The following is a 144,054-nucleotide window of genomic DNA, read 5'->3' as shown; positions in this document are numbered from 1 at the left end:
TCCTCTCCAGCATGTGTTGTCCCTTGAGATTTTCATCTTGGCCATTCTGATGGGTGTAAGGTGAAATCTCAGGGTTGTTTTGATTTGCATTTCCCTAATGGCTAATGAGGTTGAGCATTTCTTTAAGTGCTTCTCTGCCATTCGATATTCCTCTGCAGAGAATTCTCTCTTTAGCTCTGTTCCCCATTTTTTAAGTGGATTACTTGGTTTGTTGCTTTTCAGCTTGTTTAGTTCTTTATATATATTGGATATGAGTCCTCTGTCAGATAGAGGGTTGGTGATGATTCTTTCCCAATCTGTAGGCAGTCGCTTTGTTTTGATGACGGTGTCCTTTGCTTTACAGAAGCTTTTCAATTTCATGAGGTCCCATTTATTGATTGTTGCTCTTAGAGCCTGTGCTGTTGGTGTTCTGTTCAGGAAGTTTTCTCCTGTACCAATGAGTTCTAGGGTATTCCCCACTTTTTTTTCTAGCCGATTTAATGTGTCTGGTTTTATGTTGAGGTCTTTGATCCACTTGGACTTCAGTTTTGTGCAGGGTGATAAGTATGGATCTATTTTCATTTTTCTACATGTAGACATCCAGTTGGACCAGCACCATTTGTTGAAGATGCTATCATTTTTCCATTGTATGGTTTTGGCATCTTTGTCAAAAATCAGGTGTCCGTAAGTGTGTGGGTTTATTTCTGGGTCTTCTGTTCGATTCCATTGATCCACCATTCTGTTTCTATGCCAGTACCATGCAGTTTTTATAACTGTTGCTCTATAGTACAGCTTGAGATCAGGGATGGAGATACCTCCAGAAGATCTTTTATTGTAGAGGATTGTTTTAGCAATTCTCGGTTTCTTGTTATTCCATACAAAGTTGAGAATTTTTCTTTCCAGGTCTGTAAAGAATTGTGTTGGCAATTTGATGGGAATTGCATTAAATCTGTAGATTGCTTTTGGTAAGATGGCCATTTTTACTATGTTAATCCTGCCAAGCCATGAGCATGGGAGATCTTTCCATCTTCTCATATCTTCCTCTAATTCTTTCTTCAGAGACTTGAAATTTTTTTCATACAAGTCTTTGACTTCCTTGGTTAGGGTTACGCCAAGGTACTTTATGTCATTTGTGGCTATTGTGAATGGTGTTGTTTCTCTAATTTCTTTCTCAGCCCTTTTGTCTTTTGTATACAGGAGTGCTACTGATTTTTTTGAGTTAATTTTATATCCGGCCACTTTGCTGAAGGTGTTTATCAGCTGTAGGAGTTCCCTGGTAGAGTTTTTGGGGTCACTCATATATACTATCATATCATCTGCAAATAGTGATAATTTGACTTCTTCCTTTCCCATCTGTATCCCCTTGATCTCCTTCGACTGTCTTATTGCTCTAGCAAGGACTTCCAGCACTATGTTGAAGAGATATGGAGACAGTGGGCAGCCTTGTCTTGTCCCTGATTTCAGTGGGATTGCTTTAAGTTTCTCTCCATTCAGTTTGATGTTGGCTATAGGCTTGCTGTATATCGCCTTTACTATGTTTAGATATGTGCCTTGTATCCCTGAACTCTCCAGTACTTTAAACATGAATGGATGTTGGATTTTGTCAAATGCTTTTTCAGCATCTAGGGAGATTATCATGTGGTTTTTTTTCTTTCAGTTTGTTAATATGGTGGATCACATTGATGGATTTCCGTATATTGAACCACCCCTGCATACCTGGGATGAAGCCTACTTGGTCATAGTGGATAATATCTTTGATGTGTTCTTGGATCCGGTTTGCAAGTATTTTGTTAAGTATTTTTGCATCAATGTTCATAAGGGAGATTGGCCTGAAATTCTCTTTCTTTGTTGAGTCTTTGTGAGGTTTAGGTACCAAGGTGATTGTGGCTTCATAGAATGAGTTTGGTAATGTTCCTTCTGTTTCTATTTTGTGGAATAGTTTGAAGAGAATTGGAGTTAGCTCTTCTTTGAAGGTCTGGTAGAATTCTGCTTTGAAACCGTCTGGCCCTGGACTGTTTTTTGAAAGGAGACTTTTGATGACTGCTTCTATTTCCTTGAGGGATATAGGTCTATTCAATATATTTACCTGATCTTAATTTAATTTAGATAAGTGAAGTCTATCAAGAAAATTGTCCATTTCATTTAGATTCTCAAATTTCGTGGCATATAGGCTTTTGTAGTAAGACCTAATGATTGTTTGTATTTCCTCAGTGTCTCTTGTTATGTCCCCCTTTTCATTTCTGATTTTGCTGATCTGGATAGTTTCTCTCTCTGTCAGAAAGAGAAACATTTAGTTAGTTAGTTTTGCTAAGGGTTTGTCTATCTTGTTGATTTTTTCAAAGAACTAACTCTTGGTTTCATTGATTCTTTGAATTGTTTTATTTGTTTCTAATTTACTGATTTCACCCTTGAGCTTGAATATCTCCAGCCCTCTACTCCTCTTGGGTGTGTCTGTTTTGTTTTGTTTTGTTTTTTCTAGGGCTTTTAGGTGAACCATTAAGTTGCTTGTATGAGATGTTTTAAATTTCTTCTTGAAGGCACTTTGTGCTCTGGATTTTCCTCTTAGTACTGCTTTCATTCTGACCCAGGGGTTTGGGTATGTTGTGTCTTCAGCTTTATTCATAATAGCCAGAACTTGGTAACAACCCAGATGTCCCTTAATGGAGGAATGGATACAGAAATTGTGGTACAATTACACAATGGAATACTACTCAGCAATTAAAAACAAGGAAATCATGAAATGTGCAGGCAAGTAGTGGGATGGAGAAAAGATCATCCTGAGTGATTTATTCCAGAAGCTGAAAGACACACATGGTATATACTCACTTATAAATGGATACTAGATATGTTATATAGGATAAAAATAATAAAATCTGTACACCTGAAGAAGGTAAGCAATAAGGAGGACCCTGGGTAAAATGATCAATCCTCACTCAGAAAGACAAAAGGGATGGACATGGGAAGAAGGAGAAAACAGGAAACAGGACAGGAGTCTACAACAGAGGGCCCCTGAAAGCCTCTCCCCAGCAGTGTATCAAAACAGATACTGAAACTCATAACCAAACTTTGGATAGAGTGCAAAGAATCTTATGAAAAAAGAGGAAGATAGTAAGACCTGGAGAGAACAGGAGTTCCACACGGAGAGCAACAGAACCAAAATATCTGGGTCCAGGGTTCTTTTCTGAGACTGTTTCTCCAACCAAGGACCATTCTTGTACATATAACTTAGAACCCCTGCTCAGATGTAGCCCATGGCAGCTCATTGTCAAAGTGGGTACCCTAGTAAGGGGAACAGGGACTGTCCCTGACATGAACTCAGTGGCTGGCTGTTGGACTCTCCCCCCCCCCCAAGAGGGGAGCAGGCTTGCCAGGCCACAGAGGAAGACAATGCATCCAGTCCTGATGACACCTGACAGGTTAGGGTCAGATGGAAGAAGATTAGGATCTCCCCTATCAGTGGACTTGGAGAGGGGCAAGGAAGGAGATGAAGGAGTAAGGGTGTGATTGGGAGGGAAGAGGGGTGGGAGCTACAGATGGGATACAGAGTGAATAAACTGTAATTAATATAAAAAAATAAAAATTTAATTAAAAATATTGATCATCATATAATCGCAGATTTACTGTAAGCACATTTTCTTACCAGCGCTCAGCCTTACAGAACGTGAAATGTAAAACTTATGAGAGGTGCACTCCCTGGCATGCATTTTTGCTGTTGATGAGAGTTAAATCTCTATGCAAAGTGTTCTTTACCATTTCTTTCCTTTCATCTGGTACATATCGATATTTCAAATATGCATACATTTTTACTTAGCCCATTAAAATAAGAAATTCTGAAATATGTAGTCTGAGATTTAAATGGCATTCACATAGTAGCACAAATTCACTCTTTCACCTCTAGTTGCTTATGTCTTAATTCTAGATAAGGTGAATGTAGAGTAAGAACTGACAACTCTAAAGACTGGCTTCCTACATTAACCTAAAAACTTAAAAAAAAATGATAAAGCTTGAGAAAGAGAAACCTAGACCTTGTCTAATATACTATTGTTGGGAACTAGATGTATACTCAACCTTATACTGTAAATTTGTTTGTTCTAAATATTTATTGTGTGTGTGTGTGTGTGTGTGTGTGTGTGTGTGTGTGTGTGTGTGTGCCTGATAAGGCTGCTCCCCCCTCAGCCGAAGTGATCAACGAGCAGGCCAATCAGATTATGTCAGAGGCAGTCCCTCTTCCCATTACTATGTAACCCACTTGGTCACTGAACTACCATGGGCTACACCTGTGCAGGGGTTCCAGGTCATCTCCACGAATAGTCCTTGGTTGGAGTATGAGTCTCTGGGAAGTTCCCTGTGTTCAAATTATCTTGTTCTGTTGCTCTCCTTGTGGAGTTCCCGTCCCCTCCAGCTCTTACTATTTCCCACTTCTTACATAGAATTCCATTCACTCTGCCCATCAGTTGGCCATCAGGCTCAGCATCTGCTTTGACAGTCTATACTGCAGAAGCTTTCAGAGGCCCTCTGTGGCAGGTTTCAAAGTTGTTTCCTGTTTTCTTCTGGCTTTCAGAGGCCCTCTGTAGCAGGTTCCGAGATTGTTTCCTATTTTCTTTTTCTTCTGATGTCCATCCTCTTTGCCTTTCAGGATGGGGATTGAACATTTTAGTTAGGGTCCTCTCTTTTGCTTAGTTTGTTTAGATGTACAGATTTTAGTGGGTTTATTCTATATTTTATGTTTATATGAGTGAGTATATATCATGTGTGTCTTTTTGCTCCTGGGACAACTCACTCAGGATGATACTTTCCAGGTCCCACCATTTACCTGCAAATTTCATGATTTCCTTATTTTTCATTGCTGAGTAATACTCCATTGTATAGATGTACCACAGTTTCTGCATCCATTCTTCAGTTGAGGGGCATCTGGGCTGTTTCCAGCTTCTGGCTATTACAAATAAAGCTGCTACAAACATGGTTGAGCAAATATCCTTTTTGTGTACTTGAGCCTCTTTTGGGTATATGCCTAGGAGTGGTATGGCTGGATCTTGAGGAAGCACTATTCCTAGTTGTCTGAGAAAGCACCAGATTGATTTCCAGAGTGGTTGTACCAGTTTACATTCCCACCAGCAGTGGAGAAGGGTTCCCCTTTCTCCACAACCTCTCCAGCATGTGTTGTCCCTTGAGTTTTTGCTCTTGGCCATTCTGATGGGTGTAAGGTGAAATCTCAGGGTTGTTTTGATTTGCATTTCCCTAATGGCTAATGAGGTTGAGCATTTCTTTAAGTGCTTCTCTGCCATTCGATATTCCTCTACAGAGAATTCTCTCTTTAACTCTGTTCCCCATTTTTTAAGTGGATTACTTGGTTTGTTGCTTTTCAGCTTGTTTAGTTCTTTATATATATTGGATATGAGTCCTCTGTCAGATAAAGGGTTGGTGATGATTCTTTCCCAATCTGTAGGCAGTCGCTTTGTTTTGATGACGGTGTCCTTTGCTTTACAGAAGCTTTTCAGTTTCATGAGGTCCCATTCATTGATTGTTGCTCTTAGAGCCTGTGCTGTTGGTGTTCTGTTCAGGAAGTTTTCTCCTGTACCAATGAGTTCTAGGGTATTCCCCACTTTTTTTTTTCTAGCCGATTTAATGTGTCTGGTTTTATGTTGAGGTCTTTGATCCACTTGGACTTCAGTTTTGTGCAGGGTGATAAGTATGGATCTATTTGCATTGTTCTACATGTAGACATCCAGTTGGACCAGCACCATTTGTTGAAGATGCTATCTTTTTTCCATTGTATGGTTTTGGCATCTTTGTCAAAAATCAGGTGTCCGTAAGTGTGTGGGTTCATTTCTGGGTCTTCTGTTCGATTCCATTGATCCACCATTCTGTTTCTATGCCAGTACCATGCAGTTTTTGTAGCTGTTGCTTTATAGTACAGCTTGAGATCAGGGATGGAGATACCTCCAGAAGATCTTTTATTGTAGAGGATTGTTTTAGCAATTCTCGGTTTCTTGTTATTCCATAGGAAGTTGAGAATTTTTCTTTCCAGGTCTGTAAAGAATTGTGTTGGCAATTTGATGGGAATTGCATTAAATCTGTAGATTGCTTTTGGTAAGATGGCCATTTTTACTATGTTAATCTTTCCACGCCATGAGCATGGGAGATCTTTCCATCTGAAGGCGGTTTACAGCAAGCCTATAGCCAACATCAAACTAAATGGAGAGAAACTTAAAGCAATCCCACTGAAATCAGGGACAAGACAAGGCTGGCCACTCTCTCCATATCTCTTCAACATAGTGCTGGAAGTCCTTGCTATAGCAATAAGACAGTTGAAGGAGATCAAGGGGACACAGATGGGAAAGGAAGAAGTCAAATTTATCACTATTTGCAGATGATATGATAGTATATATGAGTGACCCCAAAAACTCTACCAGGGAACTCCTACAGCTGATAAACACCTTCAGCAAAGTGGCCGGATACAAAATTAACTCAAAAAAAATCAGTAGCACTCCTGTATACAAAAGACAAAAGGGCTGAGAAAGAAATTAGAGAAACAACACCATTCACAATAGCCACAAATGACATAAAGTACCTTGGTGTAACCCTAACCAAGGAAGTCAAAGACTTGTATGAAAAAAATTTCAAGTCTCTGAAGAAAGAATTATAGGAAATATTTTTTTCTTTTGTTTTGATATTACTTGAGGAGACAGGAACTTGTGGCTCAGGCTGACCTCATATTAACAATGTAGCTGAGGATGTCTTTGAATTTCTGATGATCCTGTGTCTACGAACCTATTGTTGGGATTTCAAACAGATATCACCATGACCTATTTTATTGTTACTGGGACATTCCTCAGGGCTTTGTGGATGCTGGAGGAACATTCTACAAACTGAGATTCATCCACGGTAGCCAGTGAAAAAGTTAGGAGATATTTTTTTTTCTCTGCTTTTGTTTAGAGAAAAGCTTAGAATGCATTTGTTAAGACTTGGTGTATGGTGTCTGTGTATATTGCATTTTCTGTAGGAAATGTATCGTTGCTGTTACCATGCTGTGTTTGAGAGATGGCTGTGGTTTCGAGCAGCTGAACACTTTATTTAGCCTTGTCACATGCTCAGAAACTGTTGCACCTACAATAGAAACGGGAATTCTGAATTTAGAGCCACATTTTCACTTGTTCCCTGGTGCTGACAAAACTACAGTTCTAAATCAAGTGATCATTACTTCCAGAGATCTCCTTTCCTTTTCCTTAAAATTTTACCTCACATATACATCAGGATGGTACTTGAATTTTTTTGTTGAACTTATTCATGAAGATTATTTTTTAAGTCATATAATACATACATATTCTTAATTTTAGAAAAAAAAAAACCAAAAAAGTAAACAGCTAGGTTATTTGTTCAATTATATAAATAATATAAACAACATAAATTTAATTTTGCAACTTTTGTATTATTATTATTATTATTATTATTGTTGTTTTACAATTTGTTCCCTTTGTATCCTGATTATAGCCCCTTCCTTTATCTCTTCCCAGTCCCATTCTCCCTTCCTCTTCTTCCCCTGTCTCTCTCCCCTAATTCACTGTGAGGGGAAATCCTTCTCTCCTACTGTTTGACCCTAGCCTATCAGGTCTCATCAGGAGTCCCATAGGACTGCTTGGATCCTCTTTCTCTGTAGGCTGGTTATGTTGCCCCACCACAGAGAAGTGATCAAGGAACAGACAACTCGGTTCATGTCAGAGACTGTCTCTTCTCCCCTTACTAGGGAACCTACATAGACATTCAAGCTGTCTATGAGCTACATCTGAGCAGGGGGTCTAGGTCCTCTCTAAGCATGGTCTTTGAATGATGCATCATTCTCTGCAGTCCCTCCTGGGCCCAGCTGTTTTCGACTTTGTTGGTCTCCTTGTGGGGATCCTGTCCCCAGCTTGTCCTTATATTTTCCCTTTCTTCCATAAGACTCCCTGTGCTCTGTCCAAAGTTTGGCTGTGCATCTCTGAGTCTGCTTTGATCCCCTGCTGTTTGAAGTCTTTTTTTTCTTTCTCCATTTATCCTTTGTTGACATAATTGTTGATTATTTCATTTTTTAATTTTAATTTTTTATATTAATTACATTTTATTCACTTTGTATCCCAGCTATAGCACCTTCCCTCGTTCCCTCAAAGGGGCATGGGAGGAGATGAGGGAGGAAGGGTGGTTGGATTGTTGGATTCTTTTAGAAAACATCTGTGGTAGGCTTCCATCCTGTTCCCTCTGTTCTACCATCTCAGGTGTCTATCCCATTTTCCCTTCAAAATGAAAATTAAGCATGCCCCCTAGGGTCCTGATTGTTGTTTTGCTTCTTTAGGTCTGTAGATTTTAGTATGTTTATCCTTTATTATACAGCTAATATCTGCTTATGATTATATACCATGTGTGTTTCTCCTTCTGGGTTACCTCACTCTGGATGATCTTTCAAGATTGCATCTTAAAATGGGATATCACGTGGACAGCACTTGCTGAGTAATGACAAGGCCATAGATCCAATCTAAAGTGTGGAATAAAAAAAAATGAAACTAACCAAAGTTGATTTTCTTTCATGATACACATCAAAGTTTGTAATTTTACTATAGTAGCTAATTTCTATTTCATATACCTACATCTAGCACTGAAAAAATATGTATATATATATATATATATGTGTGTGTGTGTGTGTGTGTGTGTGTGTGTGTTGTAGGCTGATATTAATATTTGCTATTGGTTTATCTTCTGGTAAATGCTGCTGTTAATCCTCAGCAGCTGTATAACCAAATCACCACACAGAGACTGGGTTTTTAGTTAACCTAGAACACAAGGCTGGGCAATATTTACTGCCCCCTAAACCTCCAAGCCCTCAGTTTCCTAACATTTAGATTTCCTACATTATACTTGCTTTTTGTGAAATCTTAAGTCTGGTTCATGCTCCACGTCCTCCAAGCTCTCTCCTCCAGCTCTGCTCTCCTCGCTCTGCCCTCGCCCCTTCTCCTCCCACCCTTTCCTGCTCTCTAGCTCCTCCCCTCTTTACTGTCCTCTGGCTCCTCCCATTGCACAACATTGTATCTAGTTGCTTTATTTTGTCCTGTTTACACAAGAGTTGAGGCAGGATGCTTATAATGAGTATCACAATGCAATATCCGGATTGAAACCAGAGAGTGGGGGGAGGGAAATCAGCATTTGAATTAATAAGGGTAAGGTCTATACATTTTAAAAGAACAGTATACCAACATATATGCATATAAAAAAGTATATACATAGCTAGGCATGAAGACCGAAGTGTGTAATCTCAACCCTTCAGAAGCCTGATTCAAGTGATCATGAATTCAAGTCAAGGCTAAGCTATATCAGAAGATTCTGTTTCATGAAGCAAAGTAAGAAACAAACAAAGAAAATATATAATGTGTAATTTGCAAGACTGAATCATCTATCATATTGTCAAACCAAGCTCCTGGCAGCTATCATTTCATCTTTTAATTCTATACATGCGACTGCATTAAATCTATCATATCAATAGAATTGTCAGTTGATGAATGCAGCTATACAGTATCTTTCTGAGATTTTGCTTCACACACACACACACACACACACACACACACAGATTCCTAGTACATTGAAGAGGTAGTTTTAACTAATTACAAAATTTAAAGCTTTTACCTGTAATCTCAGAAAGGAAAAACGGGGAAGACTTTAATTGTGATTGGGGAGGAGATAACACCAAGAATTGTTTGAAAAGGCCATGTGAAAACATATATTGTGGGTCTGCTCAAAACTATAAAATGTGTTTGTTTAATAGACTCATGCCACACAGGGGAATAATGATTCCCATGTGCCTCCCCCTGATCCCCACCATAGACTGCCTAAGAAAAACCTGAATGTCAGGCATGATAAACTTTTTCAGTTGTTGGTCAGGGGAATGCAAGAGTCTTCCAAATATACATGTTATCACTTTCTATTGCCCTTGGTTGCTCTCCAGAACCAAAAAAGTTAGCATTCATTGCTGAAGATATTACACACTTTTGACACAGAATTGGAGCAAACAGACTGAACCTGACCTGAAAGCTTCCTTCTTGAGAATTCACAGTATCTGAAGCTTCTACGCAAGCTCCCAAGTGAGAGGAGCAACTGTTAGTCCTCCCCAGATGTAAGATCTAGGAACCACAGTTGTTTCTTGAGCTATTCCTGTATCTTCTTTAGATCCTTTAGTCCTATGTCCTAGTTTTTTTCTATTTAACTTGTTTCCAGACTCAAAATTCTTTGAGTAGCTTTCTTAACTCCTCCCTATATCTTTTAAAGTATGCAATTATTATGAGCTTCCAAACCACACAATTTTAGCATCACTTGGCACTTTTAAATGCACATTGAAAGCATTTTGAGATGAATGTAAGTTTTCTAATGTTCCTTACTTATCTTTGAGTAGCAAAGTAAGGGAATGTGAGAGGAATAACGTGAAACCCTACACCTTTACATTAATGGAGTGTGATTTTTTTAGTCTTCCTATTTATTTGTCAAATGAACTACATATTACAGGTTCATCCTATTCAACTGGTTAGCTAATGACAACTTGAAATAAAAAAGCAGATCTATTAAAACACTATGCTAACATTTCTTAGTAATAATGTCTTTAAATTCTACATTTTGTATTATGAGTAAGCTTTTGAAAATATGTGATATTTGGGAGGTAGGGAAGAACTGGGAGCCATAGAGACAGGGGAAACAATAATCAAGATATATTGTATAAGAAAAGAATCTATTTTCAATTTTTAAAACTTGTAAATAAATAAATATAAGCAACTAAAGAAGAACAAAGAAAAAAGTTACAGAAGAGACATGTTCAGAGAAAGATGAATAAAGTAGTTGTTTATTTTCAAAATTATCTCTTATTTTGACATAAATTTAAACATTAACTTTTTCATATTTTAAACTTACAAGTAGATTTTTGAATTATTACTTTTTGTAAATGGCTAATTTTATTATTTTTTGTAATTTTTAATCATTTTTCTTTTTATTATAATAATAATTTTTATTTACAGTTTATTCCATTTGAATCTTGGCATATTTGTCCATCAAAAAATTTACCAAATGATCTGAAGGTAAGAAGCAAAAACATTACAAATCTAAGTTCTGCAAGGCATCAGAATACCTAACTTAACTTACAGCATTAACTTTAAGAATGTCTGACACACATGGTATATACTCACTCACATAGTCCTATAAGATATGATAAACATAATGAAATCTATACACCTAAAGAAGATAAACAAGAATGAGAACACAGGGTAAGATGATCAACCCTCACTTACAAAGACAAATGAGATGTGTATTAGATGTAAGAGAAAACAAGTAACAGGACAGGACCTACCATAGAGGGCCTCTGAAAGACTCTACCTAGCAGTGTATCCAAGCAGATACTAAGACTCATAACCAAATCTTTGGCAGAGTACAGGGAATCATATGAAAGAAGGGGGAGTTAGTATAACATGGAAAGGATAGGCGCTCCACAAGGACCAAATATATCTGGGCACAGGGGTCTTCTATGAGACTGTTTCTCCAACCAAGGAACATGTATGGATATAACCTAGGACCCCTGCTTGGATGTAGCCCATGGTAGCTAAGTAACCAAGTGGGTAACCCAGTAAGGGGAACAGGGACTATTTCTGGTAGGAACTCAATGGCAGGCTCTTTGACTTCCCCATCCCTCAAGGGAGGAGCAGTCCTGTTAGGTCACAGAGGAGGACTTTTGCAACCAGTACTGAAGATACCTGATAAAACAGGGTCGGATGAAAGGGGAAGAGGTCCTCCCCAATCAGTGGCCTTGGAAAGGGACAGGGAGGAGATGAGGGAGTGAGGGTGGGATTGGGAGGGAATGAGGGAGTGGATAAAGCTGGGATTCAGAGATAATAAAATGTAACTAATAATAAAAATTAAAAAATTAAAGTAAAATATGAAAAAAAGAATGCCTCCTACTTCTTTATAATATGTGTTTTTGGTGAACTATTCTGTGAGTATTTGAAATGCAAATTGAATTAACTGCAATGCACATGGTGAAGTGAGGAGAGAAAGCATAATGTTGTGCAATGTGAACAGCATTACATATTTATGTCAAAGAAATTGTTAATATAGAGCTGCCCTTTTTTTAGTACTATGGAAAGACAATGTAAGAGTTTATATTGTCATAAACAATTTTAATGGTTAAACACTTCACATTATCTCAGAGGAATGTCATAAAAATATTTACAGTTTCAGTTATATTTCATTTAAATAGCTTGTGTCAACTTTAGTCACAAAGAAGTTTTGAGCCCATCTCTAGATTATCTTGTTTTTTTAAAGCAAGTAACATTAAAGTAATTTCAATGAAACAACTCTTTCTATTAATGAAACAGACACATATGTTAATTTACAGATCTTTTCAAAAGGGCTAGATGTAATTAGTCAGTCTTTTTTAGATTAATTGAAGAGCAAGGGGGAAAAGTCAATTACACTACTTTACAGGAAATTTAATCACTGTCAGTACTTTTGAATGCTTAAAATAATAATAAAAAAAAAGAAGTTACATTTTAGATATTGGGCTTTCTATTTGGCACTGTAAATCTGCCCTAAAATAGTTATTGGCAAACTTCTCGCTGTCTGATCTACTTGATTCTGGTATAAAAACTATACTCTCATAATGGCTGAAAATAAGCCAGGGGGGAAAATGTATAACCTAAGACACCTGGCAGTCAGTAGTTTAAATCATTGTTTCCAAAACATCAGAGCTTCTGTAGTATGATTTGGCATCATAGTATTTTGTTTTGCATTTGTTTGTCAGTTTGTTTGTTTTGTTTATTTTACTATAGGGTCTTCTTCACTAGCCCATTTGCCTTCAACCTCATGATCATTTTGCCCTAAGCTGTCCAGGGCTGAAAGTCAAGGCATGTATTACCCTTCTCAACTAGGTGGTCTCTCTAAAAGCTTAGTCGCAATAGGTGGATTTCAGCTGAAACAAAATGCCCTTTGGAAATAACGAGAAAAGAATAATAAGGATGCTCTTATGCTATGTATGAGTAGCTCTGGATGTTGACTTTACTCTTTGAACAGAGCTAACTCTTTCTGTAACTCTCTTCTCTTTTGTGAAAGCAACATGATCAATTTTTAGAAAATGGGTGTCACTTTGCCACCAGGATGATTCTCTATAAATGAAAGGTATTTTATGTGAACAGAGATACACAAATTCAACTTTACTTATAGATACGTGAGCTTAGAGAACTAATCTCCTCTCAGAGTCAGTGTTTTCTCATTGTGAAGCAGATTCCTTTCCTTTAAAAGACTCTACCTAGCAGTGTTTCAAAGGAGATACTAAGACTCATAACCAAACCTTCAACAGAGTGAAGGGAATCATATGAAAGAAGGGGGAGTTAGTATGACGTGGAAAGGATAGGAGCTCCACAAGGACCAAATATATCTGGGCACAGGGGTCTTCTATGAGACTGACACTCCACCAAGGACCATGTATGGATATAACCTAGAACCTCTGCTCGGATGTAGCCCATGGTAGCTCAGTAACCAATTGTTTTCCCATAGTAAGGGGAACAGGGACTATTTCTAACAGGAACTCAATGGCAGGCTGTTTGACCCCCCACCCCCCAAGGGAGGAGCAGTCCTGCTAGGCCACAGAGGAGGACTTTGCAGCCAGTCCAGAAGATACCTGATAAAACAGGGTCAGATGAAAGGGGAGGAGGTCCTCCCCAATCAGTGGACTTAGAAAGAAGCAGGAAGGAGATGAAGGAGGGATGGTGGGATTGGGAGGGAATAAGGACTGGGATACAGAGTAAATAAAATGTAACTATTAATAAAAAATAAAATTAAATTTAAAAAAAATAAAAAGAAAAATACAATATCAACGTATGATTGACTCAGTGAAGAGTCAAAATACAGAGATACCCAGGAAACACCACATCACCCTTCCTTCCTTTGATTCACAGAGGAAAGTCTGATACAAATCAAATGATCAATTGGTAGAATAATACAAAAGTTCATACTTACCAGTGGAAATCATGCACAGACATAATGTTTACCAGAGCTCTTATAGTTTAATTGCTTAATTTTTTTTTTCTATCATGTGTGGAACTATCAAAAATGACATGTTTAAGAAAATGTAACACAGACTCTTTGTGTCATAAAAAATGTTACTGAATTTATACTTAGAGTCATGAAGGTACAAAATGTTTTCAAAATTGCAATATTTCTTGTGAGACATTTGCAAGTGTTCTGCAAAATGAGGAGGCAGAAGCAGAACAAAAGTCACTGTGATCACAAGCCTGAAACTTTATTATGTGAGGTAGCTGCACACACTTAATGGATGCAAATAACTGTTATTACAGTGACTTATAAAGACACAAACTATTTTCTTTCAAGTAAATTTGGCTTTACAGCCTTTACATAATTCCTTTTAGCTTACCAGTTCTCCACTTACCACAGTCTTTCCTACTCAAGGATTCAACAAGTTCTTGTAAATTTCACTGCCTAATGATTAGAAAGGAATTCATTTCTCATGACAAATAATCAGAGATCGTTTGTAGGTCAAAAAATAAAATTAAAAAAAACCCAACTTTATAGATTTATCAAGTCCAATAATGTTTTATGTCTATTAAATTTTTTATGCGTTTTTGTCTGTTGGAAATTCTGTGTGTCTGGTGTCTGATGTATGCATGTGTCCGGGGGTGTGTGCCTGTGAGTGCCTGTGCGGAGGCCAGATGTCTACATCAGCCGTTTCGTTGATTGGTCACCATCTCAACATCTGAGACAAGGTTTGACATCCAACCTGAAGCTCAGTGATTTGAACACACTAACGGACAATGAACTTTAGGGCTCTGCCTATGTTTGTCCCACAACTCTGTGACTACAAGCAAGTAGCTCCATGCCTGGTGTTTTACAACAGTGCTCAGGATGCGAAAATCAGGTCAGTGTCTCTGTGCAGCAGCCACTTTACCACCTGACACACAATATCACTTTCTTTCTTTTTGTCCAAGAATGTGACAGGAGGAGGGAGTTATTTCTTGATTTTAAATAAGAGATATTTGGAATAAAATTTTAAATGAGGAAGATATTTTATAAAAAATAATTCTATTGGTAAATAAACTTATTTATATTTTGGGGTATAATCCTTTTTCTTCATCCATAATGAGAAAATAATATAGATCATACAAATTAAAATGGGATTGAAGTGCAATAGTATAGGGGATGGTAGAACAATCAGAATTTGATTTAGTGTCTATTCACAAAACTGCAAGCACTGAACTTAAAATGTTCATGCACAGGACCCCAAACACACTATATCTTAGTTAATATTGTTTGTTATTTGAATTTTTTTTTTGTATTTCAATGTTTTTAAAGGGTATTTTATTATTTATTTTGTAATATTAGTTACAGTTTATTAACTTTGTATCCCATCTGTATCCCACTCCCTCATTCCCTCACAATCCCACCCTCCCTCCCTTATCTCCTCCCCACCCTTTTCCAAGTCCACTGATAGGGGAGGACCTCCTCCCTTTTCATCTGACCCTAGCTTATCAGGTATCTTCAGACCTGCCTGCAACAGCCTCCTCTGTCCTAGAAGGGTTGCTCCACACAGGGGTGGTGGTGGGGAGGTCAAAGAGCCAGCCATTGATTCATGTCAGAAAGATTCAATTTCCCCTTACTAGGATACTGATTTGGATACTGAGCTACCATGGGTTACATTAAAGCAGGGGTTCTAGGTTATATCCATACATGGTCCTTGGTTGGAGATACAGTCTCACAAAAGACCCCTGTGCCCAGATATATTTGGACCCTGTGGAGCTCCTCTTCTCTCCAGGTCACACTAACTCCTTCTTTCATGCGATTCCCTATACTCGACCAAATGTTTGGTTATGAATCTCAGTATCTGCTTTGATAAGCTGCTAGGTAGGGATGTTCAGAGGTCCTCAGTGGTAGGCTCCTGTCTTGTTACTTGTTTTCTCCTACTTCCAATGTCCATCTCATTTGTCTTTCTAAGTGAGAGTTGATCATCTTATCCAAAGTACTCTTTCTTGTTTATCTTCTTTTTTTTAAATTCTTTATTAATTACAATTTATTCACTTTGTATCCCCCCTGTGGTTCCACCAAATCTAGACATTGAAATCAGGGCGTTACTCATACTAAAGACTGTACTACTGACAGAGATCCCAGCCTGCAATATAGTTTTAATAGTAAATGTCTAGAATTATAAACACTTGCATGCTCCTTTAATACGGCATAAAAATGCAAATACACGATTATATATTTAGAAAAGGATACAATGTTTTTTCTAATTTTTCTTTTAATTTTAATTTTTTTAATTCTTTATTAATTACTCTTTATTCATTCTGTATCCCCCCTGTGGTTCCTTCCCCTCTCCTCTCCCAATCCCTCCCTTCCTTCACCCTCTGCATGCATGCCCCTTCCCAAGTCCACTGATAGAGGAGGACTTCTTTTCCTTCCTTCTGATCCTAGTCAATTATGTCTCATCAGGAGTGGCTGCATTGTCTTCTTCTGTGGCCTGGTAATGCTGCTTCTCCCTCAGGGGGAGGTAATTAAAGAGCAGGCCAATCAGTTCATGTCAGAGACAGTCCCTGTTCCTATTACTATGGAACCCACTTGGATACTGAACTGCCATGGGCTACATCTGTGCAGGGGTCTTAGGTTATCTCCATGCATGGTCCTTGGTTGAAGTATCAGTCTCAGGAAAGACCCCTGTGCTCAGATTTTTTAGTTCTGTTGCTCTCCTTGTGGAATTCCTGTCCTCTTCAGATCCTACTGTTTCCCACTTTCTCTCATAAGATTCCCTTCACTCTGCCCAAAGGTTGCCCATAAGTCTCAGCATCTGCATTGATAGTCTGCAAGGCAGAGCCTTTCAGAGGTCCTCTGTGTCAAGCTCCTGACTTGTTCCCTCTTTTCTCCTTCTTCTGGTGTCCATTCTCTTTGCCTTTCTAGATAGGGATTGAGCATTTTAATAAGAGTCCTCCTTCTTGATTAGTTTTTTTTTAGGTGTACAGATTTTAGTAGATTTATCCTATATTATATGTCCATATGAGTGAGTATATACCGTGTGCATCTTTCTGCTTCTGGGATAGCTCACTCAGGATGATCTTTTCCAGATTCCACCATTTACCTGCAAATTTCATGATTTCCTTTTTTTTTTTTTTTTTTTTATTGCTGAGTAATATTCCATTGTGTAGATGAACCACAATTTCTGTATCCATTCCTCCACTGAGGGGCATCTGGGCTGTTTCCAGCTTCTGGCTATCCCAAATAAGGCTGCTACATTTGCTGACCAAATGTCCTTATTGTGTACTTGAGCCTCTTTTGGGTGTATGTCTAGGAGTGGTATAGCTGGATCTTGAGGAAACGCTATTCCTAGTTGTCTGAGGAAGTGCCCCATTGCTTTCCAGAGTGGCTGTGCAATTTTACATTTCCACCAACAGTGGAGGAGGGTTCACCTTTCTCCAAAACCTCTCCAGCATGTGTTGTCACATGAGATTTTGATCTTGGCTATTCTGATGGGTGTAAGGTGAAATCTTAGGGTCGTTTTGATTTCATTTCCCTTATGACTAAGGACATTGAACATTTCTTTAAGTGTCTTTCTACAATTCGATATTCCTCTATTGAGAATTCTCTGTTTAATTTTGCACTCCATTTTTAAATTGGATTACGTGATTTGTTGCTCTTTAGCTTTTTGAATTCTTTATATATACTGGATATTAGTCCTCTGTTAGATGTAGCATTGGTGAAGATACTTGCCCTCATAGAGGGAGAAAACAAGATATTCAATGGAAAAAACACATTTCCACAATACCTACACACAAATCCAGTGTTACAGAAGATACTAGAAGGAAAAATACAACCCAAGAAAACTAACTACTTTCAAGAAAACACAGGAAATAAATAACCTCACTACAGCAAAACAAAAAGTAGACAAACACACTACCATAGTCAACATTAATATCAAAGGATCTAACAGCCACTGGTCCTTACTCTCTCTCAATATCAATGGACTCAATTGTCCAATAAAAAGACACAGACTAACAGAATGGATGTATAAACAAGACCCAACAATCTGTTGCATACAAGAAACACACCTAATTCACAAAGAAAGACATTACCTGAGAGTAAAGGGCTGGAAGAAGGTTTTCCAAGCAAATGGACCCAAGAAGAAAGCAAGAGTAGCCATTCTAATATCTGATAAAATAGATTTTCAACCAAAATTAATCAAAAGAAATAGAGAAGGACACTTCATACTCATCAAGGAAAAAATCAACCAGGAAGATATCACAATCCTGAACATCTATGCCCCAAATCCAAGGACACCCACATTTGTAAAGGAAACTTTAATAAAACTTAAACCACACATAGATCCTCACACATTAATAGTGGGAGACTTCAACAGCCCACTCTCAACAAAGGACAGGTCAACAAGACAGATATTAAACAAAGAAACAACTCTGACAGAGGTCATGAATCAAATGGACCTCACGGACATCTACAGAACCTTTCATCCAAACACAAAAGATTTTACCTTGTTCTCAGCACCTCATGGAAACTTCTCCAAAATAGACCATATAGTTGGTCACAAAGCAAGACTCAACAGATACAAGAAGATTGAATTAATCCCTTGTATCCTATTTGATCACCATGGACTAAAGCTGGACCTCAATGACAAAAATAGCAAAAGGCCTACACACACACATGGAAACTGAACAACTTGCTACTAAATGACAGCTGGTTCTGAGAAGAAATAAAGAAAGAAATTAAAGTCTTCCTAGAAATCAATGAAAATGAAGGCACAACATACCCATATTCATGGGACATAATGAAAGCAGTGCTAAGAGGAAAGTTTATAGCACTAAGTGCCTTCAAGAAGAAATTCAAAACGTCTCATGCAAGCAACTTAATGGCTCACCTAAAAGCCCTAGAAAAAAAAGAAGCAGACACACCAAAAAGGAGTAGACAGCTGGAAATAATCAAACTCAGGGCTGAAATCAATCAATTAGAAACAAAGAAAACAATTCAAAGAATCAATGAAACCAAGAGCTGGTTCTTTGAGAAAATCAACAAGATCGACAAACCTTTAGCCAAACTAACTAAAAGGCAGAGAGACACTATCCAAATCAACAAAATCAGAAACAAAAAGGGGGATATAACCACAGACACTGAAGAAATCCAAACAATAATTAAGTCTTACTTATCCAAATAATAATTAGGTCTAAGGTGAAATCCCAGGGTCATTTTGATTTTCATTTCTCTGATGACTAAGGATGTTGAGTATTTCTTTAAATGTTTCTTTGCCATTTGATATTCCTCTATAGAGAATTTTCTGTTTAGCTCTGTACCCCATTTTTAATTGGAATACTTGGTTTGTTGGTATTTAACTTCATTTCTTTGTATGTTCTGGATATTAGGCCTCTATCAGATATAGGGTTGGTGTAGATCCTTTCCCAGTCTGTAGGCTGTCGTTTTGTTTTGATTATAGCATCTTTTGCTTTATTGAAGAAGCTTTTCTGTTTCATGAGGTTCCATTTATTAATTGTTGATCGTAGAGCCTGTGCTGTTGGTGTTTGGAAGTTGTCTCCTGTGCCAATGAGTTTTAGGATCTTCACTGCTTTTTCTTCTAACAGATTTAGTGTTTGGTATTATATTGAGGTCTTTGATCAATTTGTACTTTAGTTTTGTGCAAGGTGATAAATATGGATCTAATTGCATTTTTATTTATGTAGACATCCTGTTAGAGCAGCACCATTTGTTGAAGATGCTGTCTTTTTTCCATTGAATGTTTTTGACTTCTTTGTCAAAAATCAAGTATCCATAGGTACGTGGGTTTATGTCTGTGTCTTCTATTTGATTCCATTGATCCACCATTCTGTTTGTAAGCAAGTACCACGTAGTTTTTATGACTCTTGCTCTGTAACCTGAGATCAGGAATGGAGATACCCCCAGAAGATCTGTTGTTGTACTTCATTTTTTTTTTTTTTTTGCAATTCAGGGTTTTTTTGTTTTGTTTTGTTTTTCCATATGAAGTTGAAAATTGTTCTTAATTTTCACTATGCTAATCCTACTGATCCATGTGCATGGGAAATCTTTCCATCCTCAGATGTCTTCTTCACTTTCTTTCTTCAGATACTTGAAGTTTTTGTCAAACAGGTCTTTCACTTTCTTGGTTAAAGTCACACCAAGTTACTCTATGCTATTAGTGGCTATTGTGAAGGGTGTAGTTTCCCTTATTTCTTTGTTGGCCCTTTTGTCTCTTGCATACAGGAGGACTACTGATTTTTTTGAGTTAATTTTGTTTCAAGCCACTTTGCTGAAGGTGTTTATCAGATGAAGGAGTTCTCTGGTTGAATTTTTGGGGTCACTCATGTACAGTATCATATCATCTGCCAATAGTGATACTTTGACCTCTTCCTTTCCGTTTTGTATCCCCTTCATCTCTTTTAGTATTCTTATTGCTCTAGCTAACTAGCCATCATGTTGAAGAGGTATGGAGAATGGGCAGCCTTGTTCCTGATTTCACTGGGATTGATTTAAGTTTTTCCCTGCTTAATTTGATGTTGGCTATAGGCTTTCTGTATATTGCTTTTACTATGTTTAGGTATGTGCCTTTGTATCCCTGATCTTTCAAAGATGTTAAACATGAATCATGAATAATTGCTGGATTTTGTCAAATGCTTTTTCAGCATGTAAGGAGATGATCATGTGGTTTTTCTCCTTCAGTTTGTTTATATGGTGGATTAAATTGATGGATTTCCCTATGTTGAACCACCCCTGCATCCCTGGGATGAAGCTTGTATAGTCATGGTGGATGATATCTTTTATGGGTTCTTGGATTCAGTTTGCTAGTATTTTATTGAGTAATTTTGTATCAATGTTCATAAGAGAGATAGGTCTGAAGTTTATTTTTTTGTTGGGTCATTGTGTGGTTTGGGTGTTAAGGTGACTATGGCTTCATAGAATGAGTTTGGTAATGTTCCTTCTGTTTTTATTTTGTGGAATAGTTAGCTCTTCTTTGAAGGCCTGGTGGAATTCTGGGATGAAACCATCTGGCCCTGGGCTTTTTTATTTTTATTTTTTTTTATTTTTTTTTATGACTACTTCATTTTCTTTGGGTGATATATGACTATTTAATCTATTTACTTGATTTGATTTAACCACACATTGATCCCAACACCTTAATATTGGTCTGATCTAGTTTCTGTAGGCCTATTGTATGTTTATGGACATCTCTTTCTTTAAGTTGGGAAAATTTTCTTCTATGATTTTCTTGAAAATATTTTCTAGACCTTGGAATCTGGAATCTTCTTTTTCTCCTATTCCTATTCTTCTTATATTTCATCTTATTATAGCATTCTTGATTTCTTGGATGTTTTGTGTTTGGAACTTTTCCAATTTTACTTTTTCTTTGAGAGATGCATCCATTTCTGCAGTTGTATCTTCAGTGCCTGAGATTCTCTCTTCCATGTCTTGTATTCTGTTGATGATGTTTGCCTTTGTGGTTCTTGATCTTCTTCATGTTCTTCAGCTCCAGGCTTTTTCTGTTTGTGTTTTCTTCATTGATACTAATTCTGTTTTCATGCACTGCTCCATTTCCTTCATCTGTTTGAATGTGGTTTCCTGTCTTTCCATGATTGCTTCTATTTTTTTGTTCATTTCCTCTCTCTATACCTTTGCTTGTGCCTCTATTTGTTTGGCTGTAGTTGCCTGTATTTCTTTGAGAGCTGTGTTTGTTTCCTCTTTATGTGCCTCTAATAACTGGATAAGCTTATATTTGAGATCATGTATCTGTGTTTCTGATGAATTAAAATATCCATTGATATTTGGGGTTGCTGGTGAAGCCATGATGTCCTAAGTTTTGTTGGGTGTGTTCTTATGCTGACTTCTAGCCATCTGCTTATCTGTCATCTTTGCTATTTGTTCCTGGAGTCTGTACTTGAGACTGGGTCCATGTGTCCCTGGTGTCTGGGGTATTCTTAAGGAAGATGAGATATGACTACTGGTTTTAGACTGGATTTTGCTGTTTCAGCTGTAGCTAAAGTAGGAAGGCCGCAGGCTCATGTGGGCAAGGGTGAGAGTGTGTGTGGAAGTGTGTCTTGAATGACAGGATGCTAGAGCAGGAAGGGTGGAGCGTAAGTGCAGGTGGGGGTGCTGGCCCTATTTGAGGGCTCAATGTGCATGTGCAGGTGCCCTCAATGTCTCAGTGGCCTACAGACCTGTCATATTGTCCTCCACATATTCAGCTGTCTGGGTTTCTCCACGAGTTGTTTGCCTGGACACCACTGGGGACTCACAGAACAGTGTCCTCAATGTTGAGAATGCTGTTCCAAAGATCCCCATGTTGCCCACAGTGTGGGTATGGGTTGGAGGGATCTGATGTCTGGCTGCTAGTGTAGAGGGACCCTGCATCTGTGGCTCCTCACGCACCCACTTGAAGTTGCTCTCATGCGTTTGTAGGCCTAAGAGGAAAGCACAGTGGTTCCCCCCTGTTCTCTACTCTGAGATTTGGACCTGCAGGGGCAAATGAAAATGTAGAAGATCTGTCATCTCAGTAGTGCCCACTGTTTGTCTGCTGGGCAGAGAGACGGGTACCTGGGACAGTTGCCTCTGTCACCTTAGTCACTGAGCATAGAGGCTCCTGCTGCTGCCTCTGACATCTTGGTCAAAATGCATGGAGTTTTCTGCTTGGGGCAACCACTGCCACCTCTGCAGGAAGGCCTGTGCTTGGGGAAAGCGGAAGTGGAGGGAGAAGGTAATATTCACCACTCTCAGGCCCCAGATGTCCATGGGTGACCTGGATCCAAACTGGCTCAGCTCAAGGGTTGTCCGCTCTCATCCAGGAAACCTCAATGTCAATGTCCTGGCTTCAGCTGCTCCCCCCCCACACACTAACCAATTTCGAAGTTTCAGATGCTGTGTCCCTCATATAAGGTGCACACTTGGACTCAATCTTTATTATTGGCATGTGACTTTAAAATGGCAGAAAACACAATTCAGTCCCTGTAATCATTCCAAATGGGCAGGGTTTACTATCAAAGCTGGTTCTTCTTCTGTTTGTACTCAAATATGTGAGATATTGCTGCTCATAATAGTGTTCTGAGATACAGTGGAGCATATAGAGAAAACCACTTAGGATGCAACCCAAGGATATATGAAATGCTACTGTGGTGTTTTATCTAGGAGGATAAAGTGCTGCTGTGCAAATTATATCTCCCCAAATTTTTAAATCCTGGTTGTGCAACTAGAAACTTGGTCTACATGAATTAACAGCTTTTCTTATTATATTTACATCTTCCTGTTTGACGTTTACTTGTCATTCCTAGTGACTATATTTTTGGTTTATGTTAGTATTAAAATTATTTTTCCACGAGTTCAGGAGAAATTAATCTAATAAATTATTTCAACTCTTCTAGAAAAAGGAAAGGATGCATTTATTTGAATGGTTCATCATAGTTGACTTTAAATTGGAAATAAGAAAAAAGAAGAATTAGGTTTTAATCCATTGAAAATAAGCTCTAAGCTTTTTAGGATTTCTTAAGATCTAAATAAAAATGTTATCTTTTTGTTCTAGGGTTAGAAATATTTAAGTTTCCATATCTGTTTCTCTCATCATTATATTGAAATAAGAAAACCACTGGCTTTGAAGCAAAGTGATGATTATTTGATGACATATATATATATATATATATATATATATATATGTATATATAAAATCTATATAAGGAATATATGTAGAAAACATATAACACTTTTAACAATTTTATTTTCACTTGTTAATGTTGTCAACATTTAAAGCCTAGTTAATAAAACAGCAATGAGAAAATTAAAGGTACGTATATCAAGCATTTAAAGGTATTTTTAACATATAGCCATGCTTAGATACAATTGAAAGAGCCCCTAAATTAAACACCCTTAACAATGAGCAAGCCATCGATACAAATATGGAATTAGCCATAAAAATATAGTAAAGCATGTTATGCCTTAGTGGATCCTCCATACTTCGCTTATTCCTTAAATGAATGTTCATTTTATCAACATCTACCAATATTTAATATTGTCAGCATAAATGCATGGAAATTAAAGAAGTAATATACATGTAGCCAAAAGCTGGCTCTTCATTTGTTAAAAAACTGAATAGGAAAGATTAACTACATTGAGACACTCTGGGGTCTTTCTTCTCTGTGTATGGATTTGTGATGAACCTATCAAATTCATTCTAGTTGTCTCTCACAAAGTCTATTTGCAAAATGAATTTTTGAGGCTCCACACTTGTCAACTTCTGTGTATTTTCAGAAGTTTATGAGGGAGGTGGAAGAGTTATATTTATCTGGGTAACACATTGTAATACATTCAAAGCTTCCCCTAGGGACTGCCATACCAGATAAAAGAATTATTGAAATAAAACCATGTGTGTCCATCACCCACATGGCAGCCTCCTCTCCACACTCAACATTCCCATACTCACAAAACCTTTCATTGTGATAACTGTTGTCAACAATGAAGATTTCTTTCTTCCTGGGATTTATTATTTTATTTTATGTGAGCATTTGTATGCATGCATATGTACCAAATGCATACAGTTTCAGCAAAGACCAGAAGAGGGCTTCAGGGTCACTGTTATACAACATTGTAAATTACCATATGGATGCTGAAAAGTAAACCTGGGTCCTCTGTGAGATCATCAAATGCTCTTGTATGAGGAGCCATCTCTCCAGACCAACAGTGAATTCTTGTACTGCTTCTTTTCAAGATGAAACCTCTGTTCGCAGGTGAGGCACTGTCAAGTGTGATCAACTTTTCCTACGCTGAGACACTCAGGAGTCTTTCTTCTCGCTGTATGGATTTGTGGCAACCCTACTCAAGTTTATTACAGTTCCCTCTCACAAAGTCCATTTGCAAAATGAATTTTGAGGCTCCACACATGTCAAAAAGAGAGAACACAATGATTATAATACAGTTGTAAAAGTCAGCTCAGAAATCAGTGGGTAGATAAATCTCATTTTTGACAAGGTTTCCTAAATATATCCGCTCTATAAAATGTCAATAGTATGTATTTAAGTTGTATTCTCAAGACAACCCACAGCTCAGTTTGCCAGATGATTCTTTAAGCCCTGTTAAATCAAGCACTTTTACTCAATGCTTTTTGAACTCATGAAATTCTTTTGTAGCACATGAAGAAAAAAACAGACCATTTCCCACTTGATTTCATTGTTGGTACATTTTAACATTTTAATGTTAACCTTTTTATACCTCATAAATCCTACAAGGCAGAAAATAACTTTGATTTTTTTTCACCTTGTGTTACAAGCAAAACAAAAAGAAAATGACTTTAGTGTTTTCTATCCTAGCTTGAAAATCCTCAAATTAAATGTGGCTTGACTTTGTTTAACACTTGTGCAGGAAATCAACTGGATTAGAGATAAAATTTGACGTATTTGAAACTGTAGTTGCCAAGTAGCTTGATTTAATTTTTTGACATTTCAAACATAAGACATGACAATACTTAAATCTATAATTGTATACAATTACAAAATGTCAGTTCACAAGAGAAATTATTTAAAAATAATTAATACACATATTATTTTCTTCTTGGGAGTAACATATCTTGGATATATTATCCAAGAAAATCATGGCTTTGCTTTAAACAAACTATAGAACAAACAGAGCAAATAAAAAGCAAGTAATAAAATAAAATAAAATTAAAATAAGGACTAATGTAGGCAAAGAATACTTTAATATTAGGCATTAGTCTTTCATTATAAGCAATAGATACATTTAAATAAAATGTATATTAAAATTATGTCATATTCAAAATATGTATTACATAAGTATTAAGTTCCAATATTAATAGTACACAAGCAAAATAAAGAAAATTAAAATACAAACATGTTATGATTTCAGTGTGCTATATTTGACAATCAATTTCATGTCCATTTAGATAAATTAACTTTAACACTTCTGTCTTACTCATTTATGAAAGCCCTAATCTTACTTTTAACTGTAGCATTCAGATTTTAACCAGTGGGCTTTCATTTTAAATTTAAGCATCATGTTACTGAAATACAAATGATTATATTGGACTAAGACAGACTTCATGATCTTTAACTATTTTTTGAATTTATAAGTAAAGATATCCAACCCAATAAACCAGATTGAACAAGGCAAAAGCTGTTGGGAAAAAGATTCTGGAGTAGGAATCAATTTTGGCGATGCGTATGTGTAAACGGCCTTCTCTCCAGGACCCAGTTCTACAGTCTTCAAAGCAGCAGAAAAAGCTAGCACAGTCTTTGCCCTCCAAACACTGGTAACCATAATCATCTTCCCCTTGAGGCAGAGAAATGCTGTTCATGGGAATCAGAGTGGATCCGGCATGAAGACCTGGGGATACCTGAGTAGATAATAAATGAGACTGTGAGACAGAAAGGCAAAGAAAATAGATACATTTACCTCTGCCTGGATGCACTAGGAAACTGATAATTAAAAATGAAAACAAAACAAAAAAACAAAAAAACCCTTGACTTCCAAGTATTGCTTATGTTCAATTATAATGTATTTTTAGGTTTCAATTTACTCTGTTACACATAAATTTTCTTTTCCAAAAAGTATGTAAAAAAAAGTAGTTTTGGAAATAAAACTCATTGTATATCTCTAGAAACTTAATCTATAAAACTATTGTCAACCATGAATATAAGTACAAAATGGCAATACATATGCTTCTGTGGTGTTAGACATTCAAATAGTTATAATGCTGCAATATTTTGTGCTATTGCATGTAATTTAATTTACTTCTTAGTTATAATGTGATTCAATAGAAAGAAGAAACATTCTCATGGTGAAAACATTTTGAAAAACCTGAAAGGACAGAAAAAAAATATATGGCATGCATCAGATTGATTAAGTGAACAGAGGCAGATTACAATAATTTAAACACTCAGCTTTAGGAGCAATAGATGTACACAACCAGGCTCCTTTTAACAGTGTAACAATCCTCCCTGTGAAAATCATATTTGCACCTAAGTGAAATTTTTAAATTATTATAGAACAATCTATAGTTATAGATAACTATAACTCCTATTTTACCAGTATTATTTGAGATCCTGAGATCCATATTAAATTAACAATTCATAACAAGTTCTTATTATTTTTAATTTATACTGTATTTCTTTGTGTGTGTGTCTGTGTGCATAAGAATGAACATGCTATGTTACAGGATGCATGTAAAGTTCTTTTGGTTTTTTTTTTTTTTGGATTTATTTATTTTTTATTTCATGCGTATCTGTATTTTGCCTGCATGTCTGTTTATGTGAAGATGTCAGATTCCCTAGAACTGGAGTTACAGGTGTTCATGTAGGTGCCAGAATTTGAACCCAGGTCCTGTGGAACATTTAAGCACAGAGCCATTTCTCCAGTCCCTCATGTAAAGTTCTTGAGAGCTGAGATTGAACTCAGGTTGTTAGTCTTGGTAGCATTTGTCTTTAAGACCTGCTGCGGAACCCTGTTGACACAGGATCTGAATGTTTGTAAGTGGTAAAAATAATATTTGAAAGTATTATAGCTCAGTAAAGAGTCAAAATTGTGTAACCTAAAGTAAGCAATTTAGAGTGAGATAAACGAGAACTAAGTGTATCCCACAAAACAGGGCTAGTGTGAACTTGAACAAGAAATGTGGTTGCTCCTCTGCCTCTGGGATGCCTGTCATGCAAAAGTGATGATTGTAATACTACAGACCAGCTCCATGATTAAACAGGGCATGTAGCAAGCATTTGCTGGCAAATAAACAGCACTCACTAGTGCAGTTGCTTTTCTGTTGCTACTGCTTTCTGAAAAGGGCATGTCAAAGTAGACTATGAAATACATGGTAAAGCATACATGCCCACACTGCTAAAAAGAAAGGTGGTTAAAAAAATATCAGTCCTTTAAGATGGCAAGACTGCAGCTTTAATCATGCGTTGTCCTTCAGAACTTCTCAGTGTCGTGACGTCACCAGGCTGTGGGTTGTAAGTCTCACCATAATCATTGCTTTGTTGTCATCTCAGCACTAAATTAGACGTCAGGGATATAAAAATCACGTTACTGGGTGTAATTCTTTCCAATGTAGATGCTTATCAATTTTTCTTTACATTAAATTGTGAAAATATGTTTCTCACAAACATGACACGTTTTATGAGAAATATTTAAAGATGACTGTGGGTTTCTTAAAATTTGAACTTTTATTTAAAACTATTGTGTTTCTAAATAGTAAGAGAATATAGACAAATAAATATTGAAAATTGAGCAGATGTAGGCTGAGAAGAAATGGCTCTATAGATAGAGCATTTGTGCTGCAAGTCTGAGAAGTAAGCCTCAGATTGTCAGGACTCAAGTAAAATACCAGGCAGGTGTGGCGGCTGCCAGTTACAACTGAGCTCAGGAGAAAAATCGACAGATGACCCCAGGGCAATACGGCTACCTCCACTAGCCTACTTGGTGAGCCCTGCATTCTCACCAAGGGAGACCTCACCTCAATAAAACAGAGGTTCCTACCTTTTTATCTTCTGTTTTGGAGTACAAGTGAAATTCATAAACCTAGAAATGATTTGTGGAAGCAGATACAATAAAAGAAAAGGGAGGGCAGGATTGGGAGGGGACAACGAAGCAGTCTGCAGCTGGGATACAAAATGAATAAATTATAATAAATAAAGTGAATAAATAAATAAAGAAAAATTCAAAACATGAGGAAAAAACAAAAACAGAACAAAAAAATGAGATGAAAGTAGAATAAAGGGAGAATGAAAGTGTAGAGGAGGAGTGCTACCAACAGAAAGACTCACGCTGGAAGTTATGATGAAGATGGAACAAGGAGTGAGGTAAAGGCTTAACAAAATGAATTGTGTATGCCAAAGCTAGATGAAAACATATTATCTTTACTCATAAGTAAAATTTATAAGAAGGTGGTAGTAGAAGACAGGTGATGTATAAAGAATCCTTAAAAATAACCCACTAGTTTGTAAACTAATTAAAAAATACATAAAAGCAAAAGATCATAAAAAAGAAATTCTGGACCATATGATACCTAGGAAATCAAAATGTGTAGATGAGTGCACCTCTTAAACCTCATCAGAGAAGGTTATTTTTGCCGAGATTCACAAAAGTTCAACGCGCATAAAATAAGTACTGTAGAAATGGGACATCACAGTCTGCCTTCAAGGCTCAGGATCATAGAAAAAGGGGAGATGGAAGATTATTAGAGCCAAAGGTAGTGGACATCCATAGTGAAAAAAATTCAGCAGGTGTTACAGGACTGGTGCACAGAGGAACTCATGGTACCTATGAAGGAATGCACAAGACATGTGTGTAGAAGGAAATCCCTTGTGTATTGTATGGATGCAACACCTATCAATTAAAAAGCCAATGAACTATGGCTGAGTCAGGAAATAGGTGGGACATCCAGCAAGCAGAAGGGATTCTGGGATAGAGTGAGGCATGTGCATTTCAGCCAGGAAGAAGATGGATGCATGGTGTCTGAGCTCAGGTAATCAGCCATGCGGCAAAATGTAAATTAGTATCATGGGTTATTTTGAGTCTGAGCTAGTCAGAGAAGACCCCAGCTACACGGCCAAGGTATTTGTAAAGAATTATCTTGAGCCTCATGAGTCATTATTCTGGGAGCTAGAGTGGAAAGAAAACTTTCTACAACACGGGTGCAAGATAAAGCCTGCGCATCCCGCCAGCCCCAGAGTAAACTGGGGAAGGCTTCATGAAATCTCATTCACATCTGAGAAGGTGTTGGCAAGTGATGACTGATGAAGGAAGGAGTGTCAGTCTTCAGATATGTGGTCCTGTAGATGGTCTTACGTCTATTTAGATACTAGCAGCACAGATGGACTCAGTGGCAAAAAAACAAGAACACATGACATAAGGAGAGAAAACGGTTGGAAGGCATAGGATAGAATTGGAGAGGAGAGGAAGGAGATCTACTTAATCAAGACATAAGCATACATAAAATTTCAAGGGGGATGATAAAATAATTGAATGAGTACCTTTAGAGGAGGACATAGAAATTTCCATAATAAGGAATGGAGAAGGGTCTCAGAAAATGCTGCATTATTTAAGTGCACATATAGCATATGGATTTTGTGGATAACTGGGTAGAAGTCCCAGCACACACTGTGCATTGTTCAAAAATACCTGTAATTATGTATTTCTAGGGGATCCCGTGTCCTCTTTTGGACCCTAAGGACCCCTGCACTCATATGCACGTACATATGCACAGCCATACACATAATTAAAGTTGATAAAATGGGAAAAGAATTAAATTTACAGAAATAAAAGATAAAAGTATTAAGTAAAAATGAACAATAAACTGGTCTCTTTTTTTACATTACAAAACATGATAAGTTTAGAGGTTAGAAGCAACAGAGTAGCATTGGAATTAGTCATATATTTTAATTTGAAATTTAAAATTCTAAAGTTAATCAATATATGAAGTGCTAAACATATGGCGGATACATATATCATATATACTATATATTTCATATTATATATATGAAAAGAAGGTGGTAAGAAAACTGTCTTTCATATGAATAACTATTTTTCCTTTTTTCTATCTTTAGTGTTGTAAAATTTGGTATACAAGTATTAGAAACAGTGAATAATGTATTAAAAGAAAACAAAAAAAAATCATAATATTTCAATTTTGAAATTTGTGCCTACGGGTACTAGGCAGAGAATTCCATTTTTACATGCACATTATTATTCTGTCTGTTCATTTGCTTCAAATACTTCCATTAGTATAAATTTAGATTTTTAATAAGAGTCTTATTCAATGATTAATCTACTTTTCAGTCTGTGAACGGTAACATGAAAGGAAGCTATTACGTTGAGAACATAGAAAGCTAACTACAAGTGGAAGCTAGTTGATTGTGGAGCACATTATTTAACTGATGTTGCAACTGACATTAACTGATTACCATCTCACGAACAGCGCTGTATCCACTGACATTTTATAATTACTTAAGCAGCCTTTTTTGCTGTGTTTTTCATATAACCAATATCACAAATATTTCTCTTGGGAGCTTTGTCAAACACCATTTCAGAAGTGAAAAACCTCTTATGAGTTGTGAGATCGAGGATTGACACAGGTGTTTGTTATTTCACTACATCCTCTGAAGGGTAGACGAATGTTTATTCATGCAGACTTGTGCTGACTGGAAAGGGGATTAGCCTTTTGCATAAAGGACACTGTGAATTGGAGGTTTGAGAGGCTCTTCCACACCAAATCTTCCCTTGAGGTTCTGGTTCTCTCTCTCTCTTTCTCTTTTTAATACTTTTTATTTTTTTATATTAATCACAGGTTATTTACTTTGTATCCCAGCCATAGAGCCCTCCCTCATTCCTCCCAATCCCACCCTCCCTCCCTCATCTCCTCCCTGCCCCTTTCTAAGTCCACTGATAAGGGAAGGTCTCCTCCCCTTCCATCTGACCCTAGCTTATCAGGTCTCATCTGGACTGGCTGCAATGTCCTCCTCTGTGGTCTGACAAGGCTGCTCCTCCCTTGGGGGAGTAGATTGTCAAAGAATCAGCCACTGAGTTCATGTCAGAGACAAACCCTGTTCCCCATACTAGGAAAGGCATTTGTATACTGAGCTGCAATGGGCTACATCTGTGCAGGGGTTCTAAGTAATATACATGAATGGTCTTTGGTTAGGGTATCAGTCTCAGAAAAGACCCCTGTGCCCAAATATTTTGGTTTTGTTGTTCTCCTTGTGGAGCTCCTCTCCTCTCCAGGTCTTGCTACCTTCTTCATCTTTCATATGATTCTCTGCACTCTGCCCAAAGTTTGGTTATGAGTCTCAGCATCTGCTTTGATACATGGCTAGGTAGTCTTTCAGAGGCCCTCTGTGATAGGCTCCTGTCCTGTTTCTTGTTTTCTCCTTCTTTAAATATCCATACCATTTGTCTTTCTAAGTAAGGATTGATTATCTTCACTTAGCTTCTTTAGGTGTATAGATTTTAGTATGTTTATCCTATCTTGTAGGTTTAGCATCCACTTATAAGTGAATAAACAATGTATGTGTCTTTCTGCTTCTGGGATACCTCACTCAAAAGACACTGTCATCAGAACAAAATGACAACCTACAGACTGGGAAAGTATCTTTACCAAGTCTATGTCTGACAGAGGGCTAATATCTAGAATATATAAAGAACTAAAAAATTAAAAGCAACGAAAGAAGTAATCCAATTGAAAATGGCGTATCTAGCTAAACAGAGAACTCTCTGCAGAGGAATATCGAATGGCAGAGAAACACTTAAAGAAATGCTCAACCTCATTAGCCATTAGGGAAATGCAAATCAAAATGACCCTGAGATTTCACCTTACACCCATCAGAATGGCTAAGATCAAAAACTCAAGTGACAACGCATGCTGGAGAGGATGTGGAGAAAGGGGAACTCTCCTCCATTCCTGGTGGGAATGTAAACTGGTACAACCACTGTGGAAATCAGTCTGGTGCTTTCTCAGACAATTAGGAATACTTCTTCAAGATCCAGCTATAGCACTCCTAGGCATACAACCGAAAGATGCTCAAGTACACAACAAGCACATTTGCTCAAACATGTTTGAGGCTCCGATTCTTATTTTCTGTAGTACATTAATTCTTGAGCTATTACAGTAGTCTACACATTTAGGGCTGACCTCTTATGCAATTTAAGAACACACACTGTGTCCTTATTTTCAATTATCTTTACTTTTATATAGATGTCACTATGACATTCTGCTTAGAAATGTCTGTGACACATGAGAGCTTAAAGGACAAAAACTATAGTCTTATCATGACACCATAAATGTACAAGCTGCCCACAAACTGTCCACCTTAGACACTGGTAATCTTGCTTCTGCAGCTCCTCTGTTGTAGGCAGTGGTGTCCAATGTAGCTGCAAAATACCCTCTATCTACTATGCCTGGTAAAGAAGCTACATGGTCCTTTTAAGCATGTGGTGCAACAATGCTAGGGAGACATAACATTTTGAATTTTGTTCAGTGCCTATTAGTTTCTATCCACCTAAACAGTTTGTAACGGCTACTGGATTAGATGGCCCATCTCTAGACATAAGCAAGTCTTCCCCAATTCAAATCTACCAGCCTCAACTGAGTTCATGTGGTCTTCTCTGATTTAAATGTTCGCCCAAATTTATTCTTCTGAAAACTGCAACTTATTCTCCGAACAACTACTTCAACGGTGCTACACTGTCCCTGATTTTTTTTACTCTATCAAACTTTCTTTGAAAAACTTATTTAAAAGGCTTTATAAGGGAATTCTTTCCACATGAAATGAAAGGAAAATTTTCCTGAGCACCGTGTGACCCACATTCGCATAACCTTCTTTTCAACACTACGTGTCTGTTAAATCTATAATTCACAGACCACGTTTCATGGTGTCCCAAGCAGTCCATACATGCCAGGCATAGCTTGTGTAGGCACAGCTTGGAGTAGTTGTCTGTTTCAGGAATAACAGCTCTCATACTTTTAAAAATAACGCTCACCTTATATTGGTATTTATTTTAGTAAAATACCTTGCCTTTGAAAAATGGTATTGAAACTAACTATCTCACTGCTAATTCTCTCACACTTTGAATTTGCAAATTATTTATTATTGTTGTTTTTATGTGTACATGTATAGACACAGGAGTGCACATGTCTGCATAAATGAATGTGCATGAATAATGTGTATCCTCATTTGGCAAAATAAGGTGATAAATTTGGAGACTTGCAATAGCTGAAGAAGCAATGTGCTACTGAAAATAGGAACTGAAGCAGAGAGTGATGATAACACGCGGAAGAGCTTTCTAACCCTCAAAAATCTGTCTACTTTCTGTGAAAAACTGACGTTTGTATGTAGAGAGGCTAAAGGACAATCCTGGGTGCTAATACTTAGGAGCTATCTGCCTGTTTTTGTTTAAGACAGCATCATCCACTAGGCTCTGAGGGAGGTAACCATGTGAGACTTCCTGTCAAGAGAGCGTCACTATGGCCAGTATTTGAATTGAGGGTAGGATGCTGGATACCATGGTGGTCAAGCTTGTCTACACCCTGATCTAAACATTCCTGGGAGAAGAGGACACATTTGATTTCTTTTGATTCCAAATTGACTTTATGTTGTTAAATATGAAAATAAAAACAAAAGCCTATATTTACGATTTTACACTCTACCAAAATTGAAGGCCTAGGATTAAACCATTGCTGGCTTGTGTTTTCCATATCTGTCTCAAAATGTATGTACCTCATGGTGTTATGAGAATTCTAATAACCTCTGAATACTGGAAGCTTCAACACGAAATGCTCATTATTGGTGATGGCAGGTTTATAAATACTTCATTTCTACAGTCTTCACCTAGTCCAAAATAGCCTTAGTTCACAGTCCAACACACCAGCAGAGTTAACCCAACTTCTAAGATTTTCCATTAACACAATTTTATGCAAATCATTTACTAGTAAGTGTTATAAAGAGAGAAAACCCACATATTGATTGGGAGGTGGATTTCCTAAGATATCACTGATAGGTAGAATAAAAACAAAAATGAAAGTAGAAAAAATGAACAGGAGATACAATGTAAAAAATATATTAAAGGGGAAGAGAAAGGGGAGAAAAAGGAGAAAGGAAAGAAAAATAAAATCATTTAAAGGAAAAAGTAAGGGGCTTTTTAATTAAATTGCTTATTACTGAGATTTCCAAGATGGCAGCTACCAGAGCACACAGTAACCAAAGGGCACAGGATCTGAAACTGTGAAATTGATGAGCAGAAGGGCAGCTGAGGCCAGAACATCCACATTGAGGCTTGCTGGGAGAGAGGGAACAGCCTGTGAGCTGGGACAGTTTGGATCCAGGTCACCCATGGACATCTCTGGGGACTGAGAGTGGAGAATATTCAACCCCCTGCATTTCCCCTTTCCCCAAACACTGACATTCCTGCTCAGTGACTGAAAGGGCACAGGTGGGTCTCCTAAGGGGCTGTGGCTGCCCAAGTGCAAACCTCCTCCCTCGGTGACTGAAAAAGTAAAGGCAGGCCTCCCAGAGCTGACACCCGGGCAGGGCAGAGTCTAGTGCAAGCAGGAGCCTCCACACACTCTGTGACTGAGGCTACAGCGGCATTCCTGCCTGGCTTCCAAACAATATACACCACTGAGCTGATGGATCTCCTACACTCTTATTTGCCCCTGCAGGCCCAAATCTTAGAGTAGAGAACAGGGGGGTCCCCTGTCCTTTCTGATTATGCCAAGCCAGTGAATGCATCTTTAAGTGAGCACTGCAGAGGCCCAGAACCAGGGGACATCTGAAACGTCTCACACACCACCACTGTAGGCAACATAAGGATCCTTGGGACAGCATTCTCAACGGGGAAGCCCCTGTTCTGTGGGTCTAAAAGTGGAGTCCAGGCAAGCAATATCTGGAGCCCAGACAGATCTGAATACCTGGAGTACAATACAGTAGGCTTATAGGCCACCTGCCTACAGGCAGGTGGTATTCAGGCCACCTGTGCATGCGCATTTTGCCTGCAAACAGTGCCAGTACCCACAACCACCAAAGTTCACCCCTCACTTAAGCATTACCTTTCAGCATCTACACTCTAGCATCCTCTCCCTCAAGGCACACTGCCATACACACACCCATGCATGCCTACCTGCACCTGTGACCTTCCTCCCTTAGCTATAGCTGAAACACCAACATCCACTCTCAAACCAGTGGACCTCTCTCATCTTCCTGAAAAATACTCCAGACACCAGAGACTGACAGACCCAGTCTGAAGTACAGATTCCAGAAACAAACAGCAAAGGTTACAGATAAGCAGATGGCCAGAGGTCCACATAAGAACACATCCAACCTGAGGGGGGGAGCAGCCTTACCAGGCCACAGAAGAAGACAATGCAGCCATGCCTGATGAGACCTGATAGACTAGGGTCAGATGGAAGGGTAGGAGGACCTATCTTATCATTGGACTGGGGAAAGGTCATGGGAGGAGAAGAAGAAAGGAATGTAGGATTGGAAGGGGATAAGGAATGGGGGCTACAGCTGGGTTACAGTAAACTGTAATTAATAAAAATAAAATGGAAATAAAAAATAACACATCCAACAAAAATCAAGACATTATGGCTTCATCAGCAACCCCCACATTCAACAGATATTTTATCTATCAGAAACACAGAAAAATTATTTTAAAGCTATGCTTATCCAGTTATTATAGGCACATAAAGAGAAAATGGACAAAGCTCTCAAAGAAGAACAGGCAAATAGAGTCAAAAAAAAAAAAAGGCAAACGTAGAGGCACAAATAGTGGCATATAGAGAGGAAATGAACAAAAAAATAGAGGCCATCATGGAAGGACAGGAATCCACATTTAAACAGATGAAAGAAATGGTCCAAGAAAGAAAAACAGAATTAGACTTAATAAAGGAAACACAAACAGAGAAAAGCCTGGAGCTTGAGAACTTAGAGAAAAGATAAGGAACCACAAAGGTAAGCATCACCAACATAATACAAGAGATGGAAGAGAGAATCCCAGGTGCTAAAGATGCAAAAACTGATATATCTCTCAAAGAAAAAGTAAAATTGGAAAAGTTCCAAACACAAATCATCCAAGAAATCAAGAATGCCTTGAAAAGAAAAAAATAAAATCTAAGAATAATAGGAATAGATGAAAAAGAATAGTCCAGGCTCCAAGGTCCAACAAATATTTTCAAGAAAATTTTCCCAACATAAAGAAAGAGATGTCCATATACATATAAGAGGCCTACAGAACACCAAGTAGACTAGACCAGAGAGGAAACACCACACTTCACATAATATTCAAAACATGTAATCTACAGACAAAAATATTAAAAGCAGCAAAGGGAAAAGGCCAAGTAACATATAAAGGTAGACCTATCAGAATCATACCCAACTTCTCAACAGAAACTATGAAAGCCAGAAGGCTTTGGGCAAATGTCATGCAGATTCTAAGAGATCATAGATGCCAACCCAGACTACTATACCAAGCAAAGCTTTTAATCAACATAGATGAAGAAAACAAAATATTCCATGACAAAACTAAACTTAAACAGTATTGTCACAGCAACCCAGCCCTACAGAAGATACTAGAAGGAAAACTCCAATCTAACGAAATCAACTACACCCAAAAAAACACAGGATATAGATAACTTCACAACACAGAATTAAAAGAAAGCAAACATGAAAGACAGTAACACTACCAACTGCATAATAAAAGGAACTAATATTCATAGGTCACTATTATCTATCAACATCAACAGGCTCAACTCTCAAATAAAAAGACCCAGACAAACAGAATGGTTGTGGAAACAGGATCCAACATTCTGCTGCATCTAAGAAACAGATCTCTGCAACAAAGATAAAAACTATCTCAGAGTAAAGAGCTGCAGAATTGTTTTTCAAGAAAATGGACACAGAAAACAAGCTGGGGTAGCTATCCTAATACCTAATAAAATAAATATTCAACCAAAATTAATTAAAAAGATGAGGAGGGGGGCTTCATTCACATCAAAGGAAAAATCCACCAGGAGGACATCACCATCCTGAACATCTATGCCCCAAATACAAGAATACCTGCATTTGTAAATGAAACATTATTAAAGCTTAAATCACACATCGATCCCAATACCTTAACATTGGGATACTTCAACACTCCACTCTCACCAAGGGACAGATCATTTAAACAGAAGCTAAACAGGGAAATAATGACAATTAAAGAAGTTCTAAATCAAATGGATCTAATAGATGTCTACATAACTTTTCACCCAAACACAAAACAGTATGAAAGAAATGGTGGAAGAAAGAAAAACAGAATTAGAATTAATAAAGAAAACACAGAGAAAAGCCTAGAGCTTGAGAATTTAGAGAAAAGATCAAGAACCACAAAGGTAAGCATCACCAACATAATACAAGAGGTGAAAGAGAGAATCTCAGATGCTGAAGATGCAATTGCAGAAACTGATACATCTCTTAAAGAAAAAGTAAAATTGGAAAATTTCAGATCCTCAGGGAATCTTCTCAAAAATTGATCGTATAGTTGAGCACAAAGCAACTCTCTACAATACATGAAGATCAAAATAATCCCTTGTATCCTATCAGACCACCATGGCCTAAAACTAGACTTCAATAATAACAGAAATAACAAAAAGCCTACATACAAATGGAAACCAAACAACTCCCCACTCAGTGACAGCTGAGTCAAAGAAGAAATAAAAAAAGAAGTTTGATATTTCTGAAAATTCAATGAAAATGAAATCACAAATTACCCAAACCCACTACGCAATGACAGCAGTGCGAAGGCACTAAGTGACTCTAGAAGGAAGTTGGAGACATCTCATACAAGCAAATTAAGAACACACCTAAAAGCCCTAGGGGAAAAAAAAATGAAAAGAAGCAGACACACCCAAGAGGAGTAAACGATTAGAAATATCAAACTCAGAGCTAAAATCAATGAATTAGAAACAAAGAAAACAATTCAAAGACTCGAGACCAAGAGCTGATTCTTTGAGAAAATCAACAAGATAGACAAACTCTTAGGCAAACTAACTAAAAGGCAGAGAAACACCATCCAAATCAACAAAATAAGAAATGAAATGGGGGATATAACAACAGACACAGAGGAAATCCAAACAATCATTAGGTCTTACTACAAAAACATATATGCCACAAAATTTGAAAATCTAAAGGAAATATTAAGGACAATTTTTTTGATAGATTCCATCTACCAAAAATCAATCAAGATCAGGTCAATAGATTAAATAGTCCTATATCCTCTAAGGAACTAGAAAGTCATCAGAAATCTCCCTTCCAAAAAAGTCCTGGGCCAGATGGTTTCATTCATGTTTAAAATCTTGGAGAGATCAAGGATACAAAGCACACATACAGAAAAACTATAGCCAAAATCAAATTAAATTGACAGAAACTTAAATCAAACCCATTGAACTCAGGGACAAAGCAAGGCTGCCAACTCTCTCAGTTATCTTTTCAACATAGTACTTGGAGTCCTAGCTAGATGAATAACACAGCTAAAGGAGATCAAGGGGATACAAATCACAAAGGATGAAGTCAAAGTATTCCTATTTGCAGATGATATGAGAGTATACATGAGCAACCCAAAAATTCAACCTGAGAACTCCTTAAGTTGATAAACACCTTCAGCATAGTAGTTGGATACAAGATTAACTCAGACCAGTAGCCCTACTGTTTATGAAAGACAAGAGGACTGAGAAAGAAATTAGGGAAACAACATCATGCAAAATAGCAACTAATAACATAAAGTAACTTGGTGTGATTCTAACCAAACAAGTAAAAGTCCTTTTTGAATAAAAACTTCAAGCCTTTGAAGAATGAAACTGAAGAAGATATCAACAGATGGAAAGATTTCCCATGCCCTTGGATCTGTAGGATTAACATAGTGAAAATGGTCATTTTGTCAAAAGCAATCTACAGATTCAATGAAATTCCCATCAAAATACCAACCCAAATCTTTACACAACATGAAAGAAAAATTCTTAATTTCATATGGAAAAACAAAACACCCAGAATTGCTAAAACAACCCTGTACATCAGCAGATCATCTGGAGGTGTCCCCATCCCAGATCTCAAGGAGTACTGCAGAGAAATAGTAATAAAGACTGCATGGTACTGCATAGAAACTGCATAGAAACAGAATGGTGGATCAATATAATTGAATAGAAGACACAGAAACAAACCCACACACCTATGGATACTTGATTTTTGACAAAAAAAAAAAAACAACTTAAAACCATACATTTGAAAAAAGGCAGCATCTTCAACAAATGGTGCTGGTCTAACTGAATGTCTACATGTAGAAAAATGCAAATAGATCCATCCATATTTATCACCCTGCACAAAACTAAAGTCCAAGTGGATCAAAGACCTCAATATAAACCAAGACACACTAAACCTATTAGAAGAAAATGTGGAGAAGAGCCTTGAACTCATTGGCAGAGAAGACAACTTCCTGAATTGAAACATCAACAGGACAGGCTCTAAGAGCAAAAGTCAATAAATGGGACCTCATGAAACTGAAAAGCTTTTGTAAATCAAAGGAGACTGTCATGAGAACAAAACGACAGCCTACAGACTGGGAAAGGATCTTCAGCAACCCTATATCTGACAGAGGGCTAATATCCAGAATATTTAAAGAATTCAAGAAGTTAAACAGCAAAAAATCAAGTAATTCAATTAAAAAGCAGGATACAGAGCTAAAGAGAGAGTTTTCTGTAGAGGAATATCAAATGGAAGAGAAACACTGGAAGAAATGCTCAAAATCTCTAGTCATCAGAGAAATGCAAATCAAAACGACCTTGAGATTTCACCCTACATCCATCAGAATGGCTAAGATTAAAAACTCAAATGACAACACATGATGGAGAGGATGTGGAGAAAAGGGAAACCTCCTCCATTTCTGTTGGGAATGTATACTTATACAACCACTTTGGAAATCAATTGGGAGCTTTCTCAGACAATTAGGAATAGTGCTTACACAAGATCTACCAATACTACTCCTAGGCATATATCCAAAACATGCTCAAGTATACAACAAGGGCATTTGCTCAACCATGTTCAAAGCAGCTTTATTAGTTATAGCCAGAATCTGGAAACAAACCAGTTGTCCCTTAGCTGAGGAATGAATATAGAAGTTGTGCTACATTTACAATGGAATACTACTCAGCAATTAAAAACAAGGAAATCATGAAATTTGCAGGCAAATGGTGGGATCTAGAAAAGATCATCATGAGTAAGGTATCTTAGAAGCAGAAGACACATATGCTATTTACTCACTTATAAGTGTATACTATACATATAATATAGGATAAACATACTAAAATATGTACCTCAAAAAGCTAAGCAAGAAGGAGGACCCTCAGTAAGATGATCAGTCCTCACTCAGAAAGGCAAAAAGTATGGACACTGGAAGAGGGAGAAAACAGAGAACATGACAGGAGCCTACCACAGAGGTCTGCTGAAAGATTCTACCCAGCAAGGTATCAAAGCAGATGCTGAGACTCATAAGCAAACTTTGGGCAGAGTGCAGGGAATCTTATGAAATAAGGTGAAGATAGAAATTGTTGGAGAGGACAGGAGCTCCACGAGGAGGGCAACAGATCCAAAAAATCTGGGCACAGGGGTCTTTTCTGAGACTGATACTCCAACCAAGGACCATTCATGGAGATAACCTAGAACCTGCACACATGTAGCCCATGACTGCTCAGTGTCCAAGTGAGTTCCATAGTAAAGGGAACTGGGACTGTCTCTGACATGAACTGATTGGCTTGCTCTTTGATCACCTCCCCCTCTGGAGGAGCAGCCTTACCAGGCCACAGAGGCAGGCAATGCTGTCACTCCTGATGGGCTAGGGTCAGATGGAAGGGGATGAGGACCTCTCCTTTCAGTGGTCTTGGGGAGGTTCATGGGAGGAGATGAGGAAGGGGGTGGGATTGGGATGGGATGAGGGAGTCTTCTACAGTGGGAATACAAAGTGAATAAACTGTATTTTAAAAAAAGGTAAATAAGTTGCATATTTTTAACCTTTTATGTATTGTATTCAAATGGCATCTTTTCATATATATCTAAATTCACAAATATATATTGTATTTATATGGATTATGTATAAATACTGCACATTCTATATTTCCTATGATAAGCAATGGAGAGGGAAAATTCTGCACTTCAGACTGTTCAAACCTTTTAGCATCTTCATGAATGTACAGTCATTTTCGGACACAGAGAGAGGTAGAAAGAAGGAAGAGCAACAATGTAAAACCTGAGAATCAAGTGTAAGCATAAAGCACTGCAGGACTTGAATTTGGGGTCTGGGCTGCATTCTTTGGTTGGAAGAAATGGGAAATGTAGCCTACACAAAGTGTTCATGGAAGATGTGAGGCAAAATAAACAGATCTGTCTATTCCTGTCTACCAGATTAGCAGAGCCATGTGGCTGAACAAAAATTGGACAGGAATACAAATCTGATTGTTGGCCCCAGTTTTTCAAATTGTCATTTAATACTCTAAGACCTAATAAAATATGTAGCTCAGTAAGCATGAAAGACAGGAAATGTTTTTTTGAACGTCTATGAAATAGTTTTACACCCTCCAGTCAATTATAATACATCAACTATAAACTATTGCTATTTGCCACTAAGTGCTTCAAGACTGTCATCGCATTATCATTTCTTTTCCATTTTTAGTATTTAATTTGCTGAAGTTCTTGCTAAACTTAAGAGGCTAAACATAAGATTATTGTTCTTAAAGAACTACAGTTAAATGATGTGTAGACACTGGCAGTTCTTAATATATTTTGATAAGCAAATGATTAAAATAACATCATAATTTTAAAGTTTCCGTTTTTATTCTTCAGATCTCCTTGAAGAACTTGACACTGGGAGCACTGCTCAATATTTCATGACCTGGGCTCATACTGGGTTAGTGCTCTCCCATAGAAGGAGGGTGCTGTTTAGTAGTTAGTAACACACCTCTGTTACCTATGTTCTTTCCATAGAAAAAATATATAAAATTTGCATGGCACTGTATATTATCTGTGTTAATGGAAATTATTTCATTCTAAGAATCTTTAACAAAACTTTTAAAAAGCAAGTGAAATAAAGACAATCATTACATTCAGGCATGGGCATTTAAATTTTGAAAAAAGGACTAAATGATGACACAGAAAATAGAGTATTTGGCCTTGGTTACAGGAAAATAATTTAAAAAGTGCTGAGTTTCTTTGTTTAAAATTTATCAGTGGACAAGCTGGCAAAATGGCTTTGTGGGTAAAATCCTGGCCCTAGAGACTTGATGATCTGAAATTGATTTCCGCAACCCACATAAAGACAATAGGAAGAAACCTGTTCTGCAATGTTGTCCTCCAATCTCTTTACATATAGGAACATACTCCCACCTAACTCATATTCACAATGATGATGATATTTATTTTAAATACAGCAGTCGTTATTCAAGTTGAAGTTATTCTTTTGTACTTTCTCAGTTTAGGCAGGATATCATGCCATAAATATGATCTTTTTTTTCAGAATTTTTTTATTAATTACAGTTTATTCACTTTGCATCCCACCAGTAGTTCCCTCCCTCTCCTCCAAGCCCCACCTTCCCTTCCTCTTTTCCATCCATGCCCCTCTCCCAGTCCACTGATAGGGGATGTCCTCCTCCCCTTCTGATTCCAGTCTATCAGATCTCATCAGTAGTGGCTGCATTGTCTTCCTCTGCAGCTTGGTAAGGCTACACCCCCTCCCTCCCACTGAGGGGGAAGTGATCAAAGAGCAAGCCAATCAATCAGTTCACATCAGAGACAGTCCCAGTTCCCTTAGCTAAGGAACCCACTTGGACACTGAGCTGCCATGGGCTACAACTGTGCAGGGCTTCTATGTTATCTCCATGAATGGCCCTTGGTTCGAGTATCAATCTCAGAAAAGACTCCTGTGCCCAGATTTTTTGGTTCTGTTACTATCGTGGTGGAGCTCCTGTCCTCTCCAGATAAATATGATCTTTTAAAATGATATAAACTTTTGAGAGTCACAGATTTGTGGATTAAAGCAAGTCGTCAGACCTTTTCAGCTAGCAATATCTTCTTTTAAACATCACAAGACCTAAGAGGAAAGCTAACCTCTTGAAAAATAACGTGAAAATATTGTATTAATATTAATGTATCAAAAATGAGTTATTTGATCCCATGAGCCTCATGGCACACATTACAGCAGCCTTACAAGCTGCTTGTTAAGGATAGATGTCTTAACTGTCTTTATTTGAGTTTGGGCATAATCTGCTCTGAGAGTATTTACTGGAATCAGAAATGCACTGTCATTTTGTCAATGTTGGTAAAATAAATGCTTACTTTCATAAGTTCTTGGAACAGAAGAAAATGTTAAAAAAGAACAGCAAGCTGGAGTTTTGGGCTCACAAAACACTTGGGTGTTAATCTTGGATCTAACAGTAACAAAGTTGTCCTTGTGAAAATCACCCAACTTGTGCTTGTATTATTTCTTTGAGCATGAATGACACCATGAAAAATGCTCAGATCATTTGCTGGAACTGTCAATAAATGTTAGAGACTGCATTAAAGCTATTATAATTGCTGTTATAAGAATGAAATTTCAGTTAATCATGTAATTGTTAAGTGTATTAGAATTATTAAAATCATTTTAACCCATGAGTTGATGCGTATGTACATTAGTCACTGAGATTGGAAATATGGTGTGAACCAGTATAAACTTACAGAAACCAGGGAGACTGTAACAACTTTGACTCTTAGCTACTGCTGGGTTTTAACCTTAAAATAGACCTAACTCTCTAAAAGTAAGTTGATTCTGTGTGCCATTCATTGCTGAAAATCCAAATGTACTTGTGAAATACAAATCAAAGAGACATATTTGATGTTATTAATGTTTTGCTTTGCCATACTGATATGAGTTCTTATATTATTGTCCAACATACATGATAGTTCCCCTCCTCTGCCTTCCAAGTGCTGGAATAACAGGTGTGAATAACCAAAACCAGCATCAACATGTATCTTAAATAGCTTTAGCTACAGTTCCACTTACGTAAAATAGTGAAGTACAAAAGAATTGTAAGACATGGGGTCTCACAGCTCAGGAGTTCAAGATCGCGCCCTTCCCAGAAACTCCCACAGACCACAAGTCGTTGCAAAAGCAAGAGGTTTATTAACCATTGTGCAATGGGTTTACCCCTGCTGGTCAGCAAAGAGTGGCACCAGGAGACAAAAGCCTTAGGTTTTTAAAAGAAAAATTGTGTGAAATTTGAAGTTGCAGTTTAGGCAATTTAGGATTGGATGAGGAAGCTATAAAGTAAGATAATTGGTTAGTCTTAGGTGCTCAAGCTTGGCCAGTCCTGCCACTTGTGGATGCAGCTGCAATTGAAGGTGGGGGTGGTTAGCTCATCCTTGAAGATTAGGGCTGCGAGCTCTTGGATGGAGGTCAGAAGCTACTCAGAAGAAGTCTGGGTTGGTTGCTAAGAAACACTATCTCGAAGATAAGGGTCTGGTTATTCTTTTTGCTGAGTGAAGGTCATTGCTTGCTCGCTTTTTTAATATCTGTCCTCACAGATAGGTCACATTTCTCCGTTCTCTGGAAAGGTACTAAGAGGCGTTAGCTTAACCTGAACCTAAAACTCAAAATTATAGGCTTTAGAAGACATATAGGTTACAAAGTTAGTCTAACCCTTTCAGAATCTTGCACTAATGGAATAGAAATGGCAAGAACACGTGTTGTGTCCCTAATCTTAATGGAAATGCTTTGAGTTTGTCTTCATTTTAGAAGAATGTTAGCTACATTGTTATACACCACCTTTATTATGTCCAGAAATGCTCTTCCATCACTAAACTCTCTATTACTTTACCATGTAGAACTGTTGAATTATTTTTGTCAGAGGGATGATCACATTATTTCTGTCTTTGAGTCTATTATGAATAGATAGCATTTACTGATTTGTATTCGATGAACTATGCTTGCATCTCTGAAATGAAGCCATCTTGGTGTTCATGAATGTAACTTTCATATTATCTTGGACTTTTTTGGGAGTATAATCTAGCTCAGCTACTCTAAAAACATTATGCAGGTTACACCAAAAGCTAAAATAGGATCTACATATGACCTATTTTAAATCACTCATCCATATATGCTCAAAGTATTTTATAGCTTACTATAAAGGCACCTGTACATCCATGTTGGTTCCTGTCCTATTCACAATAGATAGGAAATGAAATCAACCCTGATGTCCATCAACTGAAAAATGAAAATGCAGTAGATATGTACAATGGAGTATCACTCAATTAAAGGATGAAATTTGCAGGCAGTTGATGGAACTGGAAAAGTTATATATGGTGAACTTTCCAATAGACAAATGTGGAATTTCTCTTTCAATTATGTCCTCCTGTATGTTGAACATGTAGAATGTGTGGAAACTACTAAACTCGAAGAGGGCTTTTGATGAAGGAGATGCATTTAGAGAAGGGGAGTGGTCGAGTACATTTGCAATGGTCATAGAGTAGAGGGATTATAGGGGCAGAAACACTAAAGCAGGTAGGTACAAGTGGGCCCATGTGCATGAAACACATATTGGGATCTATGATCTTGCAATGCAAGTAAAAATACAGTGAGAAAGGATACTAGAACACATGATATGAGGTAACAGCAGAAGAATAAAGGTTTAAGTGGGGCTGGGAGACTGTGGTGGCTTGAATAAGAATAGCCCCTATAGGCTCATTGATTAGATTGTTTTCTCCCCAGCTGGTACACTCTTAGGAAGGAGTAAGAGGAGAAGGATTGCAGATGTGTCTCTGACAGTGGACTCTGCAGTTTCCAAAGCCATGTCAAGTACACTTTCATTCCATTCTCTCTGTTTCTGTCTCAGTCTCTTGTCTGTCTGTCTCTGTATGTGTATGTTTCTTCATGTTGCTCATGGTTCAAAATGAAAAGCTCTCAGCTACTGTCCCAGTGTCATACCCATCTGGTTTGTGCCATAATGATAATTGACTAACCTTCTAAAACTCTGAGAAAGCCCTCAATTAAATGCCTTCTTTCATTAGATTTGCCCTGGTCATGGTGTCTTTTCACAGCAATAGGTCAGTAACAAAAGCAAGGACTGGGAAAAAAGGGGGTCAGAAGATGAATTAACCAAAATGAAGGATGTAGAAAGAAGCATACTCAAGTGCCATCCATTTGTTAGCTAATTTAAAATGTAATCTTTAAAATACGAATTTGAACAGAAATACTACACATTAGTGGACAGTACCACAAGCAGAGATGGGTTATTAAATGAAAACCTTAGTTCAAGGAATGGGTTTCCTTCCTAAAATTTTAGTCAGAAAGACCTCAATACCACTCTAAACAGTAGTCTTTTGCCATTACTCATGTTTGTTCCCCATAACTAGACTTTATTTTTATTGCTGGAAAAAAAAAACACATACATTTGTTGAGTTTATAGAGAAGCCAGTCCTGAGCTGACCAGGAACCTCTCCCCACTGCCATGCTTTTATAGCAATACTAGGCATTACACAGGCTGTTGGGAAGGAAAGGACATTAATGGCATTATCTAGCTCTTGACCCTGAAAGCCACAATACTGACCTGCCAGACAGGGTCTGTCCACTGGTACAATAATGCAATTCTATTTATGGGATAATCAGCTGCTTTCTTGAGTGGATTTGAGGTATGCCTCATAGGATGGGTATGGAAAACATGATCAAAACTCAAGTCTATGGAAGTCTTTGATTATAGAGGAGTACCTGTAGATGTCGTTCTTGTAAATGGCCAATTGCTCAAACTGCCTTATAAGTATTTATGTTTATATCCATGAGCTTGTGCTGGTCCTAGCTTTGTGCAGAGAAACTTCTGATTTCAGTGGATAGAGGTTACTCTTAATGTATTGGGAACTACTGAGTGCTCACTCATGGACAGAACATCTAAATCACTACCATCACCTTACAAAGCTTCATGGATAGTCTAGGAAAAGGAGACAAAAGGATTGTAAGAAGACTGTGGTTCATTGCTGTCCTTTGGACATGGATTTTCGACATACAAACTCACAGCATCTCTAATAGCCTACCTAGAATCACACCAGTTAAAATTTCTAGCTTGAAGCAGCTCATGGCTTATAAACCCATCCCCTACATGGGGACCTATTAAGATTTGGTAGTTTCTTGAAGAGAAAAGGTTATCTTTCTTTAGGATTATAGCTATTAGAAGGTAGTTACGACTTCAGTAGATGTTCCTATGGACACGTTCATATGGTTAGAACTAATAAGTCTAAACATGTTAAAATAAACAAATAGTTATAAGAAAAGAACATGAAGTTGGGAAGGAAATGTGATGTTAGAGTCCTGGGGGAGATTGAGTGAGTGAGTAGTAAAGGGTGGTGCTATGAAGATTGGATACTCTATAAAATATATATATATATAAAAGTCAGGTTTTGTAAGGAAGATCCAGTAGATAAAACTATAAAGAATTTTTTTTAAACTGGGCAGTTATAGGAAATCTAGTTTTACCTTGATTTTATTTATTTTTTATCACAGTTTCTCAAGTACCCCATTTACATAACAAGACACATCATGAATGTCCAGAAAAGCATCTCTAACTAAAATAAGGTTCTGTTAAGATATCTACACTGGTGAAAGAAGGACACGTATTTTCCCAACTTTTATTAATTACACATTATTCACTTTGTATCCCCCCCATAAGCCCATCCATCCTCCCCTTCTTTTTTTCTTTTTTTATAATTGAATAAAGTTTATTTTGTTGTTGGAGAACATTTTCTTTTTTATTTTTTTTTCATTTTTTGTTCTTTTTTTAATTTTTATTTTTCTTTTTAGTTACAATTTGTTAACTCTGTGTCCCAGCTGTATCCCGCTCCCTCACTCCCTTCCCCTCCCCAATTCCCTCCCTGGTCTCCTCTCTGCCTCTTTCCAAGTCCACTGATAGGGGAGGACCTCCTCCCCTTTCATTTGACCCTGTTTTCCTTCCCCCTTCTTCACGCATGCCCCTCCCCAAGTCCACTGATAGGGGAGGTCCCCCTCTCCTTCCTTCTGATCTTAGTCTATCAGGTCTCATCGCTCCCCCCTCAGGGGGAGGTGATCAAAGAGCAGGCCAATAAGATTATGTCAGAGGCAGTCCCTCTTCCCATTACTATGTAACCCTTTTTTAATTAGACCTAACAAATATTGGTCTAATTGGACTTAATGCCTGCTCATCAGGAGAGAATTTATGATGCTACTATAAACATAGCCACCTACCAGTAACTGAAATGCTCATAAACTTGAGAGGAAAACATGCGACCACCAGTTTTCTAACTCAGTATATTTTCATTCTTTCTTTTATCTTCCTCCTTTTTTAATTTTAATTTTAATGTTTTACAACGTTTTCATTATATGTCCCAATTGAAGCTCCCTCCCTCAACTCCTCCCAGTCCATCCCTCTCTCTTTCTTCCTCCGTATCTCCTTCACCTAGTCCACCTAAAGAGGGAGTTTCCTCCTCTGCCATCTGACCACAGCTTATCAAGTCTCATCAGGATGGCCTGGATCCTCTTTCTCTGTGATCTGGTAAGGCTGCATCACCAGGTACAAGTGATAAGGAGACCAAAAAAGCTAAAAAATATGAGCCCAGGGTTCCTGAAAGGACAGATGCACCAACAAAGGAAAGTATGAATGGAGTGTACCTAAACCCCCTCCTCAGATGTAGCTGATGGGCATTTCAGTCTTCATGTGGGAATCTGAGTAAGGGGAGCAGGGACTGCCTCTGTCATGAACTTGGTTGCCCGCCCTTTGAACCAGTACATTTTCTAACCATTTCAAAATATTTATCTTTATACCCACAGATATGTGCAACTCTTACTGCTCATCAAAGAGACTTCTTTTTGCAAGAGATGGAGACAAATGCATAGATACATAACTGGGGAAAATGGAGATTAAATGGCTTTAGGATGCCCAGTCCCAAGTGATACATCTTCAGTAAAATTCCTAAACCCAAAGATAAGTGGAAATCATGGGAGAGTGGGAACATTGTAATAATGAATGTCTAAGAATGCCTACTGAGAGATCATGTCATGTAGGCATGCCAAGGAAATACACCTATGAATTATCAGGAACTTACTTGCCTAACCAAGATCATCATGACAACACCAGTTGCAGGCAGGAGAAATTTTACAAGGTTTCACCCCTAGATAAATTGCTACAGGAGGTCAATTGTGGCTGAGCATGAGAGAGCCAGTTGCCCTCAGGAAAATCCCACAAGATAATTTGTCCAATTCCAAGTGATCAGCCCTGGACAAATGCACATATGAACTATGATAAATGGATGCAGGGGGGTTATATATACATCTGCACATATACATTTACATACATATTTGCATGTACATGTAACATTAATATTTAAAGAAAAAATTGTGAATTTGGAAGGGAGGAAGGAGAAGAAGAAAAGAGGAAAGAGTGTTGTATGTACAGTTCTCCTGTGTGGTTATCAAAATACTAATATTAAAAAAATAAAAGTAAAACATACCGAAGTCTTGTTTTTATTCTTCCTGTCTCTTTTGGTTTTTCCTTTATTGTTGCTAGTAAAATAATGCAAGGTTCCATATTCCATCAGTGCGGCAAACACAAAAATGAAACAAACAGAGACAAAGAGATCCATTGCTGTCACATATGAAACCTTAGGTAAAGATTTTCTGGCAATTGTACTGAGGGTTGTCATGGTCAAAACCGTAGTGATTCCTGTGAAAAAGGAGGAAAATAATAGATGATTAAAAGTAATATAACGGAACATTTGTATCCTTTTGTCTAATTTGACAGTATTGTAAGCTGAAATAAACAATGGAAACAAAAGGATATGATTGCCAGAAAGAACTGCCGGTAACCATGGCTACCCTATGTTCACTGTGTTCTTTGTGCAGGAAATTTTAATGATTTAAATTACTTTGGATTACAGGTTGGCTCCTACTATTCAGTCTTCCTGTCCTCCATAGTTAAAAAAAAATAACCATTTTTAGTAGACAGGTGATTTTCTGAAAAACATCTTCGTTGGCCACCTTCTCTGAAACAGAGGTGACCACGGGGTAAGATCTTGCCAGTGGAAAAAGCAAGAAATTAGTGTCCAGAAGAAGACACTTCAGTGCTTGAGGTGCCCTGCATTTTTTCCATTATTTTTTTGGTCTGTTTGTTTTGTTTTCTCTCTTTTTTTTTCTTTTTGTCTACTGTGATACAAAGACCTGAAGCCAGTAAACACCTTAAACCATAAGACTTTTTGTTTATGTATATCCACATAGTTTGTATGTGTACCACATGGCACACCACGTGGTATGTGCACCAAGTATTGTGAGGAAAAGCCACAAGACAGATCAGATTCCCTGGAACTGTAGCTACAGATGGTTGTGAGTCATTATGGAGGTGCTGGAAAAGAGCCTGGGTCTTCTGCAAGAATGTTAACTATCATGTTATCTTTCCAGCTCCCACTACCCCTATTCTTATCCACGAGTGGAATGTTTAATGCACTTAAATGTAGTAAGTATAATGCTAAATAACTTTTGAGTTGTAAATATGAGCAGAATGGCAAGATCTTTAATTTAAAAATCCAGTAGATAGGGCTACAGAAACGTCTTTAGTAGGGAGCAAGCAGCAGGAACCATTTTCTCTCATGTGTCACTGAAACATGCTGTAGTAACTCTCCAACATGCACATCATGGATAATTAGTATTAGAAATAAAAATGATACACCTGTGGTAGATTTTGGTAAATGTGAGCAAATTTAGGTTCCATTTCTGAGTTCCAGTTATTTGCTCTGTGAGCTTAAGAACCATGTCTTAATGACATTTTCTCATACCTATAGGTTACTGCCACCAGCATCCCCAGAAAGTAAGTAATCATTTTATTACCATGTGAATAACTTTCCATACGTCATTTAACTAGGAACACAAAATATGTTAAGCAATGAAGATAAAAAAATTAGATATATAAATTTTGTGCACTCACTCTGTTTACACCTAGGAAAAGACCCCCTAATTTTTTTTTCTGGTACTTGATACTGCAGGATCTATTGATCACATTTTTACATGATTTGCATTTTACTGATCATTAAATGAACTTGTTTGCCAGCTATCATAGAAATGACAAGAAAACCTAATCATCAAAGAAAATAAAGTTAACTCAACTTTACATTTTAGATAAATTACGATTGTATTGAGATTCAATCTTTACACAGAAAAATGAATAACTTGATTAATAATCTATTTTTTAAATTACAAGTGTAATTTCTAATTCATACTTTAAAAAATAGATTATTCTCTTCCTCTAACAGTGTGTTGTAGTGATCATATTATATAAGAAAATAATTCACTGGTTTTATGCACGTTTATAAGAATGACAATTTATTTTATTTGTAGTGATATACAAGGAAATTCTAAGAGTAACAAAATAATTATACTGTTTTTGATGTTACAGAAGCCAAGACGCTTCACATTCTTTCCAGATATCTTTCTTTTGGAAGAGCTAAGCGTTGATAAGAGATTCCAGCATTCACCAGTAAATGAATCTTGATTAATTGTGATTCTTCTAAAACAAAACCAATTTTGTTATAAAGCAATTAAAATATTGATTAAATGAGATTCATATATCTCCCAATTTTTTGAAATTTTTTCATTCAATGTGTTAATTCTTATATATATTTAATTTCTGTTTACAAGAAAAATATGAGGTTTTCTAATTCCAAGTTCTTTACCATGTGATTTTCTCTTTTTTAAGTCCTTTGATTTGGTGTAATATTAAACTTTTTTATTCATTATTACATCATTGTAGTCTAGGGACTATTTATAACATACACATCAATGAAGTTTTATTTCTTAATCTTTATTTTTTTTTATTAGGTAATAGTATAGACTTACCAAGGGATGTTCTGGCAGGCACTGCATCTTTATTGATCCAGAAAGACACCCAAGAAAGAACAACTGTTAGAATGCACGGAATGTATGTCTGGATTGTGAAATAGCCCATCCTTCTGCTCAGGTCAAAAAAAATAGTCATGATGATATAATCTCCTAGAAGAAATAGATATGTTTTAAAGTAAGTAAAATACATAAAATGTAATCCTACTTTATACACCTTAGTAACAACAGCGTTCACTGCCAGCATTATTCATTGATGGCTTATTTTCTCCTTACCAGAGATGGTGTGAGAGATTTCAGTTGAATTTCGTAACCCTACAAATGCAAACTGATATAATCTCCAGTACTTAGGGTCAGCGACCTCCACAGAAGGCTTTTTCCACTTGTATTCAATTTCATTTTTGGGGTATCCATCTAGAGAGAAAATTGTAATAAAATATATGGAGTTTAGCAAAATTCAAACAAATTCCCATTGCAATAGCAGCAACATCCAAACAATGGCTACTGAAAATTCTCGTCTAATTCAGAAGCTTGTAAAATATAGAAAACACTAACTTAAATGTATGTGTGTGTTGTGTGTGTGTGTATGTGTGTGTGCGCGCACACACACTTTAAAGAATTATATAACAGTTATGATTACAGGTGTGAGTTTTCTTTTAGCAGTACTTACATATGAATGACAGGTACGCGTTTTCTTCAAGTAGCTTTTGAATGACAGAAATGTGTTGCTCTTACCCTATTGTCCTTTTTTACACATCTCAATCTTTCTCAGACGTCATTGGCTGAGACCTTGGGAATCAGGTCAGAATCTCATGTGCTAGAATTACTAGTCTACACCACTAAAGCCTGTTAATTTTAATTTCCCTCTAGACTTTTGCACTGAAATACTGTCAAAATAACACAAGATGTTATCAAGAAGTTTTTAAAATATCTTCATGTCCAGTTTGATTGCAAGTCTACCTTTCCGGTTATAATTTTTCATATGAGTTCTGTGGCTAAAAAGTTTCCCTATTTGTAATCATTTATAAATTTTGAAAATATTTTAGTAAAAATAAAACTTTATTTTTTTTCTACACAGAGTTGGGATCTTTAAGAAAGAACAATGACTGCCATGCCATCAATATTCACCTATTCAGTATGTCTTGAGTAATCATGTCTTAGCTGGGAATTGAAATTTATCTCCTGATTAATATTTTCCTGGGACAAAGTTTGAGAAACATAGAACTGGGATCTGAGATGATTATTATATAAGTATGTTGTAGTCTGGCAAACATTAATATATTCTACGAAGTTATTAATGGAGTCAAAAGAATTTGAGGGGTAAATAAGAAACAAAGTTGAATAAAACTTGTGAGTGGCAAATCCATACCCTGAAGGGAGTGGCTGAAGCTCTAAACAAAAATAGTGATTTTTAAAAAGGAAAAGAGACTTACTAACTTATCAATCTAATCAATAGCACTTTCAAAATGACTATATATTTCTAAGACTTGATTATTATCTCAGTAAGTAGATATTTATATGAAATATACATGAGCATAAACATATTAATAATTATTGAATGTAATTAATAGTTCAATAAAACATAACTATCATGTTGTAAAAAATACTAGATTGATTTTTATTTTCAGATTACTGATATCTTAAGACTTTTCTGCATTCATTAATACCTCTTTAATTAAACAGACTTATGTGTAATTTGGCATTTTTAGTTCATTAAAATCTTCTCAACTATTTTCTATTCTCACAGTTCATACTTTTCATTCGATCCATTTTTCACATATAGTTTAAAAGCCAAACTAATAAGATTAAATTTTGCCTTAGGGAGATTAATATAATTTTTTTAAAACTTAATTCTTCTTATTATTATTATTTACAATTAACTTGTTTGAAAACATTCCAGTGCAAGCCTAAATTCACAGCTCCTTTGAGTAGTCAATTAATTTTTTGTTTTGTTTGTTTTTTCTTTTTTTCAGCATTTACAGTTTGGTTTTGTTTTTATCTTATTTTATTATTCTTTAGATGCCCATTTGTTTACTAAGGAAAGACAGAAAAGGTGTGGATTCAAATGAGAAGGGCATCAAGGGACATTTTGGAGGCGTTGAAGAAGAGGAAATTGAAATCAAAATATATTGTATTAAAACTCTATTTTCAGAAGACTCCAACCAAGAAACATGCATGGAGATAACTTAGAACCCCTGCACTATGTAGCCCATGGCAGCTCAGTATCCAAGTGGGTTTCCCTAGTAAGGAGAACAGGGACTGTTTCTCTGATGTGAACTCAGTGGCTAGGTCTTTGATCACCTCCCCCTGATAGAGAAGCAACCTCCCAGGCCACAGAGGAAGACAGTGCAGCCAGGCCTGATGAAAATTGATAGGTTAGGGTCATCTGGAAGAGGTTGAGGACCTTCCCTCACAGTAGACTTAGAGAGGGGCAGGGGAAGAGATGAGGGAGAGAGGGTGGAATTGGGAGGGAATGAAGACGGGGGCTTCAGCTGGGATACAACGTGAATAAACTGTGATTAATATAAAAAAATTAAAAACTATGTTATTTTTAAAATATATTTTCAATAAAAACAAAATAAAAAAGCAAAAGGCTATAAAATAAAACTAAAAGCTGTGAAGATTACATTGTAGTATGTATTCACTATACTATACATTTATTTTCAATTTTTCATGTAAAAGCAACAAATAAATATATTTTAGTCTTACTTTACTTAAAAATGAAGACTATTCACCATAATTCTAATACTATATTTTATTTCAGTTTGCATATTTTATGAAGTATTTTGAAGCTAAAATTTGTAGAATTATCATTTTTTTTTCACTTACAGCTTGAAAATTCCAGGGGACAGGAATGTTCATCCATAGGAAAGTTATGAAGTTGAAGGTAACATTCTGCATTGATTGTTAATCTGTTTATAAGAAAAAAGTATCACATTAAAATAGTTTAAATTATCAAAAACCACTTATGTTTTAAAACATAATTTGGACCTCTTATAATGGACTGTGGTATAATAGAATGCTAAGATAACCTTAAAGTTTAATGATAAGTATTCCATCATTCTGTATTTCTCCTTGAGCCAATTAAATAGCTACTCCATACACTTCAGTCTTTACACTTACATTCAAAAAACACAAAACTTCTGGAATGTCATGAGCACATATATTCAAATACATTCAAATGCATGGGAAAGTAATTCATTATACAAGGTTGTGCACAGTTTTTTTTTTTTTTTCCTCTGAATTTAGGCAACTCCAAGGAGATGCCAAAGGTAAAAGGGAAAACCCCATGAGGCCTCAATCCTGTACAAGGAATTATAGGCAACAGAGGAAAACTGGGATCTGGAGAGGTGATCTCCCTAAGAAAGAAAACACCTATTGGTCCTCCAGCACCAAACAGTCAGCCCTGAAAACATACACAAGTAACTCTACATGGACTGAGCACATTATATTTAGGAATATGTATGTATATGAATACACACACACACACACACACACACACACACACATATATATATATATATATATATATATATATATATATATATATATATATATAATTAGTAATAAAAGAGGCCATGAATTTGAAGGAGAGGACAGAGAGGTACATGAAAGGGTTTGGAGAGAGGAAAGGGGATGGGGAAAATGTAACTATCTTATAATCTCAAAAGCAAAATTAAAAGAGTGAAAATAATGAAATTACTTTTAATGACCAATATGTCTAGGGGGATAAATTGAGTAGATTTAAGCTCACACATCAATCTTTTCATGGTGATGTTTTACTACAGTGCTAAATATCATAATAATATTAAATTCCAAAGGAAAATGACAGTAATTCCCTTTGTATATTCAGCAATATCAGCCAAGGCTGGAGAGATGACCCAGCAGCTAAGCGCACTCAGTGATCTTGAGGGAAATCATTTCCATCCCCAGTATCCACAGAGTGGATCACAGCCATCCATAACTCCAGGTCCGGGGCATCCCTTTCTACCAGGCAGAAGTGTGGTAAACATGGAAGCAAGGCTGAGTGGTGGTTGGTGACACACACCTTTAATCCCGGCCCTGAGGAGGCAGAGGCAAGTGGATCTCTGAGTTCAAGGCCAACCTGATCTACTGTGTGAGTTCTAGGACCGCCAAAGCTACACAGAACTCTGACTCAAAATAATTGCAGGGGAAATTCATACACATTTAAAATGAAAGTATTTACAAACACCATCGAATGAATGAATGAATTAAAACTAAAGTACGATCTGAAACCTTCTCTGCTTCCAAGTGGGAAGTCCGAGCGCTTTTCCCTTACCTCTCATTTAACAGCAACTCTGATTAGGAAATCATGTCACCAAACAGTTCCCCGTTTTAGATTTTAACAAATGAAAGGGAGCCCCATGTCCTGCTCTGCTGGCTTGAAGAATTCCTGTTTGAGAACTGACAATGTAACTTCAGGTAACAATCAGTATTACCTCAGAGTGTACAGAACCCTCCCGTCACTCCAAATCCGCAGCAGGCGATTCGGCGTCGTTATCCAGTGTGCATCAGATTTTCTTGAGTTCCGGAAGAAAGTGTCGGGAATCCAAATTTTCCCCACCATGTTGCTGTTAAGCATAAGTACTTTCATCGTGCTATTGAACTTTAAACGGCTGTCAAACCAGGTTTGGGCAAAAATTATATCTATTGTGTACTCCTGCAAGATGAAAAAAAATATATATATATATATTAATAATGATACGATTTTAGATGCTTTCCTCAGACATTTGAATTTCATAGTACAAATTTCCTATAAATGAATAGCACTTAGATTCAGTCTCTTTGAAGAAAGAATTGTGGTATTTTAAACGTTCTTTCAAGTGACTCACATAAAGTAAAATCTAATAATTCCAGATGTCTTCTGTGGTTTTAATTGTTTTTATCTTCAGTTCCATAATTAATAATTACGTTATTGCTAACAATGTTGGTTATGTCTACATTATAGCTTCCATAAACATGTCCAAAACTAAGGAGCAAATATTCATTAAATTATCTAAAATCACTTAAAATGTCTAAAAGGTTCATTCCCATTATTTTAGTGCAGTACTGTTAAATGTCTTATTGACTATGCTGAAACCAACTAAGCAATTATAACATGCAAAACATCACCTTAATAGCTCTATATGCTATCCCATTATTAAAACTGTCTAACATACAGTGAAGTATACATCAAAACAATAACTTAAAAAAAAACCACTCAAATGTTGAAGGTAAAGAACTTTTCCCCCTGTCAAGGTTAATAATTTCCAATGGACATTTATAAGGCTGAATGTTAAATTCCTATTACAATTCTCATTTTGAGGACCTCGGCTGCAACACCCAGCTCTCAGAAAGCAACAACCACGAGAGAAAGTGTGGCTGTAAATCACAAATATCAGATCACATATTACCCACTTTTATAACCTGAAAAAATGTGTGCCATCTTATAAGCATTAAAATTTTTCATAAAACTTAAGGAAAGAACAATAATAAATGGTATAGAGGAGATGAACTGGAAAAAATGTGCCTCTGTGTGGACATTTGCTTGTATGTGTACTCGCCTATGGCATTAAAAGAGGAAGTAAAAACAATTTTAATATATGAAGTATCATATTGGCTACATTTAGCAGGGAAGATGGAGTCCTCATTCTTGATATGATATTTGCAATTGGTCAATTTGCCTGAAAGGAAATATTTACCATTAGAAATGAAAGCATGGCTGTGTGTTTGGTTAATGAATATTTAATATCTATTTTTAAGCCAGGGAGACTAATGAGTAAACAGTCTGGAATTCAACTTATCAATAGGGAAGTTGGAACAAATCCTAGACTGCAGGAAGAATATTTGTCATCTAGTTACTGGAATATAGAGATAAATTGAGAGAGGAAACCTCATTTTATCACACACATACGATGTAGACTCTTAATCATCTTACTGAGTGTCATCAGTGGTGTGCTTCATAATCTCTGCATCTCTTTAGCAAGTCAAATGTATGTCTAAATACACTGACACTGAAATGACTGCTTCTTGAACTATGTGGAAAATATCATCATTAAAAAAAGAAGTTATTATCTTTAACCCTTTTCTCACCTTCTTGTCAGGACAGATGTCACTACTAAATATTGGATTATCAATTGAGATTTATCTATAGATCCTCTTTACTTACTCAACAGATTAACACTTTGAAGCCCCAAACTAACTTTGCCAATGATGGAAAGTGGGTTTGTAACAGCAAATATAAACAAAGAAAAGGCTCAGCGCAGCCTGGAAAGGGAATGTGGATGATGCTATTTATCAGAATCAAGTCATATATTCATGTAAGTGCCTGCACTTACTTACCTGGCCAAAATTAAATTAGACCGGTTGGAGAGTCCACAGAACAACTGAGGCTGTGGCAGTTTTATTGAGAGCAAACAGACATTTTATGTTTTCATCAAAAACAGAATTTAATGGCAATTGCTGGGATCAATACAGTTGTAGTTGCTAGGATACAACGAGGTTTTCAAGTTACACAGGGTACACAAGATTAATATCTCAGACCAATTGTGCTGTCACGCTTCCATGCTTTCTTGACTACTAAGGAAACATATGGAGAATCACAAAGCAGCCTGAACACTTCAGTGCTTTTGGGAGTACACAGGTCTCCCAGGAACTGGAAGGCACACTGTGTCCCCGGAGCCATGGACTCTATCCTGAAAAGCTTGTGATGGATACTTCTCAAGACAGCCTGGCCAGGCCAACTCCATTCTTCTTCACACATTTGGATGGGCAAATACAGCAGAATATTTGCAACAAATCAAGCAGGATTGTACCTAGAAAATCTCCAGCATTCACTAGTATGAGGAGGCATACTGAGGAGGCAGAATTCCTGAGATGTTATCAAAAGTGGCATTTGAGGACTTTTTTTTTTTTCCAGTAACGAATTTGCAAACAACACAAGTACCTTCCGTCAGCTTCAAGGAATGTATTAATTCCAAGGCTGGGCAACAAACCTAAGGTGCTCTACCTGCATGGCCATATGCTCAGCATGGAACTTTGTTTCATAATACATAATTCCAAATGTGTTCATCGCTGTTGGAGGGGTTATGGTTTCTAAGAGGTCAAATTTTTCTAAATTGAAAATATTAAAGAAAGTGAAAGGTTTCTACTCACAATTATCCTATGGTCAAAAGAAAGAGAGGCAGAGCACATTTCTTGATAACTTGCCCTTCACAAAGCCTTTCAGGTGCTGTACTCCCAAGCCCTTTCAAACTGCTAATCCTTAATAAATGTCTCCCTGAGATAAGAAGGTTATTAAAGTCTGTGTCATTTTTTATGTAATCAAAAAATCCACTTTTGTTTATTCATTCATATTAGAGTAATTTCCAGAAAATGATCAAACTATGTTCTTGTACTTCATGTTCCTATTTAAAGGTTATAATCATCTGCATAAAAATAAAAAAAGTCAGAAATGGAGTTTCTATTGACTCAGAACCAGTACAATAGCTTCTAAGAAAAACATTTTAGATAAAGAACAGTACATTCGATACTTGAGATCTGACATGCCTTGTAAACTTTACTGTCTCCTTGAAATGTAACAAAAAAAAATGAATAAATGTGAAAAGGTGCTATTCTGACTCATAAGATAGCCAGACAAAGTCACAGGTGTATATTACTAACAGTATCCAAAGCTGTATATTACAACTATGTATCAGATAACTCAGTATTGCAGATGAGATTTTGTTTTCAGAATGAAAATATCTTCACACAACTACATAATCATTTTAAGCAATTAATATAAGATGTATAACACTATTGTGCACTTTGATTGATCCTTATCTTGTCTGTTTGCCTTTATAACATTTCCTTAAACTGTGTAGTCACATAGCCAAAGTAAATTATAAATCAAACCATAGTCATTTGGAAGATAAAATAAAGATGCAGACAGGGAGAGAGATGAATAGTGAACCCATATTATAGGAGTGTTAGTGGCAACAGTTCACAGACACCAGCTGTGAACTATTATCAATTTTCATAAAAACAGAAGCCTCTTGCAAATATCACAATGATTTAGGTACTTGATAGGCTTTATTTTCTGAAGTTTTTCTTTTTTCTTTATTATTTATTATGATTTATTCACTTTGTATTACCTCCCTCATCTCCTTCCAGTTCCACTCTCCCTTCTTGTCCAAGCCTTACATAATAAATGAGAGGCTTCTGGGCGTGTGTGTGTCAAAGATATACTTTCCTCAAATACACAGGATATTTTACATCTGTAGGCTTTTTTCAATTTAATATAGAATTCTCAATTTTTCTGAGACATATAGTACTAAATCCAAATTCTACTAAAAGTTGATTTTCTGTATGATGCTTAATCATATATATTTATTCGCAGAATTAAGTTTCATGATAGTCTGCATGTCATTACAAAGAGTAAAATATCAAACGTAGTGTGGCCACAGGACCACTAAACTCTAGCTGTGATATAGAGAAAAAGAACTGCTGCATCCTCAGGAAGACCATAGCACAACAGAAAGGTGAGTGCTAGCAACTGTGTCTAAACAGTAAGCACTCAGATCTTCTCAGAACTGCCTGCATGGATTTGTACTGATCAGTTTCTGCAGAGAAAGAGCAGGTAGGGTAGATGGACACGTGAAAGAGAGAGTAGGTAGGCCACTCATAGAATTGACTCATGTGGTATTGGAGGTATGACTAGTCTAAATTCTGCAGAGCAGACAGGTAGCTTGGGACAGAGAGCTTGGGAAGATCCTGCTCGTTGCTCAAGCTTGGCTTTCTAGAGGCCAAGACCCTGTTGAGGGACTGAATTTGTTCTTCTAAGCTCTCCTGTGACTGTGTGAAGATCATACCCGTACAGAAACTATTTTGCTTGATTCAAAATTTACTGTAGTGTGTGTTAGTAACTTAAAATACATTATCCAAAAGGTCTAGGATAGTATTTTTGATAAATAATTGGTAAGCTTAACCAAGGCAAAAATAACAGAAATCATTCATGGTAGTGCTATCATAGTGGTAATGTCTAGCTTGCTTTGGCTTTGGAAAGTCTAACAGAAATTAACTACCTCCCTATTTCTAGATAAGGGAAAAATTAGTACTTTCTGGTGGTAGGAAGAAATTTATCTCATGTTTTCTAATAGTGTTCACATTTATTTTCATGATGTCTCATCTCATCTTTTCATTCAGCTTTGTGTCATATTTCTCAACTGAATGGAAAAAATAAACTAAAAGAAATTACATTTATAGGTTCATGTTTGTCCTTTCACTGTATTCAAATTTCATCTAAATGCTCATCAATTCTAGAAAGAAATGCCTAATCCTGAAGACATGTGGTATTCAGAGAAATTCTCAGAAAAATGAAACCTGGAAAGTCATTAGGATGCAGAATTGGGTTTGAGAAGCATCATTTGTAAGATACAAGTGTATTCATATACACATTTAAATATTTCATTGCACAGATGACTAAATATAATCTTTCTCAAAGCATTCTCATTTTCTTTCTGGAGCCTATAATTTTGTGCAAAATAATTATTCTACATTCTCAAGCTCTGTCTTTTCATGCTCTCCTGATTTTTCTTGTCCTAATTGTGATGCAAGGAAGTGACTTCAAAGAGGTCTGCAACATTAAGAAATTTTGGTCAAAATTGCCACAACTATAACTTCACTGTTACACAGATAGCTTCTTCCTCTTTTCCTCTTTTATTCATTCCTTTCTCCCTCTCCTTATTTTCTCCCTCCATCTGTACCTCCATCCTCCTTTCCTTCCTTCCATCTTCATCTTTTCTTTCTTCCTCCCTCCTTCCCACAATTTCTCTCTCCCTACCAGAGTTACTGGTGATTGCATTATTAGGCTACATCCCCAGTTCCACATTTATTTTACAGCATAGGAAAGCATTACTCGTTATCAACTTTTCTTTTATAACAAATATCACTGAGCTCACCATTAGCAGTTTAAAACAATATGGATTCACGCATAGATCTTGACATCTATTTATCTACTTGCTAAAGACTATTTTTTTTTCAAAATGTGGCAGCTTCCCTGCTGTTTTCTTTTCCATCTCTCATAGCAAAAAGCGCTTATCTTTCAAACTCACAAGCATTTGCATACATTTTCATCAGAAAAGCAACAAAAAATATGACAAACTCTAATAAAATTACATTTTTTTTTTGGCCTGTGTCATGGTTCATCAGGATTGCATCCTTCCTGTTTAACCTGAGTTTGATCCTCAGAGGCCAGGTCACAGGTGACAGAAGGGAACTCTCTCCACAGGGTTGGCCTCTGAGTTCTACTTGCTGGCTGTGGTGCTTGCACCTACATGCACAAACATCATAAGTGCAAACACTTCAGGAATATGCAAACTAAAGCTACAAAACAAAACAGTTTTATTGAAGGCAAGAAATAAAATGTATTTGAATTTTGGGTACTTAAACATTATTATAATTTCAGTGTAATCAGTAAGTTCATGGCAAATGAGCATACCAGATCAAAGAGGCCAAGAGAGAGAAACATTATCCATGTATAACTGGTTTTTATGTGCTGGTGCTATATTAAAAATGTTTCATATTTTACTAAAATAAGATGTGTGGGAAAAAGTCAATTTTAAGTAATTGGTGACAAAAGGTAAAATAAGGTGCTTGAGTGAGGAAATTAAACTATAGTGGAAAGATTTTTACTATCACAAAAACCAAGAAAAAAAAAACTTAAAAGTCAAAACTGCAGGTGGGTTTCTTCAAACATAACAACCGTTTATCACTCCACAAATACCCAAATTATTTTCTCCACTCCACAGCACATGTAGGCTACTTAATCTGATAAGGTAAAAAAGACAAAGCCTTATTTCTCTGCCATATTTCTTGTTCATAATTTCTCAAGTTAATACACTTGGCTTAGTAACATTTCTTGTTAATATATTAAAAGATGAGAAAATATTTTCTTTGATGTACAAAAGCAACATCTCGAGATTTTTCTTCTTACATGTAGAAATAACTGAGAAGAAGAGAGAAAAGGTGGGTGAGGAAGCAACATACAGAGATTAGAAGCCATTGCATCCACTATTCTGATTCATAAGATAAAGTAGTGAAAATCAGACATTTAATTATCACTAGCACACAAATAAACTCAGACAAACACACAGACACACACACACAAACACACACACACAGAGCTTTGATAGTTTTCTACTCTGCTAAATACATGAAAAACTAAGCATCACAAATCTCTTCCTCATACTTGAAGAGAACCACCCTCTATTCCTATTTCATTTTGAACAGTGCTTCCGAATTTGCAGGTCTACATGTACATTTGTTTTAATTTTTTCCTGAGGTTTTTCTTTTAAAACTAATTTTATTTATTTATTATGCATTGATCTAATAAATAGGTCTTCATTAATTTTTCCCACTGACCACAAAAAAAAAAAAAGATTCATTTTCTTTATGATGGAGGTACCTTGAACTTAAACCAGAGCTTCAGAATTGTTATGGAACACTTTACTACTCAGATTTCTTTCTTGTTTCCTTCATTATTTATTTGTTCACTGTACACCCAAAACATAACCCACAAAACCCTAAACCCGAAGTTTGCACTTTATTTCATATAAAACAATGGCTGAGTTGACAGCAGGACTCCTGTGAATTGCTAAGATCTGAAGACTGACTATTCTTTTTTTTTTTTTTTTCAGTTTATTCACATTGCATCCCAACTGTAGTCCCCTCCCTCATTTCCACCCAATCTCACACTCCTTCCCTCATCTCCTCCCATAGCTCTCTCCAAGTCCACTGATAGAGGAGGTCCTCCTCCCCTTCCAGCTGACCCTAGCCTATTAGGTCTCATCAAGACTAGCTGCATTGTTTTCCTCTGTGGCCTGGCAAGGCTGCTTTCCTAACAGGGGGAGGTGATCAAAGAGCCAGCCACTGAGTTCATGTCAGAGACAGTCTCTGTTCCCCTTACTAGGGACCCCTCTGGATACTGAGATGCCATGGGCTACATCTGTGCAGGGGTTCTAGGTTATCTCAATGCATAGTCCTTGGTTGGAGTATCAGTCTGAAAAAGACCCTTTGGAAGAGGGAGAAAACATGGAACAAGACAGGAACCTACGACTGAAAGACTCTACCCATTAGGGTATCAAAGTAGATGTTGAAGCTCATAGCCAAACTTTGGGCAGGGAATCTTATGAATGGTGAGGGAGATAGAAAGACCTGGAGGGGACAGGAGCTCCACAAGGAGAGCAACAGATCCAAGAAATCTGGGCACCTGACACTATCAATGATGCTTTGCTATCTTTGCAGATAGGAACCCGGCATAAATGTCATGTGGGAGCTTCATCCACCAGACAGTGGAAACAGATGCAGAGACCCACAGCCAAACAATAGGTAGAACTCAAGGACTTTTGTGTAAGAATTAGGGAAAGGATTGAGGAAGCTGGAGGGTCAAAGACACCACAAGAAGACTTACACTAACCTGGATCCATGGGGCTTCAAAAAGATTGAACTGCCAACCAAAAAATATGCATGTATTGGTCCTAAGCCCCTTACACAGATGAAGCTGATGAGCTGCTTGGTCCTTGTTGTATTATGCATTAATATTTACTATTGATACATCTTTTATTAAAGCTGCAGGTAATCCTAAACAGCTGTATAACAAAATCACCACACAGAGACTAGTTATTTAGTTAACCTAGAACACAATGCTGGGCAATAGTTACTCCATCCTAAACCTCCAAGCCTTCATACTTTCCTACCATTCAGATTTTACCCATTATACTTGCTTTTAGTGATATTTTAGGTCCGGTTCATTTCTCTGTGTCCTTCCAAGCCCTCTCCTCCAGCTTCTCCTCTCCCGGCTTCTGCTCCTCTCCTCCCTCTTACTCACTTCTTTCCTCTCCTCCCACTCTGAACCAGGATGTCCCACCCTATCCTCTCCATTGCTCAACATTGTGGCTGTTTGTTTTAATTGACATTTTAGAGAACAAATGGTGGCATGTTTACACAAACTTGAGACAGGTGATGCTTAGAATAAGTATCATAATGCAATGTCAAGATTGAAACCAGATAATGGGGGAGAGAAATTCAGCATTTGAATGAACAAGGGTAAGGTGTATACATTCCAAAAAAATCATTATACAAACAGGTCCTTAAGTGGGCCTCTTAACAAGTGGAGCTGTCTCTGACTTGGACGCTGTTGCTTCCCTCCGGGTCCCATTTCCCTAGCAGGGATGCTTTCACTTTCCTCAGTGAAAGAGAAGGCACTTAGTCCTGATGTGACTTGAAGTGCCAGTGTAGGTTGGTACACCAGGCAGGGTGGGCGTGCGGTATGGGGGAAGTAGATGGGACGATGGGACTGAGAGGAGAAGAGGGGATAGGTTTGCATTTGGGATAATTTTAAAACAATCTAGTGTGTTAATTATTTATATAGTGACTAATATAAATTAATTTTATTTACCAACTTGATCCAATATTATTTGTAATCTTTGCCATGTGGCCTAATCTGGTAGTCTGTATTTTTTGGAATACAGTCCCACTGATTCTCCATACTGTCTCTGAATTACACACCTCTTATGTGAATTCCTGGTTCTCAGCCCTCTCTCCATTAGCAAAGCCGGTTAGAAATTCTAGCAAGAAGAATCTATGCAGTTTCAGAAACTGTTTTCTGTGACTGTGAGAAGTCAGTCTTATGACTATGACAAGAGAGATTATGTCTGAAGAGGAATTGTTTTAGGCCTTCCTTGATGGTTTTAGCCAGTGGCCAGAAGGGAATTATGAGCTATAGATGATCAACAAAGTTAAATAATATCCATGTTGCAAAGACTGAAATTTTGCAAGGAGGAAAGCACTTCCTTTCCCTTATACTAACCTCACCTGACATTATCTTGATTCATATCTCGATGCACTTGCTTTTCTACCTATATTTATGATTTTTTCTTTTTTTATTTTTATTATTAGTTACATTTTATTAACTCTGTATCCCAGCTGTATCCTGCTCCCTCATTCCCTCCCAACCCCACCATCCCTCCTTCATCACTTTCCTGCCCCTTTCCAAGTCCACTGATAGGGGAGGTCCTCCTCCCCTTCCATCTGACCCTGTTTTATCTGGTATCTTCAGGACTGGCTGCAATGTCCTCCTCTGTGGGCTAGCAGGGCTACTCCTTCCTCAGGAGGTGAGGAAGTCAAAGAGCCTGCCATTGAGTTCTTATCAGAAATAGTCCCTGTCCCCCTTACTAGGATACCCACTTTGATACTGAGATACCACGGGGTATATCCGAGCAGAGGTTCTAGGTTATATCCATCTATGGTCCTTGGTTGGAGAAACAGTCTCATAGAAGACCTCTGTGCCCAGATATATTTGGTCCTTGTGGAGCTCCTATCTTCTCCACATCATACTAACTCACCCTTCTTTCATAGATCATTCTGAGTGAGGTATCCCAGAAGGAGAAAGACACACATGGTATATATTCACTTATATAGACCTATAAGATATGATAAACATACTGAAATCTATACACCTAAAGAAGACAAACAAGAAAAAAGACGTGGGGTAAGATGATCAGTCCTCACTTAGAAAGACATATGGGATGGGCATTGGACATAGGAGAAAACAAGTAACAGGGCAGAAACCTACCACAGAGGCCGCCTGAAAGACTCTACCTAGCAGTGTATCAAAGCAGCTACTAAGACTCATAATCAAACCTTCGGCAGCGTGCAAGGAATCATATTTATGTGTTTTAATCAGAATGGAAGCAAAACTAAAATGCCTCTTTCCATACTTAGTTCTTTTAAGCCGTCACTATTTCATTCTGTATAATTTTTAATTATCAATTCTCAAAATAGCAATTAAAGAAATGATCTATTAATTGGGTGCTGCATTAAGGTAGCTAATATGAAAAGCCCTATTTTTAAAATAAGGATATATTATTTCAAACTCATAATCAAACCCTGAAACACAAGAAAGAAGTAAGTATATAATTATGAAATGAAGCTTTAGATCTTATAATGTGCTACGTAATGTAGACAACTTTAAAAAGAGAAGGAAACATTTTGTAACAAGTCTATCTGTTCTATAAAACAGTTATAAAAGTGCATGAATATTTTCACTTATACTGCAATTTTATGAGCAATTACCAAGGAAAAATTTGAAGCTAGCCTCTTGTCTGTTAAATTGTACTCATGTTCCCTTCCTTTAATATACTCACGTCAAAACATTTTTGTTCATTTTATGAAATGTGGGTTGCATTTGTCCTAAATTCCTTAGTTAAAATCGTCTTCTACATAGTCGTAGTAGTTCTACTTATAAATGTGGTTTTTGTCTTTTTTTTTCTTTGTTTGTTCATTTTCCTATAATCAATTCTATGTACTACTCCACATTGTTTATTTTTCTTCCCTAAATATATTAGTGTCGGGAGTTCCAGTTGCAATTTCATGTAGTTAGCTTTGGAAAGGAAAGCAGCTTAGATAATTCTTGATTATCTGGCTATAGCCCAGGTCTTACCCCTGAGTATTAGCTTGTACTTAAGACCATCTTCCAGGCCAGTCCAATGGGAAACTCCTTATCATTTCAAATTTTATTTAACAGCAGCTTATTTATATGCACTTGCCTTACAATAACTAATATGTCAGCTAGAGTATAGGCAAAATGCTGTAATTACAGCAATCAGTGCAGACAGCTGTGGAAGTTGGTGCCAGCCGTGAGAACAACATATTCAGAGAGAGAAGTTTTTAAGTTCATTTTATTATTTGTATGTATGTATATTTACTTGTATGTATGTATGTATGTATGTATGTATGTATGTAATTACATGTGCGCATTACATGTGTGTGCACTTTTTTCAGAAGAGGGTGTTGGATACCCTGGGTCTTTAGTTGTACATGATTTTGAGTTTCCACATAGATGTTGGGGATCAAGCACAGGTCCTCTGGGGAGGCAATCAGTGTGAATAACTGCTGAGCCAAAAGGAAGATAGCAGTTAAGTATGGGGAAGTACTATCAGAATAAGGAGAAACAGGCAAAAGTTAAGTATATCGCAATAGTTTCCCAGCTATGAGGTGATTAATGAGATGGGCACATCAGTCAGTCGTTCAGCACTTGCCTAGCATGTTTGGGGTTGAGTTCAATCATTAGTAAGTGCCATGTATAAAGAACAGTTAAGGTCTACAGTAAGATGAAATTTGACTCTTGTAATATTGAATAAATCAAATAAGGGAAAAAGAGAAAATGTTAGAGAGTCTTGGATTGAGTTGGATAATTTCCAAATTCATGCTGAATTCTATTTGTCCAGTACCTCAGAATGTGACTATGTTTGCATACAAGAAATGTTTAAAAAAAATACTACTTTTAACTACCTTAAAATAAGTGTGAGTCCTAATTCAATAGCATTTATAATTAGAAAAGAAGAGGCATTAGAGAGATGGCTCAGTGATAAGGAGCGTGTACTATTGTTCCAGAGGACAAAATTTCAGTTCCCAACAGCAACACTGAGCTGCTGACAGCCATCTAGAACTCCAGTTTTAGGCACTTTTGAAGTCTTTGGCCTCCAGAGTACCTGCACTTATGAGCACATATCCACACAGACACACAGAGAAACAGATAGCCAGGCACAACCCAGACACACAAGCACACACATGCACATATGTGCACACAAGCTCATACACTTTTAAAATCTAAACTTTTTACTTTTTAAGCATATCGCGCCAGAATGCAGTATTCACATTAGTTCATATACATAATTTTACAGAGAAAAAATAAATCTTTAAAAACATACTGAAAGAGACACCAGAAATAAGCAAGCACAAAGAGCATTGTGAAGATCCAAATTGAGAGTGGCGATGAGTGATGCCCAGGAAGAATTTGTATTCCTCTCTTACAGAGCTGTGCAGTGAATTCCTCTCACACAGTCTCTGCAGCAACATTGGAAAACTATTCACTGATGGCGATGTTGGAGATATTACATTATTAAGACACATTACTGACCCCATTGCATATACACAGGAGTGTGGCTCTAGGGAATAGGTTTTTGTTTTGCTTTATAGATTCCCTTGAATATTAAAATATTTTTTTTCTGAATTAATACCTATAGTCGTAATATTGTTAGCCTAAACTATGCCTATGTTGTTAGTTTGTTTTTCTACCAAGACTTTCCAGTTTCAGACTGTTTTCTCACTGAGCTTTTTAACATTTCTTTTCCTGGATTTCTCCCGAGATTATCTCCTGGTAGATTGGGTAATAACTATTTATGCACTGGAGATTAAATCTGCTGGAATAAGATGTTACTAGTTCTTTCATAAGTTTTGTTCTAACTCCACTTGCCAATACTTAACAGGTAGCTTTTCTAGTTTATTTTCTATTGCTGTGATAAAGACAACAACCAAAAACAACTTGAGGAAGAAGACATTTATTTGTCTTACAGGTCACAGTCCATCATTGACGAGATCCTCTACAGGAATTCAGGCAGGCTAAAACCATTTTAAAAGAAACTGTAACACTGACCACAGAGGAATGCTGCCTTGCTCTCCTTGCTCTGGCTAATCCTGCTTTCTTTCTTTTTTTTTTCTTTTTCTTTTCTTTTTTCTTTTTCTTTTTAGTTACATTTTGTTAACTCTGTGTCCCAGCTGTATCCCGCTCCCTCGGAGGGAATCCTGCTTTCTTAAACAACCCAGAGCCACCTTCCCAGACCTGGCACCACCCACACTTGCATACAGGCTAATCTGAAATAGTCATCTTCTCTCAGCTGAGATTCTCTCTATCCAGAAGAACTTACTTTGTGTCTCATTGTCAAACTAATCAGTATAATAACCAGTAAGCTAAGTCTTAAAACTGGATTATTTCACAATCAGCTATCTTAATTCAGCATTTACTCATTCTGCTGTGATGCACACACTCATGAATCCTATATTGTAACTCACCATGTTTATAGGATCAACTGGTCCAATGCTGTTCACATAAACGTCAGTTTCAATTACTGTGGGCCTCACTGAAAAGCAACACAGAATGGTTAATGATATCAAGGATTGTTGTAGGTAAACTTTGTATTTGCTAATGCATCACATATTATTAATCCAATCATAATATATCTCATTATGAAATGTAGCAACAAAAGTCTGTTACAAAATCATAAAACCATTTCAGTTTTAACTCAATTATAAAGAGATAAATCAATGGGGTAGTAAAATACTTCAGGGGTACAATCTAAAGATAACATGGATGTTTAAAAAAATAGTCACCTAAATTAAAGACTTTAAATTCAATAAAGTATTTACTGTATTTTTCTGAGTTAGTTCTAGGCCCTTTTTTTGTACATATAACATATATTTCTATTTAAAGCTAATGAATACTTTGGTGGTAAGTGTTTAACAGTTTTGTTCTCGGAGAATAAAGGAAAAGGCCTTGATTTCTAACGTTTGCTGATTTCTAAGTGGTTAATTATTCCAGGACAGGTAATTTAAAAATACAAAGTAAAGTGACTAAACACAGAGTTGAGAGGATACAGAAGTGTCACCGGAGAGCCAGTTCTGGCTCATACTGAAATCTTTAGCATACATATTAGAGAGGCAATATATGTAAGAAGCTGCCACATGAGAATCTTAGTAAATAGTCATTCATTCCTCCTTACTTTATGTCTTCCTAACAATCTTCCTTTATGTTGTCAATAATTTTTTTTGCCTGCTCACTCTATAGTCGCTTCACATCGATAGTCAGCATTTTAAGTGGTTATAAGGTGATACAATATATAATTAAAGCTTATCAACTACAGTCCCATATCTCCTGGTAATCAGGGTCCTTTGTTCTTTTCTTAAACTTCCCTCTATTGAGATTTTCCAGAATATTTGGAAATTATCTTCTTTCTGCAATGAAGAATATTTTTACATAGATGCTTCAACTGTGCCCATCACCTCCATAATATAATACACAAAGAATCATTTTGCTGTGGTTCTTTGGATTTTAGTTGAAGAAAGACATAACATATTCACAAAGTTGACATGAAAGGATAATAGTTTCTAGTAGGTTTCTGTACACCTAAAGAAATTATTCAAGAAGGAGGACTCTTGCTAAAATGCTCAATCCCTATCCAGAAAGGGAAAGAGGATGGACATCAGAAGAAAGTGAAAAGAGGGAACAGGTCAGGAGCCTGACACAGGACCTCTGAAAGGCTCTGCCCTGCAGACTATCCATGCAGATGCTGAGACTTATGGGCAACCCTTGGGCAGAGTGCAAGGAATCTTATGAAAGAAGTGGGAAACAGTTAGATCTGGAGAGGACAGGAACTCCACAAGGAGAGCAACAGAACCAAAAAATCTGAGCACAGGGGTCTTTCCTGAGACTGCTATTCCAACCAAGGACCATGCATGGAGATAACCTAAGACCCCTGCACAGAAGTAGCCCATGGCAGTACAGTATCCATGTGGGTTCCATTGTAATAGGAACAGGGATGGTCTCTGACATGAACTGATTGGCCTGCTCTTTAATTACTTCCCCCTGATGGGGAAGCAGCATTACCAGGCCACAGAAGAAGACAATGCAGCCACTCTTGGTGATACCAAATTGACCAGAATCAGAAAAAAAGAAAAGAAGACCTCCTCTATCACTGGGCTTGGGGAGGGGCATGCGTTCAGAGAGTGAAGGAAGGGAGGGATTGTGAGGGGAGGTGGGAGGGAACCACAGGGGGGATACAAAATGAATAAAGTGTAATTAATAAAGAATTAAAAAATTATTTTGAAAAGAAAAGAAAAAAATAAAATTAAATCAAATTTTAAAAAAAGGATAAAAATTTCAAGAAGATCCATCATGTCTTCCAGACAGCTTGGTAAAGAAAATGAATGAGGAGAAATGTTTCCTGTGGTTTGATGTTTGTTTGCAATCACAGCATCTTTTTTTTTTTTTTTTTTTTTGCCATGTTTGTTTAGGTCACTGTTCTACCACTGTACGCCTTGTAAACTTTTTCTATCTGACCTGATACTCATCAGCCAGGTTCAGGGGTTGTGCCAGTCTTTGCTGGATGCCCTTTTTCTTTTACACAGGGCTAAATCTGTCAGTTTCAATGTTTTTCCAGATATGGTCTCATAGTATATCTGACAAAGTCCTCAAGCTATAAAACTTCAGTAGAAATTCGTAGGCATTTTGATAAACAGTGCTCACAAAGCCACATCACTTTTTTTTTATTTCTAGGAATGATTAGCTTTTGCAGGTGAGGAATCACTCATTCTCTACAGAGATTTGTTTATATGTTCCCTCAGATAAAAAAATATTGATGATTACACATGTTTTCTTAACCAGAACTATAAATAAGACGTTTTTAAATGGTTTACAAGAAAGTTGAGTATCCAGATGGGCATAGCACAAAAAAAGGTAATTTAAATCTCTAGCCTCAAATGATGAAAACTAGAAAAGATCATCTTGAGTGAGGTAACCCAGAAGCAGAAAGACACACATGGTATATACTCATTTATAAGTGGTTATTAGTCATATAATATAGGATAAACATACTAAAATCTGTAAACCTAAACAAGGAAGACCCTAGGGAAGATGTTCAATCCTCATTCAGGACAAGTGCAATAGACATCAGAAGCAGGAGAATCCAGGGAACAGGACAAGAGCCTACTATAGAGAGCCTCTGAAAGACTCTACTGATTGAGATATCTAAGCAGAGGTTGAGACTCACAGCCAAACTTTGGGTAGAGTGCAGGTATTTTTATGAAAAAAGGGGCAGATTGAAAGACCTGGAGTGGACGGGAGCTCCAAAAGGAGAGGAACAGAACCAAAAAACTGAGCTGTGGGTGCCCTGCTGAGACCAATACTCCAACCAAGGACCATGCATAGCGAGGACCTAAAACCCTGGCACAGATGTAGCCCATAGACTCAGTTTCCAAGTGGGTTCCCTACTAAGAGGAACAGGGGTTTTCTCTGGCATGAACCCAGTGACAGGCTTCCTGATCACCTCCCCCTGGGGGTTGTAGTCTTGCCAGGCTACAGAAGAAGACAGTGCAACCAGTCCTGATGAGACCTGATAGGCTAGGGTCAGATGGAAGGGAAGGAAGCCCTCCCCTATCAGTGGACTAGGGGCAGGGCACAGGGGAAGAAGAAGGAGAGAGGGTGAGATTGGGAGGGGATTAGGAAGGGGCTACAGCTGGGATAAAAAAAATTGTAATAAATGATAAAAATTTAAAAAAAATAAATTGCTAGCCTCATGCAGTTGTCTTAAATAAAAAATAGGTCACATGATTTAGACGTTTGAAATTTACAGAAGTGTGATGACTTCTGAGATGAGTGCCTTTAACTGTCGTTTATTTCTGCTAACTATTTACTGGAGGCAATAAATAGATAATTAGGCTAATTACAGATAGGATTTAAAGGATAATTTTTATGATGCCAATTAACAACAATATTACAGGTTCCTTGCTTGAATTTATATTTATTGCTATTTCAAAGCAATTACAAGTGATTTAAATACATAAATCTTTCATAGTCAGATTTTTCATTTATACACATAAATCAACAAATATTTGTTTTCTGCATTTAATGCACAACTCAGCATTGAATAATGCCTACAGTAAAAACAAATGACTCTTTGGGGTATTTATTTTGCAAGACATTTTATCATATTAAAATGTAGGAACTTCTACATATTAATGAGTTATTCTGACTCTATAAATCAATATTTCTGAGCCAATTATAATATGAAGCCATGTATGTTAGGAAAATATTAACTCTGATATTATGGCACAGGATACACAGCATTCTGCTAGTGGGAGAATTGATAATCAATATAATAAAGCAAGACCAGTGAGAATCCAACAAGAGAAGGATCACCATTAGCTCAATATAAAATATTTGCTGTTGATATTTTATTTCTTATTTTAATATTTTATTAATATATAAACTGCTCCCATCTAAGTATGAACCAGGCTCAACCCACCTTAGCTTCTAAGATCAGAGAAAAAGAACCAGTGCATTCAGGGTGAGCTATACTACAGAGCAATAGTAATAAAATTGCATGAAATTGGCATAGAAACAGAATGGTTGTTCAATAAAATCAAAGCGAAGACCCAGGAATAAACTAACACACCTAATGACACTTGATTTTGACAAAAAAGCCAAAACCAAACAATGGAAAAAAAGAAAGTATCTTCAACAAATGGTGTTAGTCCAATAGATGTCTACATTTAGAAGAATGCAAAGAGATCCATATTTTCCTCCCTGCACAAAACTCAAGTCCAAGTGTGTCAATATAAAACAAGATACACCAAATTTGCTAGAAGAGAAAGTGTGGAAGGAACCTTTAACTCATTTGTACAGGAGACAGCTTCCTGAACAGGACACCAACAGCTCTGGCTCTAAGGTATACAATTAATAAACAGTACCTCTTGAAACTGAAAAGCTTTTGTAAAACAAAGGACACTGTTAGCAGAACAAAGCAAGAGGCTACAGAATGGGAAAAGATCCTCACTAATCCTCCATCTAACAAAGACCTAATATCTGAATATATAAACAAATATATAAATATATAAACAAATCAAGAACACCAATTAACCAAATAATCCATTAAAACTGAGGTACAGAGCTAAATAGAGTATTCTCAACAGAGAAATCTTGAATGGCCAACAAGTGTTTAAAGAAATGGCTCAATGTCCTTTGTCATCAGGGAAATAGAAGTCAAAATGACTCTGAGATTCCATCTGGCACCCATCAAAATCGCTAAGATCAAAAACTCAAGTGACAACACATACTGGCTGGCGAGGATATAGAGAAAGAGGAACACTCCTCCACTGCTGGGTGAGAGTACAGACTTGTATAACCACTTTGGAAATCAATCTGACACTTTCTCAAAATTTGGGAATAGCTCTGTCTCAAGACCCAGATATACCACTCCTGGACATATACCTAAAGATGCTCTACTATACAACAAGGATATCTAATCATCTATGTCCATAGAAACTTTATTAGTAATAGCCAGAATCTGGAAACAACCTAGATGTCCCTCAACAGAAGAACGAATACAGAATTTGTGGTACATTGACACAATGGAAGACTTATCAGCTATTAAAAACAAGGAAATGATGAAATTTGCAGGCAAATGGAACAAACTAGAAAAGACCATCCTGAGTAAACCAGACCCAGGAATACATACATTGTATGTACTCACTTATATGAGGATATTAGCCAGTACAGGATAGACATACTACAATTTACAGATCCAAAGAAGTTTAATAACAAGGAAGGCCCAAGGGAGGATATTTAAATCTCACTCAGAAGAAATAGAATAGACAGGGGAAGTGACTGAAGAGCTGCTGTCCTCTGAGAGGCTCCATCTAACAGTAGATAGAAACAGTTGGTGAGACTCATAGCCAAACATTAGAGGAAGTGTAGGGAGTCTTGTAGAAATGTGGAAGGAAGGAAAGGAGGACTTGTAGGTAGCAGGAGCTCCATAAAAGACCAACAGAGCCAACTAACCGGGCCCAAAGAGGCTTGTGGGGACTGAAGCACCAACCAAGACTGGACCTATGTCCCCTACACAGATGTAGCTGATGGCCAGCTGAGACTTCATGTGGGTCCCCTAGAAAGGAGAGCAGGGTCTGTTTCTGACATGGGCTCTGGTTGCCTGCTTTCTGACCACTTGCCCCTGGAAGGATCAGTTGGCCAGGTCAAAGGGAATGAGTGCTGTGAACTCAGTTCTGATACAACTTAATGACCTGGGATGGTTGGGCTGGGATGTTTCCCCTTATGTGAAGAGTAGGGGAAAGGGAATGGAGGAAGAAGGAAGGAGATTAGGACCAGGAGGAGAGGATGGTGTTACAGTCAATATGTAAAGTGAATATATACATTCATATACATATATATATATATGTAATATTCCTATGTGTATGTGTGTATATATATATATATATACATACATGGTTTAAGGTATAAGGAAACTAAATTTGGATAAAAAAATTTGCAATCTATTTTTAAGAACTGTTTTCTCCTACTTCCAATGTCCTACCACAGAGGGCTTCAGAAAGATTCTACCTAGCAGTGTATCAAAGCAGATGCTGAGACTCATAACCAAACCTTCGGCGGAGTGCAGGGAATCATAAGAAAGAAGGTGGAGTTAGTATGACCTGGCGAGGATAGGAGCTCCACAAGGACCTAATATATCTGAGCACAGGGCTCTTTTATGAGACTGTAGCTCCAACCAAGGACCATGTATGGATATAACCTAGAACCCCTGCTCCGATGTAGGCCATGGTATCTCAGAATCCAAGTGGGTACCCTAGTAAGGGAAACAGGGACTATTTCTGACATGAACTCAATGGCTGGCTCTTTGACCTCCATCCCCCCCAACCTGAGGGAGGAGCAGCCTTGCTAGCCACAGAGGTGGACATTGCAGCCAGTCCTGAAGAAACCTGATAAGCTAGGGTCAGATGTAAGGGGAGCAGACCTCCCGTAGCAGTAGCAGTGGACTTGGAAAGGGGCAGGGAAGAGATGAAGGAGGGAAGGTGGGCTTGAGAGGGAATGAGGGAGCAGGCTACAGCTGGATAAAAAGTTAATAAACTGTAACTAATATTAAAAAAAATAAAATAAAGAACCGTGCTTTCATAAAACCAAAAAAGGAAAAACATTACTAAAAGAAGAAAACAGAGTCTATGTTTGTTTACATAATATGGGCAATTTTCATTTAGCCTATTTGTTTTCTGCACTGACAAAAAATATTCCATTAACAATCATAATATACATATTTTCCAACTATGAGTCCTCCTATATATAATTTGGTAACTTTGTTTTGGTGGTATTCACTCAGGTGTTTTCATCTGTAACCTTGCAGAAGATGAGAAAATATGAACATGAAAATTAAATAAATTATTTCAGATTAATTGGAAACTAAGCTTAATGATGATAAGGTACAAAAAAAAACAGAATTAAGGAAAAATAAAAGAAATCTGTAAGTGCTCTATCACAGTGACTCATTGCACCTATGACTTGTTTTTAATTTTTACAATTTATATCATGACTGTAGCCTCCTCCCTCATCTACTTCCATTCCTACCCTTCCTCCCTCTCTCCCCACCCCCATTCTTTTCCCCTAGTCCACTGAAAGAGGGAGGGACTCTTCTCTCCTGCCATGTGACTCTAGCTTTTCAAGTCTTTTCAGGACTGCCTGGATCCTCTTTCTCTGTGGCCTGGTAAGGTCTCATTGCCAGAGGAATTGATCAAAGAGCAGGCAACCAAGTTCATGACAGAGGCAGCCCCTGCTCCTCTTTCTCAAGAACCCACATGGAGACTGAGCTGTCTATTGGCCACATCTGAGCAGGGGGTCTAGATCCTCTCCATACATGGTCCATACATGGTTGGTAGGTGCATCACTGTCACTGCAGAGTCCTCGCGGCTCAGATTATTCTTTCTTTCTTTCTTTCTTTCTTTCTTTCTTTCTTTCTTTCTTTCTTTCTTTCTTTCTTTCTTTCTTTCTTTCTTTTTAGCTTTCTTCGTGTCCCTTCCAGGTCCTTCTATCCCACCATTCTTCCATAAGACTCCCTGAGCTACACCCAAAGTTTGGTTGTGAGTCTCAGCCTCTACTTTTCCTCTGTTGGGTAGAGCCTTTCAGTTGGTAGAGCCTTTCAGAGGACCTCTATGGTAGACTCCAGTCCTGTTCCTTCTCTTTCACTACTTCTGGTTTCTATCCTGTTTGTCATTCTCAATGAGATTTAAGCAAACTCCCTAGGGTCCTCCTTGTTGTTTAACTTTTTTAGGTCTGTAAATTTTAGTATGATTATCCTATTATATGGCTAATGTTTATAGGTAAAACTATTCAAAATTAAAAGTTTCTTTTTCTTAGCATCATATTATTCATGCAAAGTGGGATAGCTACAGCATTTCTATGAGATTTAGAAAGGAAAACATAATAAAGTTCAGTATATTTCTCTAGTGCAGTACTAGAGAAATGTAATTTAGATGAAAATGATTCTTGGTCTTCATTAAATGATTTCTTAACACTCAGCACAGATTATGTTTAATTCATCAATACACACAGATATCAAAGATCGTCTCTGCCACAGAGTAGCCATAAATAAGAAGCCATGCACTGACAAGAAAAATTATGTTTCTTACATACAGACACTAAATTAGTTTTATAAAGATCCGTTCTAAGCTAAGCTTTTAAATATTCTTTTTTGAGTTATTATACATTTTCTTTCTTTCTTTCTTTCTTTCTTTCTTTCTTTCTTTCTTTCTTTCTTTCTTTCTTTCTTTCTTACAATGTAATTACATTTCTCCCTTCTGTTTCCTCCTCAAAAAACCCTCTCGTATATCCAGTACTCACTCTTCTTCAATTTCATGACTTCCTTTTTCACTAATCGTTATCATGTGCATATATGCATTTATATGACCCATCAGTATAATATTGCTTGCATATATGTTTTCAAGGATGACCCTTTGGCATTGGACAACCAATTGGTGTTCCCTTCTTTGTGAAAGATCACATCTCCTGCTCCAAGCTTCTCTCAGTTGCCTGTAGTTTTTCATATAGGATTGAGGCCTCATGGGCCTTTCCCTATCAACTTTGACATGCATGTCATGTCGACGCTGGGCCCACATTTGGGCTAAATGTACTACTGTAAACATAACCAAGAATGTTAGAGACATCCCATAAAAGATGAACATACAGAAAGAACATGGATTCAGGACAACTCAAGAATCCACAGAAGAGAAAGAAGAAAACAACTTATATTTACAAGAAAGGCTTAGCGAGGTCTCTTCTCCACAGCAGGTTCTGACTATCCATTCTTGGACACTCTTTCCCAGTCTCTTTCATGTTGTTTCAACAGAGTACATATTAAAAAAATGATTTGAATATGAACTTTATTTTATAATAATTATTCTTTAATCTAAATGTATCTTGAGTCAACTTGTGTTTATTAAGGCAGTTTGTTTAAACCAAACTATAATCCTTGGAGAAATTTTGCAGACTTTTCTTGTTTTCACAGAATAGTCTTTTTTTTTTCTTTTTGTTATTTTTTTTTATCTAGTACAATTTATTCACTTTGTATCCCAGCTGTAGCCTCCTCCCTAATCCCCTCCCAATCCTGCCCTCCCTCACTCTTCTCCTCCCATACCCCTTCACCAGTCCACTTCCATCTGACCCTAGCCTAACAGGTCTCATCAGGACTGGCTGCATTATCTTCTTCTGTGGCCTGGTAAAGCTGCCCTCTCCCCCTCAGAGGGAGGTGATCAAAGAGCCAGCCACTGAGTTCATGTCATAGACAGCCCCTGTTCCTCTTACTTAGGAGCCAATTTGGAGACTGAGCTGCCATGGGCTACATATATGTAGGAGTTCTAGATCACCTCCATGAATGGTTCTTGGTTGGAGTATCAGTCTCAGAAAAAGACCGTGTACCCAGATATTTTGGTTCTGTTGCTCTCCTTGTGGAGCTCCTGTCCCCTCCTTGTCTTTCCAGCTCACCATAAGGGAATCTCACCATAAGGGAATCTATCATAAGATTCCCTGCACTCTGCCCAAAATATGGCTATGAGTCTCAGCATCTGGTTCAAAACCATGCTGGGTAGAGTCTTTCAGAGGCCCACTATGGTAGGCTCCTATGTAGCTCCTTGTTTTTTTTCCCTCTTTCGATGTATATCTCATTTGCCTTTCTGAATGATCCACCTGTACTACTCCAAAATATGCAAGTACACAACAGGAACATTTGCTCAATCATGTTCATAGCAGCTTTATTCATAATAGCCAGAATCTGGAAACAACCCAGATGTCCCTCAACAGAGGAATGGATACAGAAATTGTGGTATTTTTACACAGTGAATACTACTCAGCAATTAAAAACAAAGAAATCATGAAATTTGCAGAAAAATGATGGGAACTAGAAAAAAAAATATCATCCTGAATGAAGTAACCCAGAAGCAGAAATACACACATGGTATACACTCACCTATAAGTGGATATTAGACATATAATATAGGATAATCATACTAAAATATGTACACCTAAACAAGCTAAACAAGAAGGAGGACCCTGGGTAAGATTCTCAATCCTCATTCAGAAAGGTAAATGAGACAGAATAGTCATTAAAACAAGTAAAACATACAATTGACTGAAATAGCTTAGTTACATAACTATTTTTAAATGTTTATGAATTATATTAAATTTAAAAATAATTTAACGAAGCTGAATATATCAGTGTTTACAAATTGTACAAACCCAATTCCATGCACAAAAAAGCCACCTTTTGTAATCATTCTTTGCAATAACTTTTTTCATATTTTCATCGTAGTCCTTTCCAAATACAAAATTTAGTTACTAAACTATGCTCAAATATGTATTTAATGAATTCAATATCTGAAAATTACTTCTCCAAGGAATTATTTTATCAAAATAGTACAATTAGGATCTATGTAACACACATATACATATTTAGATGCCTGAGTCTGGTTTAACAAAATATTGCTCACTGATGAAATCAGTCAGGAACTTAAGTTTCTTGACATTATTTTTTCAGTATTTATTCATTTACTACATATTTGAAAAATCACAACCAAAATGATATAGTTATTTTATCATTAGAGCCTTAGCCTGTAAACATATTACTGGAATAATTTGAATTGAGATCTGGATAATCAACATCAGGCTATTAGTGCAATCAATATAGTTCTGTTGGTTGTAGAGTGAAATAAAAAGAGGTGCAAATATATGGTGATAACCTCGTATACTTGTTATGAAATTCCTAAAATACTTTAGATGTACGTGTACTAAATGATGCAGAGATGAGAAAAAATATGGGGAAATGAGTGTTTTAAAATGGAAGCAAAGTCAAGCTGGTCATTGCCTTAAAAGAGCTCATAGAAATTATTGAAGAATCCCTTATATTACTAAAGACATTGACTTTGTGATTGCACATTTTTCAACAAAGAAAACTTCAGGTCCATATCACAGCTTGTACTACCTGACTAAGCTGGAAAGAAAATGTGAATAAGCACCGTTGCGGCAGCCAGGATTTAGTTGTAACAACGGAAAAGTCTTGGAGTGGCGTTGGGCATTCCCCAGGAAACTTATTATTCAATAGTCACTTAATTTTCCATCTCTCCAAGAGAGAAAATATCTCTGTTCAAATTCCAAAATGACTTTCTGGGCAGACACAGAACCAATAAAATACAGCTAAAGGAGAAAGAAGTAAGGAAAAGAAAGAAGTGAGAACAAATTCTTTTAAAAATACCTCAAGCACTGACTCACTTTGTACAACTTTTTCTTCGGTTAACAGAATGAAATAAAGATTGTGAAAGAAGGGAGCTAGTAACAAGCTTCAGACTGATATGAAAATCCCATTAAAGAGAGCCTGTGAATCATCAATCTGAAGGTATTTAAAACATGTTTTGAGACTAGAACAAATATTAAGAGGAAAGAAATCTATGACTAATTGTGTTATAAAAGGATATTCTTCAAAACAAGGTGTTTTTGGGCAGAGCACAATGTCAAAAGCGAAAATAGAAACATGCTTTAAAAACTGAATGAAAAGGTGAAAAATAGCAAAAGGAGAATTATATGTTTCTACAAAGAAACAGAATCCAATAATCTGAAAGTCATTCAATCCTCTTCCAACACAAAGGAAACACCACCAGCAGCCACCAAAACCGTGAATGTTATGTATGTGACCACATGAAAACATCTATGGGTTGAAACTATGGTAAAATGTCTACATTCACAAAATAATTAGATAAAAGAATTATTTCAAAAATGATTTTAAAAGTCATTATAATCCAACTTTGGAAGAAGTGGTTACAAACAGTAAGCATTAGAAACCTCATTGACAAATTTTCAAACTTGTCTGTATTCAAATAAGAATTTGGAGAAAATAATAATCACATTGAATCAGAAATTTAGATGGTAAGTCTATCATGCAGTCCCTGTTCTTTAAAACAAGAAGTCAGTTGCCTCACTATGTAAAATAGGGCACTATGTAAAATAAGATGGAATGACAAGATAACCAATAAGAAATACAGCAGAAATTTAGTAATAGAAAGAGAGGTAAATACATGACAAATAAAAGGTAATCAAGTTTGATGAACTTATTTATAATTAATTCCACAAAGAAAGCAATAAATTGGAATAAAAATAACAACGGAATCATGTGAAATGAATTAATCAATCCATCCTTCTATCTATCTCTCTGGTATTAAAAAAAAAAGAAGAAGAAACAGTTATCTTTAAAAAATACCCTGCCTACAAGATGTACAGGGATAAAGCTAGAGTAGAGACTGAAGGATTGCCCAACTAATGCCTGGACCAACCTAAGACTCACATTACCAGAGAGTGCAAACCCCTGACACTATGCTTATACTCTGCTAAGCTTGCAGACAGGTGCATGACAGAGTTGTTCTCTGAGAGACTCTACCTAGCAGTGTATCAAAACAGATGCTGGGACTCACAGCCAAACAATGGGAGATGACTAGGGAGTCTTGTGGAAAAGTGGGAGGAAAAAGAAAAGGACCTGGAGGTAACAGGAGCTCCACAAGAAGACCAACATAGACAACTAACCAGGGCCCAGAGGGGCTTGCTGAGACTGAGGCAACAACCAAGGACCATGCATGAACTGGATCTAGGCCTCCTACAAAGATGAAGCAGATGGGCAGCTTAGACTTCATGTGGTTTCCTTAGTAAGGGAAGTGGGGACTGCATCAGACCAGGACTGCCTAACCAGGTTTTTGATTAAGTCCCCCTGGAGGGACTGTCTTGACAGGCTACAGGGAAGAGGACATGCTCAGGACTGATGCAAATTGATGAGCTGGGGTAGATGGGAAAGGGAGTTCCCCTCTTCCTCAGAAAAGGGGAGGAGAAGGAGGGAGGGTGGAATTGGGAGGGGAGGAGGGATGTGACTACAATCAGGATGTAAAGTAAATATAAAATAAATATTAATCACCTCTCCCTGAGGGGGGAGCAGCCTTACCAGGCAAGAGAAGAAGACAATGCAGCCAGTCCTGATGAGACCTGATAGCCTGGGGTCCGATGGAAGATGAGGAGGATCTCCTCTATCAGTGGACTGGGGGAGGAGCATGGGAGGAAATGAGGGAGAAAGAACGGGATTGAGAGGGGGATAGAGCTGGGATAAAAATTAATAAATTGTATTTAATAAAATATTAATTAATAAAAATAAGAAAATAAATAATTTAAAAATAAAGTTTGGGGGATAAAGTTAATTAAACTGAATAATTTTTGGCATGATAGTTTAGCTATTCTTCTAAAATATTAAAAACATTTAAGGATCCCCCAACTAGACTGTCATCACACTTTTCAAAATTAACAAGCCAAATATGCCAGAGGTCAAATATCCAATCAAGAGATAACTCAGTAAAGAAAGAGTGAACTTAAACTTTTGCAACTCTATATTCTACAATTAAAGACCAAGTAGATAGAAAAAGTTTACCACTTAAAATTTATGTGAGGAAAAGCTACCCACACAAGGAATGAGTCAGAAAAATATATATAAAAAAACAAGCAACAAAAGGCTAATCATGAAAAGATTAAATTTTAATTTAATAATGCATAAATAGAATAAAATATTAGACCAGAATGAAAAGCAATTTTAAAATATTGGTTTTTGTGAAGTAGCAGAACATATTAAGACAACTAGACTATTAGTAAATATTATGAAATAAGAATGCATATTAACTGACAAATATGATCTGATAGCATATTTTGAAAATTTATAAAAATAATGTTTAAAATAAAAATCATGAAGTAGCAGAATGTGTAATGATGATTGATCTGTGATATGCTGTATGATAAATATTGCTTGTAATATTAAAAATACCAAGATTAAATATAGTACATATAAAAAAACAAATGGGAAAAATTTTAATTACCCTTAGATATCACAAAGTAAATGTGAACAAATGGAGTTGGTCCAAATCCTTCTTTAGACAATTTCATCTTAGAAAAATGCCAGTTTTCTCAAATTAAATTTAACAATTCAGTACAATTCCTATGAAAAGTAAAGATCCTTTAGGACAAATATATTAGTTGTAAAGTTAATATTTTAAAAAATACACCTAAGAATAGCAAAAAAGAAAATTAAACACAATGTAGAATTATAAGATGAAATTGTCCTTAAAAGATATTAATATAAAGCCCTCCTGTATTCCAAAGACAAAAGGGCCGACAAAGAAATTAGGGAAACAACACCCTTCACAATAGCCACTAATAACATAAAGTACCTTGGGGTGACACTAACCAAGCAAGTGAAAGACCTATTTGAGAAAAACTTCAAAGAAAGAAATTGAAGAAGATCTCAGAAGATGGAAAGATCTCCCGTGCTCATGGATTGGTAGGATTAACATTGTGAAAATGGCCATCCTGCCAAAAGCAATCTACAGATTCAATGCAATTCGCATCAAAATGCCAACTAAATTCTTTAGAGACCTTGAAAAAAGATTCTCAGCTTCATATGGAGAAACAAAAACCCAGAATCTCCAAAACAATCCTGTACAACAGATCATCTGGAGGTATCTCCATCCCCGATCTCAAGCTGTACTTCAGAGTAATAAAAACTGCATGGTATTGGCATAAAAACAGAAAGGAGGATCAATGGAACCTCATAGAAGACCCAGAAATAAACCCACACACCTATGAATACTCGATTTTTGACAAAGAAGCTAAAACCATTCAATGAATAAAAGACAACATCTTCAACAAATGGTGCTGGTCCAACTGGATGTCCACATGCAGAAAAATGAAAATAGATCTATATTTATCACCCTGAACAAAACTAAAGTCAAAGTGGATCAAAGAAGTCAACATAAAACCAGATACTCTAAATCTGTTAGAAGAAAAAGTGGGGAACAACCTAGACTCATTGGCACAGGAGACAACTTCCTGAACAGAACACCAACAGCACAGGCTCTAAGAGCAACAATCAATAAATGGGACCTCATGAAACTGAAAAGCTTCTGTAAAGCAAAGGACATTGTCATCAAAACAAAATGACTGCCTACAGATTGGGAAAGAATCTTCACTAACCCTTTATCTGACAGAGGACTAATATCGAGTATATACAAAGAACTAAAGAAGCTGAAAAGCAGCAAACCAAGTAATCCAATTAAAAAATGAGGAACAGAGCTAAACAGAGAATTCTCGACAGAGAAACACTTAAAGAAATGCTCATCCTCATTAGTCATCAGGGAAATGCAAATCAAAACGACCCTGAGATATCACCTTACACCCATCAGAATGGCCAAGATCAAAAACTCAAGGGACAACACATGCTGGAGAGGTTGTGGAGAAAGGGGAACCTTCCTCCACTGCTGGTGGGAATGTAAACTGGTACAACCACTCTGGAAATCTATCTGGTGCTTTCTAAGACAATTAGGAATAGTGCTTCCTCAAGACCCAGCTATACCACTGCTAGGTATATACCCAAAGTTTGCTCAAGTACACAAAAGGGATATTTGCTCAACCATGTTTGTAGCAGATTTATTTATAATAGCCAGAACCTGGAAACAACCCAGATGTCCATCAACGGAGGAATGGGTACAGAAATTGTGGTATTTTTGCACAATGGAATACTACTCAGCAATCAAAAAGGAGGAAATCATGAAATTTGCAGGCAAATGGTGGGATCTAGAAAAGATCATCCTGAGTGAAATATCACAGAAGGAGAAAGACAAATACGGTATATACTCACTTATATAGACCTATAAGATGTGATAAACATAATGAAATCTGTACACCTAAAAAAGATAATCAAGAGAGCGGACATGGGGTAAGATGATCAATCCTCTTTTAGAAAGACAGATGGGATGCGCATTGAACGTATGACAGGAGTCTACTGAACACATTTGAAAGACTCTAACTAGCAGTGTTTTCAAAGCAAAGACTCATGACCAAACTTTTGGCAGAATACAGGGAATCATAAGAAAGAAGGGGAGTTAGTCTGATGGGGAAAGGATAGGAGCTCCACAAGGACCAAATATATCTGGGCCCAGGGTCTTTTCTGAGACTGACATTCAACCAAGGACCATGTATGGATATAACTTAGAACCTCTGCTCAGATGTAGCCTGTGGTAGCTCAGTAACCAATTGGTTTCCCATAGTGTGGGGAACAAGGACTATTTCTAACAGGAACTCAATGACTGGCTCTTTGGCCTCCCCACCCCCCAAGGGAGAGCAGTCCTGTTAGGCCACAGAGGAGAGGTTTGCAGCCAGTCCTGAAGATACCTGATAAAACAGGATCAGATGAATGGGGAGGAGGTCCCCCTTATCAGTGGACTTGGCAAGGGACACGGTGGAGATGAGGGAGGGAGGGAGGAACTGGGAGGGAATGAGGGATCGGGACACAGCTGGGATACAGAGTTAATAAAATGTAACTGATAAGAAAAAAATAAAATTCAAAAAAAAGATATTAATATAAATATTTTAGCCTCCATATTATATTTAATGTCCATGGCTAATGCAGTGTTAATGTATACAAACAATAAACTAAAAAATGAAAAAGAGTAAATACTTATATAAGAAAATACCCCAAAGTAATAAGTAAAAGAATAACATGATACTGAGTCAACAGAATGACAATATGGAAAATACAGTTAGATTCAGAATTTATACCAAGTTCAGGAATTATTCAATATATATGAGCAAACTAAATATGAAGGGTAAAATTAAGTATGACTTATTCATTCACTAGGAACTTTTATTCCAAATATATATATATATATATATATATATATATATGTATGTATGTATGTATGTATGTATGTATACATGTATACATGTATATATTGCATAGAAATACATTAAATTAAAAAATTATATGTATTTATAAGGGTTGACAAAGTATGAGAATATATTTTAGAGACATGAGAATCAAGTTCTAGGTGTTGCAAAGGAAAGTGGTAAGGAAGAAATGAGGGCTAGAGTGAATGTTGTGATGTTTGTATCTAAGTCAAAACTACAGAACAAAATCAAGCCTGACAGTATATGCATAAAAAGAAAGATCTAACAGCATTTATTCTTATGAATGTGTGTAGAAAATGTGTAATTTTCTACTGTTACCCACCAAGAGAATAAAAATGAATGGCAATGAATAGTAATGAATGCACCTGTGGCTTAGATCTTGAATTCCAAATGTATTTCAAAAAACAAAAATACTAAAGAACTCAGTGTCCTTGAAGGATGAATAAATTTCAGTCCTGGGTCAAGATGTGCTAGAATTTTCTGAGGAGATAAAAATATAAATGAACCATGTTCTAATAAAACAATAGGGACATGGAAACAAAGGAAACAAATTATGAGAGACTCCTGTGGCTGAATGTTTCAATTGTGCAATACAATGAATAATGCCAATAATAGATTATGAAGTGTAAAACAAAATAATTGCTCATGGTCTTTGTTGATGCTAATAATAATATGCAAGCAATTGCTAGAGAAAGAGCCAGTGTACCTTATGGTAGAATTACAGTCAATATGCATAGAATGAATAATGGCAATACTGAGTGTGTTTGGAAAATAGAGCAGTAGCATATTTCACAGGCTTGACTTACTGATGATTCTGGAATAATGGAGAGGGGTATGCTAAAATACTTTTGCATAGTTTCACAGCACCTGCCACATTAAAACATATTAATCAGAAAAGGGGGAAATAGCACCTTTTAAGAGGAGAAAGCTGGGTGACAGAAGCATACTAACAATGTCAATATCATAAGCTGTAAGTTGGACTATGATGGTGCGGCACCGCATCCTCCTGTTGCAGTGTGCTGAAAGGAATTGCCTCACTGCTGTAATATTCTGGGCAAATGGATTAACAAGACTATAATAAAACCATTAGGCGAATACATTCTCAACGCACTCAGCTGGCCAGTGTTCTTTGTCTCTTTCTTTACATTAAAATGTAATTACAAGATTTTCCACTTTCTCATTGCTCCCTTCAGTCCTTCCTGTGGATTCCACCTTGCTCTCAATTGAGAGAGTTAATGGGATGTCTCCAACAAATCCCTCCACTCGGGGCTCACAGTACTCTGCAGAAGAAGCAGTGGTGAAGCCAGAGTAGATGGAGCATGCACAGGGACAGGACTTGTCTGCACCAAAATGGTGTCCTAGAGCTGAAGTGAGAAGGGACACATGGCCCAACCATAACTCACAAGCTATCTTTGACTGTTAGCCTCTTGCAAGCAAAAAAAAAAAAAAAAAAAAAAAAGTTTACTCTAAGTGTCATGGAAACTAACCAGTCTTAAGGGAAAGCTCCAAGTCCAGCAGTAGTGGATGTCCAACACAGAACAAACTCAAAGAGGATTGAGTTTGGAGGATCTTTGTCTTGTAATGCTGTTGGGACTTTTTTTTTTCTTTTTCTTTACAGGTCTTTTCATATATACTGTCTATGGCTTCCTGTCTGGGACTTTTATGAGATTCCTGTGTGGAAATGTGTGTCTCTGCATCTATATGCATTTCTTGTATGTTTTCTTTGGCTTTTTTCTTATTTGGTTGTTTTGTCATATACTAATTTGTTCATTTTATTTACTTTATTGTATTTTGTTTTGGTAATATTTCTCAGATTCATGTTCTCTAACAAGAGACAGAGTGTGATTGTGCATGGCAGGGGAGAGTAGGAGGAACTGGGAAGAATAAGGAGAGGGGAAACCCAAAGCAAAATATAATATATCAGAATATTTTTAATAAAAAAATCATTAATGAATCTTTTTTGTTATTGTTACACATCTGTATATGTATGTATTTGTGTAAATATGTGTATGCCTAATCATATAAATACATTCTGCTTAGAATGTCTAATATTTAGTCTTAACTTGCATGTGTATACGTTTGATTCTGTTTGTGTGTGTGTGTATGATTTAGAGCTGACCACTTAATCCTGAATAACTAGAGAAGACTGTTTTTTCCTCTATTAACTTAATAAGGGCATATAAAAACAACGTTGCAGGATGCTGGAAATTCACATGGTTAGATCTGATGATTTTATAGTAGCCTTGTGACAATGTTCTTCCAATTTCTCATAAATTAGGTTTTCAATGTTATTGAAATCCACATGTAGATACTTTTACTGTCTTTTTTTTTACATTTATTTACCTTTATTTTATGTGCATTTGGTGTTTTGAGTACATGCATGTCTATGTGAGAGTGTCAGCTTCTTGGAGTTACAGACAATTGTGTGTTGCTATGTGGGTGTTGGTATTTGAACCCCGGTCCTCTGGAAGAGCAGTCTTAATGGCTGAGCTATCTCTCCAGCCTCTATTGTCTCAATTTTAATTTGAAATTACTTTAAAACCCTAGGAAAATAGATAATGACAAGGAAATAATGAAATTTGCAGGCAAATGAATGGAACTGGAAAAGATCATCCTGAGTGAGGTAACATAGACCCAAAAAGACACACATGGTATATACTCATTTGGAAGCAGATTTTAGTCATATAGTACAGGATAAACATGCTTCAATGCACAGATCCCGAGAACATAAGCCTGATGGGTATCTTAGGTTTCAGGTAGGCTCACTAGTTGGGGAGTGAGGAATGTTTCTGACATGGACTATGTTGCCTACTTTTTGATCACCCCCCCCCCCCCGATGGGACTTCCCTAGAAGGCCATGGGGGAGGAAGATGAACTCAGTCCTCAAGTGAATAGATAAGCTGGGGTTTGTGGGTAAGGTGTTCCCCGATTCTTTTTTATTATCATTAATATTATTATCATTTGTTTTTATATTAATTACAGTTTATTTACTTTGTATCCCAGCTGTAGCTCCCTCTTCCATTCCCTCCCAATCCTACCCTCCTGCCTCATCTCCTCCCTGACCCTCTCTAAGCCCACTGATAGGGGAGGTCCTCCTCCCCATCCATCCGACTCTACCTTATCAGATCTCATCAGGACTAGCTGCCATGTCCTCCTTTGTGGCCTAGCAAGGCTGCTCTTCCCCAGGGGTGGGGAAGAGGAAGGTCAAAGAGCCAACCACTGAGTTCATTCCAGAGATAGTCCCTGTTCACCTTACTAGGAAAACCTACTTGGATAATGATATATACCATATATCCTCTATTCTTAAGAATAGGGGAGAGGAGATGTAGGAGGAAGGGCGAGACTGGGAGAAGAAAACAAAGGAGCCTATGACAAAGATGTAAATTTAATTAATTAATAAAAATACTTAGAAAATATACTCTACATCAGAAAGTATTTGAAATATTATGGAAATAGAACCCTTGTACTATAAGAAGAAAATATAGCAAGCAGAGTGACTTACAATTTTCTCAAAGGCCCAATCATTCCTTCATATACTAATTACATGTTAATTAGGCCTCTGACAATAAAAACAAACAAACAAACAAACAAACAAACAAAAACAAACTATTGTACATTGTGCCCATGTCCTGCCAGGGCAATTTTGAATGAATTAAAGTATTCATTATTACAAAAATAATCACATTTTAGATGAATAAAACAAATGCAGGGTTATCTCACAATAAAAAATGAAGGTTAAACAATTTTGAATAAATATACACAATTGGTTTTATTTATATAAACTGAACATACATTTAAGAAAAATAAATTACTATTCATAACATCTTCAAGCATATCTAAGTATATTTAAAAACATTTCTTATAATAGTTTCAAGAAAAATAATTTATACTATTAAATATATTATCCTCAGGAATTTTTCAGTATGTATATATTTCTTTTCTGTAAGATTTATTTTTTATATTTATACAGTATTCTGTCTGCATGTACACATGCATGCCAGAATAGGGCACCAGATTTCATTAAAGATGGTTGTGAGTCACCATGTGCTTGCTGGGAACTGAACTCAGGACCTTTAGGAAGAGTAGCTGGTGCTCTTAACCTCTGAGCCATCTCTCCAGCCCCAATTTCAATTAAAATTTTGGTAGACTTTATTTTGTTTATTTGGTTTTGCTTTAAAGTTCCTGTGAAAAACTTCTAGTTAATTGTGCTGTTAAATGAGAGATACAATCTTTAACAGAGTTGATTGCCTTAACTGACTTTGTCATCAGTACTTATGTTAACTAAATGTGCTCCATTATCATAAAATTAGAACTCTAAACTATTTTTCAACACCATCACTACTCTGATTTTTCTTAGTCTTCCAAACAATTTCATCAAAACTCCTCGCTAACACTTTTTATAGTACCAGTGGACAAACAACATTAAAAGCGTTTGGTTTTTGTCTCCTCTCAGACAGTGAGCTCTCAAAGACACTGACCACAGCGGCTAACAATCCTTAACCGTAAAATATGTAACATCCATTAAATATGAGATATCGACTGAAATAGCACCAGTGAAGTCAGCAAAATTCAAGAGTGATAACTCAGACTTACCTCCTATATCTGGACGAAGTTTGTTATCATAACCTTGAAGTAATGAGTTAAGAATTTGTGTGATATCTCCTTCGTGAATTTTTGGTGCCAAGACCCACGTTTTGTTCATAGTTAAATCTTCATCATCTTCATCATCTGCCTTATCAACACTAAATGATTCAAAGAGAATGTTGCATAGTAAAATTTATATAAAAATATGTATTTTATGAATATGTAAAGTACTTTAAAATTATTGCAACTTATAAGGTAGTATGAAAATAGGACAAACATATATATTACCCTAAATTGCATTAACATATACGGTAGTACTAAAGTACTAATTACATTAAATATTAAAACACAATAAACATGCTAAAGCAAATATTGAAATAGATAACGACAAGGAAATCATGAAATTTGCAGGTATTGAATGTACCTTAAACTTCCTACAACTTAAACTGATTATTCAATAAAAATATGAATATTGATCCCTGGATTTTTTGAGGTTATAATATAACCTAGAGCAGTATGTGATGACCTAATACTGACCACAGTAAATGATAGAAATTAAAAGTGAACAAACATGATGACAGTAGCCTAGTAAAATACGTAAAACACAAGTAGATTAAAATAATCACGAAACGTCTATGAAGATTTATAATAATTTCATTAAAGACCAAAGAACTAGACTTCCTTTTCGAGGACTTCATTAACGACTTTCTGATTATCAGATCAGGACAAGGGCACTTACTATATGTTTAAGAAACATGAAGAATGTGAGTACTAAATACTAAGAATTTGGGGCATGGGAGGACATGAAGGAAGGAGGATGAGAGTGGGAGGGAACGAGGGCTATAGCTAGGATACAAAGTGAATAAAGTAATAATATAAAAAATAAAAATTTAATTAAAAAACAATTGGTTGCTAAATGATAAATTAATACCACAGGAAACCAGCTAAATCATAAATCTCCTTACCCACGAAGCTGGGAACAAAACTGTAACACTCTAGGTAATATGTTAACAATTTCTGTCCCACCGATGTTCTTTTAAAAAAGATGGCTCAGTGGGTAAGAGCACTGTCTGCTCTTCCAAAGGACCCCGGTTCAATTCTCAGCACCCACATGGCAGCTCACAACTGTCTGTACTGCCAATTCCAAGGGATCTGACACCTTCACGCTAACGCACATAAAATGAAATAAAATAAAGTATTAAAAATGTTTATTGATTCTTTTTTCTTTTTAATTTTATAAACTGTTTTGTACAATTTTGCATATCAACAAAATAAAACACACTAATGATAAAACGACTCAAAGTCTATACACTCACTGAACTTATTACGGTTTGAATCATCTTTAAAACATAGGCCATGGAGATCCTCATTAAATTTTATTTTTTCAGTTATAAATATAGTTTGTGCATTCATCTGCCACCAAAACAAAAACTCCAAGAACTAGAAAAACAATAGTTTTATGTCCTTTCTCCTAACTCATGTCCACTGTCTCATTTAGTCTTTAAATTTAACTTTTATTCTCCTCTTTTCTTCATGTTATATGGTACCCGTATGTGCCTTTGCTTACATATATATGTAAAAACACACACACACACACACTTAAAATAAGCATAAGAATTCAGTCTGTTACAAAGTAAAGGTAGAGACATTCAAGTAAGAAATATATAGATGTAGTTACAGATATTTAGGTTCAGATGAAAATACAAAATAGAAAATAATGAAGTTTTTTTTTAAATCACACAAAACTTAACCACCCCATTCTTATTTAATGAAAATCGTTCTATACTTAGCTATAGATTGTATTGTATTAAGTCTTTAGCTATTCAGTGAAAAGAGCCCAGAACCTAAACCTAACAATGATAAACCAAAGGAAAGTAAGAAGGCAGACTTGGTCTGATCTTTGCTCTTTCATTTTATCCCTTTGAAGTGAGAATGAAATAAAAATAAATAGAATGTACTATTTGTACAAGCTCAAGAAATCTCCTCTTAGAGTCAGCAGGTAATTGCTAGACCACAGCTCCATGCTTCTGCAATATTATCACTATTCCAGTACATTATAGATGGGGGAACAGCCCCTAAGGGATGAGTTGATTTGATTCTGATCCCTTGGGAGATCTGAGAGTGTCACCATTGCTTCATTCAGCAAAGACAATGAAATGCTTTCATTGTGGAAAATTTAAAAATGTGGATGAAGGCTGTCCCCTACACTTTAAATAATGCAATAGCTATTACAAAGAATAAAAAGATAAACTTCCATGCACATTTAGCTTTTCGATTTTTATACAAGTATTTCATTGTTTGAATTGTTTTAGACGCATTTAGTACATTATCACACATCCTCATTTTGTTCAGTATATTTCTCTAAAATATATAAGTACATGTTTAGGAATACTAAGTCATTGAAAACACTGAAATTCTAGGAATTCAGGCTGGTGAGACATCTTGGAAAACTATTATTACGAGCTGGTAAACTTATAGTGGCTGAGGCACTGATAATGAACTCTGTTGGAGACCTTCCTTTCATCTCATAATCCCTGTTGCATGAAGGAACCATTTGGTGGATATGGAAGAGCCAATAATTATATATGTGGCTGACCTTCTCAGGAAACATGATTGTAGCCAGATTTCTCAATAAGTAAAAGGATTTCCACCTGTTTTGTATGGTAACAACATTTTTATAAACAACAAAACAAAACAAAAGAACACATTCACAATGACTTATGTTCCCCTTCTCCATGCAGCAGAAAAAACTGACCTTGGCAATACAGAGATATTGCTCTTCATTTTATCTCACAACAGAAAAGAAATTCCATTAACGCTAATTTCTCTACACCTTACTTTAAGCTTTCCAAATCAGTTTCAGAATATTTGTTAAGTATTTTAATATCATATTGGTCTTATTTGCCTAATTAAAATATCATTCTTTGAAACATAATTGTTACACTCTACTGGTTGTGTAGTTCTAATAAACAGAAGGGAGATTACTGTAAAATTGACATATATAAGGTAACTATTCATTTATAGGAGTTAAATATTCATTACTAAATTTGCTTTAGTAATACTGTAAGTTAGTTTGGACTAATTTTCAAAGAAGTCTACAAGCAATTTAAGTTCATGTAATATTAATCTCAATGAGTCTTTCAGTTTTAATTATATAAATTTCTTAATTGTCTATTATAATGATTGATGGTTTTATTATTATCATCAGCAATCATTTGTACCAAATAGCAATGGTTTTAAGGAACTGCCAATAAAGTATCTGGCAGCAGATTCTTTCACATGTTATGTCATCTAATCTGCCTGAATTCTGGACAAAAATATATTTACATCCCTATTTCTTACATAAGAAAAGGCTTCTTCCAGTCATAATGAGTCCTGATAGACTAAGGTTAGATGGAAGAGAAGAAGGACCTCCTCTATCATTGGACTGGGGAAGGGGTATAGGAGAAAAAGAGGGAGGGAGGGTGGGATTGGGAGGGGAAGGGAAAGGGGGATACAGCTGGGATACAAAGTGAATAAACTGTAATTAATAAAAAATAAATAAATAAAATGGAAAAAAGTAAAAAAAAAAGAAAGAAAAGACTTATTTTACAGGACACATCACTGGTTAAATAATACAAATAGGAAATTTTTTCTTTTCTAAAAATTTATATAAGCTAATTTTTTTTCTTCTGATGTTTCTCTGAATCACCTGTCTTATCTTTACTAAATGGTCCAGATGGTGGGATATGGATTTGCTACTTTGAAGAAGCATGACATATACGGTGTGCAATTATGAATCTTGTTGAATGACATAAGTTTAGAAAACGTCCTCACTCATCCTTTGGTTCCAAGAAGATAAACTAATAACCTCAAGGGATCACACTTCTCAAAGTGTGAATATCAAGGAATCCCATTTCTGTGAGAAAAAAACAAAAAAACTTTCTAAGGAGCTTGGTCTCCAACACAGTTTTCATTCATTTATGAAGAGATTACCATGTATTTAAAATGGGTGAGGTTCTGAAAATGCAAAGGTAAATAATGTGACATACCTTACCTAGGGAATATTTCTTAATACAGGGCAAATCTACTCAAACAGACTACATAGAAAAACACAGAACATGACAATGTGTATTGAATTAAGAAAGAGCACATATTTTAAATAATGTGAGTATGTTTAACAAATAATTAAGTATGCACATAGTAGATTGTTCATATCTAATCAATTAATGCTTATAAATAATTCGAAAATGGGGCTAGGAACTGAGCAAAAACAGCTGAGAATTGAAGCGCTTGCCTAACATGCAAGACATCGTAGAGCTTAATCTCCAGAACTACTTAACCAAGTCTATAAAAATACAATATTATGCTCACAATAGTATATGAAAATAACATTAAGCAATCTGTCATTTATGTAGAGAGTGATTCTAAAATTTGGTGAGAAAACAGGTAGCATACATACTTAATATTTTATACAAGAGAATCCATAGAAGTTTTCTCTATTTAATAGTTTTATACAATTTCCAATATATAATTTGTAATATTGATGCAAAGAAAGAAGCTAATATTGTATACATTACAGCCTAGGAATGGGCTGCTGCTTAATCTATACCTAGTGTTGTGGGTTGAATTTCTTTTTTTTTTAAGTTCAGAATTATTATTATTATTATTATTATTTACATTTTACCCAGCTGTAGCCCACTCCCTCATTCCCTCCCAATCCCACCTTCCGTCCCTCAGCTTCTCCCTGCCTCTTTCCAAGTCCACTGATAGGGGAGGACCTCCTCCCCTTTCATCTGACCCCTTTTTATCAGGTATCTTCAGGACTGGCTGCAAAGTCCTCCTCTGTGGCCTAGCAGTACTGTTCCTCCTTTGGAGGGTGGGAATGTCAGAGCCTGCCACTGAGTTCATGTCATAAATAGTCCCTGTTCTCCTTACTAGGTTTCCTGAACTATCATGGGCTACATCCGAGCAGTGAGTTGAATTTGTAATCATAAAAAAAACTAATAATTAAATGGAGCCTTTCATGGAGAGAGACAGAACATTATTCTGTCAACAACTGTCATGGCAGACCTCAAATTTTCTACTAGATTTTCTGGCGTGGGAACATTGCTCTCCAACCAATCCAACTGCAGGCACCTGGGAGCAGCCCAGACACTATACAAACTTTAGATACCAGCATCTGCTCTCAGGTCATAACAGAACATTCAGGGGCAGTACTGAAGTCATTCCGGACTTATGCCTTCTTCTTAAGCATCCTGGTAACCAGGTATCAAGTATCTGTTTTTCACAAAGCCCCTCTCTTCTATTTGCCCCTGCTACCATTTCCTTCACCATACTTTTCTGTCAATTACTTCAAGCATATCCTATCTTATCTTGTCATCTTTATTAGAGTCTGAGGCTTTGGCTTCTACAGTTCTCTGTAGCTAGTTACATATGTCGTATGTATAATGTCTTCCAAAACTCGTACTGTAATACGGTACACACAGTTCTCTGATGACAATTATTGCGTATAAAAAGTACTTTGATGGCTACATCACTTATTTTTTTCATGAGGCAAGTGTTTTCGTCTAGTATTTAAGAGATAATTTAAGTAAAGACATTGAGACTTTGTCATCCAATCAAGAGAGGAGACTTGTGTTTATCACTTTGGTAACATACATGTGCCAAAAGCAAATCAATATACCATCATAGACCAATTTTCATGCTTAAGATGAATATTCCTTAAATTTTCTCAGGACAAACCTATTTTAGACCTGTTGCCCTGGAATAATTTTAAACCTTTCTCTCTCTCCGTTACAAAATGACCTAGTTTGGATGATGAATTATGGAGTAACTCTAGAGATAGTTCTCATAAAAAGGGCAGTGTGTTCTGATTCTGACACATGAGGAATCCTCTCCCATTAATCTACAGAAAAACAGGGTGCAATCCAGATCAGCTTAATAAATTGCCTAAGGATTTCTATAAACTCTAAAGGAGTATTATCTGGCTTTTTTCCATGGTTTGAAAAAAAAAAGGTTATAATTTGAAGTGACATCCATTGACAGGGCCATAAATTTCAAATAGGTATTCCCTTTATATTTTCTGGAAAGGACAAGATAACTACAGCTTATTTTGAGAATATATGAAAGAAAATCTCTGGGTAGTAAATATTATACATATTTTGCTACTGTTACTAATATTTCAACACATTGGGACTAGCTAAATGTATCATCACAAGCAAAATTCTTATTACTACTATGTTTATTAAAATTATCAAATTTGGTAATTTACATTATTATTGCTATTAATTTTGAGATTATGCTAACTTTGTTTTTCAAAAATAAGAATGAGTAATAGACGTTAAATTATACATGATGAGTGTACTTAGACAAAGAACCTGAGTTGGCACTATTTGACAGTTTCACAAAAGGAATAATATACTCAGATGTTTTGACTACATGTTTTGATCTTCTTTTCTTTTTTTAATTTTTATTTAACTATTTTTAACTATTTATTTATTTTGTATCCCGATTGTAGCCCCATCCCTCATTTCCTCCCTGTCTCACCCACCCTTTTTTCACCCTATTCCTCTCCCCTAGTCCACTGAAAGAGGAAGTCCTTCTCTCCTACTGTCTGACCCTAGCCTATGAGGTCCCATCAGGACTGCCAGGATCCTCTTCCTCTGTGGCCTGGGAAGGCCACCCTGCCAGGGTGAAGTGATCAAAGAGCAGACAACCTAGAGACTGCCCCTGCTCCCTTATTAGGGCACGCACTTGGAGACTGGGATGCTTATGTGCTACATCTGAGCAGGATGTTTAGGTCTTCTCCATGAATGGTCCTTGGTTGGTACATCAGTCTCTGGAGGACCCCTGGTCCCAGAGTTTTTGGCTTTGTTGGTCTCTTGTGAATCTCCTGTACTCTCCAAATCCTTTCCCTCCCTAACCCTCTTCTTCCCTAAGACTTCCTGCACTTAAAATTTGGCTGTCAGTCTCTGCTTTGATCCCTTGCTGGGTGGAGTCTTTCATAGAACATCTGTGGAAGGCTGCTGCCATGTTCCTTTTCTTCAACTGCTTCTGGTGTCTATACTGTTTGTCCTTGTGAATGAGATTTAAGCATCCTCCCTTGGGTCCTTCTTGTCATTTAGGTTTTTTAGGACTATAGATTTTAGTATGTTTATCCTATATTATATGACAACTATCTGCTCATAAGTGAGTATATTCCGTGTGTTACTTTCTGCTTCAGGGTTACCTCACTCAGAATGAGATTTTCAATCTATTTGAACTTTTAAATCTTGTAATTTTAATATTAATGAAGAAATTTATCTAAGTTATTTGGTATAGCCATTAGTGTTGGTTCACTGAACTGAGAAAGGCATAGTGATTAAATACCCTTTCAAGAAAAGGTGAGTATTAAACTATATGTTTTATATATTTTATTAATTTGATAAAACTTTTGGTAAATAAATTTAGGTTGATATTTCTTTAATTAATTTAAAGGATAATTAAATACAAGACACAAATAATTTCACCAAAGATTCTGCCTGCATTAGATTTTCAGTTCACAGAGTGGGAAAGATTAAGTGGGTAAAAATTTTCTTATGGAAGTTTGAGGGTTGAATTCAAATAAAGACAGGCAGACCTGTATCAGTCTATAAGCCCAGCAAACACATAATATTATAATATATTATAATATAATAAGATAGGAGTATGAGACTGTGCTAGAAAGACATCTTTTAGGAATTATAAAAACACAGATGAAATTTGCAGGCAAATGGTAGTATCTGGAAAACACCATCTTGAGTGAGGTATCCCAGGAGCAGAAAGACACACAAGATATATACTCACTTATAAGTGGGTACTAGACCAATAAGATAGGATAAACATACTAAAATCTGTACACCTAAAGAAGATAAACAAGAAAGAGGACCCGGGGTAAGATGATCAATCCTCACTTAGAAAGACAAATGGGATGGACATTGGAAGTAGGAGAAAACAAGTAACAGGACAGGAGCCTACCACAGAGGGCCTCTGAAAGACTCTACCTAGCTGTGTATCAAAGCAAATGCTGAGTCTCATAACCAAACCTTCAGCAGAGTGCAGGGAATCATATGAAAGAAGGGGGAGTAAGTATGACCTGGAGAAGACAGGAGCTCCACAAGGACCAAATATATCAGGGCACAGGGGTCTTTTATGAGACTGTTTCTCTAACCAAAGACCATGGATATAACCTAGAACCCCTGCATGGATGTAGCCAATGGAAGCTCAGTATCCAAGTGAGTACCCTGGTAAGGGGATCAGGGACTATTTCTGACATGAACTTAATGGCTGGCTCTTTGACCTTCCCTCCCACCCCCAAGGAAGGAGCATCTTTGCTAGGCCACAGAGGAGGACATTGCAGCCAGTCTTGAAGATACCTGATAAGCTAGGGTCAGATGGAAGGGGAAGAGGACCTCTCCTATCAGTGGACTGGGAAAGGGGCAGGGAGGAGATGAGGGAGGGAGGATGGAATTGGGAGAGAAGAGGGAGGGAATACAAAGCAAATAATCTGTTATTAATAAAATAAAACTTTTTAAAAAATACAGATGATGCAGTTGTCAACTATGTATGAACTCAACAAGCATTTAGCAGGTAGATAATATTATGAACTTTACTCTTTCTTTAATGCCAGATCTTATCAAACTAAATAATGTTATAGCTATTGCACTTTATTGTATGCATATTTAACACCAAATAATTCATTTTATAGATATAAAAACATATGAAGTACTATGTAATTCCCATGAAGGCTAGAAATATAGGTTACTGATAATAATACATGACTAAAGTAGAATAATACTGAATATATAGCACCTATTTATTTGGAAAAAATTGTTACACAACTGATTTGCAAATTGTAGTCTACATTTTAATGCTACTTAAAATGATGATATTTAATTTATAATAACTATTGGGTGATTATTATGGGCTTGGCATCTTTTGGAATGATGAGCAAACAAGGGCAGGGGATACAGTAACCCAAGATGTAAACTCATAGAATATAGATAGTTTAGAGTATGTATTAATTTTTATTGAAACTGTGGAGCTTAAAACAAATGAAAAGTTTTTGATCCAGCGTGTTCTTATGTTTTATGGTTCATATATTTGCAAGTCTTTAGAAGCTGAATAAATGTTGTATTTTGAAAGTGTAGAGGGATATGGTACTCTGCATTTCTCAGAAACCAAACAGAAGTAGCTAAATGGGACATGGTTACTTAAGCACCACTGTTGATGAGCAAGGAGGTGTCTCAAAAATTGAAACACACAAGGAGCCAAGGCGCTGTACATATCTGGGGATCTACAAGATGGTCTTTTCTTTCAAGGGTAAACTCTTCATAAAGACTCAGACAGATGCCCTGGCAGCAGATACAGATTCTTTCTGAAAGTGTCTTGCATGAAACAAAATTACATGCAATGAAAGTTAATACAGTGAGGCTGAAGGAACAGCAAAGTTTAACAGTCATAGCACACACAGCTGCATTTACTGAAGCGGGAGAGGTGCTGTATGAAGAGGCTTAGCTGCCTAACTGGGCTAACTGCATACATAAGTGGTGTGGAGAGTAGCTGGGAAAAGCATAGTAATTATTATATTCAAGAACAAAATTATTTTTTAAAGACAACAATTTTCTCATAGGATTTTTTTTAAAAGTGAAAATCATTAATTGTTTTTTGTTTGCTTGTTTTGTTTTTAACTTTCAGTTTCGTTAATTATTTTTTCACTTTTATTGAAAATAGTCTTTATTTGTCTCACATAATAGATCCTGGTTACAGGAGATTCCATGCCTTTAATTCCCCAAAGCCCTCTACACCTCACTTCCCATACATATCCACACCCTTACTGTCTCTCACTAGGAAACAAACATGATTTTCATGGATAATAACTTATAATTAATATAATAATATAAAAGATAACACATTATTCCCTTTTTTCTGAGAAAGCACCAGATCGATTTCCAAAATGGTTATGCAAGTTTATATTCCCAACAGCAATGGAGGAGGGTTCCACTTTCACCACATCCTCTCCAACATGTATTGTCACTTGAGTTTTTGATCTTAGCCATTCTGATGAGTGTAAGGTGAAATCTCAGAGTCCTTTTGATTTGCATTTCCATGATGACTAAGAACATTGAGTATTTCTTTTTTTTAAATGTTATATGTTTGTTGCAATTTGTTCACTGTAGTCCCCTCCATCTCCTTTCAGTCCCACCCACCCTCTGTCTTCTCCCCCTATGTCCCTCAACTGAAACTGCGATACATTTACACAATGGAATACTACTCAGCAAATAAAAACAAGGAAATCATGAAAATTACAGGCAAATGGTGGGAACTAGAAAAGATTAGCCTGAGTAAGGTTACCCAAAAGTATAAAAACACATATGGTATCTACTCACTTATAAGTGGATATTAGCCATATAATATAGGATAAACATACTAAAATCTATAGTCCTAAAGAAGCTAAACAACAAAAAGGACCCAAGGGAAGAGGCTGAAAACTCACTCAGAAGAGCAAACAGTATAGACATCGGAAGTAGGAGAAGAAAAGGAACAGGGCAGGAGCCTTCAACAGGGGGCCTCTGAAAGACTCTACCTATCAGGATATGGAAGGAGATACTGAGACTCATAGTCAAACTTTGGGCAAAGTGCAGGAATCCTATGGAAGAAGAGAGAGATAGGAAAGACCTGGAAGGGACAAGAGCTGCACAAGGAGACCAGCACAGCCAAACCAAACCAAAACAAAACAAAAAGCCTGGGCTCAGGGGGGCATGCAGAGATGGATACTCCAATCAAGGACCATGCATAGAGAGAACTAAAGCCCCTGTTCAGTTTCCAAGTGGGTTCCAAAGGCTGTCTCTGACACGAGCATTTCTTTAAGTGTTTCTCTGCCATTTGATATTCTTCCATTGATAATTCTCTGTTTAGCTCTGCACCCCATTTTATTTATTTTTATTTTTTTTCCTTTTTAGTTACATTTTGTTAACTCTGTGTCCCAGCTGTATCCCGCTCCCTCATTCCCTCCCCAACCCCACACTCCCTCCCTGGTCTCCTCCTTGCCCCTTTCCAAGTCCCCTGATAGGGGAGGACCTCCTCCCCTTTCATCTGACCCTGTTTTATCAGGTATCTTCAGGGCTGGCTGCAAAGTCCTCCTCTGTGGCCTAACAGACTGCTCCTCCCCTGGGGGGGGGGGGGTCAAACAGCCTGCCCTTGAGATCCTGTTAGAAATAGTCCGTGTTCCCCTTACTTTGGAAAACTACTTGGTTACTGAGCTACCACAGGCCACATCCGAGCAGAAGTTCTAGGTTATATCCATAGATGATCCTTGGTTGAGTGTCAGTCTCAGAAAAGACCCTTAACCAAACCCTCGGCAGAGTGCAGGGAATCATATGAAAGAAGGGAAGTTAGTATGATATGGAAAGGATAGGAGCTCTACAAGGACCAAATATATCTGGGCACAGGGTCTTTTCTGTACCCCATTTTAATTGGATTATTTGATTTGTTGGTGTTTAATTTTTTGATTTCTTTATATATTCTGCACATTAGCCCTCTGTCAGATTGGTTGGTGAAGATCTTTTCCAGGTCTGTAGGCTGTTTTTGTTTTTGTTGTTGTACTGTTTACATTACAGAAGTTTTTCAGTTTCAGACGGCTACCACAGATGTCCTCTAAAGGATTCCATGAAGTGACATGAACTCGGTCACCTGCCCCTTGATCACTTCTCCCTGGTGGGGCAACCTAGTCAGCCCAGAGAGGAAGAGAATCCAGGCAGTCCTGATAGGCTAGGGTCAGACAGTAGGGGAGGAGGACTTCTCCTGTAGGGGAAGGGAGAGAGGGTGGGACTGAGAATAGATGAGGGAGGAGCTACAACTGGAATACAAAGTGAACAAACAACATAATAATAATTTGAAAAGATAACACATTAATTTAACTCCAATAAAAAGACATGGGAATTGGACAAAACAAACAAACAGAGGGAAAATATCCCAACAGAAGGCATAAAAAAATCAAATTTCCACTCATATTTACACCCAGAAATCACCTAAAAACACTAAACTAGAAGACATAATATATACAGAGAGGACTTGGTGCAGTTTCTTAAAGGCTCTGTGAATATTGACTCAGTCTCGTGAGTTAGAATGTATTTTTGGTCATGTTGATTTATAGGCTCTTTTTTTTTTTTTTTTTTGTAAATATTCCCTATCTCCTTGACTCTTATACTCTTTCTACTTCCTCTTCTGCAAATTTCTCTGAGCCATGAGAAGAAAGATTTGATAGAGGCATTGGTTTAAGGGCAGAATGTTCCAAAGTTTCTCACTGTCTGAGTAATGTCTGCCTGTGAATCTATTTGTTCCCATCTTCTGCAAGAAGAAGCTGCTCTAATGATGGCTGAGCAAAGCCATCAAGAAAGTATAATAGAATGTCATTAGGAGTCTTTTATTACATTTTTCTTAAAAAAAAATCTAATACTTGATTTTATGCTAGGTCTGCAAGCTATCTAGTCCTGGAATTGGTTCTGGATCACTCAAACAGTGTCAATTTGTTAATGTCATGACAGTTCATGTAAATAGTAATATAGATTTGATCAATACCATAATATTTCTCTAAGAAATATGCACCTTCAGTCTTAGGAAAGTTCACATAAATGTACTTGTATATTGTTGTTATAATTAAACATCCTGTAATAGATAAAATTTAAACAAGGCATTGACCTGAATTATTTTTTTTCTCTAGGTTCTATAGCATCTGTTGTCACTTGCCAAATGGTTAATATTTTCTTTCATTGATTACATACAATATATTTGGATCTTTCTTTTGACCCTACCCCCAAGTCCTCCCAAATTCTCCCTTCTCCCAAGCTCACTCAACTTCATTCTTGCTTACTCATAAACACAACAAAAACTAAAAGGACAAGAAGTACCAAATATAAACACACACACACACACACACACACACACACACACACACACACACACCATGAAGTCTACTTTGTATTGGTCTTTTATTGCTGGATTGCATTGATATATCCAATGTAACAAATTAAAGGAAACTTAGTTTTCCCTCCAAATCAATTGCAAAAGCTTCTTGGTTAGGGTGAGGCTTTGTACCTACTTTCTCTTCTGTTTGTTGTGATTTTTGTCTAGTTAGGTTGAATTTGTACAAGCCTTGTAAATTCAGTCTTTATGAATTTGAGTGTACATCAGCCTTGTGTCTAAAAGATGAATTTTCATGGGGTCACCGGCTCTGGCTTTTATGGTCTTTTATCTCCTCTTCCACATAAATCATGTGCATATGCTTAGGTTGTTTGGTATGTTTGAATGCCGTATTGTTGTAGGATAAGAACTAGATAGGCTGATTATGATTCTGAAAACATAAGAGAAACAAAGGACGATGGATTTTCTAGCATATTCTGCCCATTCATCGAAAAAGTATTTACTAAATTAGTCTTAGAAATGCTCCTTATTCCATTGTGACTTGGAAATATTTAAACAAGATTTTCCATGAAAGACATTACTAAGTGTGGAACAAAAATTACACAGTGTCTTCTATTACCTGGGAAACTTTGAGATAGAAAAAAAGAAAAAAATATATTTTTCATATACATTTCTTAGTCTGATTTTTAACAAGCTTGGTTTTACTTTGCTGATCTGAATTAACCTGAGGATACTCAATATTTTAATGCTCAATAAATATTAGGTGCTCAACTATTTTTTGTTGATGTTCTTACTCAAATTAAATAATTCAAATTATTTAGTCAGAGTAAATCCAATTTTTAGGTCCTATGCTTTCAATATGGCATATTAAGATAATGCTAATTATGTCAATAAATCTCTGAGGGATAGTTTTATATTCAGGCTTTGCAACTGCAAGGCCAGCCTTGTTCAGTCTATATTTACTTAATGATGTGCAGGTGTACATTCATCAGTAGTATCTGAAGGTAGACAATCTTCTCTCTAAGGATCTTAGAAGTTGTTTAAAGTAAAAGAAATTAATTTCTTCAAGACAATCTTAAAAAAAAAACACTCTCTAATAGTTTCTGAACATGCATTCTCAAGGGTAACTCAGACTGTTGCAAGTTGCCTCTTTAGTTTTCTTTATGTAATTTCATCACCTACAATAGTACATGGCATAAAACAGGATCTCAATTGTTATTTCCTCCATGATTGAACAAATATGCTTGTGCCCAACAGAAGGTCTGTATTATGGCCCATCTTTTTTTTATATATAAATAAATACAAAAAAGTTTCTGGAAGGTTTGAAGAGTTTGACAAGATTCATACTTCTAGTATCAAGAAAAAATCCATTAGAAGGTTCCAAATTTTGGAGAAACTTTCTTAGGTCTTGCTATATCAACCCTTGTATCAAATAATCTTTATAATTTTTATTTTCATTTTTATTAGATCTTTGGAGAATTTTAAACAATGCATTTCACTCATATTCAACATCCTCACCCAGCTCCACAGGGATTCACTACCACCTACATAACTCTGTTTTTTTTTTTTTTACCCCCCCTTTAATCAATAAAGAATGGTTCATATTCTTTTGGAAGTATGACCATCCACCAGGATCACACCCTGTCAGAAAGTTCACTCTCCCTTTTTCCAGCAGCTATCAGTTTGCCAATAGCTCCAAATAAGGAGCCCATCTCTTGTTCCAATGCTGTGTTCTGTCTGGATTCATCTTGTGCATGTTGTCACGACAATATGTAAATTCTCCATTATATCTGTATCGTCCACCCATTCCAGCATTTACAATCTTCTAGCACCTTCTTTCAGAATATTTCTTGGGCATTTAGGAGAGGCTGTGGTGCAAAGTTCCATTTATGACAGAATATTCAACATGTTTTAATTCTTTGCATTTTGCCCAATGGAGAGTATCTGTGTGCAAAAGGTGCCCTAATCTTATGAGTATAACAAGTCATCAGGATTTGTCTTAAAAATATGTTCATATAGCAGAATAATAGCAGATTGTTTTGGATAGCCATATACTTGTCCACCCAACAACAGCGCCTGGTATGTTTTTCACCTGGTGGAGACGGTGTTAAATCTAATCATAAAGTGATGGGTTTCTAGTCCCATGACTGTCGTGCCACTATTATAGCAATAAGCATGTCTCAAAATACCAGTCATTTTTGTAACTCTGTAATACTGATGATAATTTTTATACTCTGCCGATATGCATTGATTTTTCTAGCACTATGAAAGCTAGCCAATAGGTCTGAATCTTCCAGAGTTCTAGCTTGATTTTATTTGTTCTATAACTCAAGTATAATATCACTTCAGTAGCAGTATTTGTGTTTGCTACCTTTCCATTTTTGTGGTAAGACATATGACCTGAACAGTTTGTGGATGAGCTTGCCTGCCTTGAACTTCCTGAAGAATAAGAGTCTATCACTGCAGAAGGCATTGCACCCAGTGTCAGGCATGAAAATAGGAATAGAAACAGAGATCTCAAAACATCAACCACAAGCAGAAAGTAGAGAGACGGAACCAGAAGTAGTATGAGGCTTTTAATCTCAATGCCTGTCCCAGTGACTTACTTCCTGTGGCATGGACATACCTCATAAAGCTCCTCAAACAACACCAAGAGGAGACTGTGTTCAAATGCCAGAGCCCATGGGGAAATTTCTTATTTAAACCACTGTCCTATGCATGCAAATGTTATAAAACAATAAAATATTAAAAATAAATTTTGAATTTTTCTTAACTGAGCAAAGCAAAAATAAATAAAGTGAAAGTAAATTAAATCCTCAGAACCAAATTTTAAAAAAATGGAAATTTGGTGAATGGAAAAAAAAATAGCTAGTTTGTTTAGAAATGAGAGTGAAACATCTAGCAAATTGTATTGAAATTGAGATTAATTCAGTTATAAGAAATAAAATTCAGATTTCTAACAGAAAATTTTAGATAGTTAAGTTTAAAAATCATTAAACGGCTAACTACTAAAGAACATATAGAAAAAATAAAGAGCATATAGAAACAACAATAGGAAACCAAGAAAAACTGAAAGAGTGATATGATAACATTCACTTTAGACAATACGAGAGATGACAAAGAGACACACAATGCAATAAACATATGAGAATTCCAAGACTGTAAAAGACAGGTAAATATATGGTAGTAATGTAAAATACATTAAGATGTAACAATACTGTTAAGCATCACACTGGCAAAATATTAAATGATCCATTACCAGTGAGAAGATGGATAAATGGCATTTTACAACCATCAATAGAATGTGAGACTTCCTCCGTGTAAAGTAACTTAGAAATATTGATTAATTTATTGAAACAAAAGTAATGTATATTATTTATCTATGCACACATATACATAAAAATCATACTTGCAAAACAGAGAGAATATAATTTAAAGAATAATCTCATAAACCAGACCTCACCTTTAGTATAAAACCATTAAAAAGGAGTATAAATACATTGATCTATAAAAGCGTCATTTTTCAAGCTCTGTGTTTTATAGCTGTTGTTTATCTTCGATTTTTTTATAATTCCTATTATTTGAAAAATCTCACACATGTGTTTTGATCATAGCCAGATATAAAGCTTCATCGCAACTTCCCATAGGACCACCCTACCTGCTCCTCTGATTCATGTCCTCTTTTTACATCTTGTTTTTATTTTTAATAACCTGCTAAGTCCTATTAGTGATACACATTAGTGCCACTCTATCTACAGCATGAGCAATCCACCAGTAGACAGGTCCCCAAAGACAGGGTGAGTGACTTTCTCCATTAGTGTCTTCCTTCATTAGTGCCCCTAGATCCTCCCACAAGGGCAAGTTCTTCTCAGGTCACTGTTTCCAAAAAGGTTATGACACTTGCTAAACTTTTACAACATAGTTTATTTAATTAGATTAGAGCTACAAGACTTAAAACCTTTTCACTAATAAAAAGAGAATTATTGCAGAGTAGATTTCTTAAAAACAAACAAACATGTTTTAGTAGCATACATTTAGAAGGGAGATAGAGAGATAAAATGACAAAAAAACATTTTTCTTAGTATTTCACATATTCATTTTGAAATTCTTATTTTTATTGATACATGTTCCAGTAAAAAATACAGTAACAAGTATTACTAAAAAATGCAACTTGCCAACATTTTGATTCTTGATGGTTTTTATTTATTTTCTAGGTAAACTCTGTCCTTTAAATCAGAGATTACTTTTTTTCTTAAATCTCTGTGCATATGTGGGAATGGAGGTATGCATAAAAACACAGGTAACTCTGGAAGTCAGAACAAGGTTATGAAGACCCTGAAATTGGAGTTACTGACGGTTCCCAGGACCCGATATGAATTCCTGGAATCAAAATTTGGTCTACTGAAAACACTCTGCCTGTTTAACAGCTGATCACCCTTTTCGCCCCTACAACTGACTTCAGGAGCTATGAGGCTTTTGAAAGTCTTTATGGATATGATGAATATCCCCAAAATTATAAATGTCTTTTTTAACTACTTCCATGGCAGTATTATTTTTTCTTTTTAGGGAAAACAATGCAAGTTTAATCTTTAGTACAGTATATTTTAAGTAGACAATATGTATAAATTATATTAAAAGGAACAGCAAAGTCTCCATTTCAATTTATATTCATAGAGTCTGACAGGATCATAAATTAGATTTATATATGACACGATCCTTCAGGTCATTTACATTTTCTAAATCTTTGATGCCATTATGCATCAGATAAATGCTTTAAATCTGCAAGACTTTTGCAAAGTAAAGGCATTATGTTGATTCTTATTCGATTACAGAACACTTTAAATTATCTTTTTTAAAAAATGTATTACAATTTATTCACTTTGTATCCTACTGTAGTCCCCTCCTGGTCCCCTCCCAATCCTGTCCTTCCTCCTTCTTCTCCTCCCATTCCCCCCTCCAAGTCCACTTATCTAGGAGGTCCTCCTCCCTTCCATGTGACCCTAGCTTATCAGCTCTCATCAGGACTGGCTGCAAAATCCTCCTCTGTGGCCTGGCAAGGCTGCTCCTGCCTCAGGGAGGGGGAGGTGGTCAAAGAGCTAACCATTGAGTTCATGTCAGAGAAAATCCCTGTTCCCCTTATTAGGAAACCCACTTGGATATTGAGCTGCCATGGGCTACATCTGAGCAGGGGTTCTAGGTTATATCAATGAATGGATCTTCCTTGGAGTATCAGTCTCAGAAAGACCCCTGTGAGCAGATATTTTGATTTTGATTCTCTCTTTATGTAGCTCCTGTCCTCTTTAGTTAGTTAGGTTTTACTAACTCCTCCTTCTTTCATATGATTCCTTGTATTCTGCCCACAGTTTGGTTATGAGTTTCAGCATCTGCTTTGGTACACTGCTGGGTAAAGTCTTTCAGAGGTCTCCTGTGGTAGGCTCCTGTCTAATTTCCTTACATCCAAATAAGAGAACCACACAAGTTGTTTGTCCTGGAATCTAAAATAAAAGTACAATATTCATTAAGATAAGATCCTCTTGGAATACTCCCTTCAGAAAGGATACAATTGAGTATAACAGAAACAAGCAATAATTGTTTTTCTTATATGCTAATTGTGACAATCTGAAGCTGCTAAAACAAATTGCTACTAAGCAAATCCTGGAAATAAGCATTTATTCATAAAACATTTGCACAAATAGCAAACTATCTTATAGAGTGCAGTTGTCTCAGTGAGACCAAATCCAGTGTATTCAACATGTACTGTTTATTGAAAACACTGATGTACATGTACTAGATGAATATTTTGATAATTACACACATCCAGGATGGCTGTGAAGCAAATACATCCCTGTAGTTAAGAAATTCACACATTGCACAATCTAAGTGATCACCTCAGAAGTACACAGAACAGTGAGTTAATGGCCAGAACCTTTCATTCTAATACTTCTAAAGCTTTTTCAGAAACTCCATCACACCAGTAGTAAAATATTAATATTAAGCCCAACATATGTTAAACATTGATTTTTCTGATCTACTCATGAAACTGCGAGTTAGAGTCTAGAATTTGTAAGTGTGCTTTCATATCCCTGTGGCTTGGAAGTCTGTTAACATTGCTAGTCAGCTGTCAAAACATAAAGAGAAATGTCAAATCACAGACTACATTGTTTCTAAGTAAAAATGATTTCAATAATTCAGAACTTCCATGTTAATAGGAAATTATGGAGCCTTTACAGAAATGCTGCTTCTACTTTAAAGCTACATGAGATGAAGAAAGTAAGAAAGTTTCCAAAAACTACCAAACATCCTAATACACACACACACACACACACACACACACACACACACACACCAGTCTATGACCTATTTCAGCTCTCATTCTAATACTTTGGCACAAATTAGGTTTAACATATCTCAGAATGTATGATCTTTGCTTGAATTTGCATTAATGCCAGAATATTATTCACCATTTGCATTGTACCTCCCTGAGCATGTCGATCATGCCTTATGGGATTTTTATTGTATTTACTTATTTCTATTAACAAAAAAATCAACACACTGAGGAACAGAACTCAGGTTCAAAGTAAAAGGACCTCATATCTCTTTGCTGTGTGTCTAGAATATGTGTCATACCTACGTCCTTTTATACCTTACAAACAAAGGAGACCATAGGTTTTTCTTGCTTACCACTTTAGCACCAGGTTTCAGGACACTTGTTAACACATGGTGAGCACTGAGTAAATAGTTGTTGGATGAATAATGGGCAAGAAATATTCATTGAGTGGATTAATAGCTAAGGCTATTTGTTAAAGCATTAGAATTCAATTGGCCAAACTATTTTAGCACTGAGAAAATTAGATACTGCTTAAAAATAGATAAAAACCATAAATCTCATCAGCCTCCTACCGAGTAGAAGAACACTCTAACAAGCTTCTGCTTGAATAGGTCTGGTGATAAGGCATCTATTATCTTTTTGTAGAGAAACTGTGGCTTCCCGTGACTTCCCTCATTCATCTGTAGTGTGTGGTACACCTATACATAATAAACTCCACCATGATTTTCTATAGAACCCTGAAAAATAAGTAGCCATTCCTTACAACAATTTGTACCTAAACTTTGAGCTCATTTTGTTTGCATTGATGAACCCACAATTATGCTGCCAGGGTTTTCTTTTTTTTTTTTTTTCTTTTTTTTTTTTCCTTTCCTTCTGACTCATTCTCCCCTCTTCTATTTACATAGTATTTCCCTTCTTTCTTATTTTCCGCCTAGCCCACATCTATCAAGAATAATGGTCACTGATTTGGCTTACAATGCATTTACTCTATGAAATGTTTGGTATTAAGAATGTAGGTTCTGATCAAAGAACATGTGAATTTCACCCTTGAATTTAGTATTTAAGAGTAAAATAAACCTTAATATATTTTACAAGTATCCGTGCTTTTGTATTTCCATTTTGTAAAATGAGGTAAATAGCAATATGCAGTGTTTAGTCTCCTTTTGTATTTTATTTTAATTTATGTGTATGGCTTGGCTAGGCTCTTCATGACTCCAAATGTCATAAACCCTACTACAAATATGCATATCCTATTGAATCCATTTAGTGTTGCTCTTATTAATGGTGGTTGAGCAACGGGATTAGTTATGTTAACAGGGAGATCTTTCTTAGCGAAAATAATTTTTTACTTTTTCTGACTTAAAAGAAATATGTATCAATGGAATGTTCATTATGGGTTCATGATGCTCACTCTAGTAGCCAAAGACTATTTAACAAAAGAGCAGTATAGACATGAGAAACCACTTGTTGAGTTGTTGGTTTAGGTGAGTCCAATAGAGTACAAAAACAGTATTCAATACATGCTATTATCATTGCTCCTGGCTACATCCCAGAATTCAAAGATAAAACCCTATTGCAGAAGATACCATACACTTCAGACAGAGGACCTGGAGCAAAGATGTTGGAAGTGATCTGAAATCCTTTTGGAGTACTATTCCTGTACTATCAGAAAATGCTGAGTAACCTTCCAAGAGAGAAAATCAACCGATAGTCCTAACCATCATAAAAGCCAAGGAACCACAATGATTATCAACCTAAAGAGATACAATCACTGCTATCACTAATAAAATATTTAATTGTTATGTTACCAACAGCTATCTAATTATATGTAAGGCCTGCTCAATAGGAATAAATTAATGGCTGATTCTTTAACCTAGCCAACATCATAAACGCTAGAGGAGAAGCTTTTACCATCTCTTGCCTAAACCACTATGATCATTAAGTTCAATACCCATTCTTATGCTCACAAATTAGAGTAGTTCTAACCTCTCATGATAGAAACTTCTTTTCCAGCAAATAGAGATGATTGCAGAGATTCATAACTGGTCTAAATGCAAATAACATGAAATACCCATTCTCAACTGATACATACACAATGCAATGTATATTTATGGATAAGTGAAACCTGAAGAAGAGGAGGGCTGAAGAATCAGGATACCTTTTACTAGACCAGTAGTTCTCAACATTCCTAATGCTACAATGCTTTAATACAGTTCCTCATGTTATGGTGATCCCCAACAACACAATTATTTCATAGCTACTTTGTGATTATAATTTTGCTACTCTTATGAATCATAATGTTAATATATGATATGCAACATATCTGATATGCAAGCATAAAAGAGTCGCAACCCACAAGTGGAGAACCATAGCGCTAGACAGTGTTTTTTTTAATATGATACATAAAATCTCAGCAATATAGTTGCCCAAACAAAATTTAAAAGCTAATGCTACTTAACATCTCAGCACGGGAAATTTCAGAAGATCTCATTTTTAGGTGAAGAACTATCAACAAACTGTCTTTGGACTCTTGAATTCTGTTTATTTTGGCTAGGAATTTTCTTTAATAAACGATGAATAGAACTTAGCAGAGAGACAAGCTCCATTTGTGTAAAGATTGTGTTTACTTTATTTGATAGAGTAAACCGCTCATTATCCACTGCATTTATAACCAATTGGTACTCAATAAATATGTTTGAATACATGAATGGGTGATCTTGTCAAATTCTAAGTGATGCTTAATAATATCTGATTCAATATTTAATTCCACTGTACTTAAAACCACTTTAAAAGGATAAATAATATGAGAATGGTGATGAGCCTACAGAAAATCTGTCATTATGTCCTTCTCAAAGTATCATGTGCTTGGTTTTTTTTCCCAAATATGTTTTATGTTCTCTAAATAATTTTGAAAAAAATGAGTTCTCTGTGCCACAAAGGTTTGCCTGAAGTCGCTCAGGAAGAAGTGAGACCTGAAAGTAACATTGAAATTTAATGATGAAAACCAGGATTGTCACTTGCCACCTCCCATGTAGGAATATTCACCTGACATCTTTCCCAAGTTATTCTCACTCATTCCTCCTCACTTAGGAATTCACGTGCCATATGTGACCTTCATTTCTCCAAAACCTCACTAGTTTTTCAGTTCCGCTTTCTACCATACCTTGACTCCTCCTCCTTGGGACTGTGCTTTTATTCTTATGTTAGGAAACAAATATAAACTCATGTAAATAATGCAGCCTCATGTACATAAATACAAAATACCCATGAAACCTAATTGCATTATGAAGTATTTTCTTTATTGCTTAGCGAACGAGTGATTCAATATACAGAATACAAAGCAACTGGATTGGAATTTTGTGTTGGCTAATTTAAAGGACTCTCTCTCTCCAGAACTTTCACCAATTATAATCTTCTCATCTCAAAATCAGTTTATGTCTGGGTCCTTTGAATATGTAATCATGGAATACCATTGGCACTGAATTAGAAAAATAAGGCTAAAATCTAGACATATAAAGAAAAATATTTTATGAACTACCAAATCCATAAGGTTATTCCTGATATGACCTAAAACAATACATTTTAAAATAAGTAAATTTGAAAATATAAATGAAGAAAACTGAAAGTGCTGCAATGCCATTTTATCCATGAAAAGAAATTAAATATTTCTTCAGCATTGCAAAAATGTAACTTCTCAGACAAAGGTTATCATGGGTTACTTTTCAGAACAGCTAAAATCTCAAGACACTTTTTCAACTCTTTGTAAACTTTATCACACTTACATTTATTTTAACATTACAAAAAGTGAAATCAAACTTATGAAACCTAATCCAAGTTGTAACGATGCCACAGACTCTCCTAGATAATGAAGAACAGGATCCATGACCAGAGCTTTTAGATAGAACAGAAGGATCAGTTTTCATAATTCAGCAATATGGAAAGTCAATATACTGTCTCCCTTTGCTCTTATAGAACCTAACAAGGAAACAAGACCTCTCCATTGATTTAATATGAAAGTAACATAATACAATCTAGTAAATCTCCAAATAGGTTACATTGAAGGTGTATTTTAGAAACTAGTATAACATTGAATTTCTCACAGAAAGAACAGTCTGTGATTTATTTGTGAAAAGAAACCTCAAATTAATGGGGGAGAAGAGTCATATTTATGATCATGCAAAGTTTATAACTATTTATGACAGTTTTATTCAAGTATATATTGAAAGAATATAAAATTCATTACGAATTTGGCTGCTTCATAAAAGAAAGCCATAAATGCTCATAACTGAAGGACCCAGACCATAATATAGTAGAAATAGTTAGATTTGTCTCCATATGTATTTGTTCATCTGACAAAGCAATTAAGTTTATCTATATGATAAAAATAAATTAAATATTTATATATTTGAACCTTGTAACTTATTTTCACTCTCTCCTATGCTCTCTTTTACTGTGTAGTAAAAAAAGAAAATGGTAGTCACATTAGAATTTTCCTTTTCAGTACTACTCAGACCTTATGAAGAGACCCTTAAATCACTGCATATTTCATTTCAAATCTCAGATGTAAATTGAATGTGAACATTTGAAGCAGTCAGACATGTTCAACTGCTTTCCTACATGTTTTAAGTGAAACCACTGTATCCACTGAGTTTAAAGAGCTGTAGCAGGTAAGAAAATGTATCTAGTAAATTCCCTGCTTACTGCAACACAGAGCTCTTTACCTCTGAGCAGCTTGATGAGAGTTTAGGAGTCAGCTACAATGAATGTAATGCAAGTCTACTCCAAATGAAATACCTATTTAGATAGAAATATGCATTTTGTGAGACAGGATCCCTACATGATTGAAATAGAAACGTGCAGTTATAAAAACAAAAAGAAAACTGCTGGGGCAATTTTATTCTTCTTTTGTAATGATATAAAAGTACCTGTTCTTAAATATCTTCTACGAAACATGATATATTCAAGGACAAAAGCCATTACAGCACAGTATATAGAATGAATCATTCATTACATTGTCTGTACATAGAGAACATTTAAAATTCTAAGGCAAAAGGACAAATAAAACTGTATTACTTCAATGAAACATAAACATACCAAAGATCAAATTTTTAATCCAGAAAGGTCAATATTGCTTATGATCTTATCCAGTGCTCACATTCTGAGGATATACAGATGTTCTAGCTACTGGTAATGGCAATAAAACCTACATATAAAATTATCTTCATAGTAATTGTGCTTTACTGGAATTCTAAACAGCACTAAAGCATAGAATACCAAAACTTGAATGCAAATTTATTTAAAACAAGTGAAACAATGCATGAGTAGTGTTTAAAAAAAACTTTTAGAGTGTCTATTCCTTAACCAAATGTGACAACTTTTTCCACACTCTGTCTTCTCTACAGTCCAAGTGTGAGCATTTTCTTTCAATATCAGACTTCAAAGTTTTTGAAACGTTTTACAGTCCAGTCTTGTTTCTGTCACACTGGAGATTTGTGCTTGGAGGTAGTGTCACACACAAATACAGCTAAGACATGCATACTATCATGCATTTTAATTGATAAGCAATCAAACAGTGAAGACTGTCAAAGTTGTTTCTAATAAAATAAACATTATTTCTGGTAATATATATGTATACATATTTCACAGCTGATAGATGCATAGTCAAATCTAGCTTATAAAAAATTGTCTTAACCAGGAAAGTTACCCCCAAAAGAATGAGGGGGAAAACCCCACAATATTGTCTTATTATACACAGGCAGCATATATATTATGCTAAGTAACAAAAAGTTTCTGAAAGTAACTTTGTCTTTAAAATGCAGAATCATCCAGAAAGTTAGTTCAAAGCATCATTCAGTCCCAAACATAGTGGCAACAACATTTTACTCCTACTTCCCTTTGTAGAACTGGAGCTCATATTAGTTTTGAATCCCATAGAACTCGAAGAAGAAGAAGAAGAAGAAGAAGAAGAAGAAGAAGAAGAAGAAGAAGAAGAAGAAGAAGAAAACTAACATCCATGCTTCAGAAATAGGCTAATTTCATGCTGTCTCCAAATAAACAGAATCAGAAAATACAATGATGGCAAACATTGCACATGTCCAGGGAAGATGCAAATTACTCGGGATAATTTTTAAAGAAAAAGAAAATAGATAGTTTTAAGTCCTGGAATTTACTCACCAGTTTCCCAAATGCAGGGTTAGTAGCAAGAACATCAACCTCACTCCTCTAGTTTGACTCCACAGGAGAGAAGGAAAGAGAAAGGCTTTCCTAGAACCCATCAGGTCGCTTTTGTGGTCCCTCCTCCAACAGCTCAGTCCCCTAGCCCAGAGTTTGCCTCTCGCCTCAGCAGCAGCCCAGTGGGTACAAGGAGAGTGTGGAAAGGCAGTACACCTCGGAACCAGGTAGGACGCGACTCCCAGCAGAACTGATCTGAGGAGCCAATCAGACAGGGAGGATGCCCGCATAAATTATCTCAAAAAGAGTTGGACCAATCAGTGTTTCGGAAAGGCGGGGTTTCCCATACTAGAAATCAAGCCCAGTCGGGAAAAAAGACTCCGTATTTTTTTTTTTTTTTTTTTAATATAGAAGAAAAATAAACCTTTTCTTCCTCCTAGCTCCTGAGAAACACTGGCGTGGCCTTGACAATCCGGCTCGCAAGGGAAACGCTGCTTCTCTGCTGCCTTTCTGTTCCGTATAGGCGACACTACCCTCTCCGGAGCTAGGAAATATTTATTTATTTATTTTTCTTTTTAATTTTTTAATTTTTTTATTGTCTTCAAGAGGGAACCTCCGTGAAGTGTCCCTCCGTGGATATAGCCTAATTGACTTTCTCCGCGCTGGCGAGAATCCTGTTTTTGATTGATTACCGTTACTTAATTTTGATTCCGCCAGTGTCTTGTTTCTTTTTGCAAACGTAGGAACTGACACAATGCCCTCCACAAATGAGCTCTCTGGAGATGGGGACTGTAAAACTCAGTGAATGAATGAGCAGGCTGGGTACATTCCCGTTAAACTCGTTTCCGTCCCCACCCCCTCCTGCTGCCCGGGTTCTAGTGTGCCGATTTCCCTTCAGTCACTGGAAGATGACAGTAATGAAGAATACCAGGCAAGAACTCCCTCCTTTTACAAACACAAAACCCACAAAACTGATTGTACTAGCTCCCTCAGCCAAAGGCGTTGTAACATTTGACACGGGTGATCTTGTTGCTTTACCCCTGCCCAAGTGCGTTTCATTTGCATTTGTGAAGCCCCAGCTTTTGGTGCCTAACTTCAGAGGCTCGACTTTGAGTTCTCTACAGAGCCCAGGGGTTGTCATGGCAACCAAAAAGCCTCTGGCAGCTGGAACAACTGTACTGCAAAGACCGTGGCTGTGGAGAAACAGGCTCAGTGCCCAGCCATCTTCTGCCTTTACGCCTTGCTAAATCCGTGCTTCCCAGGGATGTTGCCCAAGGATGGGGTCCTAGGCTGCATCATTAATCACTCCACACCACCTGGAATTGCCTAAATTCAGAGATGAAGTGAAATGTACCGTGTAGTTACTTGAGAAGCAAACAGTTCAAAGCAGAAGTAACAGTCCTTGGGCACTCAAGGCGGTAAGAGAACTGTTGCTACTGTAGCCACTGAAATCCATTAAAGCAACCAGAGGAGCATAACAGGGCTACAGACTGATTGATTTTCTTTTTTTGTCTCTCTTCCTCCCTTTTCCCCCCTTCCTTTCGTGTTGCCCAGGATAGCAGATATTTCAGTATGTTTTCTTCTCTTTGACTCCCCATTATCTGAAAATACGTATTAACCTTCCTTGTTCCTATTCTCTTACCCTGCACTATTTAGCATTTTTTCTCTTCCATAAAGTATGTTAATTAAAGCAGCTCATATCTAATAATTCAAATAGCAATTAAACTCAATTTTAAGAGATTGTGAAAGGAATGCATTTACGTGGCCATGACGTCAATATAAATCCAATCTGTTTGTTTTTTTCCCTATGTCAGTTAACAACGAGGTGTGCACCATTATTTAACCATTATTTAAGGGTGCACACACAAAATCCAAGAATGTGATTACCAATGAGGCAGTAATTAAATTCACTAGAAGTACAGAGTGAACAGAAAATACTTTCTTTTACTCCTTGTATTTGGCTATTATTAAATGGACTTTCTCCACATTTCTCTGGAAAAAAATGATACCGTCTTATGTTCTACAACAGTAATCTTAGGCCATACTATCAATAACTTTCAACAAGGTCGTGCTCTTATTCTTCTAATATGTGACTGGAAGGTGCTGACAGCAGTTATAAGGAATTAATGGAAAGGAAAGGTGAAGGCTGTTCCCTTGGATGGTAACAAGGTACTTACTTACATTCAAAAATTTGGAAAGGGCTACAAATATGGGAGTTTTCTGCATTTTCTAAAATATAATTTCATCAATATGTGCTGAGGTACTCTTAAATAGTTCATTCTCTGTGGTAAGAATGCTAATCATAGTTCACCCTAAAATATGGGAAATGATGGAAGCATTTGCAACCTGCAAGAAAAGGACATGATAGGTTTGTGTTTTGGCTACAACTTGACTACTTGACACTAACAGCCCTATTCTATAAACTATAGCCCTATTCATACGGTGCTAGGGAGCCTAGGTTCTAAGAGCATCCAGTACCTTCTACTGTATCCATCAAACAAACTGCTGTATCTCAGGAGCACACACTTAGGAAGAACAGTGTATGTGTCTTGCTGAGTAAAGGGTAGGAGACCATTAGAGGTTACAGGTGCAGAACTGGAGTGAGCTCATTGTGGTGGTTATTTTCACTTGGGACCAGATTGCTCACCTGAGATTTGGTAATGTTGAGAGACATTTTTAATTGTTGCAGTTGTAGAAGGAGAAAAGGTTGGAGTGGACTATTGAACGTTAGTAAATATGAGCTAAGCTTTTTATTTATACTCTGAAATATACAAAAATTTTTACCGTGATAAAGATTCCATGTCAAGCCTCAATTCCACCATGGACCTTTGCTAGAAGCAAAGAGGGTGAGTAAGTAGACTTTACCACACTTGCAAATACTGTTCATTGACTGTCATTAAAGTCACCCTTTCCTTAATCATTTTTTAGAGTGAAACAGTCATTACCTGTTAGTTTTATGTTTCATTATTTTAAATTTAAACAAATACCATATAATATATTTTGAGCATATATGCCCTCCAAGATCATCCTCATTTTTCTATCCACACAACTTCATATCTTTATTTTTCTCAAAAAATATGATAAAAAGTCAAAACAAACTAAACACCATTGTTTTTTAAAAAATCACACACACTCATTTTTTGAAAGTCTAATAAGAAAGAAATATGAAGAATAACTATCAATTGCAAATAATTCTTTTGCATTTTTATAATAATTATTATTTATTTATTATAACTTTTTCACTTTGTATCCAAGCTGTGGCCAACTCCCTCCTCTCCTCCCACCTTCTTCCCTCTTCTCACCCTATGCCCCTCCCCTAGTCCACTAATAGGGGAGGACATCTTCCCCTCTTTTTTTTAAATTTTAATTTCTATTTTTTATATTAATTGCAGTTTTTTTTCACTTTGTATCCTAGCTGTAGCCCTCTCCCTCAATCCCTCACAATCCCACCCTTCCTCCTTTATTTCCTCCCATGCCCCTTTCCAAGTCCACTGATAGGGGAGGTCCTCCTCCCCTTCCATCTGACCCTAGCCTATCAGGCCTAGCCAGGACTGGCTGCATTGTCTTTCTCTGTGCCTGGGTAAGGCTGCTCCCCAATCAGGGGGAGGTGATGAAAGAGATAGACACTGAGTTTATGTCAGAGATAGTCCCTGTTCCCCTTACAAGGGAACCCACTTAGAGGCTGAGATGCCATGGACTACATCTGTGAAGGGGTTCTAGGTTATCTCCATGCATGGTCCTTGGTTGGAGTATCAGTCTCAGAAAATATGCCTGTGCCCAGACTTTTTTGGTTCAGTTGTTCTCCTTGTGGAACTCTTGTCCCCTCCAGGTCTTTCTATCTCCTCCTTCTTTTATAAGATTCCTTACACTCTACCCAAAGTTTGGTTATGAGCCTCAGCATCTGCTTTAATATCCTGCTGGGTAGAGACTTTCAGAGGCCTTCTGTGGTAGGCTCCTGTCCTGTTTCCTGTTTTCTCCCTCTTCTGATGTCCATCCTATTTGCCTTTCTGAATGAGGATTCATCTTATTACCCAGGCTTCTCCTTCATTCTTAGCTTCTTTAGGTGAACAGATTTTATTATGTTTATCCTATATTATATATCTAATAACCGCTTATGAGTGAGTATATACCCTGTGTGTCTTTCTGCTTCTGGGATACTTCATTCAGGATAATCTTTTCCAGTTTCCACTATTTGCCTGCAAATTTCACGATTTCCTTGTTTTTAATTGCTGAGTAGTATTCCATTGTGTAAAAGTACCACAATTTCTATATCCATTCTTCAACCGGAGGGACATCTGGGTTGTCTCCAGATTCTGGCTATTATGAATAAAGCTGATACAGACATTGAGCAAATGTCCTTTTTGCGGCCTTGAGAATATTTTGGAAATATGCCTAGGAGTGGTGTAGTTGAATCTTGAGGAAATGCTATTCATAATTATCTGAAAAAATGTCTGATTGATTTCCAAAGTGGTTGTACAAGTTTACATTCCTACCAGCAAGGAAGGAGAGTTCCCCTTTCTTCACATCCTCTCCAGAATGTATTGTCACTTGAGTTTTTGATCTGATGTGTGTAATGTGAAATCTCAAGGTCGTTTTGATTTTCATTTCCCTGATGACTAAGGACTTTGATCATTTCTTTAAGTGTTTCTCTGCCATTCTATATTCCTCTATAGAGAATTCTCTGTTTAGCTCTGTACCCCATTTTTTAATTGGATTACATGATTTGTTGCTGTTTAATTTCTTGAGTTCTTTATATATTCTGGATATTAGCCCTCTGTCAGATATAGGGTTGGTGAAGATCCTTTCCCAGTCTGTAGGCTGTCGTTTTGTTCTGATGAAAGTGTTCTTTGCTTTACAGAAGCTTTTCAATTTCATGAGGTTCTACTTTTTTTCTTCTGTCCGACCCTAGCCTATCATGTCTCATCTGGACTGCCTACATTGTCTTCCTCTGTGGCCTGGCAAGGCTGCAACCTCTGGGGAGAAGTGCTCAGAGAGCCAGCCACTGAGTTCATGTCAGAGATAATCCCTGCTCCCCTTACTAGGCAATCCACTTGGAAAATGAGTCTATGGGCTATATCTGAGCAGTGGTTTTTAGGTCTTCTCCATGCATGGTCCTTGGTTGGGGATTCAGTCTCTGCAGGACTCAGAGGTTTTTTTTGGCACTGCTCGTCTCCATTTGGAGTTCCTGTCCCCTCCACCTCTTTCTATCTCCCCCTTCTTTCATAAAATTGCAAATTGTTTCTTGATTAGGGTAAAACATTATATTTAGTTCTTCATCCTGGAACTCTGTCTGTTTTGACCCTGTGCATGTTTTGTTTGTACCCTCATAGTCTCTCTAAGTTCTTATATTTGTCAGCTCTTTTGTGTCAGGAGCACAGTGTTTCTTCTGAGTCATCCACTACCTCTGTCTTCTCTTCTACATAGTTGCTGAGCTTTGAAGAGAAAAAATTGATAAAACATTCCATTTAGACCTGAATGCTCCAAAGACTCTTAGTCTCTGTATGTTGTCAATTGTGTGTCCTTGTGTTATTCACCATCTGCTGGAAAAAAAAAAAAAAAAGAAGAAGTAAAAGAAGAAGAAGCTTCGATCCTAAAGAGATGTGAGTGGTTCTTTGATTTATTTTGCTAAAGGAACATAGCCATAAAGTAATTTCTAATGATATATTTCTACATCCATTCCAATTACATACCTATTAAGTTTTATATCTAGGTGTAAGGACTATCAACTTGTAGTCACTCCATTTATCATTTTAGAAAGATTTGTGGGTTGCCGCTGGTTTTGGAAAAATTTTAGATAATACCGCTGTTATACCTACAAGTGGTACAAAATGGACTTCATCATGGACATAATAGATTAAGCATTACAGTAGTAACCACTTAGTTTTCACACCCCATCATTTGAGAGTCATCGCCATTCCATCATCTGGAAAAATGGCTAGTGATGATGAGTGATGCAAAAGCTTGATTTGCCAAGTTCAGCACTGACACTAACAGACAAAAGCTACCTATGAAGGGGTCTGTTACTTATAAACAATGATGTGTGTGTGTGCATGTACACAGTTGTGTGCAGGTGTATGTATACATATACGTGTTGAGGCCAGAGTTCAACATCATCAGATGACTATTTCTATCTTTCTATCATTCTTCAACCTTTTTATTTTTTTGAGGCAGGGTCTCTTATTAACAGGGAGATCACTGATGGAGTTTCCTAACTAACCAGTGAGACATTAAACAGACCCACATCTTGTCTCTCTCTCCCAAAATAATGTATGTAGGCTTGCCACCCATGCCACCCTGCCATGCTTACTGTTTAATGAGGCTGTCAGGGATTCAAATTCTAGTCCTCATGCTTGAATAGCAAGTACTTTAGCCACTGAGCCAACAACTCAGCCCTTGCTGTGGTGTTTCTTTCTCTCTTTTTCTCTCTCTTTCATATTTTTATATCATCTATCTATCTATCTACTTATCTATATGTCACCTATCATCATCTATCTATCGTGTGTGTGTGTGTGTGTGTGTGTGTGTGTGTGTGTGTTTGTGAGTTTGTATCTGTAAGATTGTGCTGGCAATGATGTCTGACATTTCCAGATAGCCTCTAAGCTCGGTCTATAACAGTGGACTCATGTTCTCATCAGGGTTCTCCCTTCACCAGATCTGGGGAACCCCAGATCCTCTTAGAAGTATTATATACTCCTGAGGGAAGATTACAGGCCTGGCCAGTTCTTGACAAGAAACCTGCTCAGCAAGCACTTAGGGATTCCTCTAGATAGCCACCCTATGCTAATAAGATATTTTAGTGTCTTGGCTTTTCACTAATGACCTGGAGATTTCCCCTCTTCCATGTAAATGATATGCCATGCATATCACTACATGTAACACAATAATCCTTAGCACTTCTAGCCCTACAAATTAAATAGATTCACCCTGGAAACTTTTTTCAAACCCTTCCCTCTGCCCAAGGTTTTTAAATCCCCAGTTTTAAACAAAATAAATGTGCTGTGTGATACTATCAGCTTTCCACCCTGGCCACCTGAAATTTGACATTTATTCTGGGCAAGAGAGGGTCTCCCCTTCTTCCTTCTGCTTCAACCCTGACCTCTTGTCTGACCATGAGGAGCTTGCCCAGGGAAGTACTTGCTGGGCCTGAACCTGCCTTTCAGCCCATTGGTCCTGAGCCTTACCAGGCCTGTGTTTCAGTTGTAAGGCAACCGGGCACAAGCTTTTGCCCAAACTTCTGTCTTTCATACATTAGGTTAGCCAAAGGGTGGAAAGTCACTTCCACACCCATGCCCCACCCACTATCCCATGAGGAACCCAGGAGCCTTTCTTAGAGCATGGATCTCTCCCTAAATTGCTCTCACTGTTTCTCAAAGAAACAGAACCTTGGATCTCTGGGTCCCTCTGTTCTTAGGAAGCTAACACCCAAGTCCCAGATGGAGAACAACATGTATCTTCCTAGTGTAACAAAGTTGCTTTCAGGATTACACTGGGTAGTACATAAAGTTAATTAATTGCTTGGGTAATAGAAATAACTTCAAATGTTAGTTATTCCTATACTATCTATACTATATATTTATATTTTAAATATAAATAATTTAGTTTAGTATAGCACAGTTTGTTGAGGTCTAAAGAAGATGAATGGAAGTGATCTGTTATATCCTGAACATCATCGCTGTATCTGGCTTCTTCAGAGAAAAGATACATTTTTATTTAATTTTCATTTGTATTGATATGCTTTTTTTATGACTTCTGCAGTCCTAAACTTAACCACTAAATAACACAGTATTTTCTTCATTCACATACTAACTCTTAGACCATAGTACCCCCACCTCTGTTGTCTGCATGATACTTCCTCATTTTTCTGATTGTCATTTTTGTCTCCAAGAAATTGTTATTGATTGCTCACTGAAATCTATTCTGCATTATAGGGAAGGCCTATGGCATTTTGAGTACTGGTTATGCATGTTCATATGTGTTAGTTTTTTTTTTCATCACTATGACAAATAATGTGCAAATTACAACTAAGAAAGATATGACTTTCTGGTTCACAGCTTTTGAGTCTATGGTGCATAAATAGCTGGTAAAAAAATAGGCAGAATATCATTAGTTTAGCATAACAGAAAAAAATATCAACTTGTGACTGTCACAAGAAACAAATGGAGATAAAAGTAAACAGAAATAACACAAAATTCACAAAACCCTAGATTTAAAAAAGGGTTTTTGTTTGTTTGTTTGTTTGTTTGTTTGTTTTTGATCTGTTGTTCTCCATTTGGACCTCCTGTCCCCTCCAGGTCTTTCTATCTTCCCCTTCTTTCATAAAATTTCATGCCCTCTGCTCAAAGTTTGGCTATGTGTCTTAGCCTCTGCTTCAATACCTTGATCAGTAGAGTCTTTCTGAGGCCCTCTGTGGTAGGCTCCTGTCCTGTTCCCTGTACTCTGCTTCCAATGTCTATTGCATTTGTCCTTGTGAATGAGGATTGAGCATCTTCCCCATGGTATTCGCTCTGGGGGCCCTGCAGAGATGGATACCCCAAGGACTATGCATGGAGAGGACCTAAAACCCCAGCTCAGTTGTAGCTCATAAACTCAGTATACAAGTGGGATCCCTACTAAGGGGAACAGGGGCTCTCTGGCATGAACTCAGTGACTGGCTCTCTGATCACCTCCTCCTGAGGGATGCAGCCTTGCCAGGCCACAGAGGAAGACAATGCAACCAGTCCTGATGAGACCTGATAGGCTAGGGTCAGATAGAAAGGGAGAAGGACCTCCCCCATCAGTGGACTAAGGGAGGGGCACAGGGAGAGAAGAGAAAGGGAGGGTAGGATTGGAAGGAGATGAGGGAGGGGACCTCAGCTGGGATACAAATTGAATTAATTGTAATAAATGATAATAAAAAGGTTTTAAAAAGATATAAATGTAATTAATATAAAAATATAGCAAGTTCAATGATGAAAAAATATTTTTTCTTGTTCTATAGCCTTCTTTACATTTTAGTCATCTGTATTTATTTCATTTTATTTGTGTTGTGTTAGTTTTCTTATTACTGTTTTTTTTATCAGTGTTTGACAATCATTTTTTGTTAGTATTAGCATGATAGGACAAATTTTGTAATTAAATATCACCTTCTCCCTGGATCATAATCAGGGCTGAACTCCTTTTTTCTGTTGTCATCCCACCAAACCTGACTCCAGGTAGGACTTTTACTTTTGTGTGTGTGAATAAGCAGGCACCTTGTTACTAATAAATGTTATGCCATAGCCAGATTTCTCAAGGGGTAATGATTTTGCCACCAAGCCTGATAATGCATGTTTGATCTCTGGGACTCATATGCTCATAGCTCCAGCAATCTATGATATGACCTTCTCATCTATGACATACACATGCCTGACAATAAATAAATAACTGTAATAAATAATTGTGAAAATATACATTAGTTTTACCAAGGGGATAAAACAAATAAAGTCCCTCCCTGGGAATTCAGGATAAGAATCTCGAATAAGAATACTGCCTTCAAGTGTATGCTCTCAGTAACCAAGTTCTCAAGCCAGACTCCATCATCTGGTTCTACAAACCCTTATAAACTGCGAACATTATGTATCTTACAAAAGAGCATTCCACTGATTAGGTCAGAGCCATCAGGTTTCAGTAACATTTTAATGATTACATTCACAAAGCAAGGACAGTCTTTAGCTTGTGAGCTTTTGAAAGTATGTGTGACTATTTTCATTAATTCTTTGTGTTTCCTACAATTTATTTTTGTATGTCTTTAATGTTTTATGTTTTTATCCCTTCATTCAACTTCTCTCCCTACTCCACCCCAGCTCCCTACCTACCAAACTTCATATCTTCCTTTTGTTTTCTTAACACAGAGTACACATTTTGTTGATTCAATATTTTATCTTGGGTGAGAAGCTATGTCCTTAAAGACCCCGCCTCCCACCCACACATACACTCCAACTATTACATAGCAGTAACACCTCAGGTAGGGGCTTAATTTCAGTTCTACCTCCTTTCTCCATGTTGGGATTTGGCCTGGCTTGATCTTGCTCAGGTCTTGCACATGCTGTCACCAATGCTATGAGTTAGTTTGTGACGCTTTTAGCCAGAAAACACTGTTTCTTTGAATTCATCTACTATCCCTGACTCTTAAATTCATTTTGCCCCAACTTCCATGACATCCTTTGAGCTCTGGGAAAAGGGGTGTCATGGCAGTTTTATATAGGTATGCCCTATCCCTTCCCAATTGACTCCTGTGTTTAAATGCTTGACCTGTATTAGGAGCCTTTGGAGTAGGAGTGGTCTTGTTGGGGGAAGTATGTCACTATGGAAGCAGGGTTTGTGGTCTCATATATATGCTAAAGCTATTCCCAGCACTGAGCCATTCTCCTCCTGGTTGCCTTCAAATCAAGGTAGAATTCTCAACTCCTAATCCAGCACCGTGTCTGCCTGTCTGCTATGATGATAATGGACTTAACCTCTGAAACTGTAAGCTGACCCCAATTAAATGGTTTGTGTGTGTGTATGTTTGAATGTATGTATTTATCAATTTATTTATTGCCATAGTTATGTCTTTTCATGGCATTAAAACCCTAACTAAGGCAAGCATGTTAGATATGACCTATTTATGACTGACCACTTTGTATTTTCTTATTCTCTGCATCTTGACCAGTTGTAAATCTGTGTGCAATCTACTGCAGAAAGAATTTTTTTTCTAATGATAGTTGAAAGATGCACTAGTCTATGGGTATAGCAATGACTCACTAGGAGTCATTTTAATACTGTCTATTTAACAGAGTAATAGTACTAGGCTTTTCCCTAGGGTCTATGAGCTATTTACCCACAGATTCTTCATAATAGTGGCAGGTGTATGTTCTATCATGTAGAACATGTCAAAATCTAATTTAAAAAAAGTGTATGGTCACTTTCATAATATTTGTGCCACTAGGGTACCAGGATGTCCATTCTAGTAGCTCAGAGAGTTCAGTACTGGGTAAATTTGATGATTAATTTTATCTTTCAGTAGCATTCACATCACTTTCTAGATTGTAGGGATAAAGTTTCTTCATCAATACAAACTTGAATTCTCTGTTTTATGACTTGAATTTATCAATAGAATCTTATCATCAGTTTCTGCAGGGTAACAAAGAACATTGGCAATAGCCTGTAAAACTTTTAGATTTATGGGACACCACAGTCAAACAACTCAATCAGAGATAACCCATTCTTATAATGGGTTTTTTTATATACTAGCACACTATATTTATTTGGGGCATTGTAAGGGAGAATTTTATATATAAATTTCTGTGTATCTAATTTTTTCACTAACATGCAAATATGTCCTAAAGTGTACTATTAAAATTTTTATACATGGTTTATAAAAGTCTCTGCTCTCATGAATTTGAAGGAGAGTAGGGAGAGATAAATAGGAGGGTTTGGAGAAGGGGAAAGGAAGAGAGAATGGTAATTAGATTATAATCTCAAAATAATAATAATAAAAAAAAAGCCTTTGTTTTACCAGGCCACAGAGGAAGACAATGCAGCCAGTCCTGATGAGACCTGATAGGCTAGGGTCAGAGGGAAGGGGAGGAGGACTTCCCCTATCAGTGGACTTGGGGAGGGGCATGGGAGGAGAAAAAGGAGGGAGGGTAGGATTGGGAGGGAATGAGGGAGAAGGCTACAGCTGGGATACAAAGTAAACGAAAGGTAATAAAAAAAAATAAATAATTTAAAAAGCCTTTGCCCTTTCTGTCTTCACGGTGTGACTCTCCTGTATAACCGCCATTTTCTGCTGCTTCATTTCATGTTCACACACTAAACATTCTCACTTCTCTTTTGTCTCTGTGACAGTTACACTGCTCTGTTGATAAAACCAGTAGATATTCCCAATATGACCACTCGGGTTAGCTTGATCCAGCTGGCAATCTCTGCATTTTCAAAATCCGGTACTTCACAGTATCTTGTTCTCCCGATGCTCCATGCCTTTGACTTTGTTTTTAATCTTTGTTAAGTGCACTTCTACCTTTTTAACGTTAATATTTTTCTCCTCACAAAATTTCAGTTTAGCTGATTTTCTTATTATATCAACATCTTAACTTCTCCAGTCTCACCTACATGAATATCTACATATAACAATATTAATTAAAAATAGGTCTCCAGTTAGCTTCAGCTTCTACTTAGATGTTTACAATCACTGTTGGTTTCCTGACAGTGAATTTGTCTGTTGCTTATTTATTTGTATATATCTGCAAGTACCTTTATTTAGAAAGTAAAAAACTGAAATTTTTATTAAAGTACTCAATCATTTCCTATAACACTTACATGTCCTCCAAGAAACTTGGGCTTCTCAACATGAATTAATCATCCAATTACAATGTCTAATGGCACTCAGCACATTTCCTTCCTGACAGTACTCTGTCTTATAATAATTCATTGATTCAATTAACTCAAGAAGGCCACAGAACACCTGGGACTCAAACACTCTTCAAAATGCTAAAGATATCAGAATAAATAAAACAAACAAATTTTATCACATTCTATGATTTTTAATAATAATAATAATTATTGTTAATTACAGTTTATTCACTTTGTATCCCACATGTAACTCCATCTCTCCTCTCCTCCCAATCCCACTCTCCCTCTTCCTCACCCAGTCCCTCTCCCAGTCCACTGATAAGGGAAGTCCTCCTCCCCTTCCCTCTGATCCTAGTCTATCAGTCTCATCAAGAGTGGCTGCATTGTCTTCTTCTGTGGCCTGGTAAGGCTGCTCCCCTATCAGGGGGAGGTGATCAAAGAGCAGGCCAATCAGTTCCTGTCAGAGACAGTCCCTGTCCCCATGACTATGGAGTCCACTTGGACACTGAACTGCCATACGCTACCTCTGTGCAGTGGTTCCAGGCTATCTCCATGAGTGGTCCTTGGCTGGGGTATCAGTTTCAGAAAAGACCCCTGTGCCCAGATATTTTAGATCTGTTGCTGTCCTTGTGTAGCTCCTCTCCTCTCCAGGTCTTACTATCTCAGACTTCTTTTTTTTTTTAACTTTTATTAGTTACACTTTATTCACTTTGTATCCTCCCATGAACCCTTCCCTCCTCCCCTCCTGATCCCACTTTTCCTCCCCTTCTTCACCCATGCCACTCCCACGTCCACTGATAGGGGAGGTCCCCCTCTCCTTCCTTCTGATCTTAGTCTATCAGGTCTCATCAGGAGTGGCTGCATTGTCATCTTCTGTGGCCTAGTAAGGCTGCTCCCCCCTCACGGGGAGGTGATCAAAGAGCAGGCCAATCAGATTATGTCAGAGGCAGTAACTCTTCCCACAACTATGGAACCCACTTGGACACTAAACTGCCATGGGCTACATCTGTGCAGGGGTTCTAGGTTATTTCCATGCCTGATACTTGGTTGGAGTATGAGTCTCTGGGAAGTTCCCTGTGTTCAATTTTTTTGGTTCTGTTGCTCTCCCTGTGGAGTTCCAGTCCTGTCCAGATCATACTACTTCCCACTTCTTTCATAATATTGCATGCACTCTGCCCAATAGTTAGCCATAGTCTCAGCATCTGTTTTGATAGTCTGCAGGGCAGAGCCTTTCAGAGGCTTTCCTAACTTTCTGTGGCAGGTTCCTAACTTGTTTTCTGTTTTCTTCTTCTGATGTCCATCCTCTTTTCCTTTCTGTATTGGGATTGAGCATTTTAGTCAGAGTCCTCCCTCTTGATTAGTTTCTTTAGATGGGCAGATTTTAGTAGGCTCATCTTATATTACATGTTTATATGAGTGAGTATATACCATGTGTGTCTTTCTGCTTCTGAGACAGCTCAGTCAGGATGATCCTTTCCAGGTCGCACCATTTACCTGCAAATTTCATGATTTCCTTGTTTTTCATTGCTGAGGAATATTCCATTGTGTAGATGTACCACAATTTCTGTAGCCATTTTTCAGTTGAGGGGCATCTGCATTGTTTCCAGCTTCTGGCTATTACAAATAAAGCTGCTACAAACATGGTTGAGCAAATGTCCTTATTGTATACTTGAGAAGAATCTTCACCAACCCTTTATCTGACAGAGGGCTAATAACCAGTATATATAAAGAACTAAAGAAACTGAAAAGCAACAAACCAAGAAATCCAATTAAAAAATGGGGAACAGAGCTAAACAGAGATAAAGGAATATCAAATGGCAGAGAAACACTTAAAGACATGCTTAACCTCATTAGCCATTAGGGAAATGCAAATCAAAACGACCCTGAGATATCACCTCACACCCATCAGAATGGCTAAGATCAAAAACCCAAGTGACAATACATACTGGAGAGATTGTGGAGAAAGGAGAACACTTCTCCACTGCTGGTGGGAATGTAAACTTGTACAACCACTCTGGAAATCAGTCTGGTGCTTTCTCAGACAACTAGGAATAGCGCTTCCTCAAGACCCAGCCATACTACTCCTAGGCATATATCTCCCACTTCTTTAATAAGATTCTCAGCACTCTGCCTGAAGTTTGGCTATGATTCTAATTTTTTTTTCTTAAATTATGATACGTTTTTCTCTAAAATGTAATTACAATCATTACCTTTTCCTAGACTATTTATCATATTTGGTGAGTAGAAATTTTGTATTATTTTTTCTCTTCAGAAATCTAAACTATCAAGAGCTGACAATTGGGGAACACGCATACTTCACTGAGAGTTGATTCATCAATTGTATTTGGATAAATTACCACATTTAAATATTTTCAAAGCCTATCTATTGTGTACTATTATTACTTCTTTATTCTTCAAGAAAAACAAATCTGAGGACAGAGAGTTAATTTACTTGGATTATTAAGTGACTTGAAGGAGCCGTACTTGAACTAGAGAGTAAGGTTTCTGAATTCATGTCTGGAAATGCAGTATGATACCCTCTAAAATGAATTCTGGCACATGCCATTAAGGAAAGGGCTTATATTTCTCCCAACTCCATCTTTCCCCCTCAGACTAAAGAATACTGTTATTTCAGTGACTACATTTTAGGCCATATTTGACATGAAAACCTTTCATATTTCAATTTAAAGGGTCACTGCACAAAAATGTCAAAAGTGAGAAAGAATTTCTGAAGAATGACCTTCAATCAGCTATTTTTCAAAGGTATATAGTCTTGTTTAAGATACAGGACACTTACAGGAAAGAGGTCCAGTACTTTAAGATTTATCGTAGCCTGACATTTAATGAAAACCCTCAAGGTTTTGATGGAGCTTTATTATATAATTACTCAACTCACCTCTTATATAGCCTAATATATTTTATTTTTAAATGACTTGCTAGCAGATCTACATTGAAATAGTAGCCCCCGGGGCACCTCTGATGGGTCCTATCCAGTACATAACTCCCCACTCATCAAGTTTATAGTCCATAATATGTCTACCTATGTGACTTTGACTAGCAGCTGAAGAATAACATAATTTCTCATGATCATTATAACAGAGAGGCTGAGATCGAACAACTGAGAGAGAAAGAGAGAGAGATTCTATTTTATATTTTCCTCTCATTTGTCCTGCCATTGGCCCACCGAGGAACATAACAATTGTAATGAAATATTTATTATTATCAAGTCGATCATCTTAACCCTCTAAGAATATGATATAAGCACCAAAAGCTGAGAGTCTTTACACAACATAAATCTCAGAAGTTCTTGTAACAATTATAGATGAAGGTGTTTAATTGAAAAGAAGAGATTATAATACCCTGTTGATAAAATGCATTGAAGAGCTTAAGACATGGAGAAAAGAATCTTACACTTGATTTGGATTATTTTATTATTACAGGAACAAAACACCTAACTTGACTTACTGGAGAAATGTTTTTTTTTGTTTGTTTGTTTTCTGCTCATGATTTCAAAAATTTTACTGCTTAGCTTTTTGCTTCATAGATACTTCCTCCACAGAAAGGCAGAATATTTATCACGGAGAGAAACATATTTGGAGGAGCTGAATAGTCACGTGGTGGTAAAATGAGAAAAGCACCAGACTAAGGCCTTTCTTCAAAGCCAAGCCTCAAAGGACCCACTTCTTTCTTTCCACATACTTCCTAAACACTCCTAACATTGGAAAATACCACCACAAGCTAAGGAATACATTTTAAAACATGAATCTTTGGACGGACACTAGTATTGAAATGTAACAAATCTTATAAAACAAGATAAAAGAGTGTCTCTTTAAGAGTTTGCTTTTCTGCTTCACAAGTAGTTTCTTGGCAACCTGTATTAATTAAAATTGAAATGCCATTGGATAAAAAGACAATCTCTAAATTTCTAGGAAGAAATGATCAGATATTCAAGTCCTGTGTGATTTGCTCAGCAACCCCCTTGTACACGCTTGAGTTTTCTAGATGTGCTCTCTTAGCTTAAATGTGTTTATGAAGCAAATCCCAGGAGATCCTAAAATCTCTGTAACAGTTACTGCTCATAGATCAAGACTGTCCATGGGAAATACTCCTAATAGTCAACATTAGTTGACAACAAAAAGTTCCATTCACCCATTCGGGGTGACGATGTTAGAGAATTGCAGGTATAAGTGGCAGAATTTACCAGAGTCTATGTATGTTCGCATCAAAGCACAACAGAGCACGAAAAAGCAGTCATTATAATTTGAAGAACTGGTGGGATGTAACTCAGTTGGTAACAAGCTGGTCTTTCATGTTTGAGGCCATGAGTTTGATCTCTACCCTCACCAGGAGTCATAAAATTACCATAGTGTTTGCTGTGATTTTTCTCTCTTAAAATCCATTAAGTTTGAATCTTATGTCCAATTTGATACTATAAAACAGTGGAAACATTGGGATATAAATATGTTGTTTTGGGGGAGCCGGTGCAAATGAGATTATTGTCTCTACAAGAACGAACTTGGTAGAGAAATTTTATTTCTCTTATATGAGCATACAACTAAAAAATAGGCTTTTCCACACATTGGACCTTATGGTTTCATGATGTTGTATTTCCTAACCCATAGAATTATTAGAAATCCACATCTGATGTTTAAGTAACTCACCCATTCTATTATTCTGCTATAATAGTCCAAATTATGATAGCCATTTGATTGTTCATATATCTTTAGAACTGAAGCAAATGATACTTCTATAGCTATATTGATTGATGAATATAGGTGGAAATGCATTAACACAGTATGATAAAGAAATTTATCACCTGAATTACTGTAATGAAGTCCATTTTACCTATTTCTGTTAGCCTTTTTCAAAACTTAGGGTCTGCTTAATAAGAGGATACATAGTGTAGTTATACAAATAAAAACATAATCCTGTAAATTTCTAATCTTTGTTGTCCAAAAAAATGATGTTACTGTTTATTAGATTTGTAGATGGAGTTAAACCAGGCTCTTTAAAATTATGACACACTGATTCAACTGTCATATTCCTTGGAGTAAAATCATATGAAGGCTGTACTAGTCAAAATGATATGCAAAGGGCACTGTTTTGCTAATCATGGACAGACTTGAAATGTATAATGTACTTAATATAACAGGAGATACCTGTTGTGAATTGATTCTTTCTGACGAACATACCATATCATTGGCATGAAAACAAGTCCGATGTGAAGCAACAGTTACACATCTTTAGTACTACTTGATATAAAAATAAATATTTCGATAGACAGCTATAAGCTCAAATAGTGTGGTCTTTATCCCAGCTGCAATCTCCTGTCTCTATATTCTACTCTTACAGTTTCACTGAGAGTTTCCTTCTGCTCTTTTTCTAATAAAAAGAAAGAAAGCCTGACAGTATTTGCAGTATTTGCAAATAATTGCGTAGAATTCATTGGAATGGCACAAAACAGACAGCAAAATTTGTATAGTCATATTCTGAGTTTACACGGAATAAAGTGCTGAGGACAAGATTTCCAGGATACTTTTTGTTTTGTTTTGGTTTCTGAGTTTTGGAGTCAGGCCTCTGTATAATGTTGGCTGTCCTTGACTCACTTTGTGGACCAGGCTGGCCTCAAACTCACAGAGATCCTTCTGCTTCTGCCTCCCCAAGTGCTGGGATTTCAGGCACGTGCCGCTGCGCTGGGATGACATTCTTAACATGTATGAGTTTTAGAGTCTTTTTCTTGAATGAGAATCTCATAAAGGTAAGATGTACATTAATTATAGGCCATGAACAAGATTCAGATGCACGGGAGAGACCATTAGAAAACTGGTGACAAGGGAAAAGAAATTTAGATAGACAAATCTAAATAAGTAGAGGGTATGAAGATATACTTTAATCTTGCTGTGGATTCTTACCAAAAAAAGTGACTTTAAGAGAGTAAAATATTCAAAATCAGGTGAATGGGGTGAATTGTATGGCAGACATCGGAAGGCCTCTTTCTCCAGCCAACCATGTCTTTAATTAACACACCTGTATAATAAAGCTGGTGGGAGGGATGCATATTACTCTGACCAATAGTTATAAAATTAAACAATAATTTTGTTTTAAATTATATACTTATATTTACCTACCTATTACTTGTAAAATGATAAGGTTTTATTCATGAAAACATAACTAAGAATTACATATTTTGTAACACACCTTGGAACAAAGGACTGGACTGATACATAACTACAAAGTGAGATATATAGGTGAAATCAAGATAACTCCAGATTTGCTGCAACTTGTGCCCTTATAATTGAGACACATGCACAAAGTCAGACTAGGAAGGTAGAAATTGAAACTGTGTCAGAAATATAAACAATTAAGGGCTGCAACATATTGAGGTACATAAGTAGAAGTCAGAACCAAAAAAAAAAAAAATCATTCAAAAGGCTTACAAGTGCTGTAGTCAAGAAGGAGAAATCTGTGAGGGATTTTGTATTGTATCAATTCTTTATTCATTCTGACAATAGATTGGTGTTTTCTACATTAGTGTTATAAACATTTGTGTATAAGTCTTCTTGTAGACAAATGCATTCTCCCTTTTGGGTAGTTGGCTAGAGACAGAGATAAGTTGGAAGAGAGAGAATCCAGAGGAAATTAGAAAATGAAAATTGGAATATGATATATTTATATATTATTTTATACATTTTTAAATTCTCAAAAATAAGTTAAAATGAAATATATCAGAAGAAGAAGAAATCAGGAAAAACCTAGGAACCTGCCTCAGAGGGCCTCTGAAAGGCTCTGCCTTGCAGACTATCAAAGCAGACGCTGAGACTTATTGCCAACTGTTGGGCAGAGTGCATGGAATCTTATGTAAGAAGTGGGAAACAGTAAGAGCTGGAGAGGAAAGGAACCCCACAAGGAGAGCAACAGAATCAGAAAATTTGAACACAGGCGTCTTTCCAGAGACTCATACTCCAACCAAGTATCAGGCATGGAAATAACCTAGAACCCCTGCACAGATGTAGCCCATGGCAGTTCGATGTCCAAGTGGGTTCCAAAGTTATGGGAAGAGGGACTGCCTCTAACATAAACTGATTGGCCTGCTCTTTGATCACCTCCCCCTGAGGGGGGAGCAGCCTTACCAGGCCACAGAAGATGACAATGCAGCCACTCCTGATGATACCTGATAGACTAAGATCAGAAGGAAAGAAAAGAGGACATCCCCTATCAGTAGACTTGAGGAGGGGCATGTGTGAAGAATGGGGAGGGTGGGCAGGATCAGGAGAAGAGAAAGGAGGGGCTTAAGGGGGGATACAAAGTGAATAAAGTGTAATTAATAAAATAAAAAAGACAAAAAAACAAATATACTGATAAATGTGGAACCATCTATCAGACCTGATATATTATAAAACTGTATATATCTGAAGACAAATGGAAACCAAAGTAAGCAGGGAAATAATTATGAAAGCTACCTGAACAAATCTCTCTGTGTAGAATTAGGATTAATAAGTCCAAAAGTAATGTTTTGGATTTTGTAATTATAGAATGACAAATCTCCTTGCTGATATGCATATATTTTATGGTTAATGAATTACTTAGCCTCAAAGGATCAATCTGCAACTTTGTATAATAGGTAGAGCAATTATTACATATTATGGTTTATTGACATGTAAAAACGTTATTTAAGTATAATTTTAAGCTGTTTTCTAAAATAGAAGTAGAAATAGATACATAACAGAGAAATGAAAGGGTGACACTAACCAAACAAGTGAAAGACCTGTTTGAGCAAAACTTCAAATCTCTGAAGAAAGAAATTGAAGAAGATCTCAGAAGATGGAAAGATCTCCCGTGCTCATGGATTCGTAACATTAACATTGTGAAAATGGCCATCCTTCCAAAAGCAACCTACAGATTCAACACAATTCCCATCGAAATACCAACTCAATTCTTTACAGACCTTGAAAAAAAGATTCTCAGCTTCATATGGAAAAACAAAAAACCCAGAATCTCCAAAACAATCCTGTACCACAACAGATCATCTAGAGGTATCTCCATCCCTGATCTCAAACTGTACTACAGTGCAATAGTAATAAAAACTGCATGGTATTGGCATAGGAACAGAAAGGAGGATCAATGGAACTGAATAGAAGATCCAGAAATAAACCCACACACCTATGAATACTTGATTTTTGACAAAGCAGCCAAAACCATTCAATAGGAAAAAGATAGCATCTTCAACAGATGGTGCTGGTCTAACTGGATGTCTACATGCAGAAAAATTAAAATAGATCCATATTTATCACCCTGCACAAAACTAAAGTCTAAGTGGATCAAAGACCTCAACATAAATCCAGATATGCTAAATCTGTTAGAAGAAAAAGTGGGGAACAGCCTAGAACTCATTGGCACAGGAGACAACTTCCTGAACAGAACACCAACAGCACAGGCTCTAAGAGCAACAATCGATAAATGGGACCTCATGAAACTGAAAAGCTTCTGTAAAGCAAAGGACATTTTCTTTCCTTTTTTTTAAATTTAATTTTATTTTTTTCTTATCAGTTACATTTTATTAACTCTGTATCCCAGCCGTGTCCAGCTCCCTCATTCCCTCCCAATCCCACCCTCCCTCCCTCATCTCCACCGTGCCCCTTTCCAAGGCCACTGATGGGGGGACCTCCTCCCCATTCATCTGATCCTGTTTTATCAGGTATCTTCAGGACTGGCTGCAAAGCTCTCCTCTGTGGCCTAACAGGACTGCTCCTCCCTTGGGGGGTGGGGAGGTCAAAGAGCCAGTCATTGAGTTCCTGTTAGAAATAGTCCTTGTTCCCCTCACTATGGGAAACCAATTGGTTACTGAGCTACCACAGGCTACATCTGAGCAGAGGTTCTAGGTTATATCTGTACATTTTCATCAGAACAAATCGACAGCCTACAGACTAGGAAAGAATCTTCACCAATCCTTTATCTGACAGAGGGCTAATATCCAGTATATATAAAGAACTAAAGAAGCTGAAAGGCAACAAACCAAGTAATCCAATTAAAAAATGGGGAACAGAACTAAACAGAGAATTCTCAACAGTAGAATATTGAATGGCAGAGAAACACTTAAAGAAATGCTCAACCTCATTAGCCATCAGGGAAATGCAAATCAAAACGACCCTAAGATTTCATATCATACCCATCAGAATGGCCAAGATGAAAAACTCAAGTGACAACACAGGTTGGAGAAGTTGTGGAGAAATGGGAACCTTCCTCCATTGCTGGTGGGAATGTAAACTGGTACAACCACTTTGGAAGTCATTCTGGCATTTTCTCAGACAATTAGGAATAGTGCTTCCTCAAGACCCAGCTATACCTCTGCTGGTATATACCCAAAATTTGCTCAAGTACACAACAAGGACATTTGCTCTACCATGTTTGTAGCAGCTTTATTTGTAATAGCCAGAACCTGGAAACGACCCAGATGTCCATCAACGGAGGAATGGATACGGAAATTGTGGTATTTTTACACAATGGAATACTACTCAGCAATCAAAAAAGAGGAAATCATGAAATTTGCAGGCAAATGATGGGATCTAGAAAAGATCATTCTGAGTGAAATATTCCAGAAGGAGAAAGACAAACACGGTATATACTCGCTTATATAGACCTACAAGATATGATAAACAAAATGAAATCTCTACACCAAAAAAAAGATAATCAAGAAATCAGACACGGGGTAAGATGATCAATCCTCATTTAGAAAGACAAATGGGATATACATTGAACGTATGACAGAAGTCTCCCGCAGAAGGCATCTGAAACACCTAGCAGTGTTTCAAAGTAGATACTAAGTCTCATAACCAAACCTTCGACAGAGTGCAGGGAATCATATGAAAAAAGGGGAGTTTGATGTGGAAAGGATAGGAGCTCCACAAGGACCAAACATATCTGGGCACAGGGTCTTTTCTGAGATGGACACTCAACCAAAGACCATGAGAGGATAAAACCTAGAACCTCTGCTCAGATGTGACCCGTGATAGGTCAGTAATCAATTGGTTTCCCATAGTGAGGGGAACAAGGACTATTTCTAACAGGAACTCAATGACTGGCTCTTTGACCTCCCCACCTCCCAAGGGAGGAGCAGTCCTGTTAGGCCACAGCCAGTCCTGAAGATACCTGACAAACAGAGTCATATGAAAGGGGAAGAGGTCCTTCCCTATCAGTGGACTTGGAAAGGGGCAGGGAGGAGATGAGGGAGGAAGGGTGGGATTGGGGAGGGAATGACGGAGTGGAATATAGCTGTGAAACAGAGTTAACAAAATGTAACTAAAAAGAAAAATAAAATTAAAAAAAAAGAAATGTGTCAGAAGTCTCGAAATTTCATGAAAAAGACTATGTTAACAGTAATGGGGGAAAAGGGAAGATAGGAGATTAACAATAAAAGGTAGATTATTGAATCTAAAAAAAAGAGAGAGAGACATGAAAATAAAATGTTAAATGCAGTTTTAGATCACCATCATTCCCAAAACTTGAGGACACCAACAAAACAGAAGCAATCAGGCTTGCCTACAATGTATAAGACACACATTGTTATTCATTTTCTGTATTACCTTAGTTACTTTTTATTAGAAAACATATGGAAAATAAGACTTTATCATGATATTTTCATCCATACATATTTTGTACTTTGATCATATTCATATTGCTATCATTTTTTAAAATAATTTAATACCATGTATAAAGCACTTAATAAACTTCAATTATATACTTTTAAGAAATTAAGTGTATAGTAAGACTTGCATAAATGCAAGTGAGACAAACATCCCATTTTGAAGTGGAGAGGCAGATTCAAACTATTTTTTTTTTTTTTTTTTTGCAAAGCCATTAGCAATTGGAAGACACCAGAAGAGAGTTTTCTTTAAGTGTGTGACTACGTTGTTGAAACACTGCTAGGTAGAGTCTTTCAGAGGCCCTCTGTGGTAGGTCCTGTCCTGTTACTTGTTTTCTCCTACATCCAATGTCCATCCCATTAGTATTTCTAAGTGAGGATTGATCATCTTACCCCGGGTCCTCTTTCTTGTTTATCTTCCTTAGGTGTACAGATTTTAGTATGTTTATCCTATAGTGTATATCTAATATCCGCTTCTGAGCAAGTATATACTCTGTGTGTCTTTCTGCTTCTGGGATAGCTCACTCAGGATGATCTTCTCCAGTTCCCATAATTTGCTTGCAAATTTCATGATTTCCTTGTTTTTAATAGCTGAGTAGTATTCCATTGTGTTAATGTACAACAATTTCTGTATCCATTCTTTAACTGAGGGACATCTAGGTTGTTTCCAGCTTCTGGCTATTATGAAGAAAGCTGCTACAAACATGGTTGAGCAAATGTCCTTGTTGTGTACTTGAACATCTTTTGGATATATATGCCTGAGTGTGGTATAGCTGGATCTTGAGGAAGCGTTATTTTTAATTGTCTGAGAAAGCACCAGATTGATTTCCAAAGTGATTGTACAAGTTTACATTCCCAACAGCAATGGAGGAGGGTTACCCTTTCTCCACATCCTCTCCAGCCATTCTGATGGGTGTAAGGTGAAATCTCGGGGTCATTTTGATTTGCATTTCCCTGATTACTGAGGATATTGAGCATTTCTTTTCTTTTTTTTAATTTTTATTATTAGTTACATTTTATTAACTCTGCATCCCAGCTGTATCCCGCTCCCTCATGAGCATTTCTTTAAGTGTTTCTCTGCCATTCGATATTCCTCTATTGAGAATTGTCTGTTTACCACTGTACTTCATTTTTTACTTGTATTAACTGATTTGTTGCTGTTTAACTTCTAGAGGATGGACATAAGAAGAGGGAAAAAAAGAGGAAACAGGACAGGAGACTACCACAGAGGGCCTTTGAAAGGCTCTACCCTGCAGGGTATCAGAGTAGATGCTGAGATTTATAGCCAAACTTTGGGTGGAGTGCAGGGAATCTTATGAAAGAAGGGGAAGATAGAAAGAAGTGGAGGGGACAGGAGCTCCACAAGGAGAGCAATAGAACCAAAATATCTGGACACAGGGGTCTTTTTTGAGACTGATACTTCAACCAAGGACCATTCACGGAGATAACCTAGAACCCCTGCACAGATGTAGCCCATAACAGTTCAGTGTCCAAGTGGGTTCCATAGTAATGGGAACAGAGACTGTCTCTTACATGAACTGATTGGACTGCTCTTTGATCACCTCTCCCTAAGGGGAGAGCAGCCTTACCAGGCTACAGAGAAAGACATTGCAGCCACTCCTAATGAGACCTGATAGACTAGGATCACAAGGAAGGAGAGAAAGCGCCAGATTGATTTCCAGAGTGGTTGTACAAGTTTACATTCCCTTACTCAAGATCCAGTGATACCACTCCTAGCCATATATCCAAAAGAGGCTCAAGTACACAATAAGGACATTTGCTCAACGTGTTTGTAGCAGCTTTATTTGTAATAGCCCAAATCTGGAAAACAGCCCAGATGCCCCTCAACTGAAGAATGGATGCAGAAATTGTGGTACATCTACACAATGGAATATTACTCAGCAATGAAAAACAAGGAAATCATGAAATTTGCAGGTAAATGGTGGGACCTGGAAAGGATCATCCTGACTGAGCTGTCCCAGAAGCAGAAAGACACACACGTTATATACTCACTCATATAGACATATAACATAGGATAAACCTACTAAAATCTGTACACCTAAAGAAACTAATCAAGAGGGAGGAGTCTGACTAAAATGCTCAGTCCCCATCCCAAAAGGCAAAGAGGATGGACATCAGAAGAAGAAGAAAACAGGAAACAACCTAGAAACCTGCCACAGAGGGCCTCTGAAATGTTCTGCCCTGCAGACTATCAAAACAGACGCTGAGATTTATGGCCAACTTTTGGGCAGAATGCATGGAATCATATGTAAGAAGTGGGAAACAGTAAGATCTGGACAAGACAGGAACTCCACAAGGAGAGCAACAGAACCAGAAAATTTGAACACAGGGGTCTTCCCAGAGACTCATATTCCAACCAAGTACCATGCATGGAGATAACCTAAAACCCCTGCACAGATGTAGCCCATGGCAGTTTAGTGTCCAAGTGGGTAACATAGTAATCGGAAGAGGGACTGCCTCTGACATGAACTGATTGGCCTGCTCTTTGATCACCTCCTCCTGATGGGAGAGCAGCCTTACCAGGCCACAGAAGATGACAATGCATCCACTCCTGATGAGACCTGATAGACTAAGATCAGAAGGAAAGAGCAGAGGACCTCCCCTATCATTGCACTTGGGGAAGGAGGTAGGCGGAAGCAGGGAGGGAAGGAGTTACAGGGGATTGTGAGGGGAGGGAGGGGAGGCAGGAGGGAGCTATGGGGGGGGTACAAAGTGAATCAACTGTAATTAATAAAAATAAAAATAAAACATAAAAATAACTGTTATTGAATAAATAACATACTATTGGGGGAAAAATAACAAGAAACTCGTGCATCTTTTTCATATCTTTGTGTTTTAACGATTACAAGATCTACTTTTAAAAACTCCAGATTTTTCCTTCTACTCATATTCAAAGACCCAGACCCATAACTTTTACTTATTCAATTGTCTTATCTCCACAAACATAAATCTGATTAGAATATGTTTGTTCATACATTCCCTTTTATTTGGTTGAATAATTAATATTTCTTGTTGCCACTAATATCCTAAAAGTTAAGCTGAGATTTGTGAACCTATCAGACTGCCTAATCTAGTTCATTGAAAACGGATGCATAGACTAATGATGATATGAGCAGATGTAGTCCAACACTGGTCATTAAACGTCCCAGCTCTACATACATATATTTCTAGTGTCAAATCTTCAAAAATGATTTTCCAACCAGTTTTAAGAGAATTTTTCTACAACTCCCTTGGCTTTAAAAACTTATACATATTAATCCCAAGAAAATTCTTAATTTAGAAAATGTGACAATGCTGGACAAAAACATCTTGGGTGTAGTTCCTATGGAAATAATAATAGCTTTAGGTAACCAATGAATACCTAAAATACATTGTTAAAATTTAGTGTTAATCACAGAATTAGACTTCTAATTTGAAAGTTCTGTTCTTATTTATTTTGCTTTTTCAAGTCATCTCCCTGAATTTAAAAATTGTGAAATTATATGATCTTCACATTACATTTTACTATGATAACATGTTTTATTATAATATATAAAATGCTTTATTTATAGTAAAAATGCTTTTATAATGGCATCTTCTTCGCCTGTCTCTACAAACCTAGGACATCCTTGAATAGATGGTTTATCACTCATGGTTTGTCTTTCCATGTAATAATAAAGTAGTATCCTTCAAAACTGAAATACAATTTGCGTAATAAGATGAAAATAAGCTATGAAAGACTAACTGAAATCTTCCAGATATTCTAAATAAACATCATTGAAATTCAATAGATTATTCTAAAATATTTATATTCAAAACAATTAAAATTTAGTATAGCAGTACATAAAAATAGCTGTAATTAGAGTGATAGTTGTTTTTGATGGAATCTGTGTGTTCTATAGGTTTATTATTTTCATCAGTTAGGAGAAAGATATTGTAACATTAATATAA

The 144,054-nt window shown here is 36.8% G+C and overlaps 1 protein-coding gene across 1 annotated transcript; it reads right to left on the bottom strand.

Annotated features, from left to right (window-relative positions):
- Positions 1 to 25,700: 25,700 nt before the first annotated feature.
- Positions 25,701 to 117,341, bottom strand: Gabrg1 (gamma-aminobutyric acid type A receptor subunit gamma1). The gene is made up of 9 exons (XM_055629441.1): positions 117,117 to 117,341; positions 91,703 to 91,851; positions 70,315 to 70,382; positions 56,886 to 57,106; positions 55,255 to 55,337; positions 52,702 to 52,839; positions 52,426 to 52,578; positions 50,052 to 50,263; positions 25,701 to 26,377 (listed from the first exon to the last, which is right to left on the bottom strand). The coding sequence occupies exons 1-9, from the start codon at positions 117,215 to 117,217 to the stop codon at positions 26,108 to 26,110; spliced, it is 1,395 nt and encodes a 464-aa protein (XP_055485416.1). The 5' UTR covers positions 117,218 to 117,341; the 3' UTR covers positions 25,701 to 26,107.
- Positions 117,342 to 144,054: the final 26,713 nt, after the last annotated feature.

The sequence above is a fragment of the Psammomys obesus genome, unplaced genomic scaffold, assembly GCF_907164565.1.
Source record: "Psammomys obesus unplaced genomic scaffold, mPsaObe1.curated_primary_1811, whole genome shotgun sequence".
Classification (NCBI taxonomy): Eukaryota; Metazoa; Chordata; class Mammalia; order Rodentia; family Muridae; genus Psammomys; species Psammomys obesus.
This window is presented reverse-complemented; position numbering and strand designations above follow the sequence as displayed.

Bases quoted from the DNA above. Each gene is read 5' to 3' on its own strand.
- Gabrg1 (XM_055629441.1), bottom strand. From the start codon at position 117,217: ATGGGTTCTAGGAAAGCCTTTCTCTTTCCTTCTCTCCTGTGGAGTCAA. The intron at 57,107-70,314 runs GTGAGTTACAAT...TTCATCTTGCAG, and splicing joins CAGTTGATCCTATAAACATG to GAGTACACAATAGATATAAT. The intron at 55,338-56,885 runs GTAATACTGATT...TCTTATAAACAG, and splicing joins AGGGTTCTGTACACTCTGAG to ATTAACAATCAATGCAGAAT.